This window comes from Schistocerca gregaria, chromosome 1 (assembly GCF_023897955.1).
Source record: "Schistocerca gregaria isolate iqSchGreg1 chromosome 1, iqSchGreg1.2, whole genome shotgun sequence".
Classification (NCBI taxonomy): domain Eukaryota; kingdom Metazoa; phylum Arthropoda; class Insecta; order Orthoptera; family Acrididae; genus Schistocerca; species Schistocerca gregaria.
The window spans coordinates 158575626-158715384 of NC_064920.1; the positions used below are offsets into that span (position 1 = coordinate 158575626).

The 139759-nt window shown below is 40.4% G+C and overlaps 1 protein-coding gene and 1 long non-coding RNA gene across 19 annotated transcripts; one reads left to right on the top strand and one right to left on the bottom strand.

Moving 5' to 3' along the window:
- The first annotated feature begins 279 nt into the window (after window positions 1-279).
- LOC126335275 (uncharacterized) lies at window positions 280-58221 on the top strand. 18 transcript variants are annotated; one of them, XM_049998381.1, is made up of 7 exons: window positions 280-426; window positions 1582-1725; window positions 1848-1916; window positions 4771-5061; window positions 44903-45275; window positions 48199-48242; window positions 55588-58221. In XM_049998381.1, exons 1-7 carry the CDS (start codon window positions 418-420, stop codon window positions 58015-58017), a joined length of 3360 nt encoding a protein of 1119 aa, XP_049854338.1. In that variant the 5' UTR covers window positions 280-417; the 3' UTR covers window positions 58018-58221. The 18 variants fall into 18 exon arrangements, with proteins under 18 accessions (XP_049854338.1, XP_049854330.1, XP_049854425.1 ...); XM_049998373.1 differs by having other exon boundaries at window positions 311-426; window positions 4768-5061; XM_049998364.1 differs by lacking the exon at window positions 280-426 and adding an exon at window positions 438-616 and having other exon boundaries at window positions 4768-5061.
- LOC126335370 (uncharacterized) lies at window positions 48152-102942 on the bottom strand. Its single transcript, XR_007564863.1, has 3 exons — window positions 102488-102942; window positions 58917-59163; window positions 48152-48234 (listed from the first exon to the last, which is right to left on the bottom strand). It is a non-coding gene; the product is annotated as an uncharacterized LOC126335370 (long non-coding RNA).
- Window positions 102943-139759: the final 36817 nt, after the last annotated feature.

The following is a 139759-nucleotide window of genomic DNA, read 5'->3' on the forward strand; positions in this document are numbered from 1 at the left end:
CAAAAGTATGATAGCAACATATCGAGTGTAAGTACCGAAGCCACAGTTTATGCCACGGCGATCCTTGCAATCTTGGTCTATCAGTTTCTGTGCTTATATTACATTATACATCTGTTATCTTCTCTTATCTCCTGGACACATTACCTACTGGATACAGACTCCAGTCAGTCCTTTAAGAGATTATAAAGTTGACTTGTGCTCGATTAAATTGAAACACATCATATTGCCAGGAACACAGATTATCAAACAACTAATTATTCCATGGTAATTCATAAGATAGATCAATCACGAAAAACAACTAACTACTACTGTACGAGGTGTCAGCAAAGAAAAAGCATAAATGTTTCCACCACTGTCACAATTCCATACTTCAGCTCCTTTAAAGCCAAACAGCCACACAAATCAACAGCAGGATGTATGCTACAGGTCCGTAGTATGCTTTATTGTAATCGTGTGTAATATGTATTTCGTTGACACGCAGAAGATAATGGATTCTTCGTTACAAAACACACGCTACTTTCTTCGGAACACCACTGCCTTCTGAAAATTTTATTTGTGAGTTTCAATTCAACCGATACTGCCAACGTTACGATAACCGAGGTAAATGCAGTGCGAGGTAATGATGGTTGGAAGCCATTTTGTTAGTATATCCAATTTTTTTTCTACGGTTAAAAGAAAATACACCTAGTGACCTACTGAAGCAAAGGCTAGAGTGACTTGTTTCTAGATAGGATAAGAATTTATGAAAATTCATAAAATTTGGGAAACAAAGACTCATTTTGCTCCAAATTGTGTTATTTACTTCGTCCAAAGATTGTAACTGATGATTCGCAAATTGTAAAAGTCTTCATAAATATCAAGCAAAAACTAATATGAAATGGTCAGTTGTTCAGCAGCTCACTGTACAAATAATTCAACTCAAGGTTTCTAATTTTATAGATTTCCAAAAGATCCCATTAATTTAACGAAATGGTTAAGAAACTGTGGTCGATTCAACTGGCTGCCGACGCCAGGTTCGTGTTTATGTGAGGTATGGGAAGGTTTGTAATAACTCGAAGGTACTGCCGTCGATGTGATTGATTGTTTTGAAAGTGTGCGGATTGTAGGTTAAGAGTTCCTCAGTATTAAGGAGTGCTTGAAACGAAGAGAGTTTCATAACTCAGGCTTTGTTACTCCTAATACGATAACTCGGCATATCATACGTGTTTATTAGGAAATAAAGTGCAGTTTATTTCTACCTTTAATGAGTTCGAAATACCCAGCGATGACATGACGAGACAAGTATTGTGTTTGACATGCCTTATACTGTAACTACACTTTTAAAGACCTGTAATACGAAAGTCAGCTGGAGTATACAAGAGCGACTCCATACGTAATGGTACCTTAAAATCTCTGTTGATGCTATTTATTTTGCGTAGACCTTCATGTAGTTTAGTTTTAACAAAGAGAAATTTTCCACGTAAGACCAGGAAAGAAAGTTCTTATTACATTTATGACCTAGCTCTGCAAGATTGATTGTGTACAAATCGCAAATTTGTGCTGTGATCCCTGTCGTGTTTTCATTTAACGAAATTATTTTAGGTTCACTTCGATGACAATCAGTTTGAAAACCATCGAGCAGATGGTTACAGGAGACTAAAACCTACTGCTGTGCCCACTTTGTTTACTCTGGAGAGAGGCCCCACATCATATGGCAGACTACAGAGGACAGATAATATTAATAATGTAAGTGCTTTTGGTATAGAAACCTTCAAAGTTTTTAATACAACTAAGATTTGTTCCCATCATCTGTACAATGATGCGAAAAAGCATAACCACCTTATGTCATACTTGTATTAAATTTACAGGAGCCATTGTGCTATGAAGATAGCATAACCATCTTTGAGTCAGATGATGATCACGCAGAGATGGTCGAGGTAAAAAATAGTATATTTTTTTCTCTCTCTTAACTGGATGTTGATATCAGACCATGAAATTGAACCTTTGTTGCATACAGTGAAGTCAGACCTACAATGGAGAATTGTTTGGTGTTATGTTAAACTTTGAAATTGTGTGTTCTCCTATGAAATTGCTTAATCTGACTCCTTTATTTTTATCTCACCAATTAGGAATACATGTTATTTTTCTTGTACAGTGTATGTAGTATTATGAATGTTTTTGCAGTGGTAATGAAGATATTCGAATTAATGTCCCTATAAATTTTGTGCTTCCCATTACAGAGTCTTCTCTAACATATGTATAACTGCATTAAAATTAAAAGAACTGAGGGATGTAGTTGTGAACATATTAATTGCAGTTAATGTATAGTTTGATACCACACCACTTTTTTTATTATTTGTTTTTATTTTTTAAATTTACAGACTGAAGATCTGTGAGAGGTGCTTGTTGTGTGATATTTGTGTGATATTATCTGTCTATAACTGTCTTATGTCCTACATAAGTGTCAAATATAGGTAAAAATTACGTACTGGACTCACCTTACCTATTTCGATATAGCAAGGATATAAACATTAGGCACCATTATCGGCCCACTTTTTACCGTAATGTTTGTTTGGCTTTCACATTCTTGCCTTTGATAATTCAAATTCACATTTCAGTCTAACATAGACATTGGGTTGTGTTACCGATCAATATATCACCACAACCAAGCTTTAAAGGTCGGTCCAGTACTACACTTTAACCCAAACATGTCTAGCCAAATGGTTGTACTTTATTTTAATTAATTGTTTGTCTCCTCACACAAAACAGTATCATTATCAGTTCATTCTTACTTCAAAGTCATCACTACATAATCTTTTCAAAAAGAAGATAGGAAAACACTTCGAAACTAAATTATAAATCAAAGTAACTTTAATAAAGAACTATACATACATGAATTGTCACATAATAACTTATCATCTGATCAAATCTGGAGAAGTGCCCACAGTGTACACACAACAGCGCTAAAATTTTTGAAATTGGTGCCCACTGTTAAGAGTGTATCAGTAGCCAACAGTCTTAACTGACTGGTTCAAAGTTAGAAATATTCAGAATAGTACATAAACACTTACCTGTATAACTGGGAGAGCACTGGAAACAGGATACGTGATCCTTCGTGTGCAGGCGTAATCTCAATTTACATACTGATAGCTGGCTGTCGAGACTGGACACTAAATAATGAGACTGAAACTCTTTATTGTACACTACCAACTGCTAGCTACTAGTTCGTTACTGAAGGATCCTATGTGTGAGTGAGCTTCATGTAACCTGCTTCTAGTGCATGTCTAGCGTAGACTCTCTCTGTTTTACGTTCTAAATATTTTCAAATTTCTGGTTGCTGTTATGTAGTTAACGGTAGCCTTCAGTTTCAACAGTCGATGGAAACATTAGACAAGAATTTGATATATTTGCAGTGAATAACAAAATGGAACAACAAAAAAAATTGGAGGGAACATCTGGAAGAGATGAAAGCAACAAGGATTCCAAAGATTGCCTTAAAATACAAACCTAAAGGAAAGAGGGATATAGAATGGCCAATTAAAAGACAAAACAGAGGCCAGAACAGGTTGATAGGCCTAATCTGTGAAAGGCAGAAGGAGATGAAGTAGTTTACTATCCCCCATTTTTTCTGTTTAATCATGATGTGAAGACTTCATAAAAAGTCGGAACTGAGTGATTCTGTTGGTGTGATCTGTGGCTGACATTCTCATTGCAGATAATAACCATACTCAATTACCAGTGTTAAATGTTTTAACATATTGCAATTGCTCTAACATAGTACAGTATAAGATTTTAAGTATGTATTGTTTGTGCTTTTAAGCCTTCTTTTTTCTGAATTTAGCTGGCTGTAAGAGACCCAGTCAGTTTGTGTGTGTGCTTTTTTAAAAGCAATTCTGGTGATTGTATTGGCACATAGGCTAATTGAATGATAAAGAAACATTTTTTTTGTTTTGTTAACATCTTATGTCCTCCTTAGGAACTGTGAGTGTAATAAATATATTTGGTCTGCACTGTCCGTTGAAACATTGACCCCTTAGTTGTCAGTCAGTCGAAATTCAAGTACTTGAGACAAACATGTCACATCACCCACCAATTTTTATATTCGGACAAAAATTCATCATTTGACTGACAGCACCACAGTTATTACTCATTTCTTCTTGCACTTTTGTTCTGTTGTGGCAACAGCTGGTTATCAGGTAACGGTATATATTATTTGGCATATTTATTACTCTACACAGCACTTTGTAGGTTTCAGTATGTGAAACATTTAACGATTCATTGCCTGTATTGTTTTAACTCATTGGTAATATTACAAGAAAAGATAGGTGGAACTTACTCCCTTCTCATTCTTTCTTTCCTCCACAGCTCCCTATTAGTGGATTTGAGCTTTATTCATTAGATCCTTGAAACACTCTAATTGGTCAGTTAGGTTTGCGCACTGTATACATCTTCATTTATTCAGGCTCACAGATGAGTGTTTTTTAATTATTCCTTCTTAAGCTTCTGAAGAGACACTTCAAAAAAGGTGAAAGTTAAAGAAACTGACGTCTCTCTTCACTGCGACTGTGTGTGAAATTTGTAGCCACACCATTTATAACACACAAAATAAGGGAAAGGCAACCACTCACCTATAGCAGATTGATGCGTGGAGCACAGTAACATACAACAGAAGATGGCATTCACACTAGCTTTTGCGCATTAGATCTTTTTCCAGCAATAGTCACACTCACACACTCAGTCTCGTGTATTAAATCTGATATGTAATTGTTTCTTTCTTTATATCTACAGCAGCAGAGGATGACATTTGTGCAAGCTCGTATTGATGAAGTCAGAGACACATTTCGAGGACGCCAGACATCAACACGTGGGCGGAGACGTGGACGACCGAGGAAACGTCCAAATGATGATCTCGACGAGTGGACTCCTGACAGACCACGTGCTGTGCGCGGCAGGAAACGTGGCAGACCACCTGCCGGAGGTGGAAGGGGAAGGCAGGCAGCGTCAGTGTCCCCTGTTCGAAAGGCTCCACGAGGCCGTGGTCGAGTGGCTAATGAAAGACAACGACCGGGTCCAAAACCAAAGGTAGGTTTCACTAGAACACAGCATTTAAAATGAGCAGTACTCTGTTTACAGAAATTTTATTGTAGATTAAAATCAGAGCTGCAGAATTCATTTCTTGAGACATAATTGGATCTTAGAAATTGTTAGAAAAAGTGTACATGCCTCCAGAATGACTCTTTTCTCTGCAATGGAGTGTGCAACAATTGAAATTTCCTGGTAGATTAAAATGTATGCTGGACTGGAACTCGGACCTTTGCCTTATGCCTTTGCAAGTCAAGAGTCGTGCTTGGATAGATTACTCAGTAGAGCACTTGCACCTGAAGGGCAAGGTCCCAGGATTTAGTTGTCAGATACATAGTTTATATCTGCCAGGAAGTTTCAATATGTGTCTCATTTAAGACCTCTTGGATGACTGTTAATGAATATGTGAATAGACACTGTAAAGGCAATGTCAAGTGTGACAGGATGTAAGGGAAAGGGATTGTTGAAGGTGACTTACATTATAAGATTTACTATCTGTAACAGGCTGTAATGTTAAATGTAGAATTGTGTTCACTGTTTTTTGACAGCTTCACTGTAGCTGCACAAATAAAAGAAACTATTCTACTCCATATAAAGGCTCTCTCTTTTGGATGGAAATGCTCACTACATTGAAAGCACCCAGTTAGCTACCAGTGACTTCTATGTCGTTCTAAATGTCAAGCTCATTGGGTTGCTCAGTCTTCAGTGTCTGAAATAGTTTAGTGAATCGGGAGTTCCTGAGCTGTGATCTTGCAGTCTTATAAAAGCACAAGTGCTGGGCATTCTTCAGTGACCACCATGTAGCATGCTGATGAAACATGTTAACTTCCAAAATGACGAAGAGTGGTTACAACTGCTATAAAAGTCCCTCAACCAATAAGTCTGTAAATGCTGAGGAGTTAGACAGCTGTTAGGGTAAAAGTCATTAGCAAGCAAAACAGATACAGGGATCTGTGAACACAGGGTTGTCATAGCGAGATTGAATATTGTAACCCCAAATCCTCCAAAAACTAGCAAAAAGTATATCTTTCCAAGAAAGCAGATAAAAATTCACTTGACGCTATCCTGAGAAGCAATCTCCCGTCCTTCAAAATTAACTATGTAGTTGCAGACCAAATGTGGCTTGAATACAAAGAAATAGTACTGGCAGCAATTGAGATATGTGTACCAGATAAATTAACAAGTGATGGAGCTGGTCCTCCTTGGTACACAAAAGGGTAAGAACACTGTTGCAGATACAACGAAAAAAAATGCCAAATTTAAAAAGATGCAAAATCTCAAAGATTGGCAATCTTTTACAGCAGCTCGAAATTTTGCGTGGACTTCAATGCGAGATGCTTGTAATAGTTTTCACAGTGTAACATTCTCGAAACCTGGTAGAAAATCCAGAGAGATTCTGGTTGTATGTGAAGTATGCTAGTGGCAAGACACAATCAATGCCATATCTATGTGAAAGCAACAGAGATACTATTGAAAACAGTGCTCCCAAAGCAGAGTAGCTAAACACAGCCTTCCGAAATGTCTTCACAAAAAAAGTAAATATTCCAGAATTCAAATACAGAACAGCTGCCAACATGTGTAACACACAAGTAAATATCCTCGGAGTAGAGAAGCAACTTAAATCACCTAATAAAAAGCAAGTCTTCTGGTCCAGGCTGTATATCAATTCGGTTCCTTTCAGAGTATGCTGATGCAATAGCTCCACACTTAAGTCACATGCAACTGTTTGCTCGACCGAAGATCTGTACCCAAAGACTGGAAAGCTGCACAGGTCACACAAATATTCAAGAAAGGTAATAGGAGTAATCCACTAAATTACAGGCCAATATCATTAACATCAATATGCAGCAGGATTTTGGAACATGTTACGTTCAAACATTGCAAATTACCTTGAAGGAAACATCATGCTTGTGAAACACAACTAGCTTTTTACTCACACAGTGTTGAGTGCTATTGACAAGGGATTTCAAATTGATTCTGTATTTCTGGAAGACTTTTGACACTGTACCACACAAGTGGCTTGTAGTGACATTGCGAGCCTATAGAACATGGTCCCAGTTATGTGACTGGATTCGTGGTTTCCTGTCAGAGAGGCCACAGTTCATAGTAATTGATAGAAAGTCATGGAGTAAAACAAGAGACTTCTGGCTTCCCCCAAGGTTGTGTTATTGGCCCTTTGCTGTTCCTTATCTTTACAAGCAGATTTTGGAGACAATCTGAGCAGCCGTCTTAGGTTGTTTGCAGATGACGCTGTCATTTGTCGACAAGTAAAGTCATCAGAAGATCAAAACAAATTGCAAAATGATTTAGGAAAGATATATGTATGGTTCGAAAATTGGCAATTGACCCTAAATAACTAAAAGTGTGAGGTCATCTGTTTGAGCACTAAAAGGAATCCATTTCACTTCGGGTATATGATGAATCGGTCAAATCTAAAGGCTGTAAATTCAACTAAGTATCAAACAATTACAATTACAAGTAACTTAAATTGGAAGGAACACATAGAAAATGTTGTGGGGAAAGCTAACCAAAGATTGTGTTTTATTGGCAGGACACTTTGGAAATGTAACAGATCTACTAAAAAGACTGCCTACACTACGTGTGTCCACCCTCTTTTAGAGTGCTGGTGTGTGGTGTGGGATCCTTACGTCGTAGGATTGACAGAGTACATCAAAAAAGTTCAAAGAAAGGCAGCAAGTATAATATTATTGTAAAATAGGGGAGAGTGTCACTGAAATGATGCAGGATTTAGGATGGACATAATTAAAATACAGGCGTTTTTCGTTGTGGAGGAATCTTCTCACAAAATTCCAATCACCAACTTTCTCCTCCGAATGTGAAAATATTTTGTTGATGCCAACCTACACAGGAAGAAACGATCATCATAAAATAAGGGAAATCAGAGCTCGTATGGAAAGATATGGGCATCTGTTCTTTCCACGTGCTAATAGGAGATTGGAATAATAGAGAATTGTGAAAGTGGTTCAGTGAACTCTCTGCCAGGTGCTTAACTGTGACTTGCAGAGTATCCATGTAGATGAAGAACCTGAGATGGCTGTCACAATAAGGCTGTGTTACATTTGAGCAGATAGTGTGACTGTCGAGACTGAAATTTATTCCCCCTAAATCAGGTTTTCCAAAATTTTCCTCTGACAGATTGCTTTGAGATTCCTGTTACATAGTATGCCACATTTTGCAGGTTAATAAAACTTTAAAATTAAGACGTTTGGAGAAACTCACTTTTATCCAGTGATTACTTCAATTTTAATTTGTAACTAGTAACACAGAAATCATAATTTTTTTAAAAAAATAGGTAGTAGATTCAAAATGACAAAAAAACCATGTTGTTAATACTTTTCCAAGAGCACATATTCATTTCATCCAGAATGTCCGTGTTCCACTGATTAGTTTTAGAAACCCACCTCAATATTTTGTAGGAACAAGAATGTATCTTCTAATTCCCAAACATCCACTTCCAACACTTCAGGTGGGCTAATGGATAGTAAAAACATCCAAGCAACACACAGAGCCAATAAGGGCAGTCTTCCTGATCCGACAAGCTTCTAATTAAAAGCTGCTAGCTGTAACAGGGCATATATCCAGTGTGTCAGAATCTTTTTATGACCATAACTGCAAAGAAGGTACTTTCAATAAGGTTCATCCATCTACACTGTAAAGCACCTCGCAGAATTAACTGTGTCAGTGAAAATTCAGTCTCTTAACTGATAAGAAAACATTGTTAGTTAAAACAGTAGCACCACTTCAAGCTACCACCCTTCTAATTTTCAGTGAAGATTTTGGAATAGTGGGTAGACAGGCCACTGAAGTGTGTGAAATTATTGGATGGGTAAATGGTACTTGAGGAAAAAACAGCTGCATTTACTCTCACGTGTTACTCTTTAGTTTTACCAGATTGTGTAAAAGCTGAATGTTTCAGGTTCAAAGTAAGACTATGCATTTCAAACTTTAGTTCACAACTAAGGGATTTAAAGACCAGACAACATGGGGAAAGTGTAGGATGGCTATCCATGATACAGGAACCAAATACACAAGCTTTGAGTCAAAAACTTAATGTGAACTGCGCTGGTAAACATCCCTGACTTATCCCCTCAGGGTTGCAAGACTCATTCATGAATACATGCATGATGAGCATGGGACTCCAAGCAGTTGCAGCACCTACTTTCTTTTTTGCACTGCAATCTCTCACCTCTGACTATCTTCATTTCTCTTACTCTCTACCCCGTGGTGGCTGTTTTTGATGTTTCTGGGTACCACTTTCATTCATTTATACCTGTATCCATTTATTTTACATAATTTTCTGGCTGAAGTAATTTTTGGTCCTCTTTTGGGTTTGACCTACATTTTTTTAATTGTGTACTGACTGGAGAATAATGCTACATTGTTGAAGATCGTTTGTGCACAATAACTGTGTAAACTCGTGCACTTAAAAGCCGACGTAGTAGCCAGTCTGACAAGGTGGCGGTTGTTATATCTTTTTTCAATAGAGCGCACCTTACCTCATAATGGCTGAATGATCACACTTTCAATGCCTGAGCTGCCAGCTCCCCAGACTTGCCACAGAGTAGATGTCCTTCGTCTTAGGGCATCAGGATTCCTGGCAACCACTATAGTGCTGAATGTTGTTTGCTGTGGTTAGCTGCTGCCTATGAGGAGAAACCTTGATCCGAATAAGTGGCATCTCCATGGTCATTTGACATATGAAACACATCATACTAAAGCAATACAATGGCTGTTCTGATCTGGCTATCTCAACAGATATGTATCAGTATTTCAAAGCAGGTAACAATCCAACTGCCTTCCCTACCCTGGCTACCCTATGGGAAGACGGACAAGCCAGAAGACTGGTAATGAAACAGTTTATTCAATACCTTGAGCTGTGCTAGAAGAGATAGATGTAGATGGCAATACTTTTTCAGTAATGAAACCATTATTTGGAGAAGTAGAGGAATTGTAAAAAAAAAAAAGAAATGGGTTGTAGTGATTAAAGCCTCCTGTGGTGCACAATCTCAAGTGCTGCAGACATGCCAAACACTGGGTGACATACCAGTTACTATTACTCCACATAAAACTTTGAGTGAATATGGTACAGGGAGTTACTTTTTAGAAAGATCTTAAACTCCACACAGGAGAGGAGCTATGGGCTAATCTAAAATGGTGTGAAATAAATTTTGTCAGACTGGTACAGAAAGGTTCAAAAGATAACAGAATAGTTACTGGTGCTTTCATCTTAGTTTTTGAAGGCAGTGTCATCCCAGGAGAGGTTATTGATGCTTACGTTTTGGACACACATCATCCCGCAACACGACAGACCCAAAATGTGGAAATTTCATTAGATCAATATACAGAGGCTGACTTTACAGAACAAATTTTCTGTGTAAACTATACGGAATACCATTCCTGACAATATTTCAACTGGACCCCTTTGTCACCTTTACGTGAGCCATATGAGACAAAGATGTCTTCTGTTCCGCAATATATAGTGTACTGTGGGAATTCCTTACATGCATCAAAATAAAGTTGACAGCCGCACTACATTAACCAGTGGCAATGCCCTCACTGGTGCAACATGGAACTTGGCCTGTTGTAAGCATTGCTGCTCGCCACAGTCATCTGTGCATTTGTAGTTTCGAGCAAATTGTGGATTCCACTCATTACCAGATGGTAGCCACTACCGTGGTTGCCAGATTTGCCGTCGTGCATATTTCCATGGATTCATTGACAGTAGAGTCCAGAGAGATGTTGCTGTGGACATAGTCCATTAAATAGCTGCTGGGGGTGCAAAGTTTGGCAACAGCTGACTTACTTGGCAGCAAAAGGCAGGTGTGGCATTGATGTTCAGCGCAGTGGGCTTCCACATTGGTGCCACCCCTCTACAAAATATTTAGATTTATTTTAAACACCAAGGGCAAAAGAACATACGTAAAATCAAAGATGAAAGAATGCTGGGAACTACGTGTTTCTTCAGTGACAGTACATACCGCAGTTTCACAAGTGTGGTCCAAGTTACTGCAGATTTGTGGATTTCAAACCACTGATAGTATCCAGGGAATACTGAAATTAATACCAGTTCCTCTGAGATTTCTGAACTTTTTGCAGTTTTTTTTCCTCAGTGCTCTGACTGGTTTGATGTGGCCTGCCAGGAATTCCTCTCCTGTGCCAGCCGCCTCATCTCAGAGTAGCACTTGCAATCTAGCCCCTTAACTATTTGCTGGATTTATTCAAATCTCTGTGTTCCTCTACAATTTTTGCCTGGTACAGCTCACTCCAGTACCATGAATGATGTCTTAACAGATCTCCTATCATCCTGTTCCTTCTCCTTGTCAGTGTTTTCCACATAGTCCTTTCTCCCTGATTCTGTGCAGAACCTCCTTGTACTTTACTCCATCAGTCCCCCTAATTTTCCTGGTTTTCTCACAGTCCATGTTTTGCTACTATACAATGCTGTGCTCCAAACACACATTCTCAGAAATTTCTTCCTCAAATTAAGGCCTATGTTTGATACTAGTAGACTCCTTCTGGCCAGGAATGCCCTTGGGGACAGGCATACCCTTTTTGTCAGTGCTAGTCTGTTTGTGATGTTCTCCTTGCTTCAACTGTCATTGGTTATTTTGCTGTCTAGGTAGCAGAATTCCTTAACTTCGTCTACTTCATGACCGTCAATCCTAATGTCACTTCCTTGTTGTTCTCATTTCTGCTACTTCTTAATTTTTCTGAACTCATTAGACTGTTCATTCCATTCAGCAGATACCATAATTCTTCTTCACTTTCACTCAAGATAGCAATGTCATCAGCCAGTTGTATCCTAGATACCCGATCATCTTGAATTTTAATTCCTCTCCTGAACCTTTCTTTTATTTCCTTCATTGCTTCTTTGATGCACAGATTCAACAGTAGAGGTGAAGGACTACACCCCCTTCTTACACCCTTTTTAATCCGAGCACTTTGTTCCTGGTCATCCATTCTTATCATCATCTCATGGCTGTTGTACATATTGTATGTTACCACTCTCTTCCTATAGCTTACCCCGGTTTTTCTCAGATTTTCGAAACATCTTGCACCATAATACATTTTCGAATGCTTTTTCCAGGTTGACAAATCCTATGAACATGTCTTGATTTTTCTTTAGTTGTGCTTCTGTCATCAACTGCAATGTCAGAATTGCCTCTCTGGTGCCTTTACCTTTCCTAAAGCCAAACTGATCATCTAACATATTCTCAATTTTCTTTTCTGTTCTTCTGTATATTATTCTTGTCAGCACCTTGGATGAATTAGCTGTCAAGCTGATTGTGTGATAATCCTCATGCCTGTCAGCTCTTACAGCCTTCGGAATTGTGTGGGAGATATTTGATGGTATGTCATCTGACTTGTACATTCTAGACACCTGTGTGAATGGTCATTTTGTTTCCATTTCCCCCAATGACTTCAGACATTCTGATGGAATGTTATCTATCCCTTCTGCCTTATTTGTTCTTAAGTCCTCCAAAGCTCTCTTAAATTCGCATTCTAAAATTAAATCCCCTATCTTCTCTAAATGGTATCCTGTTTCTTCTGCCACGTCAGACAGATCTTCTCCCTCATAGAGTCCTTCAATGTACTGTTTCCATCTATCCGCTCTCTCTTCTGAATTTAACAGTGGCTTTCCCGTTCCACTCTTTAAGTTACCACCCTTGCTTGTAATTTCACAGAAGGTTGTTTAGACTTTCCTATATGCCGAGTCAGTCCTTCAGACAATCATTTCTTTTTCAATTTCTTCAAATTTTTCATACAGCCATTTCGTCTTAGCTTCCCTGCATTTCCTGTTTTTCATTCCTCAGCAAATTGTATTTCTGTGTTCCTGACTTTCCCTGAACATTTTTGTTCTTCCTTTCATCACTCAACTGAAGTATTTCTTCTGTTACCCATGGTTTCTTCAGTTACTTTCTTTGTACGCATGTTTTTCTTTCCAACTTATGTGATTGCACTTTTCAGAGGTGTCCACTTCTCGTCAACTGTGTTGCCTATGGAGCTATTCCTTATTGCTGTATCCATAGCCTTAGAGAACTTAGTGTATCTTGTCATTTCTTAGTACTTCCAAATCCCACTTCTTTGCATATTGATTCTTCCTGAATAATCTCTTAAACTTGTCTATTCTTCATCACTACTACAATGTGAGCTGAGTCTAAATTTTAAATTTGCTCCTGGATACACCTTACAATCCAGTATCTGATTTTGGAATTTCTGTGAGACCATGATGTAATCTAACTGAAATTTTCCCATATCACTTGGCCTTTTCCAAGTATACCACCTCCGTTGTGATCCTTGAAGAGAGTATTCGCTATTACTAGCTGAGATTTTATCACAGAACTCATTTAGTCTTTCTTCTCTCTCATCCTGTGTCCCAAGCCCATATTCTCCTGTAACCTTTTCTTCTACTCCTTTCGTCTCCCTTCATGTACAGTATGATCCTCTCAATATCCTCATCGATTTTCTCAATTTTTTCATCTTCAGCTTGTGACCTCAGCATGTATACCTGAACTATTATTGTCAGTGTTAGTTTGCGGTCGATTCTGATGAAAATGATCCTATCTCTGAACTGTTCACAGTAACTCAGTCTGTGCCCTACACTCCTATTCATAATGAATCCTATTCCCATTATACCATTTTCCGCTGTACTCATCTGACCAAAAATCCTTGTCTTCTGTCCATTTCACCTCACTGACCCCTACTGTATGTAGATTGAGCCCTTGCCTTTCCCTTTTCAGATATTCTATCTTTCCTACCACGTTCAAGCTTCTGACATTCCAGATCCTGACCCATAGAACGTTATTCTTCCGTTTGTTATTCAATCTTTTTCTCATGGTCAACTCCCCCATGGCAGGCCCTTTCTGGAGGTCGGAATGGGGGACTATTCCAGAATCTCTTTACAGTGGAGAGATAATGACACTTTGTTTTTTTACAGGCCACATTTCCTGTGGATACATATTGTGTCTTTAATCCAGTGGTTTCCATTGCCTTCTGCAGCCTCATGCCATTAATCATTGCTGATTCTTCTGCATTTAGGGGCAGTTCCACACCCCAAGGACAAGAGTTCCCTGAACCTCTGTCCATTCCTCCGCCCTCTGACAGTGCTGTTGACAAAATGAGGGCAACTTCTTAGGCTGGAAGTCTTTGGCTGCCAGTGCTGATTATCAATCAAAATTCAAGTGGTGGTGGGTTTCGAACCCAGGACTGAGGATGTTTGATTATTATTCAAAGATGCTACCCCTAATCCACAGGTGTAATGTGCAGAAATGTCGACATCTAAGAATTACCATTGTACCATTGCCCAGTGTCACCTTTTAATCATATGTAACACCATATTTTTCATCTCAATGGATATGGTGACCTACAAAGCGCCATTTACAGCATGGGAACTAAATACTGATGTAAATCAGTGTAGAGTTATGTGCCCAGGGCCAGATAGCACCCATAATCAAATGCTTAAATGTCTTGGTCCCAGTAGTAGAAACTGCCTCAAAATTTTTTTAACAAGATGTGGCAAGATGGTTAATTTCCAACCCAATGGAGAGAGGATATCGCAGTAACTATACCAAAACCAGGACAAGACCTAAAAACTAGAAATAGCTGCAGACCGATCAATCAAACAATCGCACCAGCATTGTATGTTGATGATATTTGTTTGTATTTGCATGGGACTGAAATTAATTTTTAATAACATACATTAGTAGTATCATCAATGCGTAGTCTGATGACTGCAAATGAGAACTCGGTAATTTACCTTTGTTTATTCATATACGAAGTAACTTGTGTGCATTGATTATTTCACATCATGTCAATTCTGCAAATCGGTGGATGATAATGCTGCTTTATTCTGTAAGTATTACAATAATGGGATCAAATTAGTTTTATACCTGTGTCTATTTCAATCTTGAATCTTCATAAATCCCAAGTGATCAGATGTTGAATTGTCTAGGAAATACTTTATGGTTGCTGGCTGCAGATGAGCTATAATGACGAGCAACCATTCCTGCCCATTGGATGATAGTTGCTCTTATTTAACGTCCCCTTTATTAATTGGAATCTTCCTTTGGTCAGTTCCTCATTCTTAAAGGCTTCTTTGGTTTTAAGCAATGCTGGATCTTCCCAGCTGTTCAGCAGCAGTGTCACTTAATGCAATGATGACTGAAATTTCGTTCATGCTGTTGTGTTCCGCCAAAGGAATCCTTGATAGGCAGTCAGCCTCATTCTTAAAGGCTTCTTTGGTTTTAAGCAATGCTGGATCTTCCCAGCTGTTCAGCAGCAGTGTCACTTAATGCAATGATGACTGAAATTTCGTTCATGCTGTTGTGTTCCGCCAAAGGAATCCTTGATAGGCAGTCAGCATCCTTTTTCTTTCTTTTCTTTCTTCCCCCCCCCCCCCCCCCCCCCCTCCCATCTATTTTTGTATTCCATTGTGATGAAATACTGTACTGCTGAAGTCTCAGTGCCCATCTTGCCAGCTGAACCAATGAGTCCTAGAGGCTGTTCAACCAGCATAGGGAATGATGATCCATCACAGCTGTGAATGGTTTGCCAAACAAATGTGGATGGAACTTATCAGCCCCAACAACTCGGACACTCTTTCGGTGCTCTTCTTGAACTTGGAGAGCACTCTGGAATTTGCGCTAGAACTACCTCTATCCCAAAACCATTAGCATCAGTGCGAAGTACTGTGTAGACATTCTTGTCCTCCAATCCTAGACTGGAGATGATGATAGTGTCTCCGTAAGGACAGTGAAAGACTACTTTTATTGCAACTCGTTCCAGAAAAATTGGGCATTTCCCTGCATTAGTTCTTGAAAGTGAATGGTCTTAGTACAGAAGTCCTTTATGAATTGTCAGTTGTAGAAGCACATTGTGAGTGAACTTCTCACATCACAAATGTGGTGAGCAGTCAGAAAATCTGTGATTGCTCTAATTTTCTCTGGATCAGGATAGACTCCAACACTATTCACTCGATGCCACAAGATTTTTATTTCTTGGGTGACAGAGGCACTGTTCTGGATTCAGCTGGAGGACGTGCATTTTGAAATACTTTAACTTGCTTGTCATTGAAAAAACAATAATGTCATCCAGACAGCAAAGAAAATGCAGACTGTCCATCACACCTTCAAAGCAGCTGGAATGTTACATATCCAAAATGGCATAACTTTAAACTTGGATACAATGAAGAGTAGTGAAGGCTTTCTTTTTCTCAGTGAGCCTCATCTTTCCGGCAGCGTGCCTGTATGTTCATAAATGAGAAATACTCCTTTCAAGCAGTCCATGATCATCATTGCACAGCAATGGACAAGACAGCTTTCTTAACGATTTTGTTCAGCCTTTGGCAGTTAATTCAAAAATGCCTTGTGCCGTGCTTTTTCTTCAGGACGACTGGCGGAGAGGACCATTGACACTCTGAAGTTTAAATTGTGTCATCTTGCAGCATCTTCTCTACTTCCTCCTGAATTATCTGTCATTCAGCTAGCAACACACTGTATGAGCACTGCCTAATTTGTGGATGATCCCCAGTGTTGACAAGGCATTTTATCGTGTGCCACTTAGTGTGTCATTTCTTCACTTCAAATCTGGAAACATTGATGCAGAATGGCTGTTACTCGCTGCCATTGTTCCTTAGTCAATCAGGTTTTATTGGTAGTTCTACTGTAGATTCCTCCTCTACATTGTTTGTTGTGGTAGCAGAGCACAGTTCTTCATTGATGACACTATGCTGCCCGTTCTGGATGGGTACAGATGTCCCTTTGCACATAATTTTACTGGTTGAGTGGTTGCTTCTAGTGACAAATAAGTGTTGAAAAGATTTCCATGACCATCCACAATGCTTATGATTTTAGCTGGGTATGTAAATTTCTTTGTGAGCCAGAGTAGCTGTTTTTAACTTGACAGAAGATTCCCAGTTCAACTGTGCATTTTGACTGGCAACTGGAATTCGTCACGACTAAGACGACTGGATAACACCACCTTCAGTGGCAACCAACAGCACAAATCAATCTTTGTTATTGTGCTTACTGGAATAGCTTCATCAGTCTGCAACTGTGGTCTTCCACAGTCTGACTACTTCCAACGCCTGCAAGAAGTCGCATACAAGATAACATCATGAGTATATTCTGTAAAAATGACAGTCAAGTGACTGTGTTCTGTCACTGATAGTTATTCTTGAAATACATGTTCCTGTCACCTGGACATATTCCTCATTTGCAACTCCAGTACAATCACTTATGTGTATTGGAACATTGTCTTCCTTAGTGACAATAAGTGTTAGGTATTACAGGAACAGAAGCCTGCGACTCACTTAGAGCCTTGATGACTTGGCCTAAGATGATTACCGTATTTACTCGAATCTAAGCCGCACCTGAACTTTGAGACTCGAAATTCAAGGGGGGAGAAAAGTTTTGGGCTGCACTTCCAAATCGAAACAAAGTTGGTCCATTGTAATATGAGACACAATTTAGGTCGAATGAATGACGATACAGTTACAGTAATTTTGTTCGAGTGGTAAGCTTAGCAGTTACGCTTTACCAGGTAGCCATTGCTGTGCGTCAGGCGCTCCGTCCGTATTTATTTGGGTACCCTTCCTTTGTCACATGCTTCGTCTGGTTTGAATTGATTGCTTATTTTTCTTTGATCTGATAAGTGCCGTTCCCTTTGTTATAGGTGTTTACGTCACTCTAAGCTGAAAATGCATTACTGTATTGTCATGCATTGTTTGTCGCATTCTAATAATGAGTGTTTATGACCTGTTCCAGCTTGTGGCATGGCTTGCTTTTGTGCGTGCTATCGCTGCTGACAATTAAAGAAAGGGGAAAGAGAGAGAGAGAGAGAGAGAGAGAGAGAGAGAGAGAGAGAGAGAGAGAGAGAGAGGAATCGTCTCATAAGCAAAACAATGGCAAGAGACTATTTGTTGTTACTTACACTGCTGCTTTCTTTGATAATGATCAACAAGAAAGAAATAATAGACTGCCTATGATACAAGATGTTCTTAACGAGAGTTTAGCGAAAATTTTTCTTCATTTGAAAGTCTTTGCAGACGCCTCTTAAGTACATTACATTCTGCACAGAAATTAGTCATCTTAGATTTAAAAATGTAGTCAATTGCCGTGCTTCATTTCTGACTGTATCACTATTGGGCATAAGAATAATACGAATATAAACATGACATGATATGTATATTCTTCTGCGTTTGCTGTTGTCTCAGTCTAGTTTCGTAGTTTATTAGGCAGACAGGATTTAAATGAGATAGTGGCAAACACGAAAGAATACATGCCAAAATGTTTATATTCGTATTATTCTTATGGTGAAGACAATACTGCATGCGATTAACAATTCATAAAAGTTCCTATAAGGAACCATCTCTTTTCACAGGTAGGAAAATATACAGGACGTAGAGTTGGCCATATTGACAGACATCCCAAACAGTCTTGCCAGTCGGATTTTCGTAGTATGTTGAAATGCTGCTACATTCTAAGATGAACAATACCGAATTTGTATTTACTTCGTTGGATAATGTATGAAAGTGCAGTGGTAGACACTCAGGGCTGAGAGAAAAGCTCGTCTTCCACATTTTTTTTTTAAATATATTTACTGATGCAGAGGTTTTGTTGCCAATATTTATCTTTGTGCCTGCAAAGCATGCCTGTGTGGCATTACATATATTCGACAGCAGAAGTTAGTTGTGGTGGCACCAACCAACATATTTCAGAACTTCCGCTTACTTTACACTCGATTCTAAGCCGCAGGTGGGTTTCTTTTTATTACAAAAACCAGAAAAAATGTGCGGCTTAGATTCGAGTAAATACAGTATAACTGTATTGGTTCTAAGCTGGGTCGGTGTTTGGTGGTGGCAGTGTATACCCTAGTTGACAGTCCATTCTTCATAGTGAGTTTGATTGATTGTGGAAACTGGTGCAAAGGATCAATTTGCCCCATTTTCAGTATTCTCTATTACCTCCTGATGTGTTGGCTGCCACACACAGCTCTCTCTCTACTCTTATTATCTGCGATGTGAAAAAGGCGAGCTCATGGTGGTCTTCCCCTTCTGCATGTGCCTAGTCACGACTGGTGGTGCAGCCCAGCGAGCAGTGTTTGCCGCAATGGAGGGGAGTGAGCAAGCTAAACTAGGGAACAACCTCTTAAGTGTTTTTGGGTTCCTGTCGTACTACTTTCTTTAAACTCAGTCACTTTTGGCCTAGCATAGCTGCTTACTGAAATATGCTCTAAGAAGAGTATGTGGAATTTTAATATTTTTGTTACAGTACTTCACTGCCACTTTCATCCTACACTACTTCATTAGCTCCTCTGGCACAGTATTTCATGATGTTTTCTACATATTGCTTCTCATTCTTTTTTTTTTTCCTCTTGGCTGATGTGCCTCCTGCTCTTTTTTTTCTGTTGTAATATTAAACTCATTAATGCATTGAGTTGATTCTCTAGTCCCAGTTAACAACTAGTAGTTCCTTCCTATTGTTGATCAATAAGCAACCCTGAGCACGGTGTGCTACTATGTGTAAGGTTTTCTCCCACTCTTCTGTACTTTCTAAAGGTCCTGAATCCTTAGATTCGTCCCCTTGTTCCATTTTGTTGCCACCATGGTGCTTGTTGATCCCACTAAATATTTTTCCCATGTGGAAGTTTCTTTCTGTTTTATCCACTAAATACCTCTGTTGTTACTGGCACCGTGATAATTTATAATAGTGCAAGGTTAACAGTCACCACTCAACTTGAACAAGGATCATTTCATGCAATGTGGTCTAGAGGTTCCCACATGACCATCATGGATTTTGCTAAAATTTTGTGTGTACGTTTGCACATGTTCCCAGTAAACATAGGTAAAGTTTCATGATCACTAATTCAGTACTTTCAACAACTTTGAGACAAACTATCTCGGAAACAAAACTGGGTCTTCCTGTACAACTGTTTATGCTCTTATAATAATAATAATAATAATAATAATAATAATAATAATAATAATAATAATAATAATAATAATAATTTGAAGCAATATCTGTTGAAAAAACATAGGCTTGAAAAAAGTTTGAAGTTTAGCTTTTTGTATATCTGGGAGTAGTTGCAGGATAAAACTGAAACTTGACATGTAATAACTTACCTATACAAGGACTTAGAACATAAAATTTCATCCTCTTATGCTTTCCAGTAGTTTAAAAATTGAGGGCAAAGATGATGATTATTCTGTTGAAGCCATCTTCATTAGAAAGACCATTTTATAAATCACCTGAATACTAGATTTGATTTTGCAAAGTGAATACATAAGGCTCTAAAAACAATAAGGTGAAGGTGCATTCAAAATAGGCCCATATTCCACTGGTACTGAAATCTGACATCTTTTGTTATGAAGTTCTTTGAGTTATTTTGACTTTATCTCGTATGGTACTTTCTGGGAGGGGCAGTATCATAAGTGGGATAAAGTCTAAATAACTCAAAGAACTTCATAAGAGGAGTGTGTTTTTGTCATGACTCATCGTGACATACTTGTCTGTTTTTCTGCTCTAACTACAGAATCAGACTTGTTATGAACTACACAATTTAATTCTGCATTACCAAGGCAGTGGAAACCATGATAGTAAAATTGTTGCATAACAGCTGCAGCACATAACATATAAGTAGCCTTCAGGTTTTACACCATTGTCACATTGTGTAAATTTTGCTGACGTTCATAGCAATCTGCCTGACATCTTTTGGAATTGTTTTCATGTTACAGAGAATTATTAGTGTCTCAATTTATTATGTAATGCTGTTGATGTGCTAGTTTAATTCAGATTTAATGTATAGTGTACTTTGTGTTAAGATTTATTTGGAACATTAGTGTACTGATGAAAAATTGTATAAATGTGTTGCTGTGGTCCGTGGTTGCTTAGCTACTGGTGTTTCTTTTTAAAGTGAGAAAACCAGCACCCCCATCATCATAGGGGCCATTCCCAATAGCTGTACAACAGCAGCCATGGGTGAGTTTCTTTACCACAGGTTCCCAAACCTCATTCTGGGTTTCTTTACACAGAATCCCATGCTGATGATACATTTATGTATGTGTCGAACCAAAGCTATAAGAGGCCTCTTTTAGGATCCTAAGCTTATGTTTACTTCAAGCTACTTGAATTTTCATAGGTTTCATTAATTTTCTGTAGAATGTCATGATACTGCTGGCTAGGTGAAGTGACAGATGGGATTGTCTGGGAAGAAATTTTAGTAAGGCAAGATTCAAAAAATTGCTTTTTTTCGAATGTGATTACCTCAAATTCTTAGTTGCAAAAAGAGAAAACTATTATTTCTATTGGATTTCTTATTCCAGGACCAAATATAGTTTTTAGGTGGTTTAGAATGTGGTCTTTCAAATGAAAATGGTTTAAGTGTTCAGAAGATTCTATTTTGTAAAAGTGGGCCAAAAATAGCCAGTTTTGGCATTTTTAGAGAAATCATAAACTTTGCCCTCAATTTGTGAGCAATTGGAAATCAGTCAGAGAATGAAATTTTGTATTAGAAGACTTCATATTGGTAAGTTATTATATGACAGGTTTTGTGTTTATCCCGCGATTATTTCTACAAATATAAAAGGTAAACTTCACATTTTTTTCCGAGTGTGTGTTTTTTCGGCTGACTATGGTACAATTTATCTATGTGAAAATTGCTCAGAAAATTTATTATTATTTATTCCCGTGGAGGCCAGGGAAAAGAATAGGCCTCCGGTATTATTATTATTATTATTATTATTATTATTATTATTATTATTATTATTATTATTATTATTATTATTTTGCTCAAGAGTGCAAGAAGTTGTAAGAGATGGCCCAGTTCTGTTTCTTTCAAGAAAATATGCAGAAATATTATGTCTCAAAGTTGCCAAAAATTCAGGGGTACACAGCTGATAGCTGCACTATGAGGTCAAACAAATGATTATATCTCCAGAAGAATTGAATTAGTGATCATAAAACATTGCTAGTGCTTATTGGGGCATGTGTGAATGTTCATGATGATGATGTGGGAACATTGTCCAAAATTAGACCACTCGGCATGGGATGGCCCATAAATATGTATGATAAAATTACATCACAATTAGCTCTAAATCTTAATGTACTGTTTCGGACCCAAAAAACATCTGTTACCCCCAAAAATTCTTCTGCAACAATGCTAGGCAAAACTGCAGCATTTCCTTCATGCAACTTTTACTTTTCCCTACATTGAACTGCTGGGGCTGCATAGTGTACTCTGTGGCAATGTTAAAAACTGCACCACAGCATCCTTTTGATGGCTGTAGTTGGGAATTTATTTTTTGACTTCGTAGTTCATGTAATGCATGGTTTGCTACACTGGTTCCTACTCATTATCAAATGATGTGAACAGGCCCACCTATTGCTGGCTCCTTTGTTGGCATATAACTTTAGGCTCTTCAACACTACTCACAATTTCAATATTAAGAGTTCAGTTTTTTCTTCCCTTTGTTCACGAAATATTGTCCTGATCACTCGTCAATTGTAAGGCATCGATGCGAGAGAGCAGGAGCTGAATTGTCACGTGCTAGGTCACTGATTACTACTCAAAAGATTTGAACCATTAAACTTTTAGTTAAATCAAAATTTTTAGTGCACTGGAATGTGTATTACCGATGACAAATGATTAATCACTTTCACTGGAGACTTACTGGGATTAGGGAGGAAATCTTGTTCTTCCTATTTGAAATCCTAGGAGGCCCATATATTGCCACCTAGTCATTATAATGTGGCACTCATCAGCTGTGTGTGTTCATTTTCTGACAAGTCTTCCCAGTAAACAACTTGCTTCTGTGTGGGTTCGAGTGATGTATTGTTAAACTCTGTCACTATGCTGAAAGTGGCAATAAAACCATCTTCCCTCTGCAGGCAACACCTCATTAAAGTATTCTCCAGTACTGAGAGCCCCTATGAACACTAAGAGGGTCATTGAATATGTATTGAAAAGACATGTTAGGGGGATTATTCATTGCAATCGACAAAAATATTGTCTGTTGAGGTTGAAATGGAGTGTACTTTTTAAATTATCTAGATGCAAGTAACTAGCCCAGGTGAGCTTGTGGAGATAACACAGATAATGTTGTGGTGAAAGCAATCCAAAAACTGTGATTTATTGGCAGAACTCTTAGAAAATATGAGAGCTAAAGAGACTGCTTGCACTACACTTGTCTGCCTTCTTCTGAAGTATTACTGTCGGTGTAGTTTCCGCATCGGATCAGATTGATGGAGGATATCAAAGTTCAGATGAGGGCAGCTCGTTTTGTATTATTGTGGAATGAGGAAAAGTGTCATGGGTATGATACATGAACAGGGGTGTCAGTTGTTAAAACAGTTTTTCACTGTGGCAGGACCTTCTCATGAAATTTCAATCACCAGCTTTATCCTCAGTGTGTGAAAATATTTGGTTGCTGCATGTGTACATAGGGAGAAATCAGAGCTCGCACGGAAAGATTCAGATGTTCATTTTCCCACGCACTTGTAGTGTGGAACACTAGAGAAGAAGCGTAAAGGTGGTGCGATGAACCTTCTGCTGGGCACTTAATTGTGAATTGCAGAGTAATCATGTAGATGTAGAGAGCATAGTGTTTTGTCTCCTTACAAGAAGCCATCTTGCTGTTGATGCACAGGATTACTCATCAGTAAGGAGGATGGGTAGGGTTGCGGTTAGGAAGCTGCAGTCTCTGACGTCATTAGTTTGGCTATACTTCTCGATCTACCAGGTATGGAGAGATTTTAACTTGCTTCTAGATGCGACCCCATCCTATCGTGTCCTGGTTCTTTATCCAGCAAGAGAACCCACGTGTGCATAGTTCTATATCCATACACCACATTTTAATTAAATGTATTTTATATCATGAGTGGAGGGCAACAACCAGTCTACAGATAACTATCTTCTATTTTAGGTGGTGATGAAACTAGTGTCTCATAGACTTTGTAAATGCCTTTGATAATGTAAACATGGAATAGATTTAAAAGTGGATAATCACCTGAAAGTTGATAGGACTTGAATCTCTTCCAATGCCACAAGAAAAGTTTAAGAATCGGTTAAGAGAACCTAGTTCGTTTTGCTGCATAGAATTTATTCAGCAAAAATGATAGTGAATGAAGAGTGCCGCCAACAAAATCTAACAGGACTGTTGATGTTCTCAATAGGCATAAACAGTTTATAGTTGGCAATACTATATCTTTCATTTCATTTCTGCAGAAAAGTATCATTGGTGTGTGAACGTAATAAAACTTGGAACAGCTTGGACAATATTTTCAGTAGGTGCAATGAATGATAGCTGTGTTTGATAGTGAATGAATTAAAGAATACATCCGTAGCAAAGAGAGAGAGCCAGTGTCCAGTTACAATATTAGTGACGAACATTAGGGGTCCTTCATATCATAACGGAGTAGTATTAAATGGGGAAATGCAGAAAAATTGGAAGTAGAGAAAGTAGACAGGAGACTTCAATTTGCTGGAGGGATCATCGTAAAGTGTGGTGCATCGGTGAAAGAAATGGCATACAAGATGCTAGTAGTCAGTTATTTCAGGAGTTGAGTAGGCATTATAGCACACATCAAATGTATTAGGAGATACTGCTAGTATTGTAACAGGTTAGTATAGCTTATACAAAAGTGTGGCAGAGATTCTTGGTGAACTTAAATGGGAATACTGAAAGAAAAGTGACGTCACGAAACATTGTTGGGTAAAGTAAGAGAACTGGTGTTCAAGGAAGACTGTATGAGAATCGTGTTCAGATGTCAGTGTAACTTTGTATAGCCACTAGTCATCGCCATGTACGTAAATGATTAGTGTTGCAATTCTCTGTGACAGGTAGAATGGCCACCAGACAGTATTATTGTTATTTGGTTGGTTGTTTGGTTGTTTGTTTGTGTGTAGTGTTGTTACCAGGCCAGGTGTGTGAACAGTATCGGATGCTGAGTGATCACTGTGAAGGACACAGTAATACTGTGTACTCATGAAGACAGCAGTATCAGTACCTGGCAGGTTGAAAGGGGTCGTATTGTGGGTCTCCATTTTGCAAGCTAGTCTAATTGTTCAGTATCCAGATTTCTGGGCATTTCAGATGTGTCAGCAACTCTGATGGTGGGCCACAAGGGAATATGAGGCCAGGCATGCCATCGTCAGGGTTCTGGTAGGCCATGTCTGACCACTGCAAGGAAGTATCACCATATTATGCACTGACCACATCCTAACTTCTTGGCATCTGCTCCTACCATCCATGAACAATTGATGCGCTCCCTGTAACATTCTGTGTTGTCTTGTACCATTGATTGGAGACTAGCAGCTGCTGTTTTTGGTGAGAACCACCATATGTGTAGGCTGCCATTAACAGCACTACACAAAAGGCTGCATTCAGAGTGCTATCATGACTGGGAAGCATGAACTGTTGATGAATGGTGTCACATTATGTGCAGCAGTGAACTGCAATTTTGTGCTATGTGGAATGACCATAAACAGTGAGTCTGTGGCGACCTAGGGAGATTCTATTCTTCCAGTGTGTTACCTCTCATGCAGCGGTATCGTGGTGCCATTTATAAACAAGACAATGATTGTCCACACTTAGCACATGTCTATGAACCTATCTGCATTATATTCAGGTACTCTCATAGCCAACAAAATACCCAATTCTATACTTGATGGAACATGAGTGGGACTTCAGCCCTATGCCGATATCTAGGACCAGCTTGCCTCAGGAGAAGATGCAACAGCCTTGTCAACCTCCCCAACTGAAATAATGATTGCATCCAGGCCATAGCAGGTGCATCGTCATACTGATAAGCTCTGGACATCTGATTATAATATCTAATCACTGAAAAGTAAAATCACGTACCCACTCAACCCATGAAGGGTTCTCTTCGTATCCTCCTCCCCATTTGGGTGCTTCACTTTTCATTTGAATACTGTCTGCCTCTCTGTATATTTGCTTGCAGAGTATACTGGGTGTCCCAGGAGGAATGGTAAATAGTCAGGGGTGACAGGAATGATCATTCGAAGGGAAAAAAGCTATGAGCGCTTGTTCAGTAGAAGAAATGTTTCACAGTAGCAAAGATGGCCAATTGGTTATAGCTTACATGCATTTTAGGGCTCTTGTTTACTAGATGTTTTTTGCTTTGAATGATTGTTTCTGTCATCTCTGAATACTGACCATTCCTCTTTGAAAACCCTGTATATATGATTATAGATCACTGGGAATGGCACATCTACAACAGTAAATGAAATATTAATTTGGGGACCGCATTAATAGTTCTGATAGGGCACAAGTATTGATAGATCACAATATACCCTCGTCCGGGTAGCCTTAAATTCTGACACCAAAAGAAGACACTGTATGGATTTGGTTGATTCCAGCTGAAACATCTCTAAACAATCAACCTTCATATCTCAGTATTAGGGCAGAAGATGAACTGTCTGCGTCTATCAATTCTAGGGTCATAGCAGATGCAGATGCTCATTTACAAATAATGGAGAAACCTGAAAATTTTTAATGGAATTTTGCTTGAAGGAAATTTCAGCTCTAGCAGGAAGGCAGGCTTACTTGTTTTCCTGTGTCCAGGAAGATACACAGTATGCGAATTTGTCATTGTAGCACTGCTCTTGTGAAATATCCAAGAAAAGAAAGAGGAAACCTGAATGGTGGGCTTTGATACACTAATAGCACAAGGATCTCTTGACAAGGGAAAAGTTAATAGTAAATCCTCACACACTGCTGAACTTTTAGCAATATACCATGCAGAAATTTCTGCATCTGGTAAATATGATCCTAACTTACTTCAACACTGCCTCTTAAAAGAACATAGTAACCTCTCTGTATTGCACAGAAAGAACTATAAATTTAAAATTCCCCTCTTGTGATCTGGGAAGTGTTCAACACTTCAGAACAATGTAGAGATATGGTCCCCAAGACCAGACAAAATAAGGAACCAGCAGCTACTACACCATCATGGTGAATGCAGTAAAAACACTATTCTAAATTTTTTAACAGAATTGAGCATTGTATTACTTATACTGAAACCAGGACCAGGGGGAGGAGGGGGGGGGGGGTTTACAGACTGATCAACCTAACAACTAATTTCGGTAAACTATTAAAAAGGTTTGGTAAAATATCGCTTCGTTGCTATTGGGAACCTAGAAATCTCCTTCCCTGATTCCACCATGGATTCCAAAGATCCTGAACTAGAAACTGTCATATGATTAGAGATGCCTTTGTGCACCATTGACATTTGATCACAGTATTTATTTTATGTACAAAAACCTATGATACAGCAAGATCACATCACATTTTATCAACATTGTGAGACATGTTTATGAGGAAATTCGCAGTTCTCTGTATAATAAACTTTACGACTTATGTTGTTTAGAGTAAGGGTAGCTAAAATGTGCAGGAAAGTTAAGTTTCTTCGGGAACACTCTTTTTGCAATTGCAATAAACAAGCAGTTGACCCTATAGTCACAGCAGCACGATATGTTGGAGATCTTTAAAACTTCCTGGCAGATTAAATCGGTTTGCTGGACTCGGGACCTTTAGTCTCACAGGCAAGTGCTTTCCCCCCTGCGGGTCCGGGGGTTAGAATAGGCCTGAGGTATTCCTGCCTGTCGTAAGAGGCGACTAAAAGGAGTCCCTCCCCCTCAAGGGGGTAGTTAGCGCCTGCGTCTGGAGACGGACAGTTTCACGACCTATAATTGCATTCATTTTGGTTTTTCACTTCTTCTGGTTTCTTCCTTCCTTTGGTTGGTTTCTTTCTTTGTTCTAATCCATCTCACTGTCTTACTTACTCTCCTCCTTGCCTCCTCCTCCTTGCCTCCTTCTCCTTCTCTGGTCTCCGCTTCGGCGTTTGAGACAGTCTGTCCTTTCTTTCCCTCTCTCCTTTCTTTTTCCTCTTCTTCCTTCCTCCCTGAGCGTGCCTGAAGGCCGACCCACGCGTTCGCATGCGTAGCCGGTGATGGGGTAACGCGTAATTCCCCGCCCTGGGTAGACAAGTAAGGCACGCACGTACCCCCTGGTAAAGGCCAGGCCCAGGGAGGGGTGATTGCCTGAGCTGACACCTTCCGACCATGCCGATTGGTCCCTCCGTCCGTTTCTCAGGAGGTGTGCCCTCTGAGAGGGTCCCCACAAGGAAGGAGCGCGCCATCAGAGACGCTGGCAATCATGGGGGATTCCTCCGCAATGGATTTCTCTTCTTCTCTCTCGACTTCTGCCCTCAAACGGAAACTTGACCAGCCACCAGTGACAAAAGTACTACCGCCTGCCCCACAGTTCCTCGTAGTTTCTCGATCTGAGGACGGAAAGGAGTTTTCCTCTGTCAACCCTTTCGTTATCCAGAAGGGCGTAGATGCCATAGCCGGATCTGTCAAGTCTTGTACTAGGTTGTGTAATGGTACCTTGTTACTAGAAACTGAGAGCGCCTTTCAGGCACAAAAACTGCTTTGGACCACACTCCTGTACACGTTCCCTGTCCGGGTGGAGGCTCACCGCACTTTGAATTTGTCTCGTGGAGTGGTCTATACTAGATCACTCGACGGATTGACTGACGAGGAGATTCAGTCTTTCCTCGCTGAGCAGGGCGTGACGGCTGTCCATAGGGTCATGAAAAAGGTCAACAATGACCTTGTACCGACCCGGACACTTTTCTTGACCTTTGACAGTGTTCAGCTGCCGTCACGCATCAGGGCGGGCTACGAGGTTATCTCTGTTCGCCCCTATGTCCCGACACCTACGCGCTGCTACCAGTGTCAGCGTTTCAATCACATTCGCCATTCTTGTTCCAATGCGGCTACATGTGTGACTTGTGGCAGGGCTGCCCATGAGGGTGACTGTCCACCTCCGTCTCCTCGTTGTGTGAAGTGTCGCGGTGACCAAGCAGCATCCTCCCGCGACTGTCCCGTCTACAAGGAAGAACGCTGTATCAAAGAAATTCGGGTCAAAGAGAAAGTCTCCACCTCGACTGCTCGCAAGCTATTCGCTAGTAGGAAGCCCACATTGCTCCCAGCGGGGAAGTACAGTACTGTCCTCGCCTCTCCTTGGACTACCAGGGAGGTGGCGACGCAGACATGCGATCTGACCTTCAGCACTACGGTCGTCCGTTCGGCCAGTGCTAAGATCACCCGGTCGACGTCTCCTCTTCCTCCTGTCGCCCCTCCGACACAAGCACCTTTATCAGCTAATGCCAGGACGAAGACCCAGAAGTCAGAAGCACGGGCCTTCAAGAAAGAACCGTCTCGTGCAGACCTTCTACGTACGTCGAACCCTCGGCCATCGACTAATCCTTCCACAAAATGACCTTCCAAGAAGGCTCATAGGAAGCACAGTTCTCCTTCCCCGCCATGGCGCATTTCTCCTCCTGCGCCCCCCAGCGGTTGCCGCCCCAGGCCGTCATCCGTTTCGCCTGGCCGCACCGCTGGTAGCCGAACATCTGGCCGTTCACCAGCGGAGGAAGTTCCCCCTCCCGGCCATCTTCACAAGATATCCAATGAACCTATAGAACTAATGGACGATGACTGTCCGCCTCCTGCTAGCGGCGGCAGTGCTCGCTCGAACCCAGGCCCTCAGCGGCCTTCTAGCTGACCCCTTCTTGCATCTTCTTCTTCTCACAATGGCCCTTATTCACTGGAATATTCGCAGAATTTGTTCCAACCGAGAGGACTTGAAATTGCTGCTCCGCTCGCACCGTCCTCTCGTCGTAGCCCTCCAGGAAACGAAGCTACGCCCATGCGATCAAATTGCCTTGGCACACTACACCTCTGAGCATTTTGACTTACCCCTGTGGCAGGTATTTCGGCTCATGGAGGGGTTATGTTGCTGGTCCGGGATGATATCTACTATGATCCCATCACATTGCACACCGGCCTGCAGGCAGTTGCCGTCCGCATTACTCTCCCCAATTTTACATTTTCCATCTGTATCGTTTACACTCAATCGTCATCTGATGTTACCCGGGCAGACATGCTGCAAATTATTGCTCAGTTCCCTGCACCATTTTTGTTAACTGGAGACTTCAACGCTCACCATCCTCTTTGGGGCTCTCCAGCATCCTGTCCGAGGGGCTCCCTGTTAGCAGACGTTTTCAACCAGCTCAATCTAGTCTGCCTTAATACTGGCGCCCCTACTTTCCTTTCAGACACCTCTCACACCTATTCCTATTTGGACCTCTCTGTCTGTACTACCCAACTTGCACGCCGGTTTGTGTGTTATGCGCTTTCTGATACATATTCGAGCGACCACTTTCCGTGTGTTATCCATCTCCTGCATCATACCCCCTCTCCGTGCTCAACTAGTTGGAACATCTCCAAAGCAGACTGGGGGCTCTTCACTTCCAGGGCGACCTTTCAGGATCAAACCTTCACAAGCTGCGATAGTCGGGCCGCACACCTCACGGAAGTCATTCTCACTGCTGCTGAATATTCCATCCCTCACACTACTTCCTCTCCACACCGCGTACCGGTACCCTGGTGGACCGCAGCATGTAGAGACGCCTTACGTGCTCGTCGACGTGCTTTACGCACCTTTAAACGCCACCCTACAGTGGCGAATTGTATCACTTACAAAAGATTACGTGCGCAGTGTCGTCGTATTTTTAAAGAAAGCCAGCTGGGCTGCTTTCACAAGCACCTTCAACAGTTTTACTTCTTCTTCTGTTGTATGGGGTAGCCTGCGCCGGCTATCTGGCACTGAGGTCCACTCACCAGTTTCTGGCTTGACAGTCGCAAATGACGTCCTTGTGGCCCCTGAGGATGTCTCCAATGCCTTCGGCCACTTTTTCGCAGAGGTTTCGAGCTCCACTCATTACCTCCCTGCCTTCCTCCCCCGAAAACAGGCAGAGGAGGCTCGGCCACCTAATTTCCACTCCTCGAATTGTGAAAACTACAATGCCCCATTCACTATGCGGGACCTCGAAAATGCACTTGCCCAGTCACGATCCTCTGCTCCAGGGCCTGATTCTATTCATATTCAGATGCTGAAGAACCTTTCTCCTGTGGGTAAAGGTTTCCTTCTTCGTACTTACAATCGCATCTGGATTGAGGGGTTCCCGCATGCTGGCGCGAGTCTATTGTTGTACCGATTCCTAAGCCGGGGAAGGACAAGCACTTGCCTTCCAGTTATCGACCCATCTCGCCTACCAGCTGTGTCTGTAAGGTGATGGAGTGAATGGTTAACTCACGTTTGGTTTGGCTGCTCGAATCTCGACGCCTACTTACCAATGTACAATGTTGATTTCGTAGGCGCCGCTCTGCTGTTGACCATCTGGTTACCCTGTCGACCTTCATTATGAATAACTTCTTGCGGAAGCGCCCGACCGCAGCTGTGTTCTTTGATTTGGAGAAGGCTTACGACACATGTTGGAGGGCGGGCATTCTCCGCACCATGCATACATGGGGCTTTCGCGGTCGCCTCCCTCTTTTTATTCGTTCTTTTTTAATGGATCGACAGTTCAGGGTACATGTGGGTTCTGTCCTGCCAGAAACCTTTCGCCAGGAGAATGGGGTGCCGCAGGGCTCCGTTTTGAGCGTCGCTCTCTTCGCCATAGCGATCAATCCAATAATGGATTGCCTCCCAGATGATGTATCAGGCTCCCTTTTCGTGGACGATTTTACCATCTGTTGCAGCGCGCAGCGTACATGTTTCCTGGAGCGCTCTCTTCAGCGTTCTCTTGACCGTCTTTACTCCTGGAGTGTCGCCAATGGCCTCAGTTTTTCTGCCGAGAAAACGGTCTGTATTAACTTCTGGCGCTACAAAGTGTTTCTCCCACCGTCCTTAAGACTCTGCCCCGTTGCTCTCCCATTCGTGGAGACAACAAAATTTTTAGGTCTTACGTTTGACAGGAAACTTAGTTGGTCTCCACATGTCATATTTGGCTGCCCATTGTACCCGTTCTCTAAATGTCCTCCGTGTTCTCAGTGGCACGTCGTGGGGAGCGGATCGAACCGTCCTACTTCGCCTATATCGGTCGATCGTCCGCTCCAAGCTGGATTATGGGTGCTTTGTATACTTCTCTGCACGGCCGTCCATCTTACGCCGCCTCAACTCCATACAACATCTGGGTTTACGGCTTGCGATCGGAGCGTTTTATACTAGTCCGTTTTATACTAGTCCCGTCGAGAGTCTTCGTGCTGAAGCCGATGATTTGCCACTCACCTACCGGCGCGATATACTGCTTTGTCATTACGCCTGTCGGCTTCTGTCAATGCCCGAACACCCATCGTATCGTTCCTTTTTTGACAACTCTCTCGACCGTCAATATGGGTTGTATGTCTCTGCCCTGCTACCCCCTGGAGTTCGCTTTCGTCGCCTCCTTCAACACCTTGATTTTTCACTCCCTGCAACCTTTAGAGTGGGAGAGAGCCACGCGCCAACTTGGCTCCAGGCTCAGGTTCGCGTTCACCTTGACCTCCGCTCGCTCCCAAAGGAGGTTACCCCCGGTTCAGTATACCACTCCCGTTTTGTCGAACTTCGTTCGAAGTTCATTAATATAACTTTCATTTATACAGATGGCTCTAAGACCAATGACGGGGTCGGGTGTTCTTTTATTGTCGTGGCACAAAGTTTCAAATACCGGCTACATGGCCATTGTTCGGTCTTCACAGCTGAGCTCTTTGCCATCTACCAGGTTGTTCTTTACGTCTGCCACCACTGACATTCTGCTTATGTCATCTGCTCCGATTCTCTGAGCGCCATCCAGAGTCTGTGATCCGTATCCGGTTCACCCTTTCGTGCACCGGATCCAATGCTGTCTTCAGCAGCTGGTGGACGACGGGTCTCCAGTTAGCTTTATGTGGGTTCCTGGCCATGTTGGTATCCCTGGGAACGAAGCTGCAGATGCCGCGGCCAAGGCTGCGGTCCTCCAGTCTCGCACGGCTTCTTGTTGTGTCCCTTCATCAGATTGTAGCACGGTCATTTGTCGGCGCATTTTATCGCTGTGGCATGCCGATTGGGCTGCACTTAGGGACAACAAGCTTCGGGCCTTGAAACCTCTTCCCGTAGCTTGGACGTCGTCCTCACGTCCTTCTCGGCAGGAGGAGGTCGTTTTGGACCGGCTACGAATTGGACACTGCCAGTTCAGCCATCGCCATCTGCTGACGGCAGCGCCGGTGCCATTCTGTCCATGTGGGCAATTGCTGACGGTCCGGCACATTTTAACTTCCTGTTCAGATTTTACTACGCTGCGTCTTGATCTTGGCCTGCCATGTACTCTGGATGCCATTTTAGCGGATGACCCAGGAGCTGTTGCTCGCGTTCTTCGTTTTATCAACTTGACACACCTGTCTAAGGACGTTTGATTATGCTGTAGTTTTTTTAATCATATGCCTGTTAATACGTCTTTTAGTTAATACGTCTTTTATAGAGTTGTCCCTTTTAGTTGCTGTTTTAACCTTGTGCCTCGCGGTACATTCCTAAATTAGTCAGGGTGCTAATGACCATTGTAGTTGTGCGCCCTAAAACCACAAAAAAAGAGGCAAGTGCTTTACCACCTGAGCTACCCAAGCACAAATCATGACCCGTGCTACTAGCTTTACTTCTAGCAGTACCTCATCTCTCCTCCTCCTTTCCAAACTCCACAGACGTTCTCCCGCAAAACTCGGGGGACAAGCACCCATGGAAGAAAGGCTGGTGGAAGTAAAGCTGTGAGGACAGGTCATGAGTCGTGCTTGGGTAGCTCCTTTGGTAAAGCACATGGTCGCAAGAGGCGAAGGTCCTGAGTTCGAGTGTCGGTCCAGCACACAATTTTAATCTGCCAGAAATTTTCATATCGGCACATACTCCAATGCAGAACGAAAATTTCATTCTCGATTATCATTACTTATTTTATAGTGACATATCCTTGTGCACAGCAGAACACCGACTTCAGGCAGCTATGTGGGAGGCACACAACATTTTTCGTTAATTAGATCACGTGTTATGCACTTACGAAGAATACAGTCCAAAGCTGTACATGGACATCCAACTGCTGGAACTACTGCATAGTACAGTATTTTTTATTTCTTTTTCATAATGCATATTTATACAGGGTGTCCCATTTATCTTTTAACACACTAAATAACTGTTTGTCTAGATGCAAATTACAAAATGTTTCAAGCAAATGTACTTTAGCCATCTGGTGGACATCAATCAGCACGATTGCCTTCGTGGTAGCTTTGTTTTTTACAAAGATACAAACAGCGGTATGACTTTTTAAATGGCACCCTGTATTTTTTATTTGGTAATTCATTTCCTCTCCTAAAGACCTATTCAGAAATATGTCACATCACAGTGTACCATTCACTGAAACACAACATTAATTACATAACATAACATTGACATTGGCAACCCCAGCACTTGGAGCAGGTACTCGGGGTAATGTAACACATCCACGTGCTGATATTGACAGATGACAAATGTAATCATAAGTAGAATGTACACCAGTCATTCTGTCAACCATCGTCAGTTGAAGAGTTGTGTGAGTAGATTGTACACCAACGAACAAAAGGTAGAAATGTGGGGAATGTAAGTTAGTAGAACAATACTATTTTCTTATGTACAGGTACATTTAGTACAGTAGTTTAGTCCTTCTAAATACTGTTGTGTAGAGTAGGCATACAGTAAAGGCTGTCCTTCCTATAAACTGCAACCATGTAACGTTTTGCTGTTGTTGTTGAAGGTAGATGAAATGCTATGCAGGCAGCAGAACTGTACAGAGTGATATCCTGACAAGAACACACCTTCTAGACATACATTTTCTCGTATTGTTCTGACACTTCAGGAAATGGGAAGTTCCAACCCACGACACCGCAATTTTCGTAGCACTCGCACAGACAAAGCTGCCGACGTTACTGTTGTTGCTTATGTTGCTATGAATCCACATGTGAGCACACGATAAATTGAACACGAGATTGCCATTCTTAAAACCAGTGTAAATCGTATTCTTACACATCACCGGTTCCATCCTTACCATTTACACCTACATCAAGAATTGCATGGGAATGATTTCCAGAATCGTGTACAGTTATGTCAGTGGGCACATCAGCAAATCCTCGCCAACCCGAACTACTTCTCCAATGTTCTGTTTACCGATGAATGTTCTGTTTACCGATGAATGTTCCTTCTCAAAGGACAAGTAAATACAAGGAACATGCATTATTGGTCCAGCGACAACCCACGATGGTTTAGACAGTTGGGACATTAGCATCGATGTAGAGTTAACGTCTGTTGTGGGATGCTTGGTACTGCAATTATTCACCCTTATTACATCAATGGTAGTCTAAACAGCACAGTGTATGCCAACTTCCTCAGACGAATTCTTCCTCCTCTTCTGGATGAAGTGCCACTAAGAACTAGAATGTTTATGCAGAATCAACGCAATGGATGTCCAGCACATAATGCCTTGTATGCACGTCATGTTCTGAACAGAAGAAATTCTGCCAGAGGGAGTGGTTGAGGAGGAATGGTACAGAAGAGTCATAGTCAATTTTGTGTTATGTTTTTACTTGGTTTTCATTTGTTTTCTGACAAGTCCAGCAAGTGGAAGAGTTTGTGATCCTGGGCTCAGTCAGTGTTGTGTTATGTAATTAATAACGCTGTGTTGCAGTGAATGGTACACTGTGATACATTTTTGAATAGGTTTTTAGGAGAGGAAATGAATTACCGAATAAAAAATACAGGGTGCCATTCAAAAAAGTCATACCATTGTACATATCTTTGTAAAAAAAACAAAGCTACAGTGAACGCAATCGTGCTGATTGATTGTCCCCTTGACAGCTAAAGAACATTTGCTTGAAACATTTTGTAATTTGCATCTGGATAAACAGTTATTTAGGATGGTCAAGATAAATGGGACACCTTGTATGTGATGACTCAAGATAACCAGCATGACAAAACATAGCAACTCTTCCTGAGAAACAGATTGAACAGTTTTAGCAAAATATTACAAAGCATTAATTTTATTGTATTTGGACTATAGAAGTGTTGTTATACTGGTCAGTTGCATTGTCCAGGCTAGTTGTATTAGATCTCATCCACCACTGTGTAATACATTTGTCAACTGGAGTTAGCTGCACAAACTTTGTCACTAGCCTGAAGTTCCACTGATAACCTGCATGCATGCATGACTGTTTTGCTGCCTCCTGTACCCTTGTACTGTCCTTTCTCTCACTTGGTCATCCTAAGAGCAATGGTGTGTTCCCTGACATGTAGTAAAGTTGGAAAAATCATATAGAAAATGCATTGAAATCAGCATGCCTGTTGGACCCATGAATTTATTGTAAATAACATTACACCCCTTAATCGGGTGATTAGGGTAGAGAATTTAAGAAGGAAAATGGATGGGTTGAAGTTATAGCACCAGGGTGAATAGGATTTACAGTTAACTTGGTACAACACAAAATCAAATAGGGTTAATTCAAGAGTAGGCATAACAATTAAGAAGAAATTAGGAATTTGGGTAAGCTACCTAGAATAGTACAGTGAATGCATTATCATAGACCAGACAGTCATGAAGCCAGCAGCTTCCATAATAGTAAAAGTTTACATGCCACCTAGCTTTGCAAATGATGAAGAAATTGGAAGCATGTATGACAAGATAAAGGAAGTTATTCGTGTAGATAAGGAAGATGACAATTTAACTGTGATAGGCGGCTGGAATAGGAAAAGGAAGTAAATTAAAAAAGTAACATGAACAGGCTGAGAGAAATGTAAGAGGAAGCTGTGTGATAGAGTTCTGCACAGTGCTTAATTTAATCATTGATGATATTTGGTTTAATAAGTGACAGAAGTTTGTATGTGTGGAAGAGTCCTGTGGCACTGCAGGGTCAGATTGATCATGTAGTGGTATGACATGTTTCAGAATAACCAGATTTTAAACTGTAAGGCATTTTCTTCCAGGGGCATATGTAGACTTTTGCGACAATTTATGAACTGCAGATCAAAAGTGATGAAATTGCAGCAAAGTGGAAAATTGAGGAGTTAGGAACTGCATAAATTGAAGAAACTAGGTGTTCATAGCTTCAGAGGGAGCCAGAGGCAATGTTGAACCAAAATAGGAAAAGAAGACAAAAAACTGGATGAGTTACTTTGAGAGATGAAATGGGGAAGAGCAGCATAGGTTCACGAAGGTAAAAAGAAAGGGTCTAGTAGAATTCCCTAGAGAACAAAAGGCAAAAATATAAAAATGTACCACATGAAGCAGATGAAATGGAATACAAACCAGTAAAAAAAATGAAGTTTACAGAAAGCGCAAAATTGTTAAGTGGTAATTGCTAGAGAATAAATGTAAACCTGTAGAACCATGTTTAATTAGGGGAAAGATAGATGCTGCCAGCAGGAAAGTTAGAGAGACATCCAGAGAAATGAGGATCAGCTCTATGAATATAGAGTTCAGATGGCAAGCCAGGACTAAGCAAAGAAGGCAAGGAGTATAATTGGTGAATCACTGAACACTTGCACCGCAAATGTTTTGCACTTTGAAAATACTATCGATACGCAGTTTTCATAGAACTGAATTGTAGGGAAGGGCATGTATTTTCAGCCAGTACACAGATTTTGAGGCAGTGATGAAACTGCAATTTTTTTCAACAGTTACAAATTTTTAAATGGGAAAACGGCTGCTGACAGTAAAACTCTAAAAGCAGTGTGTCAGTGATGTTTCATTGCAGTAAGCTTGTGTAGGTAGTTTAGGAGTTATCACATTGTGAACATTCTCTGCATGGACTGCTTTTTGTTTCATCTTATCGTTTAAATTCTAGGAAACGATGTTGTGTTTGTTTACATTGTGTTGTGTGTACACTGTGACTGCATTGTGCAGTTCTGTCACTTATTGTGTGATAGTGGACACATTAGGATGTATTTGGAAGATAGTATATCTCAATGTGAAAAAGTGGATATGCTCATGGTTTAGCTTGAATGTAGGAAGTATGCTGTTCGTTCATGTCCTGTGTACATCGGAAGGTATTCCAATACACATAAAGTTCTTCAGTTATAGATGGTATGAAATGACATATTACTGCTTGCTGCCTGTGCTGAAATACTAGAATATGTGCAGCAGTAATTGCATGCACATTGCAAGCTTGTGCTGACACTGGTGGTGGTGGTCATTTGGAGCACAGGCTTTGAGGGTACATCGATTCTGTGTGTTTCAGACCCCACAAAAGTACTCCATTCAGCTTCTCGTTTGTCTTAGGCAGTGTCCCATTTAACAGTGCGACACATTCAGTACCTTTTGACTGCAGTCACATGGCAGTTGCCAACTTTTAAAAGTGTAGCAGTATAGTGTGATATTATTAGTACACAAAAACAACTGGAATGATGGGGAATGATTGAGTAGAGTGGAGAGTTTGAATTACCTAGGAAGCCTGATACAGGAAGATGGAAAAAAAGGACAGAGAAATAAACAAGTGGGGGAGAAAAGCAGAAGCATTTCGGAAGAAGTGTCAGAAGCCTGATATAGAACAACGATGTACTGCAAATCAATATAAAGGTCATAAACCGGTCGTACTGTGACCCTGTCCTCACGTATGCATCCAAAACCTGGGTTATGAAAGGAAGAGAGGGACCGGAGATTGCAATTACATTTGCAGATTGTATTAATTTTTGCAGTGTCTTTGTTGTTTTTCTGAGATAATGTTCACTATTTGTTAAGATGTTAGTTTTGGTATGTTTGCAAAGTTATTCAATACCATTTTTATCACGTTATGTGGTGTACCACCACAGTGTAAAGGGTCTTCCAGTGATTTGCTGTTGCGTGGCTTATAACCATACCACTACTAGTGTAATTTAGTATGCTTTTACCTAAATAACGGAAACCCTTTGTCTATGTTGCCACGCATAATCCTCTTACTAAAATTTAGTTTAGCTTCCAAATAAAGTTCCCTACAAGATCATAGTCCAGTTTATAGGAAAAGATAATAAATAGAGTTACCCTTTTTACAAGATTGGACCATATGCTGTGTCTAATTGTTAAGTAAATCGGACTATTCAATTCTTTTCTTAAGATCTTACCCAGTGGTTAGATAGAAATGCAGTATGAATAATATTATAGTGAAGCTAGGACAACTCGGTTCAAAGTTCATTTAGTGGTTTAAAACATGTACTAATGGTTGCTAGCCTATCCGGGCAATGAAACGGTGAAGTATTGGAAAAGCAGAAGTATGAATTTTGCCTACTTTCTTGCTACTGTTTAATTTGGTTCTTCAAATAAATTTTAGTCCATTTAAACAATGTTGGAATACATCCTTATACATTGTTTTTAAAAGAGGAAAAAGCCCAGTAGATAACTTCAAGGAAGCTAAAAAAAAAAAAAAATTGGCTAGATGGACCTTTAGAAAATAACTTTTCATAATCAATAAACTTGAACACTAAAATACTTAGATACTAAAGCGCACACTTTTGTACTGAACATTTCACTTCAAGAAAACCTTTTTCTGACTGGAATTTACTTTCAAAAGCTATTATTCTTTGAACTAACTCTGCATAGTCATTTAACATATTCTAGTAACTAGGCTAAACTCTGGTTGAATTTTACGTAAGCAGACTTTTACTATAGCACTTTGCAATAGTTAAGAAAATGGAAAAAAACATTTTAAATGGTGCCTCTTCATATTAAGTTGGCGCTTCATAAATCTGTAAAATAGGATACTCAGGTTAATCACACAAGAGGAAGGAACCCTATGGAGGTGTATGATTAGGATGAAATAACAGGGTGAACCAGTTCCTTTAAAGTTAAAGAATGATTATTAAAACACCATTTAAATTAATGGTTCACACTGTACAAAAGAAAAACCAAAAAAATCTTGTCCATTGGCTGTAGGCTTGGGTATGGCAACCAATTATGACAGCTACACTACCCACAGTATGACCTGCAAGTATCTTGCTGTATGGGCTCAACTTCTCTTCTTGGGGATCATTCAGTTTTGCATACTGTAGCCCAACAACTTGCAGGTATGCCATATAAGCCATTTGCAGTCTTCATCTGAGGCAATTTTGTGCAAATTTGCAGGCAAGGCTGCTTCTGCTCCACAAAAGTGTGGGCTCAATCACTGCTGCCTACAGGCTGTGTGACTTACTTCCAGCACTTGCTCTATGTAGCACACCAGTTCGCCCTTGCCTCCTTTTCCACTCCCTAGAGCCACTTTCATTTAAAACAAAAGTACACTGGTTTTTACATAATACTTATTTCTTAAATTGTTCCTAAGCATGACCATTTCTTAAATTGTCAAATTTACATTAACATGATCAAATTATGCACACAAATATTTTAAATACAAAAGTCATCAGAAAATTATTTAACATAATAAACAATGTACATAGTATTTTACATACATTACTCACATACAATGCCAAAAACTTCAAACTCCATTATAGCACACTTTACTTTATATCTACAGAAAATGTAGTGCCAAGATGTGGAAATTTTAAAGCAAAAAAGTTATAAAAATTTAAGTGAACCATAAACCAATAATGTTATAGGCTGAGAACAGTAGGAAGATAGAAAGAACTCTAAAGCTTGTTCCGGTGCACGGGAGGTGTACAACTTCGTCATGTGTTACTTGAAAATTCTGATGAAATGTTCCATTTCACCGTTGGATTGGGGGTGGAACAATGTACTCATGACATGCTTGATGCTCTTGGCATCGCAAAACTGCTGAAATTCTGCTGATCTGAACTGTGGTCCATTCTCCAAAACCAACACTTCTGGTAACCTTAGATGCAAAAGATTGATGTCAGGGTCTTGATGGTGCCAACTGTCATGGTGGAGTGCATGGCCACCACGAACAAAAACTTGACGAAGGCATTTACTACAATAAGCCAATGAGAGTTCCAGCAGGGACCCTCAGAGTCTATAGGGAATCATTGCCAAGGGCACAGAGTGTGGGCCAGTTGAAAAATTTTTGTAGTGGAGCAGCCTGATGCTCCGCATATGTTGAACATAGTGAGGTGAATTGTTCTATTTGAGCATCCTTGCTGACTCTTGTGCAGTGCTAGTGCGTATGATTCCCCAATGGTTTGATGGAGGAGGTGCAAAATTTCTTTCTGAACCAAATTTAGCATAACACAGGACTGGTCGTTGTTTGTATGTGAGAGGATGATACCCCACTGGGATGATAAGCTGTGCTGAAGTGTAAAATAAGTGTGTAATTGGGTTGCTGATCTGCTTAATTGAGTGTGACCAACCAGTGCAGAGGCACTGCAACAGAATGTTGAGACTGGGTTTCACAGTCCTAGCTGAGGAATCCATCAGTGGTGGATGGAAAAACCATAAAGTGTTCCATTGTCCTGGACAGCAGTGTGAAAACAAGAATCTTCTGTGGTGTTGAAAGCCAATTCAGTGCTGACTGGTAAGAGAAAAAGTGTCAGCATTTGAATGCTTAGCCATTGGCCTGAACAAGGTTTCATACTAGTAGTTGGAGAGAAACAGGGATCAAACTGCAACATTTGCACCATGCATAGAGGACTAGCTTTGAAGGGCTGAACAATGAGGTAAGAGGCTTGTGATAATCATAAAGTAGAATTCTCTGCCTACAGGTATTAGTGGAATTTAGTCATCCTGTATGTGACAGCAATAGCTTCCTTCTCAGTTTGCAAATAGTTGCATTGTGCTTTAAGAGTTTGCATGTGAAGGCAGTTGGCCTTCAGCGATGACACTTGATACAAGAGAACAGCACCCATCCCACAAAGAATACATCAACCGCCAGTACCAATGGGATCAAAATGAACCATACAGAGATTCCTCTGTCAGGTGTCATTCAGTTTCTGAAATCAAAGTTTATACTCAAAAGACCATTCGAATAGAATCTTCTTTCATCGAAGACAATGCAATGGAGCTGCAGTATGCACAGCAGGTGAAATGAACTGAATGTAATAAGTGAGTTTACCCAATACAGCGGGGAGTTCACTGACAGAGGAGCTGGTAGATCCCAGATGGCAGTATAGTAAGTATGACAGCAAGTGATGGATACCCTGAATGTTGATAATGTGTCCTAAATTTTCAACCTTCGTCTGGAAGAAGGAACATTTGTCTTTTACATTTTCACCCAGCATCTGAATGCACTTGAAACAAGTTCCTGAGATGGGAAAGATGTTTATCAGGAGTATGACCCAAAAGTACTTTGTCGTCCAAATAATTCGAAAATAAGGAACTGTAGCAGTCAGCTCTGATAAGTACTGTTGGAAAAATTGCAGCGGCAGACACACTAAATAAGGGCAACCATAAGAACTTAACCCCATGTCAGTGTCAAAAACTCATTGCGACTGTTCATCTGAGGGAAGCTGGAAATAATCATGTGAAGATAATCTTGGAAAAGAACTGAACTACATCAAACTTGGCCAAAAGTTCCTCAGGTAGTGGGAAAGGAAAAGTTGGTCAGTCTGTGAATTTATCGCTGCCTCGATGACTGCACATAAGCATAAGTTACCCGAAGGTCCTTTATTATCACCAATGGGGATGCCCACTGACTGGCTGCTACAGGGGAAATAGCACTATTGTCCTGCCAAGATAAGAGTTTGTGTGTTACTGGGTTTCTGGTAGTGAAGGGCAGGCTGTGATCAGCAAAACTGTGATTGTGCCTTTTCCTTCATGGTAATATGAGCCTCAAAATTATTAGCTTTTAGACCATCTTGAAAAAGTCACAAAATTCATCACAAAGTTCAGCTAACCTGTCGGAAGGCACAGAGGAGTTCACAGAGAAAATATTGCCTTGAATGTGCAGAACAAACAGATCAAGAGTCAGTACCGGTATCACTTTCACATGAGCACAAAATTGGGAACGAGTGTGTTTCACAATACGAAACGTGGCAGGTAGTCCATAAATACCTTGTAAAGAAATGTCTGTTGTAAGCAGAAAGAGTTGTCTGTGACATAGTTAGGGCTTGCCTATCAGTTTGTATGTGCTTCTATTCACAAGACTCATGGACCCTCATATCCAGTTGCATATAAATTTTGCATTTGACAGTCTGCAAAGTGCAAACAATTTACTAGCCTGACAGTGGATGGAAGTAGGCTGACAACTTCGCATTTGTGCAGATATAGACAGACTGAATGTGGTGGGGGACTTAAATTGCTGCTCCAGCTGACCAACTTGGTGCTAAATTGTTTCTCATGTAAAATATTTGTCTACAAGATGAGCCTTGGGTAGTTGAATACTGTCCCATTAAAGGATAAAATCATGACATTCTGCTCCAGCAGAAACTTTTGAGGAGACATTGTTGTGTCTTCCTAAATGCTGAGTTTCACTAAAGTGATTAAAATACAGCAGAATACAAGAGCTTGTTTCAAATATCACTGTGGTTTTTAATATTTCTTGCTGCAGTGGGTACTTAATGAAAATTATGTAACCTGTCCACGTGTTGCCTTGGCAGGGATGTCTTCTGTCCCATTATCCTGTTTTAATCAGTTCATTGAAAGTCCACATTTATATTTTCATGGCAAAAAAGGAAAGAACATATGACAACACAGCAACTTCTATTTTGGAAAGTACCCCTATGTATGGGAGTGTCCAATAAGTATGTTTCCTTTTTTATGAGAACAGACACAGTTGTTATGTTAAAATAATTTTGACATTTTACAATGTTCTGTTAATTTTCTGCATAGATGCCATGTTTTTTCAAACCTTTTCGATAATGCGAGCCAAGTTCTGTTCCAACCAGCATTATACCTGTGCTTGTGTTGAGGAATCTGTGAGGTGTTGGCAAAAAATGATGACTTCAATTTTTGCCTCACAAAGTTCTCTTTGTTCGTCACATTCAGCTCAGAAGATTAACACTGGAAAATGTTCCCATATACTCTGTATTCGCCTGATCTTTTCAGATGTTCCAGTTCAAAGGGCATATGTGAGGTAAGGCCTTAACATCAATGGTGAACTGGTTAAGAGCACAAGATCTGACCTGGTGCAGTACTGGCTTGGAAAAATGTCTTGCTTTACCAAACCTGCATGGAAAAAACATGGCAGCTTAGTAAAAAAGTAACAGAAGCCATGTGCAATATCAATAAAATTATTTCAACCTGATAAATTGTGTGTAATGTTTTTTACAAAATAGGGAAGTGACTCCCCATACATATTGCATGTGTTAACACACATTGTTCATACTGATGTTTAGCTTTTTGCCAAATAGTACCATATTTATGACTCGTGTGAATCTACTGGTCACAATACTTTATTACATGGAATTCTTTCTTTCTGTAGTGTTTAGAGTCATTGATCTTCAAACACTGATTGTATACAAATTCAAAGTTTCTAAAGTAAGTGATAATGGTGGGTGATAGAACGGACTCATCTCATTATTTTAAAAAAAAATTTATTTGTATTTAGACTTTTGAACAGGGGTACCTCTCAACTTGGTAAACTTTAACTGATCACCTTCCATTTGACAACGAACCTCCATTGCAGTGCATTAGGTAAATGACATCTTGGTGTCATTCGACCAAGTGAGTATTTATTCCATGTGTCTGCCTTCATAACGCCAAATACAATCCTACTCTCAACTTCGCAGATGGCTGCTGTTCATGTATATTGTTGGCAAATGACAGTGACTAGATTATGTGGGCTAGTGTTCCTCTACTCTGATATCGACATAAACAACTTTCATATTAGCTGTTTTCCTAATTTATTGCTGTTTGTGATTCCCTGTGGTTTCTAAAACTCTATCCTTTTGCATGGCCCACTTAATTGGCATTCACAGATATTAGTTTGATAGCTTGACTTAATAGAAACTCAAGATGATTGTACAATTTGGTTCTAGTTGCTCCTTTTAGAGTATGCAGTATTGTAGTCTGGTGTAACATAAATTAATTTTGCAAAACATTTACCACAGATATCAATTTGCTTGTTCTCGCAGTTAGAAGGACCTGGGCCACCTCCAGCAGTTATCACACCCGGGGGAAAATGCTTTGTGTGCAGCAAAGCCGCTGGATCAACAGGATCGCCTCTCACAGCAGTTACAAACACTACAAAAATCCAACTCCACCAAAAACTTGGTAGAGTTGTAGGAGCAGAGCTGGATCTCATTGTTGATGAAGATGGAGTACTTTGCCATGGCTGCTGTCGTCTGCTGAACTACATGGATCGAATTGAAGTGGAGCATAGTATGCTCACAAAATCAATTCTGAATTGTATGCGACGGACGTTTGGTTTTGGTTATGTGCAAGGTGATAACCGTATGCCAGAAGCTGTTCTTGCCAGTATAGAAGATCGCAGCAAAAACTCCATAAGTGAGTCACAGTATTTGGTTTTTTTTTTGTATATGGTCAGTTTGTTTAATATTGCTTGCTAACAGGAAGTGTTGAAACTAATTTTCAAGGATTTCAGCATAAAATGGAGAAAAGGGGGAGAACCATGCAATTATTCTAGTTGAATGAGTTGTTTACGGCAACTGTGCTGAGGATTCTGATACGGTGATTGTGATGAACCTTTAATGTTCTTATAGTAGAGAGAATGTTGTAATGATCCCATCTATTTTATATTTTGTTTATGTTAATATTTTTGACAGCAGAGTGTGGATAGTTTCCCATTTTTCTTTTGTTTGTATTATTATTATGGAAGAAAACTCTGAAGTACATTACCAATAACACATGAAAATTTAATGTAAAGATTTAATCTTTCATTTCTGAATAAATTCATAATTTATTTGAAATAATAGAGCACAGCACTCACCCTTTTCTTTCAGGTTTTATTTGGCGAATCTAGATTTCAGCTAGTGCCTAGGCACTGTCAGTGCTCTACTTCATAGACTGTCTTGAATGAACTGTGACATAAGTCTGAACAACAGTCAACTAATGTACTAAAGTGTGAAATAAAGCACTGATAGTGTCTAGGCACTAGCTGAAATCTAGATTTGCCTAATGAAACCTGAAAGAAAAGGGTGACATTGCTGTGCTTTGAAAGTCTTATCACTGTCGTTGATTGCATCCACATTCCTAACGGAAGGTAACTTCCTATTATATGTTATATAAACATTTCAAAATATGGAAAGGACTGCTACTAATCACATAGACAGCGTCGAGCCACAGAAAGGCATAATGAAATGAATACTAGAAATATTTAACCTTTTGGACAAAGGCCTTCTTCAGAAGCACATTCACTCAACTTGCACATGCACACACATGGCTCCTGTCTCCAGGAGCTAAGGCCTGACTGCGGCTGTATCAGATGTGAGCAGCAACTACTGGGTTTGGGTGTGGACGGCGACATGCCTCCGCCCAGATTGGTGCCCACATCAGACCCAGTCGGGCCTTCGTAAGTGCTCCTTTGTGGTGAGTAGCAATCTATCCTTTCCATATTGTTGTTATTACAACCTGAACTTTCTATTGATTTTACACACTGCACAACAAAATTAAAGGATCACTTTTCTGCACCCTGTCATTTTCGACCATAGCAACACAGAAATTGTAAATTTGGCTCAGGGATGCCTACAACCTTCCTCTGCAATGGTGTAAAAGAGTGGCCCCCTGGACATCACCCTCAGGCTTAGTTGTGCTTAAAGAGCCATGGTATCGACATGTTGAAAAAGGAAAAAAGCCCAGACCTCATAAGTTCCTGTGAGATGTAAGGTGGATTAATTACGGCATATTGGCACCACACTTCACCAAAATTCTGCCCAGTGTATCCGTAGGAATGTAACACTATGGGAAGTTCACCTACATTCCATCCATTCCCTTGATGCCTGTGCAATGGAGGTCGGAACCACGACACACAGTGTTGAGATCACGTGAATTTTCTAATGGGTGGCCGACGAAAACATTTTGTAGACATTGCTGTTCAGAATCAACACACAAGGGCCTCAGGAAGTGTCATAAAGGGTGTGACTGACATTACCCCCTCCCTAGGGATGTTCATTTTCACACACTTCACAAAGGGGAATGACGGTTTGTAATATAATGTGCAACAGGATTATGTTCTTGAGAAACTTTCGACACTCCTGGCACTCCCTGGATGATTCATTCCTCCTCTAAGGACAGTGTGGAGACTACAACCCTATTTAACATGACCCCATCCCTTTGGAATGAGGTGTGACTGTAGTTTTTGCTCTGGTGTACAGATTGGAACCACTAGGGCTCATTCAACAAAATTTGACAATGATTGGAAGGAGGAAAGTGTCTGTTTCTTCATCCCTCCTTTTTTATACCCCCTTCAACCACGTGCACAGGAGGGTGCGATATTGGCATGCAGGTGAATAAAATGGCAAAACGGCAAGAGGTCCCTGTAAGACCCCTTCCCCTTAAGTAACACTCTTGGTACCACCTGCACACCTTTGGTAGGCACTTCAGAAACGCAAACTGTCATTTTTGGCTTTGAAATATGTAAAAATGAATGAGCCAGAAGGCTAGATGGTTTGTCACACTCTTGTGACACCTCTTAAGGTATTGTTTAGATTCTGAGCAGCAGTATTTCCGAAATGTTTCCCCTCATCCACCCATAATAAAACCTCCGGACTGTGAGTGTGGGCATTGCGGTTCTGACCTTCATCACAGATGCATCAAGGAGTAAGGGGGAGTGTGATGGTCTTCCCCCTGTGTGACACGTCCACATTTACCTCTGTAGCAGAGGCATCATTGGGTAAGGGGAGGTGCAATGACCTTCTCATGGTGTGACACGTCCAAGTTGACATAGACCACAGTGGTGTTGAGAGGGGTAAGCGGAAGTGCAAAAGCCTTACTGTAGTGTGACATTTGTGGGAGCATTTAGCAAAATTGTGGTGTCAGTGTGGCATCATTAACCCACCTGAAGTGTCACAGGCAACTATTCTCCCAAAATTGCACTGCCAAATTTTTCCAAACAGATTGTTTGAGTTTAATTGCATGGTGGCCCAGGAGCATTGCCAGACACTGAGCTTCTGTACAATTACAGAGGAAGGTGGCAGGCACCATTGAGCTAAGTTTCATATTTCAGTCACAATGGGACAAAATGACGGGTTTCAAATAAGTGACCCTTCAATTAGATTCTGTTGTGTATAAAAATTATGATTAAACCATTACTCGCATCTGTAGTTCATAGAATCAGGCTTAATAAGTCTTGCTGATTGTATGTTGAATTCGGTAGCTACAACAAAAAAATACCTCAGCATAAATTTCTTTAAATTGTTTATTTTCTGAAAACTGAGACAGTGTCTTGAAATTTTCTTCTTTCTTCCTGCAGTTCCTGTGGAGAAGCAAGATCCTGCTATAGATGTGCCTGAAAAGGTAAGAAACAATCATCATAAGTAATTTGTATCAAAAGCTATTACAATTAGGCTTTATATTCTTAATTGTATCAGAAGTAAAATTCGCTTGAAGAAACTATACAACTATTAGCTAGAATTGCTGGCCAGTTACTACCTTCAAGAGAGGAAATACACATTCTGCTGATAGGCACAGCAGTGTTTTTATTATATCTTTACTCTTTTTATCAGAGATTTGTATTAAAAATACAGAGGTATTTATTTGAAAAGAGTATGACTTTAAATGAGCTCATATTGGTATAAGATGAAGTTTGTAGTATTATATTTTGTCTGTCCATTAAATAACCCATGTTTCATCTTGGAATAAAAACTGCCACCTAAATTTTGCTTTGCAGTAGTATGGAGGTAATTCACAAGATTAGTGACAATGTGAGATATTGGGAAAGAACGGTTTGAAATCGTGAATTGAAACACTGAGAACCATAAGGACCTAGAGCACACCATTGTCAGATCTATATGAAGTGAATGTAGAGAAATTGGTAAGAGAGCTTTTCTTGGATGTTCATGTGTAAGATATGGCCCTACACCACAGATAAAACTGGCTCATCAGATCAATAGATGTCAGGAGCATGCATACAAGCTAAAATATCAAAATCACCAATTATGTGCTTTAGTCTCGAATGGTTCTATGGGTCTCAGTTAAATTTTATGTGCTGTCCCTCAGTTGCTTCAGATGATGGTTACTTTAAAACTTTGACTGTTGGACATGTAAACATTGCTGTTTCATAGAATGCCAGTCATTTTTATTACTTTTTAGAAACAATATGGTCATTACAACAGAACAAAAATAGGATAGAGCCCTTCAATATACGTGATTATGCATTTAAAAGCAGAAATTGTACCCTGTCAAATGACAGGATCAGCTGTCTACCAGCATTTTTACATCCCGTGACGCAACAGGATTGGTAGTACAAGTGTTGTAGAAGAAGAACTAATTTTGTTCCCCATCTTTGTTTCTGGTCTAGAAGTCAGTCTGTGTTGATCATGAGATAACAGAGTGATTGAACTCTGTATTGTTGCAAAGTGTGACATAATGACATTGAAGTATACAGTGACCCAATGTTTAAAAACTTGTGGAACCCTAAGCAGTCTGATCACAAACTTTTGTGGATTGTTCAAGCTACAAAACCTCCTTTTAGGAAAGTGAAGAGAGTAAAAGTTGTAGAGATTGAAACTAAGTGAACATACCCGAAAGTAGCAACCAGCACTTTTATCAGCATTTGTTCCTCCCTCTCACTTGTAAATGGATTTTGAGGAAACATTGCTCTTTGTTTGTGTCTCAATCTCCCTTACCTTTTTCTTACGGTCCTTCAGTGAGATTTATAGCAGAGGTGGTTCTTTGCCTGTCTCAAATATTTGTTCTTTAAACTTACCAAATAACGTTCTTTTGACCACCAGCTGTAAAAGTTGTCTGAATCCAAACGTAATGAAGCCTCCACTGATCAACTCACTAACACAGTTCCACACATGGTCACGAGGACATAACTCAAATAATGACTCCAAAATCATTTTCATCAAAACATAAATTTATTTAGAAAAATGTAGTACAAAGTGCAGGAGCAATGATGATATTTTCTTCCCGACTTTTGACATCTCTTTCCTGGTACTGCCTTCCATATTTCAGGAGAAAATTTTCATTCAGTAATTACTTTCAAAACTGACCCAAGGTGAAAGTCTGAAGTTTTTAATCTGACAGGATATTCATTTGCTTTTGTAATTGAAAATAGCTTCTCATGTCGATAAGTACTTCCAAACATGGGAATAGTTTCATATACTCAGCTACGATGACAGGCTCAGGATGGTGATCCATCTGGAAAACCTCGAATTTTCAGAGAATTATGTTTTACCTTGGAAAATTGAGGATTTAATTGGGATTTAATTTTATTGAGCTTCATAAATTACAAATTTTAAAATACTTAATATTTGAAAGCATGTTAATTATTTGAACATTAGTCCATCTAAATTATTGATGTTCAAAAATGTGGCCCAAATAGGGAAGCTGATCCTACCCTTCTCAAAGACCTGTTTCTTTCAATCCTTATGATTATTCTATAAGGACAGATAAGTGAACAAGAGGATTGGTAACAGTTTTGCACATTCAAGAGGACACGAGAAGCACTCCCTGCCAAGTGCCACCAGTGTATATACTACAGAGTTGGTAGCCGTATCTCAGGCTTTGCAGTACATCAAATCCCAGGCAATGATGAACTTTTTAATCTGTAGCAATTCTGTGAGTTGCTTAAAAGGCATAACCCTGTGTTATCCCAAAAATCTTATGGTCGCCAACATCCAGGACACCTACTGGTTGACCTCTACAGCTCTGGAAAGACAGTGACCTTCATCTGGACACCAAACCACATAGGCATTCCAGGAATTCCGACCATCTTGCTAAAGATCCAACTACAGGAGATCAACTTGATGTCAGGATACCAGACACCGACATAAGATTACAAATTCAATACAATATTTTGAGACTCTGGTAATTACAATGGCAGGCTTCTACGACCCAAAAAAAGTTGAGAGCGATTAAAGGGTCCATTGGGCTGTGGCATACATCTTTCGAGGCCCCTCAGAAAGATGACGTTCTGTTGCGCTGACTATGCATTAGCCACTCGAGAACCACCCATGAGTTCCTTCTGCTTCACCACGAGTTCCTTCTGCTTCAGGAGGAGCCTACTCATTGCAGCTGCGGCAGTCTATTGATGATAATGCGTGCTGTTGTTGAATGTGCCCTGCTGGTCAATCTGAAGCATTCTGTTTGCCTACCTTACTACCTTAGCTGCTTGCATGACGAGACAGCCATTGCCGAAGTTTTGCGTTTCCTGAGGGAGAGTGGATTTATGCTCCAAAAGTAGATTCTTAGACATTTCTCCATCAAATTAAGGTCTGTGTTTGATACTAGTAGACTTCTCTTGGCCAGGAAAGCCCTTTTTGCCAGTGCTAGTCTGCTTTTTATGTCGTCCTCAACCCATCCATCATGGATTATTTTCCTACCTAGGTAGCAGAATTCCTTCACTTCATCTGCTTCATGATAACCTGTTCAGATGTTTAGTTTCTCACTGTTCTCATTTCTGCTACTTCTCACTACTTGCATCTTTCTTCAATATACTCTCAATCCATATTTTGTACTCATTAGACTGTTGATGCCATTCAGCAGATCCAGTAATTCTTCTTTACTTTCACTGAGGTTAGCAGTGTCATCAGTGAATCTTATGACGATATCCTTTCACTTTGAATTTTAATTCCCCTTTTGAACCTTTCTTTTATTTCCATCATTGTTTATTCGATGTATAGATTGAACGGTAGGAGTGAAAGACTACATCCCTGTCTTACACCGTTTTTAATCATAGCACTTTGTACTTAGTCTCCCTCTCTTATTATCCTCTCTTGAATCTTGTACATATTGTATATTACTTATCCTGCCCCATAGCTTACCCCTATTTTTCTCAGAATTTCAAACATCTTGAACCATTTTACATTGTAAAGTGCTTATTCCATGTCTACTGATTTTTCTTTAGGTTTGTCTGCATGTTCCTTGACTCTATAACCCTGAGTTCAGACTATTTGCGAATCATCCAAAATTAGGTTGACCAGCTGGGATAAAATTCGAAGCTCTTTGCAACAACTGCCTCCTTGTCTGTGTACAAATAGTTGCCACTCAGCACTCCCCCCCCCCTCCCCATCCCCCCCCCCCCCCCACACACACACCACTCCTTTGCACCCTTCCTCTGTGCTATATACCTATGACTAAGTCCATTCCAGTCGCTACTCGAAACTACCCAATGGGGCAAGTATCTACACAAATGGGTCAAAAGTTAGTGACAGGGTTGGTTATCCTTTCCTGCTCACAAAGGCACCCAAGAAGTGTTCTCTGCAGAGTGCATGCAGTATATACACTGCAGAATTGGTTGTCATATCACAGGCTCTGCAGCACATCAAAACTCCCACCGCAAAGGACTTACTGGTTTGTAGTGACTCCATGAGATGCTTACAAGGCATTTCTCAGTACTACAACAAAAACCTTTTGGTTACTAACATCCCAGACCTATTAGTTGACCTCCACTACTCTGGGACCACTGTTTGAATTCCGCAAAGAGAGTTCACTGACAAAAGAAGTAACCACAAGAGACAAAACTTGAACTCTGAGTACAGGGCGCAGACCTACATTCACAACTGTTGACATCAAATTTTCAAAATCTAGGATATAGAACAGCAGGCTGCCACATCCCTCAGCAAGCTGAGAATATCAAGGCATGGATACTCCCCTCCAGGTGCCATGGAAGGATGCCAATATACCATTCTACCTGTGTATTGGCCACACCAGATTTACCTGTTAGCTGCTTCTTCTTCTTCTTCTTCTTCTTCTTCTTCGACTAATTTCTGCCCTGTAGTGTCGTGTTTTTAAACTTTTTATGTATGTCTAACAGTTTCAGCTGATTGTCTCAGGACCATGCAGTTCTCATTTTCTCACCCCATTTCTGTGATCACCCTTCTTGGTGTATAGATTTGAGTTTTTAGCTGCCTTGGTGATATCTTGCTTTTAATCATCTGACTTGAGTTATTGTCATGCAAATTGACAGCTGAGACAACCGTCACAAACTCTGGAGCTGTCAGTTCTCCTTTCCTTGTTCCACACATCACCTTATGTGAATTTCCAGTGCAATGAGGGACTGGTAACAGATTTAGCAGCTACTTTATTTGCAGATGTTTCCATTATGCTGATAAGTTATGAGTATCATTGTTAAAACTGAGGTATTAAATGTCATAAGTTTTCCTCAAGGTGTCGTGTCTCCAATCACCAACCCTTACCCTACTTTTGGAACTGGGATTGGCTACGTTTACCTAGTACTAAATCTGCTAAATCCATACTTTAGCTGTTGCAGGTGAAATTGGCAGGTATCTGTTATAACTAAGGATGTGGTGGGTGAACTCTACAGTGGCAAGAGGCAATGGGTGGTTGTCAGAATTATGACCAATGGTGGGATAAAGGAGCAGTGTTGGCAACAGCTCCACCAAGGCACTGACCACAGTAGTGGCAGTAGTTCACAGTGCAGATGAGCGACAGCCTTGCTGTCCAGGACATAGTTCGCCAAGGCACCGATGTCCCAACATGGGGGAGATGACATTCATCTAAAAGGCCTACAAATTCAAGTGGAAGCAAGCAGCTTTGGTAGTCGCTTGCGCAGGCAAAATGAGTGAGCAGCTGCATTGTCCCAGGCTCGAACTGTAAGCCTACTGTAGGTAGGAGGCCGGCAGTGTCTGAAGGTTGGCCTGCAGGAGGCCCACTGGTCACAAGGCACTAAGTTGCCCGCATGGACTTTGCACAGTTGGCAGGCCTGCTGCAAGTAGCAGTAGTAGAGCCTGGCGGTGGCAGCTTGCAGACTCGATCGACCCATAGGTTGTTGTAGCTTTCCTTTTAGGTGGTAGCTGCCAGGCTGCATACATATATAGAAAAATGAGGCATATATATGTTGTTGTGCCAAAGTGTTGATTTGTCACTTAACTCAAAACAGTAGACTGGCTTGGTCATGTGGTAATCAGGGCACCGATGCTAAGAGGCCTTGTCTTCTACTGTGCTTGACCATATTACGCCTCTGGTCTGAGGTAACTTCGGTTCCGTTGCACTGGTTGTTACTGCTTCAACAGGTTAGACTTGTTGTAGTTGCATAGTGAGATTTATTGTAATAATGGAAGGAGTACAGGTAACAACTGAGTGCACTATACAGTTGAGGTATTGAGCAGTTGTCAGGCACATGAACAACACTGAAGATATTGATGACGTTTTGGACAATATCCTCCATCAGAACTAATGCACATGCACTCGTCCCCCACCCTCCCGCGCGCGTTAGAAGAGTAAGAAAACGTGTAGGGGAAGCTAGGCTGACTGTAGCACAGTGGCTCTTATGGACAAGTTGTGTGTGGCACACAAAATGGAGGAATGGGTTAGTGGGGGGGGGGGGGGGGGGGGGGGGGGGATTATAACAATGGGAGGAGGAGACCGTGAAAAGAGAGTTTTGATAATGGATTAAAGAGGAAGACATACCAAATAGTTGTTGAGATGGGTGTGGGTGTCAGGTGTAGATCAAGGCAAGGAAGATCATAGGGAATCTGTTGTTAAGACCATTTCCACCTATGTAATTCACAGAAACTTGTTTTGAGTATGGGGTGAGGAGGATCGAGCTGGTCTGGGTGGTTGAAGCAACCATTTCAGTCAAACCACATTGTGCCTGCATTGGATTCTTCAATTAGTGGTCAAACTTGCCCTTGGGCCCGTGTTTGGTCTATGGAGAATGATACACATCAAATCTCTGGTATGGCCAATGGCACACTCGTAGCACTGTCAATGGCAACCTTTCTGTGGACAATCTAGAAGAATCCTTCAAAGCCACCCAGTATCTTTAACACCTTTGTCTGGTTCAGTTCTATTCATGAGTCCTTCCCAGTTGTTCCAAGAAGCATCTGTCAGTGTCAAGCACTCCAACCATAACCAATACTGTCAAGTATTTGGCAGCCAAACCTTTCACAAGATTCTGTCTCTTCTGTACTCTTTGGCCACCCACAGATGGTGTATGTGCAGTGATGAGCCATCGTGAACCCATTATCCTGACAATCTTAATTCAGCCACAGTTCATCATAGTTCACAAACAACTTTCCCACATATACATGTGTTTCCAGAATTTCCCAACTCCTACATAAACCAGTTGCAAAGGAATTAACCCTCATCCCTATCACAAATGTCACCACTGAGTGGAAAATTTTAATGACATTCCCTGCCGGGGATTTGGCTATCTTTCATCATGTTCTAAAATGGGCAACATTTTTCCCAAAATTCTTACCACTTCTCTCAAACTGGTTTCCCTCAGCCCACCTAATGAACAAACTATGTTACTCCATACTTACGCCAGAGCTACTCCTGGTCTGTTGCCACATTAAAGACCTTTCATATGAACTTGCACAACACATCCTGTTAAAGACCAATTCCAAGTATATCGTACCCTTATCATAGGCATGTGGGAAAGCAGTCACTTCATGTTGAACTTCAGGCAGCACAGAACTGAGTCCATTGGTGCTTCTAGGTTACTTCCCACACCTACTGCCTGTTCTGCCTCAACTCTTCCTTTCTTTCTGTATCTTTGTATCGTGTTCTTTCTCCTTTTTTAAAGTATACATTATTTTCTAACCTTCATTAATCATAATAATTTTACTGGCTAGTATCGTCCATTGTTTCAATAGCAGTTATTTTATAGTTGGGGACACCAGCTATGAAAAAAAGTGAATATTTCTAATAGTAATATTTTCTGTTACAGGATACATCAGGTGATGTTGCGTTACAGAATAAGACGGTGGCTCAAAGTGATTCAGATGATAAAAAGAAAAATGAAATGCTACTTATAGACAGAGTACCTGAGAAAAAGACTGATGCTGAGCAGGATAAGAAACATTATCACTGCAAAATCTGCAACTTTGAAAGTAAACATAAGTCAGTGTTCCTCTTCCATTTGCAGAGACATATTCAAAGTAGTTATAGGTGTGATTTCTGCAATGCATTACTGCCCAAAGGATTTAAAATACTGGATAGCAAGAATGCAGAAACAAGCAACGGAGAAATAGCTAACAAAAATGAGGTCCTTCCACACACTGAAGCACCAGAAGTTCAAGCTACAAAAGAAGTGAAGGATTATGTGGAAACAATGATTGAAGAATTACATACCACAGGCATCGTTACCACAATGAAACCAGTAACCCCAGAAAAATTTAAATCCTCTTCGGAAATACAGATTGATAATGTACATAATAAAGAAACTGTTGTGGCAAGTACCCTAAGTGAAACTAAAGATACAAGTGCTATTTATGAACAGCAGAGTGAGACCAGTGTTGAGCAAGGGACACTTAATATCCTTCTGACTTTCCCAAATGAAAGAAGACAAAGTATATCAGTTCATCACGATGTCTCAATAGAAAATAATTTCAGTAATGATGTAGTGGCAAGGCAGCTGAGAGATATATTTGGAAACTTCAATGATGAGCCAATGGATGTAGAAGACAAAACTGATATGCCTGAGGAAAAGAATGTAGGAAGTTTGAATACAGCTTTTGTGAAAACTTTAGCTGATGTTCCATTGCTGGAAAATAGTCCGTTAATGGTTGTCAGTAATAATGAAAGTCATAAACAAGAACAGAATGAAGCAGGTCTAAAGAAATTGACTACAGAAAATCCAGATTCTGAAATATGTGCAGAGGAGATGGATGTTGAGCCTGAAACTAGTTCCTGTAATGAAGACACAGAAGAAAAATATCAAAAACAGTTGGCTTTACTGGATGAAATGGGTTTGATAATGTTACCCAAAAGGATTCGGCCATCCGCATCCAAGCAGAGTGCTGAAACCGTTGTGAAAGGAAGTGACGATTTGGTAGAGGATAGTAGAGATCGACATTGGGGTGACCCGTGTCACACAGAAAACACTGTAAAGCCAAGTCAAGAACATGAGGATCAAAGCACTCAAGAAAATGAATTACAAGTCTTGAAGGAGCAGTCTCAATGGCTGCCAGAATCTCTTAATCCTGTAGAAACAATTTCAACCTCTACAGCAAGTGTTACAGTGCTAATGGAAAGTGATGCACAACTGCAGCCTGTTCAGACAACTGAAAATGGAAATGAGTGGTTGAAATCAAATGTCACACTTGTAAATGAGAATCCCCATTGGCTCCATCAAGCTGACAATACGTCCACTACCACCGATGGTGGTAGTGAAATGACAGTGTGGACAAATACTGCTAGTCACTCTGATCCACCAGAAACACTTACAGTGGCAGAGACAGAAAGAAATTGGTTGCTACCAGAAAATCAGATTTCTGAACCAGTTTGTACCAATGTAAAGGAAACTGAAATGGAAGGTGTCGATACTATTAGAGACACACATGTTTGGGACCCAGCACAGAATGGTAACACAGACAATGGTGGTGATATTTCCACGAAAAGCGATGAGTTGGGTGGTAATATGAACAGTGATAGTCCTGCCAGCAACAACGGAGAAGGTGTTACCAGCACAACTACTGTTCCTGAAAGTGAAGTTACCAACAGTAATATGTCACTCATTGAAGTAGAAAATGAAAAAAGGGCAGAGAATTTGCTCAGTAACAAGCAATGTGTCAAGGTTGATAAGGAAGACATCAAGGACAGTGTAAAAAGTTTACATTCAGATCCAGCTGAGCAAAATACTGTTGAAGAGCCTTCTTCCCCTATGCAAGATGTTGATGACGAAGTGATTACACATAGTGTGGAAACAGTGATTTTAGGCAGCACTCGTCAGGCTGAACTGAGTGCACAGGAACACCTAAGTACGGTGTTTGTAACTGACAATGTACAACTTGAGACAGCTACATCAGGACAAGCTGTTAGCCCCAATAAACAGGAATATACTGATGATACTGCCTCAGCAGACAGTTGTGACGTGAAACAATTTGACTTTCGAACATCAGAGACAGACCTGTGTAGTGAAGGAGGAAACAGTGTTGAGGCTGAAGAAGTCATGTCCAGTATTAGTATCAAGGAAGATGATGATCATTCCTCACAGGTAAAAGAGTTGGAGGACACAGGCAGTATCAGTAGTGTAGTGCCACAGTCTGAACTTAAAGTGTATAGTGACAAAAGTGATATCATCATGACATTGGTTGAAGGACAGAGTGATGTTAATGAAAGTAGTACTGAATCTAATTTTGAGAGTGTAAAAAGATAGAACTGCAATGTTAGAAAGTATCCATTGTTAATGTACAAAGAATTTTTGTGTCAAAAACATATTTTACAAATGAATTGTATTCATTGTTATATTAAGTATCTGCCTCTGGCTATATTTGTTTATATATGTATATAATCTGTAAATAATGAGTGTTGAAATTAAAAGCATAAAATTTTCACAAGAATAAAATTAATTTGTATACTGTTTCTGCATTTTAATTTAATATATGGAGAAATTTTTGAGGTGTTTGATATTTTACTTCCATCTTGTTACTCTACAAAAAGCGTGTGCCTGTGGACATGCTAAATGCCTTTGAAATCAAATGTTTTGGTGCATTCAGTAGTTCTTTTACTGTGTCACTGAAGAACATTTATATTTTGTAAAGCAGTAGACAGTGGTTAAATACAATTGCAAAGAGTAAGCATTTTCCCTACTGAACTATTAGCAGTACCATTTCAAGATATTATATGAACTTAAATCCAGTTGGGTTTATTTAGTGTACGCCATTTACATCACATGAAATAATTACATACAAATAGTCTACAATACACACATTAAGTGTGCATATGAAACATGTGGTCACATAAATAAAAATATAAAACCAAAAAATATATGGGAACACAACTGCAGCTGGATATCCATATTGACAGTAATTCTATCTTTCCAGTAGCATGGGGGTGGTCACAAATGAAGTCTGCCAGTGGGCGATCAAATATTATGTTTGACGGTTTGCGTAGCAGCTCCAGTCACACTTGGGAGAAATTTGTATTCTACAAGGGTTATCTGTTTTAAAATAAAACAATTACAATATGGACAAACCAAATTTTATTACATACACATTAAAGATACTCTTCAGCTACTTTTTTTTACATAATTGCCACTGAAATTGAGGCACTTACCACAGTATGATAAGTTTTTCAGTATTGTCTCTCTAAAAATTTGCCACATGTGATTGCAGCCACTGATTATACCAGCGTGCAGTTCAACATCAGTATGAAAGCATTGTGTAGTAAGCTGTATCTTCGTTGCTGCGAAGAATGGGTAGTTGCTCAGTGCCAAATCCAGGCAGTATGGTGAATGATCAAACACTCCCATCCAAAACCCCCACAGGAGCATATAATTGACCATCTGTGGATGTGCATTGTCCTGAAAAACACATTTACAAAAAGTTTTCCCCAACGCATGTTGTATCGCCCCTTAATTTTAGCGTTTGACAAATTTCACTTGGCTTGCTGTTTTTTGCCAACAAAAATTCACACACACAATGCACCTCACAAGTTGCAGGATTTTCTATTGCAGTGTGCATTTTAACACACCACAGAAAGTGAAGTAGCACAGACACAGATCACATGCTATCACTGCTGGAAGCATACTAAATGTAGGAAAGTAATAGGACCAAGATGGTGGCTGTAACCCTGCCCACTGCCAAGATAGCCAAAAACTTCTGTTGCTTTCTGGATTGCCCTCGTATTTAGGGTTGCCCAGGTTTTGTGAGGCTTGTCAAATCGATGTGGTGAGGCAAGGCTTATTATGGAAAGTAGGTGGTATGTGTTAGGTTAACTCCACTTCCCAGCAATCCATTATGAATCTATTTTCATCCAGAACTGTAGCCCTCGTGGAGGGTGGATATCTAGAGCACATCCAGTTCTCTCTCTGTGAGGGATGTCTTGATGGATTTGTACAGGAGGGTTTGAGTTCTGTGGGAATGATTTCTCTCATCACAGGCAGAAAAGGGCTATATTGCTTTGTGCGGTAAGTAAATAGGTTGGGGTCGCCTGTATTGTGCTTGTAAGGTACATAGTTCAATTTAGTTGAAAATAGATGCAACTAGTAAGAGTTCTGTTAAGTCACACTGACACTCAGTATTCCACAACCAGATAGACTAGGCCAAATGCAGAAGTCCGCAGCGTGGTGCTTGGGAATCTCCATGAAGTGTTAGCACGATTCTGCAAACATGTTGTTAGTTCTAATTTTGGCAAATGTGTTTGACAGATGATTCTTGAAGATCAGTGAACTATCTATAGTGACTTCTAGATATTTTGCATACGTTTGTGAGACAGTATTTTGATTTGTGAGAGAAAACTGAGTTCTCCATTGGCTAACTTGCTGTTGAGATGGGATGTAGAGACTTCTGTCTTTGTGGCCTTGGTTGTAATCTCCAACAGCAACAATATTTCCCAATAACTTTTAAGCCCTTTGTCAAGATATCCTCAGTGGTCTCTATATCTTTAAAACTTACTGCCAGGGCCCAGTTATCGGCATCTGCAAACTTCTGTTTGGATGTTTCAGGCATATTAGCTACATGAAGGGTGAATGACAGAGGAGGCAGAACAGATCCCTGTGGAAAGCCAATGTGTAGCTTCTGTTGTGTGCTTACCTGTTACCCATCAGCACTTGGAAGTTTTTATTAGAAAGAATGGAAATGACCATGAGTTTTAATATCATGCCCTGTCTCCAGACTGTGTCATATGCTGCTTTAAGATCAATAAACACAGTTGATGTTTTCAGTTGTTTTTGGTAGCCTGCATCTATGAACATAATTAATAAGAAAAAACTTGATCCTAGCAATTTCAATTAGAGCAAAATCCTGCCTGTTCAGTTCCGATATGTTTCAGTATTTTATGTCTGATTTTGTTACAGAAGAATCTTTCCAAAAGTTTGTAAATAGTACAGAGTAGTGTAGTTAATCTATAGCTTTGCAGGGAGTTCATTTGTTCCTGGTTTTAAGATAGTGATGATCCTTGTTTGCTTGAGTTGATAGGCAACATTGCCTGTCTGCAAAATACCTGTAAAAAATATGGGAGTACTTTCATGTATTGTTACTGAAATGTATGAGGATTTTGTATGGATACCATAGAAACGAGGGGCTTTTCCTAATTAGCTGTTAGTTCATTCCGTAGTTCCAGATGTTAGCATTTTGTACAACCGAAACTGAAGTATTAACATGAAAATTCACGTAAGACTTGAATAAGAGCAATATAGAGCGACAGTTTGATGATGTAAGCTGTGTTGATTTGCGCCTAAATGAAGGAGCAGGAAGTGTTACAAACACAATAAAACTAAAACCTTTAGTTTTCATGGAATTGCCCTGTTCTGAGGGTCTTCAGATCTTTCTTAGCCTTAACTGAATTTTCTCGATCTGGTTGAGCTCTTGAGTTTGACACAATATGATTAGCAACTTGATTTGGTTATGCAGTGTCTCATACAAATTCCAGTGGGCTACCAACTCCTAACATCCCCACTAAGGACCAAGCCTACTAGAGTTTCTGAAATCCAAGCCTTCAATGGTTTCACCCAACTTTTTGCATCATGCTGCTTCAGTGTTATCAAGTGGTCTCTGTTTTCCTGGAATTCTTCATGCAACTTCTTGCATTTGACAATCCAGCTGGAGATGTATTTCTTCTGGTAGGATCTGGAATGACATTTTTGACTATACTGATAATTGCCTCAGTTGGTGGTATCTGTCCTGTGCATTTGTATAAGTTGACAGAGAATGCCTCCCAGTCAGCTTTTTAAAAATTTCATGTGGCAGCCAGATATTTTGCCCCTCGAGATAGGTTTTCTTCAGATTCAGCCCTTGTCTCTTGTATGGCAACCAGATTGATATCATTATTACTTAAAATTTTTTGTGGGATTTGACATTTAACTGATCTTATTCCTTCTGTATCAAAGTGACAAACTCAGAGAGGATCCAGGCTTCCTAGTCAGATGGTCCTTAACAAATCTGTCTGTCGGAACCGTGTTGTGATATGTGGTGTAAGTGACAGGACACATCGATGATTGTCTGGTGCCTGTTTTGCTAGTTCATTTAGCATTATTCAGGATGTGTGTGGAGTATTCTACTATGGGCATGAAGTAGTATTAATCATTTTACTATTTGCAGCTGAAAATAATTTAGCATTAATGTTACATCAGTTTTAACAAGTGCTAATGATCCTTTTATGTAGGCTGTGATATAGAATGTTTTCCTATGTAATCAACAATAAAGACTGAGTGACTTTGACACCCTATTAGAGTTCAAGTGTTATGATTTAATTCTGATTAGTATAACCACATAACTAAATCCTGATTTTTGTGAACACAGAAGGCTGATAACTTATTCTCTGCCACAAAAAGAAAAGAAAAGAACAGACGGAGCAGTTAGAAATATTTCATGTTATAAATAGATATTTCTTTTAAACAGCCAGCTGTCAGGTATTTACTGTTTATCTACAGGAATTAACATACTTTTGGATTTGGTTAAGTTTGTACAAGGTTAACAGTATGATGGAAAGGATAGACTGCAACTTGCAGTAAAGATGACACGCTGAGTTGCAAACAGGCACAATGAAAAAAAGACTGTTGTTGCACATTTACCTTCCAGCAAAGTCTTCTTCAGGAAAGAAAAAACACGTACGCTCACACAAGCAAATGCACCTTATGCATGCATGAATGCTCCCTCTGGCCGCTGCTGCCAGAATGCTTTGGTGTCATCTTGAGCAGAAGCAGCAAGTTTGAGTGGGCAGGAGAAGGGATCGCAGGGTATGTGTGATGGAGAGAGGAGTCAGTGCTGCCTGACAGAGCATCCAGGGACTAGATGGTGTCCAGAAAAGGCTGTGTATCATGACGTCGGGTGGCTGTGGGGGGAGGTGGAAAGGAGAGCAGCAAAAAGGGGAAACATTGCAGAGAGCAGAGCACAAGGAGGCAAGGGGACATGAATTGGAAGGTGGTGTTAGGACAGAGGGGATGAAAACTGTTATACAGAGGGTGTGTGGACAGTAGATTACCTTAGGTGGAGGCTGGTAAGATTTTGTGATCGGAGAATGTGGTGTAAGGATAACTCCTATCTGCTCAGTTCAGAGAAGCTGGTGGTAAACGATGATCCAGATGGCCTCAGTTGTGAAGCAACCATTGAAATTGAGCATTATGTTTTGCCATGGTATAGTCCACTTTGCTCTTGGTTGTAGTTTGGGAGTGGAATTTGTATTGGTCGGACAGGCAAGGGGATGGTATCGGGAGTGGTGTAGGGATGGACTATAGTTTTGTGGAGGTTGGGTAGGTGATGGAACATCTCTTGGGGGGGAGGGGGTGTAGGTAGAACGTCTTCCATTTTAGGGCGTGATAGTAGATGGTCTAAGACCAGGTGAAGGATGTGGTGCGGTTTTTCCAGTCCAGAGTGGTATTTATAACACATGGTGTGCTCCTTTGTAGCTGGTTCTTGGAAATGGTAGGAGGATTGAAGGTGTAAGGCATGGGAAGGGAAATCTGTTGCAGACAAGGTATGGGGAATAGTACCTGTCTGTGAATGCCTTTATGAGACCTTCTGCATACAGGGCAATGGAGTTCTTGTCACTGCAAATATGCTATCCTCAAGTGGCCAGGCTCTATGGGAGGGATTATCTGGTGTGGGAGGTACAGCAGCTGTTGAAATGTAGGTACTGTTTGTGGTTGGTGAGTTTAATGTGGGAAGAGGAGTGGATGGAGTCCTCAGAGAAGAGGTGGTCAACAACCAGGATGGTGGTACGCAAGGCCCATGTGAAGCAGATGGGAGAGAAGGTGTTGAGGTTTCGAAGAAATGAGGATAGAAAGTCCTGGCCCTAAATCCAGACCATCAAGATATTGTCAGTGAACCTAACCAGACTAAGGGTTTGGAATATTTGGAAGCTATTAAGGTTTCCTCTAGATGACCCATAAACAGGTTGGCATGAGAGGGGAGCCTCTGGGTGCCAATGGCTGTGCCATTTTTGGTTGTATACGTTCCCTTCAAAGGAGAAGTAGTTGTGTGTTAACATAATGTTAGTAAGCTGTATGAGGAATGAGGTTTGAAGTCAAGAGAGAGGTGGGGAAAGGTAGTGTTAAACAGTGACAAGACTATGGGATGTTGGTGTTTAGGGAAGTGGCATGAACAGTTATGAGTAGGGATCCAGAAGGTAAGAGGTGGGCATGGTGGAGAGATGGTACAGGAAGTGGTTGGTTTCTTTGATGTGGGTAATCAGATTTTGGGCAACTGGTTGGAGGTGTTGTTTAGTGAGGGCCAAAATTCTTTCAGTGTGGGTGCAATAGCCAGCTTGAGTGGGGTGTCCAGAATTGGGTTTTGTTGATTCTGGGGAGCAAGGTGTGTGTGTCATAGGTGTGAGGATCAAAGTGGATTCATGGGAGTGTTTCTGGGAAAGGCTTTAAGCAATAATTGAATCAATTGCTCTCCAGCACCTGGAAGAGAATCTGAGACACCACTGTCCAACCTGTATCCTCCCCAAAATATTCCTCCTCATCAAGCCTTTGTAGCACCCAGAGACTGCCTAGCTGCCAATTCAACTTGATACTTCCCCCCGAAACTCCTTGCCAACACACAACTAAATCCAGAGCCAAAACAATCCCACAACACTGTTAACCTTTCCACCAAAATCCTCAGCCCCAAAAGAAGTGCCAGGCCTATCAGAAGGTATCACCTTCAGCTCTAGACCCAAATTTAAACATTTTGGACTTGTCAAAGACCTACTCCCTTCTCATGAGCCATAAATTTGCCACCAATCCCTCCAACCAAAGCCAGCTAATCCCAACCTTGAACCCTACCTCTCTCAGTTCATATCACCATCCATACACCATGATCCCCTCATCCACCTAACTATCCCCCGTCATCTTCCAGGATCTTTACCTCCAACTTGGCCTCACCATACTTCCCAAGAACCTTCTTAAGGACACCAACCTTAGACAGAAGAAAGGACAGCCACACACAGATCCTTACCTAATCATCTGACCTGCAGACAAAGGTTCCATCATTGTCATTATGAACTGCAGTGATTACCTGGTGGGAAGGCCTCTGCCAATTGTCTGACTCCTCCACGTATAAACTCTACCCGACTAATCCCATCCCATAAGCCCAACACAATTTACAATCCGTGTTCAAAAGGTTAGGCCCATCTCAGAACCTCTTCCCTGAATCCATTTCCCTCTGCAACCTTGTGACACCCCGCACCCATCATCTACATGCTCCCCAAATCCACAAATGCAACAATACTGACACCTCACTGTAGCTGGTTATTGACCCTATTGAAAGAATTTTGGCCCTCATTGTCCAACACCTCCAACCAGTTGCCCAAAATGTAGCCCCCATGTCAAAGATACCAATCACTTTCTTCACGGTCTCTCTGCGATCACCACACCTTTACTCCCTAGCTTGCTACTTGTCATTGTTCACACCACTCCCCGAAACACCAACATCCCTCATGCCCCTAGTCTTGTCACTATTGAAACTACCTCACCCAACATCCTTTAGATTCAAAATCCACAACCTTATTCCTCACACACCTTACTAACATCATCTTAAGACACAACTACTACCTCTTTGAAGGAAACATATACAACCAACTCTACGGCACAGCCATGGGTACCCAGATGGGACTCTCCTATTCTAACCTGTTTATAGATCATGTAGAGGAAATCTTAATAACTTCAGAAAACTTCAAACCCCTAGGTGGTAGTGTTCATTGATAATATTTCCATGATCTGGACTCACGGCCAGGACTCACTTATCGTCATTCCTTCAAAACCTCAATACCTTCTCTTCCATCTGCTTCACATGGACCCTGCAAGTCCATTCACACCTCTCTCCACATTAAATCCCAAACCTGTATTTTCACCACTGTTATCCCTTCCATGCAGCCTGGCCAACCAGGGACAATGTATCTGCAGTGACAAGAACTCACTCGCGCCCTGTATGCTTAAGCTCTCACAGAAGGCTTCGCAGGCAGGCAATATACCGGAGACCCAGTATGCAAAACGATTTCCTGTGCCATATCACCTCATGCTGCAGTCTCCCACTACTCCCAAGAACCAGCTACCCTCTTTGTTACTCAGTACCACCCTGGACTGGAACAACCAATCCGCATCCTTCATTAGGGATTTGATTATCAATCACCACCGCCAGAAATGGGACATCCTACCTACTAGCCTTCTCACATCTCCTAAATTGGTGTTCTGACACCCACCAGCCTCCACTGCATCCTAGTCCATCCCTATACTATTGCCAAACCCTACCCCTTGTCACGGGGTCATACCCTGTGGAAGATCCAGGTGCAAGACCTGCCCAATCCACCTGCCCAATACTTCGTACTCCAGTCCTATCACACTCTTATCCTAACCCCACCAGAAACCAGGCCACCTGTGAAAGTTGCCATGTCGTATATCAGCTCTGCTGCAGTCATTGCACAGGTTATTACATTGGCATGACTGCCAGCTAGCTATCTACCAGGATGGATGGATGGTAAATGCCAAACTATGGTCAAGAGCAAAGTGGACTCCCCCCCCCCCTCCCCTCTCTGACACAACATGCAGTAAACATAACATGCTTGATTTCAATGGGTGCTTTGCAACTCAGGCCATCTGGACCTTCCCCTCGACCACCAGTTTCTCTGAATGGCACAGATGGAAGCTATCCTTATTACACGTTCTCCGCTCCCAAAATCATCTTAGCCTCACCCCAAGGTAATCTTCTGTCCTCCCACCCTCCAGCCAACAGTTTCCAGCTCCTCTTTCCTATCAGCTCCACCAGTTTCACATCCTCTCAAACTCCTTGTGCTCCAATGTCTACTAATACCACCAGTCTTTTCCCCCTCTCTGCTGTTGTTCTCCTTCACCACTCCCCCCCTACCACCCCCCCCCCTGCCCCTCCCGATACTGCAAGTCATCCTTATCTAGTCCCTGCACACTCCGTCAAGCAGTGCTCCTCCTCCCCCCGCCCCCTGACCTGGATCCTGTTACCCCCCTTCCCCACCTACTCAATATTACTTCCCCCACTCAATGGGACACCATTGCATTCTGCCTGCAGCAACCAGAGAGAGTTGTCATGTATGTGTGAGGTGTGCTTTGGGGATACACAAGATATGCCATACACCTTAGTAGGAGGAACAAGATATATGTGCAGTGGGAACTGAAGGGACGGGGAATGCAAATGCAAAAATTACAGGTGTCAAAAGCAATTTTTTAAGGTTAAATCTCATTCAAATGGACAGCTTTAAAAGATGGCAAGATATATGAAGTGTCACACACTAAAAAACATGTTTGAATAAGTTTGCTATAAAGAGTCAGAATATTAGACAATCAAAAAACAAAATTAATATAGTTTTTATCTGTTTACGTGACCTAGATCATCAAAAGGAAGTTGATGTATTATCTGTCAGAACACCACGTACATAATGGAATCCATATGTTAAACATATTTGACAGCCTATTTCTGAAGGGAAATTACAGAGAAAAGAGTTTTTGTGTAAATTAGAAATAACTTCAAGTCCAAGTATTTTCTGCAAGTATTAAGAATTTCAAGCTTGTGCTTATAAACTGCTGCTGCTGGAAAAGTCATTTATAATTATTGCAGTACTAGATCCCCACAGCGACATTTTCAAAAATTATTAGAAAGAATTGAGTTGTTTGCCACCTAGCAGACAAGGAGAAAGAAAATGATAGTCTGTGGGAACTTAATTATTAATTTTCTGAAAGATTCAGATAAGACACTTTTTGGAAGTGTTGCTTAGCCATTGTAGCCTGAATCTGTTAATTTTCCCACCAAAATTACAGAGGAAAGGAGTACAGCAACAGACAGCATAAGAGAGCTATTTATTTATTTCAAGGTCCAACTGGTCACCCAATCAAGAGAACAGTGAAAATCCAATGAAGCTTCACACAGATGTGTTGTGCAGTGTGTCCAGGATGCTCGTCAACTGAATCATCTTGGACTAGTCAATTCTGAGTGCATAGTGAGCATATAAACATGCTTAGAACAATAGTTCCTCCAGCTACATGTGAAGGGCGAGCTGTCATTAGATTTATTCTTGCCGAGGGGTACAGTGCAGCCAAAACTCATCAATAAGTAAGTAATGTGTATGGTGAAACTTTAGTGAGTAACAACAAAGTGTGACAGTGGTGCAGGCATTTTGAAACAGGATAAACAGAATGGAGGGCGGTCAGGGAAGGAAGCAAGTATCAGTGAATGATCTTGTTCTGCGAATGGATTGGGAAGTTCAAATCAACCATCTGTAAACAATTTCTGTGTGGAGCGATTCATTTCCTGATATTTCAAGGTTCGCTCTCTATACCATCGTAAGTGAGAGGCTTCAGTAATGCTAAAAGAGTAAGATTGGTACCTCATCACAAAACATAGCGAATGGGCATGACCATGCTGAAGAAGATTTTTTGATCAAAATTGTCATAGCAGATGAGACATTTTGAAAATGAAAAACAAAAGAGCGATTCCAACAGTGGGTGCATTATCATTCCCCAAGTAAAGCACAGAAATGCAAGTGAGCCTTCGCCATCAGAATGGGTGTTCTGGGACCGAAAAGTTTTGTTGGTGAAATTCATGCAGTGGGAACTGAAGGGGCAGGGTAGCCTCATACAGCCTCTTCAATATCTGCAAAGGGCAACTCAGAACAAAGAGGAATGTTGTCATAAGACATTGTCCATCTTCATGACAATGGTCAGGCTCACAAGGCAGCTGCAACAGAGACACTCCCCACAGTGTTTTTGATGAGAAGTGTGTTATCACCCACCATACAGCCTAGACTTCGTGCTATCTGCTTTTCACCTCTTTGCACACATGAAACATTGGCTAGGAGGACAGCATTTTGGCACAGACAATGAGCTGCAGACCAACATCAAGAATTGGAATTGACTGAAAGCCTTCTATGATGAGGGTATTGGACAGCTGGTACCATGCTACAACAAATGTCATAAGTCAGTGCGGCAGTTATGTAGTGAAGTAGTTGGAAGGTATAGCTAAATGTTGCAAATAAAACAATGGGAACTTCATGTTGAAATGTCAATAATACAAGGAAAATAATGGATAACTACTCACTGCAAAGATGACACGTTGAGTTGCCTACAGGCACAACGAAAAGACTGTTACTCATTTAGCTTTCTGCCAAAGCCTTCAAAGAGAGAGAGAGAGAGAGAGAGAGAGAGAGAGAGAAAAGAAGGCTTTGGCAGAAAGCTAAATGTGTAATAGTCTTTTCATTGTGCCTGTAGGCAACTCAACATGTATCTTTGCAGAGATTAGTTATCCATTATTTTCCTTGTATTGTTGACATTACAACAAGAAGTACCCATTGTTTTATTATTTTGTGCGAGCGACCGCCATCTCCAGCAGCTCATACTGGAATGGCATTCCTGTCTGAGCTGGTCATTTGTTTGTGAGGTGTGCTTATTTGCTTGTGTTTCCTGAAGAGGCTTTGGCAGAAAGCTAAATCTATAAGAGTCTTTTTGTTGTGCCTGTGTGCAACTCTGTGTGTCATCTTTATGGCGACTCAGCGTGTTATCCTTATGGTGAGTAGCAATGTATCCTTTTCCTTATACTGTTGCAAATAAAACAGTTTTGATTTTCCCTGTGTTTTCCATTTCACAACTAATCAGACCTTGAAGAAGAAAAAAAAAAGAGGGGGTGGGGGGTTCTCGAATTTGTTGCTGAAAATTTTATCAACTATATAAATGTTTATCCAGTAGTGAATGGTCTCTGTTAACATAGTGCACAACTAGCCATACTAAATAACTTACAGGAGTGATATCAGGGAAAACAGAGTAATTAATGAACAGACATCAATGTGCAGGGCAGCCTTACTGGAAACTTGGTGAAGGGATGGGTAAAATGTGACGTGTAAATTCCAAATTTTACATAATTATAGATGGTTTTTATCAGTCTTTAACAGCTGCTTTCTTTAGAAAACATTAGACTAAGGCACTAATAAGACACAAAGAATAAAAATGTGCGTGAGAAAATTCTATGAAATGATTAGGACAAACAGAGGACAATGTTTTTGTATTACAAGCAAAACTGTGCTATCATAAGAAAAGTCATAAAACCTCTAAATGATCACTGAAATTAATAATTTGGATAATAAGATTAAATCTGTACGTAAAATAGTTAAGTGAGTAACCAAAGAAATCAATTAAGGACTATATGAGGAGTTCGTTGTTAAAGGAAACAGCAAAATAGTAAATGAAAGCATACAGTCATACTTAAGATTTCTGCCCCTAAGAACACAGCAGTGAGCAGTAAGGTAAGATGATGATAGGTGCCGAGAGAATGTATGTTGTGCTTGAAATGCACTTGCATCAATCTGCCGCAGCAGTGTAATTACATTTCAGAACAAAGATCCATCAACTGCCAACTCCATTTGGTCTCGGTATGCACAGTGTGAAGCTTTAGAATGCCTCTGCAAGGGGAAATCAATGGGTCAGCCTGCAGTGAATGAAGAAACAGCAGACTGCACATAGCATAGTCAAAAGCAGAGAACTGAACATACCACAGCCAATAGTTTCTAAGATATTAAGGAAACAACTGAAGTTGAAGTTTTACCACTTACAAATGCAGCAAGCTCTAATTCCCAAAGACAGTCAGAGGCTTTGAATTTTTGGCAATGTTCCAACAGCTTATGGAAAAGGATAGGTTTGGTGAGAAACTCTTATTCAGTTTGCCACAACACTGTTTGTGAATGGCACAGTGAACAGACACAATATTCGAATCTGGGGACAGAGGATCCTCACACTATTGTTCAGCACATTCAAGATTCACCCAAAGTTAATGTATTCTAAGAAGTCCAACTGTTGAAAGTTTACGGTCCCTTTTTGCTCTGAGAAAAGACAGTTACAGAGCACATGAATCTGGTCATGCTAGAAAATTGGCTCTTGCCGCAACTGGAGACGGACAGTGTGTATTTTATGTACAATTGAGATGGTGCTCCACCTCACTTCCATCATAATGGTTGTGAATTCTTACACAAGGAAGAAACTGAGAAAGCAGATTGATGATTTGCTAATCATGTAATGGCCGCCAAGCTCTCCCAATCTAACCTCATACAATTATTATTATTATTATTATTATTATTATTATTATTTTATTATTATTATTATTATTATGAGGGGGGGGGGGGGAGGGGTATGTGAAAGATTCAGTGTTCATGACTCCTCCATCAACAAACATACCAGAACTATGATCTTGCATCAACAGTACTTTTGAACAGATGTGCTGCATCAAATGTGGGAAGAACTTGATTATTGACTTGATATTGTCAGAATCAGTAGAGGGCTACATATGGAGCACTTGTAGTATATATATGAGGGAGAGGGGGGGGGGGGATCCTTTAGAGCTTTTATGTTTGTGTTGAAAGTCTCGTGACTATATGTCAAATAATATAGCTACAGAAAATCTGTGAAATTGCAACCCTGTATTTTACAACTACTTCCTGGGAGGCAAGCAGAAGCTGGCTTGGTGGGTATAAGGGATAAAGGGGGAAGCAACAGTGTATCCAAGAAACAATCCCTAATACATGTAGGGAAATCACATTTATGCCTTGACCTACAGGGAGGGAGGGACGGACTGGGTACTGGAAAAGATTATGCATGCAACAAACCATAACACACACATATCTCAAAATAAGATCCATTGTCTCAGTTCGGATTTCAAAAGTGTCTCTCCACAGAAAATTCATTTTTAATTCATGAACCAGTTTATACAAAATTTAAATGACAAAAAGTTGCCAACTGGTATTTTCTGTGATTTAAGCATTTGACAGTGGACTTCGCAGTATTCTTCTAGAGGAGCTGAAATGTTGTGGTATCAGGGATCTCACTTCTAACTGGTTTTCATCTAATCTAACTAAAAGGATGCCGAATGTTGCATTAAGAATGAATTAATATTCCACAAAACCCAAAGAAATTCTGGTCATATTTAAAGCTGTCGGTGGCACCAAAGTTAGTGCCCCGTATACAGCAAATGAGATGGGAACTGAAACTGAGAGAGTACAAAAGCAAATGCTGAACTCCATTTTAAAATATGCCTTTACAAAGGAAAACCTAGGAGAATTGACTCAGTTTAATCCTTGTACCACTCAAAAGATGAATGAAATGACTATTAGTGTCAGTGGTGTTGAGAAACAGCTGAAATTGTTAAAATTGAACAAAGCTCTAGGGGCTGATGGAATTCCTGACAGATTCTATACTGAATTTGCGGCTGAATTAGCCTCTCTTCTAACTATAATCTGTCATAGATCCCTTGAATGAAAAAAAGTACTCAGTTCTTGGAAGAAATCACAGGTCACACCAGTCTACAAGAAGGGTAGTAGAAGTGATCCACAAAACTACTGTTTAATATCCTTGATGCAGATTTACTGTAGAATCTTAGAACATGTTCTGAGCTCAAACATTATGAGGTGTTCTGAACAGAATGACCACCTCATTGCCAACCAGCATGGATTCCAAAAACATTGGTCATGTGAAACCCAACTTGCACTTTTCTCACTTGAACCTAACCTAACCTAACCTAAAGTATGATCATAAGGGGTATCAAGTGAAATTAGACTGGACTGAGAACTTTTTGGTAGCAAGGCTGCACCCTATTATCTTGGATGGAGAGTCATCAGTTGGCTATGATGAAGTAATGTTTGAAAGAAGCTGCATAAATATTAAGTCAGATCTTCATAAGATTTCAAAGTGGTGCAAAGGTGACAAGTTGCTTTAAATGTTCAGAAATGTAAAATTGTGCACTTTGCAAAATGAAAAAAAAAAAAAAAAATGAAGTCTCCTATGACTATAATATCAATGAGTCGCAATTGGAATTGGCCAACTTGTACAAATACCCGGGTGTAACATTTTGTAGGGATATGAAATTGAATGGTCACATAGGTTCAATTGTGGGTAAAGCAGGTGGTAGACTTCAGTTTATTGGTAGAATACTGAATGAGGGGGTGCAATGGTTAGTACACTGGACTCACATTCAGGAGGATGACAGTTCAAACCTATGTCTGGCCAGCCTGGTTTAAATTTTCTGCAATTTTCCTAAACCATTTCAGGTAAATGACAGGATGGTTCCTCAGAAAGGGCATGGCCGATTTCCTGTCCCATCCTTCCTTAATCTGAGCTTTTGCTCCATCTTTATTGACCTCATTGTTGATGGGATGTTAAACCCAATCTCCTCCCTTATTGGTAGAACACTGGGGAAGTGCAGTTAGTATATAAAGGAGATTGCTTACAAATCACTCATGCTACTGGTTCTAGAATATTGCTAATGTGTGTGATAGAATTAACAGGAGATATTGAATGTGTACGGAGATGGGCAGCACGAATTGTCACAGGTTGGTCTGATCCATGGGAAAGTGTCTCAGAGATACTGAACTAGCAGACTCTTGAAGATAGATGTAAACTATTCTGAGAAAGTCATTAACAAAGCTTCAAGAACCCACTTTAAATGGTGACTCTAAGAATATTCTATAACCCCCTGTGTATGCTAACATAGGGATCATGAGGATAAGATTAGAATAATTATTGCATGCATAGAGGCATTCAAACCATTATTCTTCTCATGCTCCATGCATGATTGGAACGGGAAGAAACCCTAATAACTGGTACAATGGAACGCACCCTCTGCCATACACCTCATGGTGGTTTGCAGAGTATCAGTGTAGATGTAGAAGAAACTGATGGATTATACACAATGAAACAGCATCTTCAGAATGAGCAATAATCACTACAGGCATATTTCAGGCATTGATACTTGATTTCATTATGCAGAAACGATCTTAAATCATATATTCAACGAGAAAAATAGTTCCCCTCCCTGACACAAGCATAATAATCAGTTCTAATGGAGTAACCTCCGCTCTTGCAAAATGTAAATAACATATTTTTTTAAATTAATAATTGGTTCTCTGCAAATGGACTTTCCCTGAAAGCAGACAAAATATAACACATTCTATTCTGTCCTGCACTAAGCCTGAGCTCATCATTAGAAATAACATATGAGCCGAAAACAATAAATGAAACACAATATTATAGATTCGTAGTGTGTTGTATTGATAAGAAAAAAAATGACTCTGAGCACTATGGGACTCAACTGCTGTGGTCATTAGTCCCCTAGAACTTAGAACTACTTAAACCTAACTAACGTAAGGACATCACAAACATCCATGCCCGAGGCAGGATTCGAACCTGCGACCGTAGCAGTTGCACAGTTCCGGACTGCGCGCCTAGAACCGCGAGACCACCGCGGCCGGCTATTGATAAGAACCTGAACTGAAAGTCACATGGTACACGTTCTCCTTGAATGTGTAAGATCTGTCTGTTGCGATGTATGTTTTATTTTGTGTCCAGTGTTACCTAATAGACTGTAGGGATCGTGAGGATAAGATTAAGTACAGTATGTGCAGAGGCATTGAAAGAGACATTCTTCCTGCACCCTATATGTGAATGGGATGGGAAGAAACCCTATACCGGGTACAATGGGACATATCATGTGCCTTGTACTTCAGAGTATAGCTGTAAATGTAGAAATGACTTACAGCATCCTTCATGATGCCTTAACATGGCACAGGAAGGGGTGTGCTATTCAGTAATTAAAATCTTTGACTGCATATCCAGTGATCTAGGGAATGTAATGAACAGTGTTGATGAACATACAAATCTTAAAATGTACCATTGACTTTTCAAAAATTTCTTTGTCAGTATGACAACAATAATACTGTTGTATGACTGAATAGCCTGGTGCATGTCTTTCAATTGGATGCCACTTCAGCAATTTGTGTATCCCTGAGCCATCACCACCTGGTGTTCCCATGTGATTACCCATCCAAGTACACCACACCTGACATTGTTACTTCAGGGACTGGAGTATCCACCATGACAAGGACATTGACCTTTACCAGAATAAAGAAAAGGAAATGACAAACAGTTGTTGAATGGAAAGTCATCCACAAGTCTGGTTCAAGTGTTAAATGTTGCAGCAAATGTTCAGGAAACATCAATGGACTGACAACACAGATTTCAATTCCAGAGAACAAATGATAACTTGCTATAGGTGATCAGTAAGCCAAAGGCAAAGATTAAACTATAAAAGAAAATAGAGGAACTGATGAAATAAAATAATGTAAGGCAAGAATATATGAGCAGTAGAACGAGAAATGAATGGGCAGATGTAAAGAATGGACTAATGTAGTGTTACTTTAACATCGATAAACTATTGATTAAGCAATAGCATTTGCACTATCACCACTATTGGTAGCTTGATTTAAATATTGATAGTCATATTGTTTATAATTTATTATTATTATTATTATTATTATTATTTTAAATTGGTACGTGAAAAACTGTTGGACCCTATTACTTACTATCAAGGCACGTGGACTGCAGAGGGAAAGTAGACTGCATGGAGGTATTAAATCAAGATCAAATACAGTGGCGCCATAGCCAGGTTTGCTGTTTACACACGTATATTGTTAATATATGCCCAATGTGGGGTAGGTACCGATCAGATATTTGTGTTAAAAATTACATATATAAATAACATGGATTCATAAATGTAAATGAGGCTGTTGTAATACAATGCAATTAGTAGAGGAAAAAAATACAATTTATAGATTTGTTAAGTACTTGCGAGCATACAGCATAATTCATTTTAAAATAAAGATGACCATTATTATTATTATTATTATCATCATCATCATCATCATCATTTTCAATTATTCCCATTTAAAGAGAGTGTTTCAACTTGAATTCCTTTATGATGATTGTTTATTCATTATTATTTATTTATATTAAAAACAAAGATTCCATGACTTACCAAGCGGGAAAGCGCCAGTAGATAGGCACAATAAAAAAACACACAAACACACACCCAAAATTTCGAGCTTTCGTAACCGGCGGTTGCTTCGTCAGGAAAGAGGGAAGGAGAGGGAAAGATGAAAGGATGTGGGTTTTAAGGGAGAGGGTAAGGAGTCATTCCAATCCCGGGAGCGGAAAGACTTACCTTAGGGGGAAAAAAGGATAGGTATACACTCGCGCACACACAAACACATATCCATCCACACATATACAGACACAAGCAGACATATTTATTTATTTATTTAAACACACCCGCTCTTTTCCTCCCATGTTTCTGAGTCCACATTGTACGTACAAGTGTTTTCAATTGTACATGTTAATGTGATTCAAGAACACAAAACACTGAGGCATTCTTAACGCCTATGTGTCACTTCTGCTTTTGTAGATGCACCATGTTGTGTTCAATTAGCGGAGCTTGTTCCTTGAAGAATACACCATTTCCCACAAAATTTCATATAATAAAATCACAATCTGTCGAGTCTAAAATTCTTTATTCACATGGTGACTGGGCATAATCAATTAAATTTTCAGCTGTATTTACATGCTATCAGCTTTCACAGTATTGCAATGCATACTCGTTTGTGCAGGTAAAATATATTATTTCAATGGATGTGAGGCAAAACTAATCTTTCCTTGCCAAGAGTTGACAGTGAATGTCTGGGAATGTTTTTGCAAAATGCCTAAACCTGTAGGTATTTCTTAAGCTCTTGCCCATTACTGTTGAAATCCCGTTTGTAACTTGTGTGGTGGGTGAACTGGCTCACCATAATTTTTATTTTTTTATGTTTTTGACTTTATAGCATTCTGTGACCTGATTAACAATATATTGAGCATCACATGTAAGAACGATGCCCCTAAAGCATCTAGCTCTTCAAGCTATCGTAGGAGGTGACCTCAGTCTGCCAATAGTGGTTTCTTCATCCTTCTTTTTGTTATTTAAACAGCACACAACAGGATTATTCTTTTCACACAACTATAGTGCCACAACTGTTGAATTGCTGTCACTGGCAGTGGTGAGACAGAGAGCACCGTCACCATGAAGTGGTCAGTAGTTTTCACAGGCCAATGATAATCACTATTGGCCGAGGAAATCCTGCAATTCCAAGATTACTTTATGTAAGAAGCGCAAAAATGGAGTTTTTTTATTGTTTTGAGAATGAATTGTAAAAATCAATCATCTGTGTGGATTTTTTTCAAGAATGTGGGAGATAATAGTCAGTTTGTGAAATGTACCATGCATTAAGGAATATACATGTTCAGGGAATATGCCTAATTTAAGAGTCCATTATAAAAAAAGCAATATAAAAGCTATTACACCACGGATTAGTAATAGAACTGAAAGGTGAGGGATCAACTTGAGAACTATATCAAATGCAAGAGGTGCAACCAAAAAATTGGGACGCTCTATAAAAAATTATTTTAACAGAAGTCAGTTGTAAGACATATCTTCAAAAGAAGAAAAAGAACTTGCTTCTATCTATGCACAAATGATCACTACAGATATACTGTCATATAGAACTACTGGTCATCAAGGTTTGAAAAAAAAAAAATTCATGCCTCAGACAGCAGACATGGGATTGCAGGCCATCACAATGCAGAATCTATGGCCCATGTGACTAATTTTTTTTTAAAAATGTTTCCTTCTTTAATTTGTCAGTGCCATACTGAGTACTGGTTCATTCTTGTGATTGATACATGTTGGTATAGGTCAAATAGGTATGGATTGTAAAGCGTTTCTTGGCAGCTTCACCTTCCCCTGCCTCTCACACCTTTTGTTGATAGAAATCTGAAGTCATCGTGCCATTTGTGTTCCATTTATGGACACTGCCACCCTTAACAAATTACCGAATAATTGCGTTACAACAGGCTTAATTTATTTTCTTATTTATTACTATAAACAAGTAACACATTTGAACATGGAGTGCTTTTTCAAAACACTGTTACTTCCATGCACTATTTATAGGAGACCACCTTAAGTTTATACTTAAGAGTTTGTATGATAACAGAGTAACAAGTGAGAAATTAATGCAAGACTCAATGCTGTCTGAACCAAAAGTAATACAGCATAGCAATATCAGCTGGTCGTGGCATTACAATTACTGTGTTGCTGTATTCCAAGTATATAAACAATGTGCTATGGTGTGTGATCTATATAGACGTGCTTCCATTGTGTTAGCAAATCCGAACAGAATTAATACTTTTGGTGCTTATAAAATGGAATCTGTATTAATGCATATCTTTTGCTGAAAAAGGCTAAGAATAGCAAGTTGTGAATATGGACCGTATCAACCGAATCAGAACTTTCCAATGGTAATGGAACACCGCCCAGCTATTCTGTAATGGAACCTTGTGTATTGCAACTACAGTGAAGCCAATGAAACACTATCTGTTAGGATCTGTTAATTAAAAACTTTGAGAAGCCCTGGTATATTATAGAAATACATCAGTATGATGGGTGAAGGCACCAGAACTGCTGTCTCTCCCCACAGTTTTCCTTACCCTTCGTTACTATTGTGCTCTTTATACTGCTCCATGTGCTTCCCCTGAAGACTCCCAAGAACACTTATACAAGCTGTACATTTTGTGTAGACTACATTATGATCACAAGTGCTGCTGACCTCAGCGACATAGCAGCTGTAGTAGCATGATGGACCTGTTATTTTGTACTGACGGTCAATGCAAATGAGAAAAAACATAGCGAGCAACAAAGCCACCCCTGGTCCCTTCAATGTACTTTCACTAAGTCTTGTTATTCCCATTTGCAGTTTATACCATACCTGCTGCAGTTCACCAGCAAGTGGCAGTATTGCCTGGCAGACCAGTAAACATTTCCCCTCTTGCACCCCTATTCCTCGTGGTGACCACCTTCCTCCTCCTCCTCCTCCTGCTTTGGCCCAATTTTTGTGATTATATATATATATATATATATATATATAAGCCCCCACAGAACGTATCTCTGGCTACGTAGATCAACACCTACAACCCATTACATGCAGTCTCCCATCCTTCATCAAAGACACAAACCACTTTCTCGAACAAAGATTCCAAGACTTACCAAGCGGGAAAGCACGGTAGACAGGCACAATAAAATAACACACAAACACACACACAAAATTTCTAGCTTTCGCAACCAACGGTTGCTTCTTCAGGAAAGAGGGAAGGAGAGGGAAAGATGAAAGGATGTGGGTTTTAAGGGAGAGGGTAAGGAGTCATTCCAATCCCGGCAGTGGAAAGACTTACCTTAGGGGGAAAAAAGGATAGGTATATACTAGCACGCACACACACACACACACACACACACACACACACACACACACACATATCCATCCATACATATACACACACAAGCAGACATATTTAAAGGCAAAGAGTTTGGGCAGAGATGTCAGTCGAGGCGAAGTGCAGAGGCAAAGATGATGTTGAATGACAGGTGAGGTATGAGTGGCGGCAACTTGAAATTAGCGGAGATTGAGGCCTGGTGGATAACGAGAAGAGAGGATATATTGAAGGGCAAGTTCCCATCTCCGGAGTTCGGATAGGTTGGTGTTGGTGGGAAGTATCCAGATAACCCGGACGGTGTAACACTGTGCCAAAATGTGCGGGCCGTGCACCAAGGCATGTTTAGCCACAGGGTGATCCTCATTACCAACAAACACTGTCTGCCTGTGTCCATTCATGCGAATGGACAGTTTCTTGCTGGTCATTCCCACATAGAAAGCGTCACAGTGTAGGCAGATCAGTTGGTAAATCACATGGGTGCTTTCACACGTGACTCTGCCTTTGATCGTGTACACCTTCTGGGTTACAGGACTGGAGTAGGTGGTGGTGGGAGGGTGCATAGGACAGGTTTCACACCGGGGGCGGTTACAAGGGTAGGAGCCAGAGGGTAGGGAAGGTGGTTTGGGGATTTCATAGGGATGAACCAAGAGGTTACGAAGGTTAGGTGGACAGCGGAAAGACACTCTTGGTGGAGTGGGGAGAATTTCATGACAGATGGATCTCATTTCGGGGCAGGATTTTAGGAAGTCGTATCCCTGCTGGAGAGCCACATTCAGAGACTGATCCAGTCCCGGGAAGTATCCTGTCACAAGTGGGGCACTTTTGGGGTTCTTCTGTGAGAGGTTCTGGGTTTGAGGGGATGAGGAAGTGGCTCTGGTTATTTGCTTCTGTACCAGGTCGGGAGGGTAGTTGCGGGATGCGAAAGCTGTTTTCAGGTTGTTGGTGAAATGGTTCAGGGATTCAGGACTGGAGCAGATTCGTTTGCCACGAAGGCCTAGGCTGTAGGGAAGGGACCGTTTGATATGGAATGGGTGGCAGCTGTCATAATGGAGGTACTGTTGCTTGTTGGTGGGTTTGATGTGGACGGATGTGTGAAGTTGGCCATTGGACAGATGGAGGTCAACGTCAAGGAAAGTGGCATGGGATCTGGAGTAGGACCAGGTGAATCTGATGGAACCAAAGGAGTTGAGGTTGGAGAGGAAATTCTGGAGTTGTTCTTCACTGTGAGTCCAGATCAACATCAATAAATCTGTACCAAACTTTGGGTTGGCAGGCTTGGGTAACCAAGAAGGCTTCCTCTAAGCGACCCATAAATAGGCTGGCATACGACGGGGCCATCCTGGTACCCATGGCTATTCCCTTTAATTGTTGGTATGTCTGGCCTTCAAAAGTGAAGAAGTTGTGGGTCAGGATGAAGCTGGCTAAGGTGATGAGGAAAAAGGTTTTAGGTAGGGTGGCAGGTGATCGGCGTGAAAGGAAGTGCTCCATTGCAGCGAGGCCCTGGACGTGCGGGATATTTGTGTATAGGGAAGTGGCATCAATGGTTACAAGGATGGTTTCCGGGGGTAACAGACTGGGTAAGGAAGCAGGCGTTTGAGAAAGTGGTTGGTGTCTTTGATGAAGGATGGGAGACTGCATGTAATGGGTTGTAGGTGTTGATCTACGTTGGCAGAGATACGTTCTGTTGGGGCTTGGTAACCAGCTACAATGGGGTGGCCGGGATGTTTGGGTTTGTGAATTTTAGGAAGTAGGTAGAAGGTACGTGTGCGAGGTGTCGGTGGGGCCAGGAGTTTGATGGAGTCAGGTAGGGGGCCTAAGGTTCTGAGGATTCCTTGAAGCTCCGCCTGGACATCAGGAATGGGATTACCTTGGCAGACTTTGTATGTAGAGTTGTCTGAAAGCTGACACAGTCCCTCAGCCACATATTCCCGACGATCAAGTACCATGGTCGTGGAACCCTTGTCAGCCGGAAGAATGATGATGGATCGGTCAGCTTTCAGATCACAGATAGCCTGGGCTTCGGCTGTGGTGATGTTGGGAGTAGGATTAAGGTTTTTCAAGAAAGATTGAGAGGAAAGGCTGGAAGTGAGAAATTCCTGGAAGGTTGGGAGAGGGTGATTTTGAGGAAGAGGAGGTGGGTCCCGCTGTGATGGAGGACAGAACTGTTCCAGGCAGGGTTCAATTTGGATAGTGTCTTGGGGAGTTGGATCATTAGGAGTGGGTTCAGGATTATTTTTCTTCGTGGCAAAGTGATATTTCCAGCAGAGACTACGAGTGTAGGACAGTAAATCTTTGACAAGGGCAGTTTGGTTGAATCTGGGAGTAGGGCTGAAGGTGAGGCCTTTGGATAGGACAGAGGTTTCGGATTGGGAGAGAGGTTTGAGGAAAGGTTGACTACTGAATTGGGGTGTTGTGGTTCCAGATTGTGTTGACTAGAATTCTGCGGTGTTGGGAGGAGTGGAGCTGGAAGTGGGAGATTGAGTAGATGGGAGAGACTGGGTCTGTGTGCAATGAGAGGAGGTTGAGGTTTGTTGGAAAGGTTGTGGAGGGTGAGTGAGTTGCCTTTCCGGAGGTGGGAAACCAGGAGATTGGATAGTTTTTTGAGGTGGAGGGTGGCATGCTGTTCTAATTTGCGGTTGGCCTGTAGGAGGATGCTATGAACAGCCGGTGTGGACGTGGGAGAGGAAAGATTGACGACTTTGATTTGGGATAGGAGTTGACGGGTATGTTCATTGGCCGAGTCAATGTATAGGTGAAGGATTAGGCGAGTGAGGGCTATGGATTGTGCAGTTTGGAACTGGTAAGGACTGATGGAAAGAAGGATTGCAGCCAGAGATGGGAACTTTAAGTGTGAGGCCTTTGGGGGTAATGCCAATTGTCAGACAAGCCTGAGTAAATAAAATATGGGAGCGTAATCTGGCTAGGGTGAAGGCATGTTTGCAGAGGGAATGTAAATAAAATTTAATGGGGTCGTTGTAGGGATGTTCTGAGGTTGACATGGTATTAGAAGGTGGAAAGGGTAACATGAGGTTAAAGTGAAAATAAATAGATATATATATAGGGAGAGATAAAGGTGTGAAAAAAGTCGAAAAAGTGTTGGTTTGAGATGAACTATGTTGATCCTGTGCTGAACTTAGGTTGGTGAACAACAATGGGTGCAAAGGTTAGGTAGTTGTGTTGTCTCCAAAACACGTTAAAGGGTAGGAAATTCAGGAAAATTTTGAAAAAAAATTCGAAAAAAAGTGCGTGTAAATGTATTCAAAGGACTGGTTATGTACTGGCAGGTTATGAAAATGAGGCTAACAATAGTTTGACGAAGAAATAATAACGTTTAAACCTGTGGGAAGCTGCTAAAAATGATCGGTTATGTGGGAAAAACGGGAATGAAAATAAAATTAAAATTGTTGGAAATGGCGGAGACGGTTGTTTAATGAGTGAAAGGAACTGAAGCAGTGAAATACACTCCTGGAAACTGAAATAAGAACACCGTGAATTCATTGTCCCAGGAAGGGGAAACTTTATTGACACATTCCTGGGGTCAGATACATCACATGATCACACTGACAGAACCACAGGCACATAGACACAGGCAACAGAGCATGCACAATGTCGGCACTAGTACAGTGTATATCCACCTTTCGCAGCAATGCAGACTGCTATTCTCCCATGGAGACGATCGTAGAGATGCTGGATGTAGTCCTGTGGAACGGCTTGCCATGCCATTTCCACCTGGCGCCTCAGTTGGACCACCGTTCGTGCTGGACGTGCAGACCGCGCGAGACGACGCTTCATCCAGTCCCAAACATGCTCAATGGGGGACAGATCTGGAGATCTTGCTGGCCAGGGTAGTTGACTTACACCTTCTAGAGCACGTTGGGTGGCACGGGATACATGCGGACGTGCATTGTCCTGTTGGAACAGTAAGTTCCCTTGCCGGTCTAGGAATGGTAGAACGATGGGTTCGATGACGGTTTGGATGTACCGTGCACTATTCAGTGTCCCCTCGACGATCACCAGAGGTGTACAGCCAGTGTAGGAGATCGCTCCCCACACCATGATGCCGGGTGTTGGCCCTGTGTGCCTCAGTCGTATGCAGTCCTGATTGTGGCGCTCACCTGCACGGCGCCAAACATTCATACGACCATCATTGGCACCAAGGCAGAAGCGACTCTCATCGCTGAAGACGACACGTCTCCATTCGTCCCTCCATTCACACCTGTCGTGACACCACTGGAGGTGGGCTGCACGATGTTGGGGCGTGAGCGGAAGACGGCCTAACGGTGTGCGGGACCGTAGCCCAGCTTCATGGAGACGGTTGCGAATGGTCCTCGCCGATACCCCAGGAGCAACAGTGTCCCTAATTTGCTGGGAAGTGGCAGTGCGGTCCCCTACGGCACTGCGTAGGATCCTACGGTCTTGGCGTGCATCCGTGCGTCGCTGCGGTCCGGTCCCAGGTCGACGGGCACGTGCACCTTCCGCCGACCACTGGCGACAACATCGATGTACTGTGGAGATCTCACGACCCACGTGTTGAGCAATTCGGCGGTACGTCCACCCCGCCTCCCGCATGCCCACTATATGCCCTCGCTCAAAGTCCGTCAACTGCACATACGGTTCACGTCCAATCTGTCGCGGCATGCTACCAGTGTTAAAGACTGCGATGGAGCTCCGTATGCCACAGCAAACTGGCTGACACTGACGGCAGCGGTGCAAAAAATGCTGCGCAGCTAGCGCCATTCGACGGCCAACACCGCGGTTCCTGGTGTGTCCGCTGTGCCGTTCGTGTGATCATTGCTTGTACAGCCCTCTCGCAGTGTCCGGAGCAAGTATGGTGGGTCTGACACACCGGTGTCAATGTGTTCTTTTTTCCATTTCCAGGAGTGTAGTATTCACGAGTTTACACGAAATGTTTGTAAACTTGGAACAGTGGATTTTATAGCAGCGGTAATGTTGGAAGCATTAAAAGTTTTTAGGTTATGGTTTGGAAGTAAATTACGTATTATTGAGTATAATTAGGCAGGATAAAATGTATGGTACATTACAGAAAAAGGGAAGATGAATACAAAGTGAAACTACTTGTACAAACAAAAAGAGAAAGTAAGATGATAGAAAAGATTTCGAAATGCAACAGAGACAATAACAAACGTAATTGTTGGGTTCAAATTAATGATGTAAATAAAATAGAAGAAACTTCCACATGGGAAAAATATATTAAAAACAAAGATTCCATGACTTACCAAGCGGGAAAGCGCCAGTAGACAAGCACAATAAAATAACACACAAACACACACACAAAATTTCTAGCTTTCATAACCAATGGTTGCTTCGTCAGGAAAGAGGGAAGGAGAGGGAAAGATGAATGGATGTGGGTTTTAAGGGAGAGGGTAAGGAGTCATTCCAATCCCGGGAGCGGAAAGACTTACCTCAGGGGGAAAAAAAAGATAGGTATATACTCGCGCGCGCGCGCACGCACACACACACACACACACACACACACACACACACACACATATCCATCCATATATATACACACACAAGCAGACATATTTAAAGGCAAAGAGTTTGGGCAGAGATGTCAGTCGAGGCGAAGTGCAGAGGCAAAGATGATGTTGAATGACAGGTGAGGTATGAGTGGCGGCAACTTGAAATTAGTGGAGATTGAGGCCTGGTGGATAACGAGAAGAGAGGATATATTGAAGGGCAAGTTCCCATCTCCGGAGTTCGGATAGGTTGGTGTTGGTGGGAAGTATCAAGATAACTCGGACGGTGTAACACTGTGCCAAAATGTGCTGGCCGTGCACCAAGGCATGTTTAGCCACAGGGTGATCCTTATTACCAACAAGCACTGTCTGCCTGTGTCCATTCATGCGAATGGACAGTTTCTTCCTGGTCATTCCCACATAGAAAGCGTCACAGTGTAGGCAGGTCAGTTGGTAAATCACATGGGTGCTTTCACACGTGACTCTGCCTTTGATCGTGTACACCTTCTGGGTTACAGGACTGGAGTAGGTGGTGGTGGGAGGGTGCATAGGGCAGGTTTCACACCGGGGGCGGTTACAAGGGTAGGAGCCAGAGGGTAGGGAAGGTGGTTTGGGGATTTCATAGGGATGAACCAAGAGGTTACGAAGGTTAGGTGGACAGCGGAAAGACACTCTTGGTGGAGTGGGGAGAATTTCATGACGGATGGATCTCATTTCGGGGCAGGATTTTAGGAAGTCGTATCCCTTCTGGAGAGCCACATTCAGAGACTGATCCAGTCCCGGAAAGTATCCTGTCACAAGTGGGGCACTTTTGGGGTTCTTCTGTGAGAGGTTCTGGGTTTGAGGGGATGAGGAAGTGGCTCTGGCTATTTGCTTCTGTACCAGGTCGGGAGGGTAGTTGCGGGATGCGAAAGCTGTTTTCAGGTTGTTGGTGAAATGGTTCAGGGATTCAGGACTGGAGCAGATTCGTTTGCCACAAAGGCCTAGGCTGTAGGGAAGGGACCGTTTGATATGGAATGGGTGGCAGCTGTCATAATGGAGGTACTGTTGCTTGTTGGTGGGTTTGATGTGGACGGATGTGTGAAGTTGGCCATTGGACAGATGGAGGTCAACGTCAAGGAAAGTGGCATGGGGTCTGAAGTAGGACCAGGTGAATCTGATGGAACCAAAGGAGTTGAGGTTGGAGAGGAAATTCTGGAGTTGTTCTTCACTGTGAGTCCAGATCAACATCAATAAATCTGTACCAAACTTTGGGTTGGCAGGCTTGGGTAATCAAGACGCTTTCTATGTGAGAATGACCAGCAACAAACTGTCCATTCGCATGAATGGACACAGGCAGACAGTGTTTGTTGGCAATGAGGATCACCCTGTGGCTAAACATGCCTTGGTGCATGGCCAGCACATCTTGGCACAGTGTTACACCGTCCGGGTTATCTGGATACTTCCCACCAACACCAACCTATCCGAACTCCAGAGATGGGAACTTGCCCTTCAATATATCCTCTCTTCTCGTTATCCTCCAGGCCTCAATCTCCGCTAATTTCAAGTTGCCGCCACTCATACCTCACCTGTCATTCAACATCATCTTTGCCTCTGCACTTCCGCCTCGACTGACATCTCTGCCCAAACTCTTTGCCTTTAAATATGTCTGCTTGTGTGTGTATATGTGTGGATGGATATGTGTGTGCGTGTGCATGTGCGTGCGTGTGTGTGTGTGTGTGTGTGTGTGTGTGTGTGTGTGTGTGTGTGTGCGCGCGCCCGCGAATATATACCTATCTTTTTTTCCCCCTGAGGTAAGTGTTTCCGCTCCCGGGATTGGAATGACTCCTTACCCTCTCCCTTAAAACCCACATCCTTTCATCTTTCCCACTCCTTCCCTCTTTCCTGAAGAAGCAACCGTTGGTTGCAAAAGCTAGAAATTTTGTGTATGTGTTGTTTTATTGTGCCTGTCCATCGGCGCTTTCCCGCTTGGTAAGTCTTGGAAACTTTGTTTTTAATATATATATATATGAAAGCAACTTTTCAAATAACAAGACCTTGAAAAAAAGAATTTTTTAGAATATTATGCAAAATTTTGGGCTGCTGGCAGTTAATTTCAACATTACATTTTTTTCAGGTAATCAATGAAATCTTACTAGAATACAATATTTGTGATAAGACAGTAGTAGTAGTTACAGACAATGCTGCAGTTATGAAAAATCTGTCGAAATCTTAGGGATTAGACATTCACCCTATTCTGTGCAGTGCATCAACATAACAGTACAAGATTTTTCCAAAATTTTACTTAAGACAAACGCTACTACTTTCTTTTATAACTCTACACTAAACAGTGACAAACTGTGCAGTATTAAAAAAAGAATTAAAACTGATACACAAAATGCTGACTCAATAGGACAGCTCATATACAAAGCATATGCTCTAAAGAATTTTGGAAGTATGAAGTGAGCTAGCGACTGTGATCAACAAAAGTTCCAGAACACTGTCTTTCTTCACAGCAGAAAATTATTTAGCTGTACAAGAGGAAAGAGGCCTTCTTGAACCTTTTGAAGTAACGACAATAACACTGTCTCAGGGGAGTCATATGACACTGCTTCCTTAATTATACCTCTTATATGATATATTAACAATGGTTTTCCTTAAACCACAGTGAAAGTTATCATACCCCATCTCAAATTCTGTCGATCAATCCAGTATAGATAGACATGAAGCCCATGCCTACCACAGTAGCACAAATTTATATGCCAACTAGCTCCGCAGATGAGGAAGAGTTGGAGAAATATATGATGAGACAAAAGAAGTCATTCAAATAGTGAAGGGAGACAGAAATTTAATAGTCATGGAGGACTAGATTTGGATAGTAGGAAAAGAAAGAAAAGGAATAATAATAGGTGAATATGGAATGAGGGTAAGGAATAAAAGAGGAAGCCGCCTGATGGAATTCTGCACAGAGCACAACTTAATCATAGCTAACACTTGATTTTAGAATCATGAAAGAAGGTTGTGTATGTGGAAGAGACCTGGAGACAATGGAAGGTTTCAGATAGATTATATAATGGTAAGACAGAGATTTAGGAATGAGGTTTAAAATTGCAAGACATTCCCAGGGGAAGATGTGGACTCTGACCACAATCTATTGGTTATGAACTGTAGATTAAAACTGAAGAAACTGCAAAAAGGTGGGAATTTAAGGAGGTATGACCTGGATAAATTGGACCTCGATTGAGTAGAAGAAGAATGGGTAGCTTTGAGAGATGAAATAGTGAAGGCAGCAGGGGATCAAGTAGGTAAAAAGACGGGGGCTAGCAGAAGTCCTAAGGTAATAGAAGAGATATTGAATTTAATTGAAGAAAGGAGAAAATATAAAAATGCAGTAAATGAAGCAGGCAAAAAAGGAATACAAATGCCTCAAAAATGAGATTGACAGAAAGTGCAAAATGGCAAATCAGGTATGGCTAGAGGACAAATGTAAGGATGTAGAGGCATATATCAGTAGGGGTAAGGTAGATACTGCCTACGGAAAAATTAAAGAGACCTTTTGAGGAAAGAGAACCACTTGTATGAATATCAAGAGCTCAAATGGAAAACCAGTGCTAAGCAAAGAATGGAAATGAGCGTTTGGCGTTATTGGCCGGGAGGCCCCTTATGGGGCAGGTCCGGCCGCATTTGCGCAGGTCTTATTACATTCAACACCACATTTGGCGACCTGCACGCCAGATGGAGATGAAATGATGATGAAGAAGACAACACAACACCCAGTCCCTGAGTGGAGAAAATCCCCGAACCAGCCGAAAATCGAAACCGGGCCTCTTAGGACAGCAGTCTATTGGGGTGGACTAAGCAAAGAAGGGCAGGCAGAAAGGTGGAAGGAGTATATAGAGGGTCTACACACAGGCAATGTACTTGAGGGAAATGGAAGAGGACGTAGACAAAGATGAAATGGGAGATATGATACTGCGTGAAGAGTTTGACAGAGCACTGAAAGATCTAAGTCAAAAAAAGGCTCTGGGAGTAGACAACATTCCATTAGAATTACTGATAGCCTTGGGAGAGCCAGCCATGACAAAACTCAACCATCTGGCGAGTGAGATGTATGAGTCTGCCAAAATACCCTCAGACATCAAGAAGAATGTAATAATTCCAATCCCAAAGAAAGCAGGTGTTGACACATGTGAAAATTACCAAAGTATCAGTTTAATAACTCACGGATGCAAAATACTAACACAACTTCTTTAAAGACGAATGAAAAAGCTGTATAAGCCAACATTGGGGAGTATCAGTTTGGATTTTGTAGAAATGTGAGGCAATACTGACCCTACAACTTACCTTAGAAGGTAGGTGAAGGAAAGGCAAACCCACATTTCTAGTATTTGTAGACTTAGAGGAAGCTTTTGACATTGTTGACTGGAATACACTCTTTCAAGTTCTGAAGGTGACAGGGGTCAAATACAGGGAGTGAAAGGCTATTTACAATTTTTACAGAAACCAGATGGCAGTTATAAAAGTTGTGGGGCAAGGAAGAGAAGCAGTGGCTGGGAAGGGAGTGAGACAGGGTTGTAACCTATCACCGATGTTATTCAGTCTGTATATTGATCAAGCGGTAAAGGAAAGAAAAGAAAAAATTGGAGTAGGAATTAAAATCCATGGAGATGAAATAAAACTTTGAGGTTCGCTGATGACACTGTAATTCTGTCAGAGACAGCAAAGGACCTGGAAGAGTAGTTGAACAGAATGGGCAGTGTCTTGAAAGGAGGATATAAGATGAACATCAACAAAAGCAAAACGAGGATACTGGAATGTAGTCAAATTAAATAAGGTGATGCTGTGGGAATTAGAGTAGGAAATGAGACACTTAAAGTAGTAGATGAGTTTTGCTATTTGGGGAGCAAAATAACTGTTGATGGTCGAAGTAGAGGGGATATAAAATGTAGACTGGCAATAGCAAGGAAAGTGTTTCTGAAGAAAAGAAATTTGTTAACATTGAGTATAGATTTAAGTGTCAGGACGTCTTTTCTGAAAGTATTTGTATGGAGTGTAGCCATATATGGAAGTGAAATATGGATGATAAATAGTTTATAAAAGAAAAGAATAGAAGCTTTTGAAATGTGGTGCTACAGAAGAATGCTGAAGATTAGATGGGTAGATTATGTAGCTAATGAGGAGGTACTGAGTAGAATTGGGGAGAAGAGGATTAGTGGCACAACTTGACTAGAAGAAGGGATCAGATGGTAGGACATGTTCTGAGGTATCAAGGGATCACCAATTTAGTATTGGAGGGCAGCATGGAGAGTAAAAATCGTAGAGAGAGATGAAGAGATAAATACACTAAGCAGATTCAGAAGGATATGAGTTGCAGTGGTATTTGGAGATGGAAAAGCTTGCACACTATAGAGTATCTCGGAGAGCTGCATTAAACCAGTCTCTGGACTGAAGACCACAACAACAACAACAACATATAGTATGGTGTACCAGTGCAAACCCTCACAAATCAAGCACTGGATTGGAGGAAAGAAATCTATACAGTTGGAATAGAGACAAAGAGGTTGGCATAAATTACAGCCAGGTACATGGTGAAAGCCAGTTTGCTTTTCCAGTATTACGAAGCACTGGTGCTGTGATGGAGGATCAAAATGTTGCATCTACTGACACAGGTGCCCAAGTTTCTGCTGGAACATACTTAGCAACAAGGTATTGGATGATGCTGGTGCATACAGTTTTGCAGTCACTCATCTGCACATCCCCATGGGGGTATAGCTCAGCTAACACAATGTCACTGTAAGATAGTCTGTGAGATTTGTACGAATTGCAATTTGCTTACAAAGATCAAGTTAATTGTTGGTATTCATGCATTAGGATCCCATGCCAGAGATGTGAAACTGAATAGTGTTTACCATAAATTTTTGGGAATGATCAATGACATTTCTATTGTTTGACCAGAGCTATATAGACATAAAAAATAACACCTGTCCTCCAGTTCTCATCATTTCATTCATGGCTAATCGTAGCTATGACAATGCATCCGGTACTTTATTTTCTGAACCTTTTATATAGTTAATTTCTATCTGATATTCTTGAAGAAATAACACTCATCATATTCATTGGCTATGTAGCAATCTACTTTTGTAAGTAAAGTCAAAGCTTGATGATTTGTATGTATGATGAACTTAGAGCTCCAAATTAGTGACTGAAACTTGTGTGTGCTCCATAAAATGGCTAACAACTCTTTCTCTGTAGCTGTACAGTTGAGTTCATGTTTATTTAGACTTCTACTATCAAATGCTATAGTGTTAAGTTCCTCTATCTCAGTCATCCCAGCCATGTCGGAACATTTCACAAGCAGCACCACATTCAAAAGCATCTAATTTAAATGCTTCGTTTATTACAGGATGTTTTAATATGGGTGCACCCACTAAAGCCTGCTTAATATTCTGTAAAGCCTCCAATGTCCTTTCATTCCATACCTATTTCATTCTTTGTTTAAATAAGGACAATAATCTGGGACTGTTCATAGGCTGAAAATGTATGTCGTAATGGTAAAATCTGGCTAACCACAGGACAAATGTTTTACATTTTTCGGTTCATGACATACTTTAATCATTCTTATTCTTTTTGGACCTGGTCTTATTACACAAATTCCAACTAAATGTCCTAAAAGCTTGATTTCTTCTTTCAAAATGCGATTTTGGTAACTTAATAGTAATGAGCCATTAGTTAACAAAATACAATGTTCTTCCCATGTCTTGGACACTAGTAAAACATCACCTATACATATAATTAACTGTTGTAATAACTGAAACTTCCTGGCAGATTAAAACTGTGTGCCCGACCGAGACTCGAACTCGGGACCTTTGCCTTTCGCGGACAAGTGCTCTACCATGTGAGCTACCGAAGCATGACTCACGTCCGGTACTCACAGCTTTACTTCTGCCAGTACCTCGTCTCCTACCTTCCAAACTTAACAGAAGCTCTCCTGCGAACCTTGCAGAACTAGCCCTTCTGAAAGAAAGGATATTGTGGAGACATGGCTTAGCCACAGCCTGGGGGATGTTTCCAGAATGAGATTTTCACTCTGCAGCGGCGTGTGCACTGATATGAAACTTCCTGGCAGATTAAAACTGTGTGGCCGACCGAGACTCGAACTTGGGACCTTTGCCTTTCATGGGCAAGTGCTCTACCATCTGAGCTACCGAAACACGACTCACGTCCAGTACTCACAGTTCACTTCTGCCAGTATCTCGTCTCCTAGTTTGGAAGGTAGGAGACGAAATACTCACACAAGTAAAGCTGTGAGTACCGGACATGAGTCGTGCTTCGGTAGCTCAGATGGTAGAGCACTTGCCCGCGAAAGGCAAAGGTCCCGAGTTCGAGTCTCGGTCAGGCACACAGTTTTAATCTGCCAGAAAGTTTCATATCAGTGCACACTCCGCTGCAGAGTGAAAATCTCATTCTGGTTGTAATAACTGTTCACCTAAAGGTTCATCTAGTGTTTGTATGCATAGTGAGATTGAAATATTCAATCCAAAGGGCAATACTCTAAACTGATATCATTTGCTGTCAAACAAAAAGGCTGTGTACTTTCGTGAATTGTTTTATAATTACCTGCCCAGTACCTGGCTGTCAAATCAAGTAAGCTGAAATACTTGATCAAACTTAGCTTGATCAAACTTAGCTGGTAATTCATCTATACATAATGGTATCTCTTTCTTTTTCTATATACTTATTAAATGTTCGTGCATCTACTATCAAGCGAACACTTTCTGTAGCTTTTTAACTACTTGTAAAAGATTTTTATATATGCCTAAACTACTTTCTGTTACATTATTTTCTACCATTTGGTTCCTTTCTTTGTTTATGCAGGTCTTAGATTTATTGGAATAGGATACAACTTGCAAAATAATGCTTCAATATCTTTTATTTTAAATCCACAGACCACCAAAAAGTCCTTGCTTATCAGAAAACACACTAATATATTTCAGCAAGATATACAAATTGTATAATTCATCAGTAATCAGATTAGATTTGTAAGCTTTAATCCTAACTTGTTCACTTAATTCATCACAATTCATTACTGATTCCTCTTTGCTCACTACCTGATCAATAGCAACTACATACACTTTATCTAGTGATGTGTTAGAGCTATTTATGAAACAAGCTATCTTAAATGCCACTAGGTATTTAGAATCTCCACTGTTCTACCATAATACTTTAACACAGAAGTCTAATTTTACTTTATGAACCATGAACCATGGACCTTGCTGTTGGTGGAGTATCTTGTGTGCCTCTGCAACACAGCTGTGACATGGCTCCACCACAATGGAGGGATATCTGTTGAGAGGCCAGACAAATGCATGGTTCCTGAAGAGGGGCAGCAGCCTTTTCAGTAGTTGCAGGGGCAACAGTGTGCATAATTGTCTGATGTGGCCTTGTATCAACAACTAAAATGATCTTGCTGTGCTGTTATGGTTGAAATCAAGGGTAAACTATAGCCGTAATTTTTTCTCAGGGCATGCAAATTCTATTGCCTGGTTAAATGATGATAGCACCCACTTGGGTAAAATATTCTGGAGGTAAAATAGTTCCTGATTCATGTCTGCTGGTAGGAACTACTCAAGAGGATGTTGTCACCAGGAGAAACAAAACTGGCATTCTGTGGATTGAAGCGTGGAATGTTAGATGCCTTAATTGAGTAGGCGGGTTAGAATATTAAAAAAAGGAAATGGATAGATTGAAGTTAGATGCAGTGGAAATTAGTGAAGTTCAGTGGCAGGAGTAACAGGACTTCCGGTCAGGTGAATACAGGGTTATAAATAGAAAATCAAATAGTGGTAATGCAAAAGTAGGTTTAATAATGAATAAGAAAATAGGAATGCACGTAAACTACTATGAACAGCATAATTAATGCATCAGCCTAGCCAAGATAGACACAAAGCCCACACCCAGCACAACAGGTCAAGTTTATATGTTAACTAGTTACACAGACGATGAAAAGATGGAAGAAATGTATGACGAGATAAAAGAAATTATTCAGATAATTAAGAGAGAAGAGAATTAATTGTGATGAGGGATTTGAATTTGACAGAAAGAACAGGAAAGGAAGGAAGAACAGTAGGTGAATATGGACTAGGGGAAAGCAATCAAAGAGGAATCCACCTGGTAGAATTTTGCACAGACCATAATATAATCATCACTAACACTTGATATAAGAATCATGAAAGAGGGCTGTACACCCAGAAGAGACACAGAGACACTGAAATGTTTTGGATTTATTATGTAATGGTAAGACAGAGATTTCAGAACTAGATTTTAAATTGTAAGACGTTCCAGGGTCAGATGTGGACTCTGATCATAATTTATTAGTTATGAACTGTCGATTAAAACTGAAGAATTTGCAAAATGGTAGGAAATAAAGGAGATACAAATGGACAGGCTGAAAGAACCAGAGGTTGTAAAAATGAAGCAGGCAAAAGGGAATATACATTGGTGAGCCACAACTTACGAGCACCTGCTTAGTAGCTTTTTTGTCTGTCTTTGGAATGATATACATAATTGATCCTGTGTATCTGGGATCCGACAATTTGTTGGTAGGTTTGTGGAGATATGTGGAATTAGATTTCTATGCACATGTCATGTAAATAATGTCCACTGATTTGCGTATGTGGTGATGGCGCCCGATAGCAACCCATATGTGTTCCATAGGATTTACATCAGGCGAATTTGGTCATCGAGACATCAACATGAGTTCACTATAATGCTCCTCAAACCACTGTAACATAGTTCTGGCTCTGAGACATCAAGAATCACACTATGGAAAAATGACATTGCCACTAGGGAAGATGTCAAACATGAAGGCGTGTAAGCAGTTCGCAGCTGTCAGCGTGTCTTCAATTACTACAACAAGTCCCAAGCAATTCCAGAAGAATGCCTCCCATGGCACCATACTGCTCCTACGAGCCTATGTTCATGATGTGCTGCACTTTTTGAGCTGCCAGTCACCTTGGTGATAGCATTTATGGAGATAACTAGTGCCCTACTGTAGCAAAAATGTAATTCTCCTGAAGAGCCGACATGTTCCCATTGAGCAACGGTTGAATCCTGATGGTCAATACCCACTGCAGTCATAACTGATTATGTCATCGGGTCAACATGTGAACACGTATGGGTATCTGCTGCGGAGATCCATGTTCAACAATGTATGACGAATAGTGTGCTCTGAAACACTTGTGTGTACACCAGCATTGTGCTCTTTTGACAGAGATACCACAGATCAACCTCTGTCCTACTTTACAGAGCAGACAATCCTCCAAATACCACATTCTGTGAAGGGTTATGGACGTCCAACCATTTAGCCCCTAGTGGTAGTTTCACTGCCATCCTACCTCTTTCTGTTTATGGTCACGACAGCAGCACGTGAACATTTGACCACTTTTTTGTTTTTTCGAGATACTCATTCACAGGCTCTGCATCATAATGATATGCCCTTTGTCAACATTGCTTATCTCAATGCATTTCCCCATTTGTGGCCCATATTTTCCTGAGGGTGATCCCCCATCCATGTCCGCTCTGCTTACAAACTTTTGTTACCATGTCGTGTGCCCACAATGCCACTAGGTGGCATCCAACATCGTGGTGGGCAGTGGTGATAATGTTTTAGCTTATCACTGTAAACTCTATAGAACAAGATTGAAAGAAAATGCAAAATGCCTAAGGAGGAATGGCTAGAGGACAAATGTGAGGATTTAGAAGCATATTTCACCAGGGGAAAGACAGATACTGCCTGTAGAAAAATTAAAGAGGCCTTTTGAGAAAAGAGAAGCAGCTGTATAAGTATCGAGAGCTCAGATGGAAAACCAGTCATAAGCAAGGAAGGGAAAGCAGAGAGGTGGAAAGAGTATATATAGGGTCTATACCCTGGAGATGAACTTGAAGGAATTATTATATAAATGGGAGAGGATATAGATGAAGATGAGATGGAAGGTATGAGACTGTGAGAAGAATTTTACAGAACACTGAAAGACCTAAGTTGAAACAAGGTCCCTGGAACAGACTAAATTCTGTCAGAATTACTGATAGCCTCAGGAGATCCAGAAAACTCTTCCATCTGGTGTGCAAGAGGTATGAGACAGACAAAATACCCTCAGATTTAAATAAGAATGTAATAATTCCATTTCCAAAGAAAGCAGGTGCCGATAGATGTGAATGTTACAAAACTATCAGTTTAATAAGTCATGGTTGCAAAATACTAGCACAAATTCTTTACAGAAGAATGAAAAACTTAGAAGAAGCCTCATTGGGGACAATCAGTTTTGATTCTGGAGAAATGTAGGAACACGTGAAGCAATACTGGCCCCATGACTTATCTTAGGTTAAGGAAAGATAAACCTGTGTTTTTTGCATTTGTAGACTTGGAGGAAGCTTTTGAAAATTGACTGGAACACTCTCTTTGAAATTCTGAAGGTAGCAGGAGTAAAATACAGAGACCCAAAGGCTATTTACAACTTGTACAGGAACCAGACAGCAATAATAAAGAGTTGAAGGGCATGAAAGGGAAGCAGTTGGTGAAACAGAGTTGTAGCCTATTCCCAATGTAAGTCAATGTGTATATTGAGTAAGCAGTAATGAAAATAAAAGAAAAATTTGGAGTAGGACTTTAACTCCAGGGAGAAGAAATAAAAGCTCTGGGGTTTTTCCAATGACATTGTGGTTCTGTCAGAGAGGGCAAAGGACTTGGAAGAGCACTTGAACAGAATGGAGAGTGTCTTTAAAGTAGGATAAAAGCTCAACATCTATAAAAGCAAAATAAGCATAATGGAATACAGTCTAATTCAACCAGGTGATACTGAGAGAATGAGATAAGGAAACAAGACTCTGAAACTAGTAGATGAGTTTTGATATTTGAGCAGAAAAATCTGATGATGGCCGAAATAAAGAGAATGGAAAATGTAAACTGGCACTGACAAGGAAAACATTTCTGAAGAAGAGAAATTTGGTTACATTGAATATTGATTTAAGTGTTAAGAAAGATAAGAAGAGAACAGAAACTTTTGAAATGTGGTGCTAAGAGAGAATAGTAATGATCAGATGAGCAGATCATATAGCTAATGAGGAGATCTGAATAGAATTGGGGAGAAAGGAAATTTGTGGCACATCCTGACTAGATGAAAGGATAAGTTGATAGGACACATTCTGAGACATGAAAGGCTCACCAGTTTAGTTTTGCTGAAGTTATTTGTACCTATGGGTAACTGTCTTTTTCCTCTGGAGAACTGCATCATACTAATCTTCAGAATGAAGGTCACAAAAACAATAAGTCAATAACCAATTAATACCTGATAGTATTTGTATATTCACATCTGGGATTAGTAAGAGAACTTGCTTGAAGTTATTGGTATTTATAGGTAACTGTGTTTTTCCTCTAATTAATATTATGTGTAAAAGCAATGAACCTTTCAGTATATGGGTCTATGATTGTGGTGTTATCCTGGATTCCGGCCCATGTTCCAGGATGTTACCCATTTCCTGTTACTATAAGAGGATAATAATCCCTTTCATCACTTTGTATAGGAAAAAGTGTACAAAGTGGTTATAATTAAACTAATGGTGTTCCAAGTGCTGCAATACAGGCTGTAGACATTGCTGGACACTAAAACATTGTAGGTACATTCATTAATTGGTATGTTTGAGAAGTATGCTGAAAAAAATAATAGTTCCACTTTCTGCTACCAAGTGAAAAAATGGTGCTGTAAGCAGTCAGAACATGGTGTCTGTGCAAGAAAAGAGGAGGAATGATCCAACTCATGATAATGGTGCTTTCGCCACATTTGTTAAGATGCGGTCACAATGTATTCAGTATGGTTTCCAGACTCAGCAGTGTGCCGCATCCATAACAAGGCATGGTCAACAGTGGCTCACAGCACATCCACTATAATAAGAGCACTATGTCATTGTATACTGCCCCTTACATCAGGAGGAGTCTGGACACATCCCTGAGAGACACGATTTTTCAGAAGTGCCCACAGCCGGAAGTCTCATAGATTTAGGTCGGGCAATCTGGAACACCACACACCTTGAAATTGCCTACAGATGATCTGGTCATTACCAAAGGTTTCTTCAAGCTATCTTTCACCTGGTAAGTGACATGTGGTACTGCTCTACCTTGCATGAAAATATTGGTGTGAACACAGTTACATTCTTGAATGCTGGAATCACGTGTTGCCCAAGGATGTCCTTGTAACATGCAGATGTCACTGAACACCTAACAGGCCCACCGAGTGCCTTCTCCTCAAAGAAAAACAGACTGGGAATGAAGGAACTTGTGAAACCACACAGTCACATAAGCTGACTGCAGTGGGTGATCCTGCACAACATGTGGTGGAGCATAACCCCATATGTGACAGTTCCTTGCATTCAAGGCACCATGCAGAGTAAAATGTGCCTTGTCCATCCAAAGAATATTTCTCATCCATACACCATCAATTTTCATGCATGCCAAAAAATGGAAACATATAGGCATACCAGTGTAAAATGCACCACAAAGTGTTGTGAACTGCTGACCATGAGAGAGAGAAATCCTTTGACACAGCTCAAGCACTGACTGCAGAATCTGAGGTATGTGCTGCACAGTTGGCTATAGCTACAGCAACTTCATCAGCAGCTGCCATTGCAATGGGCAAACTCCCTCTTTCTGCTGCACCACCTAATTCAACTGTTTCTTCAGATTTCTCAATCATATTCTTTAACCCACTTAGTAATGGGGCTTCTTCACAGCTGTTTCTGTTAGTTATATTCCTGCAATGCAGCAATGCTATTGCTGCCATTCTCATAAAACAACTTCACCAGACATTGGACCGTCTTTATTCTTGACAGACATTGCATTTCATATGGAAAATTTCAAAACTTCAAACCTTCTTAACCCTTTACACCAACAGTCACTTCAGAAAAGAAATTGACACTTGTTGTCCAGCAACAAACAGTGTACTGATGTCAAAACAGGAAACATATCATACTCTGGCTGTTTACGGCACCATATTTTAACCTGGAGGCAGAAAGCGGAACTATTATTTTTTTGAGCATACTCCACAAGCACACTGATTAATTAACATACCTATGATGTATCAGTATCCTGCAATATATACAGCCCACACTGTAGCACTCTGAACACTGTTAGTTTAATTATAGCCACCCGGTATTACATTTTACTGTAGTGTCAATGGCATTTATGTTGCTGGGTACAAATACCTGTGAATTACTATTCTAGTACCTCCCACTGTGGAAGTCGAAAACGCGCCAGAACAAATGGACGTGGCCAGCCTATAGAGGGCTCCGTGTCCGCGGCGGCTCTTCCGTGCAGCAGCTCTCGCGCAGCAAGGATGTCACCGCTACACCACGTGCAGACCGCAGCCAATAGCCACTCCCTCGGTTTCGTATATAGGGACCCGTTCTGCCCTAGTCCAGTCAGTCTGGTACTCAGTCTAGATTGCGTCTCTATCTCAGTGGTACTGCGGTCTGCTCATTGCTCGTTGTTGACATTTGCCTGGCTCTGATTCCAAGTGGATTTAATGTTGGTGTTTGGTGTTGTGGTTTCTACAAGCCTCCATTGTTTATCTCTTCCTCGTTGTGTCGGTCATTGTTGGTTGTTGTCGGCTGTCGTTGGTCTGTCGTCCGACTCGTCCTTGTGTTTACCCAGCGGTGCGTGCTCCACCACCGCCGGCTTCCCCACCTGGCGGCTCCGATCCCCTGCCCAAGGCATTCCCGCAGTTGGTTTTGGTTACTACAACTATTTCATTTTCTCTCATTTTGTTGCCTCTGTTGTTGTGTCAGTTATCTATATGAGAGAAGTTATTTTCCCTTTTCTTTTGAAACTTAGATGGATAATTACCTTTGTTGTTTTCTTGATGTCAAATCTCTCCCTGAGTGAAATCTCCCCTTTTTTAACTTGTTTATGTACGCTTTCTATAACACTTAACAGATCATCCATTCCCTATAATAAATTTCTTTCTGTATAGAAAAGGTAATCTCCTAACCAGAGCCTGTACTAACTGCTTTCCCTCTAGTGCGTTGTTCAGATATTTAGATCTTGTCAAATGCCACTCAATATACTGGGTGATATAACTAAACTCTCAAACTGCTGTAAAAATAACACCACTGATCAGAATTATATCGAATTGCAACAGAATATTGCTGGAGAAGGGGGAATACAAATGGCAGAAGAAAAATAAATAGTTACAGAATGTAGCAATAGATGGCCCTGTAAGCATCATAATTTAATAGTGGTCAACTACAAATGACAAATAAATCATACAACAGTGTCTACGGTGTACATTTGACATTAAACAAAACTGTACTACTCAGTGCACATGGGGGTACAGGTGTGATACTGTTGGTTATGTAAGTCATCTGCCACAGAAAGGTGATATCACATCGAATGGGAAAAATCGGTTTTTAATTGTCCTGAGGCCAAAATCACATCATAAACTTCTCTCACATCAGTTTTTAACTGTCCTGAGGCCAAAAACTGCTTAAAAACCATCAGTCACAATGGTTTTTAATTGTTCTGAGGCCAAAAATTGCACAACAAGCATCAATCAAAATCAAATTGGATTATTAAATTATTTGTGACTGGCGCAAAACATTTTCAATATGCTGTCCACCATTTTCCTCATCGAGCTGAAATCGAAAAACAGCATGTTCCACAACTGATCAAAGTGTTTCCGGGGTCACATTCAGAATTTTTTGTGCAAATTGTGCCTTCAATGCAGCTAAGTTTGCAATCAGAACATGGAACACAACATCTTTCAGACAGTCCCACAGCCATAAGTCACAGGGATTAAGATCAGGTGATTAGGACAGCCAGGCTGTAGGGAAATGGCGCTTCAGCATATGCTTAACTGCATTTGCAATGTGCAGAGGCACGCCATCTTGCATAAAAATGATCCCCTCCACACATCCACACTGTTGGAGAGCTGGAATGATGTGGTTGTGCAAAAGACACTCATAGTGCTTACCAGTGACGGTACAGGTAACAGGACCGAAGTACCTGTCTCTCACAAAAATATGGCCCTATGATAAATGATGCCATAAACTTGCAGCACACATTGACCTTTTCATGATGTGGTGGTAGTGGTTGATTTGTGTGTGGATTTTCTGTTGCCCATATTCAACAGTTATGTGTACTGACACATCGTGTCGGATGGAAGTGGGCTTTGTCTGCCCACAAAATCTTCCACGCCAATCATTGTCCAGTTCCATGCAAGCAAGAAATTCTAAAGCAAAGGTCTCTCTTGCTGGCAGGTCAACAGGAAGCAACTCGTGCATAAGCGTAACTTTGAATGGGGAGCAAAGAAGGATGTTTCGTAGGGTTATACCCACCGTGCTCATGGGTACGTCCAATATTTGGGCAATTTTCTGTGCACTACACATTTACACACCACCACTCATCTCCTCCTACATTGCTGTGGCCATGCTTCCACAGATGTCAAATCAATTCATTTCCTCCCTGTACCCGGCTGCACACCAAAAGAACCCGTCTTTTCTAACTTACGAATCATTTTCTCCAGACCTATGGCAGTCATTGAACCAACCCCTGTTTTCAAACTATTCAGTGTCCCAAACTTCTGCAGAGTGACGTGTGTGCAGTCATCATTCTTGTTATATAGCTTTACAAGCAGAGAGCGATCCTGCATTGAGACAGTCATGGTGAACGTTGCAAGTGCGAAAGGAGGAAAAGCCTTGTAGCTGGTGTGTTGATACCAACTTCTATGGGTCGTGCGCATGACAGGTGTTTTCAGTTATGTATTTTGACACATACATATCAATTTTCACACTATTTTTTTTTCTTCTGCCATTCATTTTCCCTCTTCTACAATAATATTCCATTGCAATTTGGTGTCATTCTGACCAGTGGTGTTATTTCTACAGCATTTTGAAAGTTTAACTTTAACTATAATCACCCTGTACTTCTTATAGCTACCATATGTACTATTATAGTACTATGGATCTAAATGTGTACTTGTTGACCAATACTTTTCTTTAAATTTCTCCTGAACATCATGCAAAGATTCAAATTCTTCAGAATCAGCAGTTGTGCTGTGCCAGCTAATAAATGACTCAGTGTAAAATCTATTTTCTTGGAATCCCCCCACTTCTTGGGTAGATACTGAAAGAATAATCTTAAGAAATACATTGGAATTATCTCACCATCTGGTTTAAATTTCGGAAAATGTTTTGACCATTCCTTACCATTTCCTGTGTGCAATTCTTCTAGAAGGTCATTCGATAACCCTGAGTTAGATACAGTGGTCTTACTGCTTTCTAGCACTTCCGATAACTTCTGAAATTCATTATGACGATTAAAATTCTTCTGGGTGTTCCACCACATCATTGTATGACACTTAGTAGTGCCATCCACAGAACTAGTTGTAGTGCAAGTGGAGTCTACTTTTTCTTTTACCTGCTGTTTTACTAATGCTTGCAAATGCTTCTCCAAACTGGTCAAAGAATTTGGGTCACTAGTTATTTCAACAAGTTTGATTCTGCTCGATTTTGTTTCTGTGAGATTTAACTGTTTATACTTTCGAATTCATGAGTTTTATTTTGCAGTCTGACTCTTTAAACTGCCATCTTTCTGACCAAATCACATTGTTTTTCTATTTCAAGCTGTAACCCCTTAGGTAATTTTAATAAGGTTGCATTTATATTGGAAGTTTTACTACTTAAAGCTTCTACTTATGTAGGTAACTCCTCCCCTTGTGTTTTTAAATTTGCAATACTAGTTTACAACTCTCCTTTGTTGGCTTTCTTACTATCAGATAACTCTTGTTTAGTGGTTTTCATACTATCAGACAACTCTTGATTAATGGCTTTAAGGCTGTCTGACATTTCTTCCCGTTTCTTTAGTACTTCTGACAGACTCTTATTCATTTTGCATGTCATGAGAGGCATAAAGTAATAACAACAACATATATTCTCAAGGCCACTGGAATCCTGCGATTTTGTTTTCATATCAACACAAAGAATCAGTAGAATGTATACCTATCTCACACACAGATCACTTAAGAAACAGAAATAAATAAATTATCTTGGGGCTGTTTACAACTCACCTAATTGGTCACACAGTAAGCTCTGGTGATGCGTCATGCATGGGCAAAGCGATGTGGTGATGAGCTGCTTTGCGACCACTGCCATAGTCAGTTAACTGACTGCCACATTGCAAAGTGAATCCGTGCTGCCTTTGTGATTGGTGACTGCTGCCAATGGCATTGGAAGTTGCTGCTGCACTTATAGATCCATATCAGCATGCCAAAATCTTACATTTCCTCAATGTATTATTTCTTGACTCATATGTTGATGATTATTTCAATACTTAATTTCTTGTCGTTGACCTGGTAGTTATGGTCAACTTATTTGTTTAATTCTTGTATTGCGATAATTCACACTTATTTGGCTTGTACCAAATAAAAAAATTATTACTTCTTAAATACTGTAACTGCATTGGGCATCACAACATTGTGTGTTTGCCCATTTCTTCTTCACCGTTTACTTAGGTTGCTCTAAACAACGTCATATATTTTTTTGTTATTACCTAAAAAAAAAAAAAAAAAATTATGGAAGTGAAACATGGACGATAACTAGTTTGGACAAGAAGAGAATAGAAGCTTTTGAAATGTGGTGCTACAGAAGAATGCTGAAGATTAGATGGGTAGATCACATAACTAATGAGGAGGTATTGAATAGGATTGGAGAGAAGAGAAGTTTGTGGCACAACTTGACTAGAAGAAGGGATCGGTTGGTAGGACATGTTTTGAGGCATCAAGGGATCACAAATTTAGCATTGGAGGGCAGCGTGGAGGGTAAAAATCGCAGAGGGAGACCGAGAGATGAGTACACTAAGCAGATTCAGAAGGATGTAGGTTGCAGTAGGTATTGGGAGATGAAGCAGCTTGCACAGGATAGAGTAGCATGGAGAGCTGCATCAAACCAGTCTCAGGACTGAAGACAACAACAACAACAACCTAAAAATTCTTTGTGTTATTGCAAAAGCTCTCTTATTTCAGCACCTCTTATCTGCATCCTTCACCTTGGGTGTCAAAATGAAATGTTTAATCAGTCCTATCACAGAACTAAAAACGAAGTGTTTATGTTTCCAGTTATTGGCTGTAACTGAATCAACAAATTCATCAATGATCTGTCACCCTGATGCTTTTTGTGATCATTTTTTGTCTTACAGTCACCTGTTCATAGTTTCTTGGTGCTGTGGACCTTCTATGCATTGCACCACCTGACTTCTTCCCCATCAACAGAAGGTCGAGAGCTATCACATCCATTAAGAGACAAAAGAATTACAGACATTATGTACAGGGTGGCAGCCAGTCAAGTAATGTTTTAGGGAATTGGTTTAAAAAAATGTATTCCAAAGGCTCAGTCAAATCTTTACAAGTTTTCTCCCGGAGCTGTGCCCACATGATAACAGTTGCTCCCCTTTCAGAACCAAGGCAGTTCTGTCCAGTTAAAGCAGCTGACAAGAGACCCTTGAGCCCTCTGCTGAAATTGCTAGTGAATCATACCATCAGTTTTAACCAATAGTGTGTGTGGGATACAGGTCATGTTTGTGGATGCTGGAGCATTCTGCAGTACAGAACACAGTTGCTTCTTTCTTGTGATCCAGCCCTTGAGCAGAACAGATGCCTTTTTTGGGAGGTGGAGCCTCTGGCTCTGCATTCCATCACCAGTCACCAACATAAGTTAACATGAAACGACTCCCCCTCTGTCGACAACAATTAAGTTGTTTGTCCTCCTAGACTGGCCTACACCTGGTAACTTCCTATCCTAGGCACGCCCTTGGTATATTGTACACCGAAACATATTCTCTTTATTTTACATAATTTCCTGTTCTGTCATTTAACAGCAGCCCTGGATGCCCACTCACAAGTCCTGACCACTCGACCTCGTATGCATTGTCATCAGAAGCAGAATCCAACTGAGCCTATGTGGTCATTCCACTTCATATCCCTACAATCTGTTACACCCTGGTATTTGTACGAGATGATCAATTTCAAGTGTGATTCATTGCTATTATAATCATTGGACACTACATTTTTCATTTTGTGAAGTTTCTGAAAATTTAAAGCAAGCTGCCAATCTTTGCACACATTGATATCTTATCTAGGTTTGATGAGTTCTTATGCATGTTCTTTCAAAAAGTACTTCATTGTAGAAAACTACATCATCTACAAAAAGTCTGGTTACATTTGGGTGTCTGAGTGGTTGTGTGTGTGAATGTGTGTAATTTTTCTACAAAAATAGAGCAAAAACTTGGAAGCTAATATGAATGCTGTTTCCCGTTACACATTTCTGTGCTCCACACATTGGTTCACTATAAGTGAATGGTTGCCTTTCACTTCTTTTACCTTTTGCTCTGTAGTGCCTCAACACCTATCAGTAAGCAGTCGTGTACTTAAAAAGTTCTAACAGTGTTTTTAACTAAAATAAATAATCTGACAGCCTTTATACCACTTTCAATTATAGACTGTGAGATTTCCCTCACATGTGACTGCCAACTCCAGCAGCTTGGATCAGAATGCAACTGTCACGTGGAACGAAAGCAGCTAGCTTAAGGTGGTGGGGAAGGGGAAGGGATATCAGGGTGTGGGTGGAAGGCAAGAGCACTGTCTGGTGGAACATGCAGGGGCTAGATTGTCAACAAGCACAGAGTTGAGAGGCAGTGGGGAAGGGAAGTGGAGAGAGAGTGGATGAAAATGGAAAGCAAAAAAGGAGAGGAGTGGGAAAGGGGAAAGAGAGGCAGGTGCATTAGCAGGGAGCAGCACACAAAAAGGTGAGTGGACAAGATTATGGAGGAGGCGAAAGGACAAAGGGGATAGAAACAGTTAGGTGGAAGTTGTGGGGAATGTAGGTTACCATAGGCTGAGGTCAGGATAATTTCAGGGGAATGTGTTGTAAGGATAACTCTCATCTGATCAGTTTACAAAAGCTGGTGGTGAAGGGGATGATCCTGATGGCTTGGGTAGTGAAGCAGCCATTGAAATCAAGCAGGTTATGTTCAGTTGCATGTTGTGCCAAAGGTGCTCTACTCTGTGCTTTTGGCTGCAATTTGGCAGTAGCTCTTAATCCTGATGGACAGCTGGTTGGTAGACATATCAAAAAATAAAGCTGTGCAATGATTACAGAAGAGCTGGTATGGTTACTTTCGCTTGTGGCCAGCCACTGGTGGGATACGATAAGCCTGTGACAGGACTGAAATAGGAAGCACTGTGTGGGAGGATTTGGCAGGTCTTGTACCTGTGGCAAAGGTTTGGGATTGAGAGCTGCTTAGGGATGGACTAGGATGTCATGGAGGTTGGATGGGTGACAAAACATCACTGTAGGATGGGTGGGAAAGATAATGGGCAGGATGGCCCTCATTTCATAGCATCATGTTAGGTAATCAAAGCCCTGATGAAGTCTGGGGTGGTATTGGGTGACGAAGGGGCACTTCTTTGTAGGTGGTTCTTGGGAGCGATGGGAGGACTGGGGTGTGTGGAGAAATGGCACAAGAAACTTGTCTGTGGACTAGCTATGGGGGGCTTGGTGCCTGTTTGTGAAGACCTTTGTAAGACCCTCCAAATACTGAACAAGGGCATTATTGGCACACCAGATATGCTGTACCCAGATGGCCAGGCTTTATGCAAGGGATATTTTGGTGTGGGAGAAATGAGAGCTGTCAAAATACAGGAACTGTTGGTGGGTTTAATGTGGACAAAAGTGTGGATGGAGCTATTAGAGAAGAAGAGGTCAACGTCCAAGAAGGTGGCATGCTGAGTTGTGGAGGATCAGGTGAAACAGATGATATCAAGGTTGTGAAGGAGTGAAGACAGGGTGTCATGGACTGGAGTACTGATCACAAAGATGTTATCAATTAACCTGAGCCAGACCATGGGCTTGGATTTTAGGATGCTAGGAAGGTCTCCTCTAGATGGTTCAGAAACATTTTGGGATAGGAGGATGCCTTGTGTGTGCCCATGGCTGTGCTGCAGAAGTGTTTGTAAACCTTACTTTCAAAGGGGAAGCAGTTGTGAGTTAGTAAGGTGTATGAGGTATAAAGTAGTGGGTTGAAGTCTGAATGATGTTGGAAAAGGTAGTGTTCAATAGTGGTAAGATCATATGTATGAGTGTGTTGGCACTGCTGCATACTCACCTTGTACATGCTACCAAAATCCACAAAACCCCTACAATCCTGGACACCCAACTGCAGCCGGTTATTGTGCTCCCATTGAAAGAATTTCAGCCCTCATTGACCAGAACCACCAACCACATGCCCCTTAATCTAGTCTCGCACATCAAAAACATAACCACACATCCTACACCAACTCTCCACCATCCCCACCCTTTACCTCCTGGATCCCTACTGATAACAGCTGATGGTCCTTCGCTATACACCAACACCCCTCATGCCCACAATCTATCACTACTGAACACTACCTTTCTGAACATCCTTCAGACTCCAAACCCTTTACCTTATTCCTCATACACCTTACCAGCTTGATCCTAACTCTCTATTACTTCTCCTTTGAAGGAAAGGTATACAAACAAATTCATGACACAGCCATGGTGCCTGCATGGCACCCTACTATGCCAACCTGTTTTGGTGCCATCCAGAGAAGACCTTCTTGGCCTCCTAAAACACCAAACCCATAGTCTGGTTCAGGTTTGTATATGGCATCTTCATGATCTGAACTCAGGTCCAAGACACCCTATCTTCATCCCTTCACAACCTCAACATTTTCTCCTGCTTCACATGATCCCGCACAACTCAGCAGTGCCACCTTCCTGGACACTGACCTCCTCCTCTTTGATGATTCCATCCACACTTCTGTCAACATTAAACCTGCCATCCACCAACAGTTCCTGCATTTTACAGCGCTCATCCCTTCCACAGCAAAAAATCCCTCACACAGCATGGGTACCTGAGTATGGCATATCTGCCGTGAGAAGAACTCCCTTGCCCAGTATGCCAAACCTAGTTCATAAACAGAGCTCCATACCATTTCTCCACACACCCCAATGCTCCCATAACCACAAAGAAACAGCTACAAAGGAGTGCCCCATCCATCAACCAATACTACTCCAGACTGGAACAGCTGAACCACATCCTTCTTCAGGGCTTTGATTACCTATCATCGTGCCCTGAAATGAAATACATCCTAACCAAGATCCTTCCCACCACTCCTAAAGCAGTGTTCTGTCACCCACCCAACTTCCACAACACCCTAGTCCATCCCTATTTTACCCCAAAACGCAACCCTTTGCCACAGGGATCATATTTCCGTGAGAGACCCAGGTGCTAGACCTGCTCAATCCATCCTCTTGGCACTTCATATTCCAGTTTTGTTGTAGGCTTATCCTATCCCATCAGAGGCCAGGTCACCTGTGAGAGTAGCCACATCCGCTCCACTGCAATTATTGCACAGCTTATGACTACCAACCAGCTGTCCATCATGACAAACGACCATTGCCAATCTGTGACCAAGAGCAGGCCATCTGGATTGTCCCCTTCACCACCAGCTTTTCTGAACTGTGTAGATGGGAGTTATCTTTACATTTTCTGTGTTCCCAAATTCATCCTGCCCTCAACCTATGATAACCTACATTCCTCACACCCTCTATCCAACAGTTTCCACCCCCCCCCCCCCCCCCCCCCCCGTCCTATCAACTCTTGTATGCCTGTCTTTCCCCTTTCCCGCTCCTCTCCTCCTTGTTTCACTCACCTCCCTACCTCCCTGTCATACAGCCTGTTGATGCTGCACCTGATGCCAATCTGCACGGTCTGTCAGACAGCACTCTTCTCTTCCCCGACCCATATCCTGCTATCCTTTCCTGTTTCCTACCCACTCCAGATGGCTGCTTCCATTTTACATGACATACGCAGTCTCATTCCTTTCACGATTCTCTCATTTTTCTCTGTGGAGTCTCCTTCTGTCCTCAGTCCACTTTGTCCTTAGTTTCTTTGGGACTTCATTCTCCGACCTAACATTAGACTTGTATTTCTTGTCTCTGTATAAGTTTCTATCATGAACTTCCATTGAATGAATTTGAACTTTTCCTAGGTTATCCACACTATTATTGGCTTGGCCCCTTGTATGTATGAGAGAATTCTGTTTGCGTGTCTTGCTGATAGTAGCCTGCTGATGTGTCCATAGAATTTTAACTTATTTTTCTGACATCTGCTGCTAAGTTTGATATCTTCTCTGTTGTTTTCCTAGAGTATAATCTGTAACCCTCTACTGCCAGCTTCGGCCAAGAATTTTTCACATGATTTTGCATTGTTCCTTCAGTATGCTTTCCATGTCACTTTTTGTATGGAGTATTAGTGTCTCACTTGCATACATTACCTCAGGCTTGATTATTTTGTTGTAATGTCTGATCTCCATTTGAATGGACAGACATTTCTTTATATATATGTGTTGTGTTCTGCCATAGCCTCTCTTCATTTTTTGTATCTGAGTCTTCTGTGAGACCTTTTCTCCTCCCACAGGTTTGAAGATTTCAGCTATATATTTAAAATGTGTAACTCTATTTATCTTGCTGTATTATGTGTCTAATTTATGTATGTTTAAATTTGACCAGACCCGTCACACTCCTGAAAAGAGATTTGCAGGCCAACTTTTTTTGCACATTCTCATAGTATTTCTATTTGTTTGGCTGCTTAGTTATCTGGGAGTATGGTCAGGTCATATGTGAAAGCTAGTTTTGATATTTCTATCTCATTCCGGTGTCATCCTAGATGTGTTGGTTTCCAAGGCCCTTGAATTTACCCTCCTTTTTCTCATTCCCTCATTACTTTGTCCAGAACTAGGTGACACAATAGTGGGGATAATCCATTGCGTTGCTGTACTTTGATCATGAAAGAGCCAAAGACAATGTCACCCATTAATTTAACGGTTGATGTTGTGCCAGCCAATATCTGTTTGATTAGTCACAATGTTTATGGGTAGAGTTCCTGTTTTTCTAAGATGCTTGGTCAACAGAAGCATATGCTGTCTTGAAATATATGGAAGTGCGAATGATTGGAGTGTTCCTGATAGCCTTGTATTTTAAAATTATTTTCAGACTGAAGATTTGTTCTGACATGAATGACTGGGGTGACTTGTAGCAGAGAGAGTCCTCAGTAATTCTTTACATTCACCTTCTCTCCTTTCTTGTGCAGTGGTGGGTGGATATGCAATCAGAAAGTTTTTCTCTTTTTCAGATGGCTTTGATTATTTGTGTAAATTCCTGTAAAAACTTTGGTCTGAGGTTCTTTAGTAATTCTGTGATGATATGGTCTCCACTGGATGTCTTGTTGTTCCTTAATTTAACTATATGTTTGTAGATCTCTTCACATGTTCCACATCCCCTCTGAAACCAAAGGACTAATTTCAGCCACATGTGGTATACACGTCACCCTTACTCTGGTAAGAACCACTGTAGAGGAAAGAATACCTTCCTATCAAAGGAGTGAGGACAGGTGTGTGCATTGTGTGCCACCACCCAGTACCACCCTGCCTCGGATGGTCCGAGTTGGTGTGGGCTCACAGATTACGCTGTTTTCCCAGGGCCTGCTTGGCCATGGTGGCATGGCGGACTCCACTGTACCAGACCGACCCCACGGGCGACCAGGCTGACAATAGCACATGTATCGCAGTGCAGACTGGACTCATTGAGTGACTCGCTAGCCTACAGAGTCATTGCCACTTGTCATCTTCAGATAGACTGATTTCTTCTGTGTGTTCTGCCTTGAACTGTCACTGACTTGGACAAAATTTAGTAGAAATACAAAACATTTATCGTGTCTTTCTTTCTTACAATAATGTATTACCATTCATCTTTTTGAAGCACCTCATGAGAAAGGAGTTGTGCAATCCAACAAGTATTTCATTTTATTTGCTGTCTCAAGGTGAAGCATTTGCACCTAGCACAAGATGAGATTGCCTGCTAAAAATGGCTTTTCAGGATATCCAAAGAAATTGTTCAAAAAATAAACTAACAATTGTTGTAAACATGTCTTACATGGGCTGGTTTATCAATGCAAGCTTGGATGGCACAAACAAGTGAACATCTTGGACTTGTGATGTGAAACTGTTACATGGTCCAGCATTTGGTCCTCCTTTCATCGTCCCAGAGTAACATTACGAGTCAAGATAGCTGTAACGGAACTTGAATAGCGTAAAGTTATCGTTAAAAATGCACGCCGCGCAATTTCTTACGATTTGGTCGATCATAATAACATGCTTTTGAATACAATTAAAATATAACGGCGATACCTATTTAGTGTTATTGGAAATAATATGTAGTAAATTAATGAGTAAGGTAGCCGATCCTATAAGAAGGGGTAAAATTGGGCATATTAAGGTGTTTTGCTTTATATCGACTAAGCCGATGATACGGCGTCTTTTTTTTCCGTTTACTCTTAGAAAAAAAAAAAAAAAAAACAAGTAAAGAAGTGCTAATTGTACGTGGTGAAAAATATAGGGACGAATTTTAAATAGCTACAGTGTATAATCAGACTAACAAATGGACATTCAGTTACGAGAAATAGCGGATAATGAAATGTGGTCATTAAACTGAGTACACCTACAGGGCGGTCAATTCCGGGATGAGTCTATTCGCATCTCACGAGGGACGCGGTATTGAGACCATTTTTTTAAATTATATCACGGAGAGCGGGCTTCAGTTTATAAAAAGGAGAAAAGCTGTATCATTATCATTGACTGTTGGTGTCAAGCAACCAAAACTGTTAATCAAAGGGTTTCGGCGAATGAGTGGTGAATGCGAAATGAAACTGTTAACGAAGTTATGTTAAATAAAACAGAAGAGACAAGGCAGTTTGGTCGTATCTGTTATTATTCCATAAACTGTAACATTTCTTCTCATTGTACGAAGCCTTTATAGACGATCATTTCGAGTTAAGTTTTGGGGACCTGGTCAAGAAGGGACAGTTCGTAGATCCTAACTACTGAAGCTATTCAGGAATCAGGTGCTACCGTGACCGTTGTGTGTTGTCAATGGCTTAAGGACATCATATCTCATGCTCTAAGATCGACGTGCCTTTCCTCTTGGTATAACGGTGCCTCACGGTAACAACGACAACGCCGACGACGAATGAAGAAACGGTAGAAGTGGCGCCCAACGTGGGGCTCGATCGAGGAGGATTGCTGCATCGAGTCGAGTGTCATCCGGATTCACGAACCCTAGAGTTGGAAAATATTGTAGCTTCCAGTCAGTCTGTCCAATGAAAGAGGCATTCTTCAATAATCGCTAAAAGTGAGCGATACTACCAGGTATGATTAAAATAACTGTATAATTATACAAAAAAAGGAAGTTGAGACTTGTGATTTTCGTAGATAAATATTTATAAATACATAGTGAAAATAAGTGTATGTCTTGGTAGTGAATAACCATGTCAAAACAAACGAAAAGAATACATGATAATGTGCAGGTGAGTAGAGTAATGAGTAAAGAGAGAGAGGAAAGTGAAGAGGATATGGATGATGCATCCCATGAGCTCAATGTGGGACAGGAGACATGTACAGATAATAATACAGTTATTGATTTAGAGCCGTTAGGAGATTGAAATACAATGACAAGTAAGGTAAGCAGCGTGGGAGAACATAAAGATCTTGAGGTTTCGGAAGTAGATCAGCAAGTTGATCCTCAAAATGGAAATATTAATCAAAAAATGTTTGATATGCTGGTATTAATAAATACTCAAATGGGTGTAATGAATGGAAGGCTTGGTTTACTAGAAAAAGGTAATAAGCAATTAAAAGAGGACAATCAAAAGTTAAATGAAAAATTTGACGCCAAATTTGGTTCATTAGAAGTTAAAATGGATTCTTTGGAAAGCAAACTGAACACCTTTGATTATAAACTGGAAAATACTAAGAAAGAATTAAAGGCGGACTGGGAGACTCAATTAAATGCGAAATTTGGAGAGCTAGATGTAGAGTTTTCTGACACCTTAGAAAGGCAATATAATAATTTAATGGGAAAAACTTCATGACGTATAAAAGAAATATGAGGTAGTTTCGAGGAGTTATGATGGCCTGTCCAATAGGATGGTTAAGTGTGAAAGCAGCTGTTTCAATGTTAGCGCACAGATAGAAAAGCTTCCGAAACAAATAGTCGAGTTTGAGTCCGATGCTCGTAAGAGGACTAACAAGTATTTAGTAGATCAAACTAAAAGACTTGACGAAGATCTATCTCAATGGATAGAATTAAAAGGAAATGAAATTATAGACAAGGTTAAGACTACTATTGGATCCCAGCCAAATGAAAATATCAATGAGCACCTAAGTAGAAATGATGAATGAATTAAGCTCTTCACTGGCGAAATTCAGAAAATAAAAGACAAAATAGTTGATGAGTTACCTAAATGGCAAAAGGAAACCAATCATAAATTGGGGGAGTTAGAACGAAATTTATCACAAAATTTGTTGACAGAGGATGAACGTTCGGAGAATAGGTCGAAGAAAAACAACCGAACATGTGATAATATGAAGTACAATTGTGGTGAAAATTTGCGTTGGGAAGTTGATGATTCGGTTGGTAAAGATGATGATTCTTTTGGTCAGCAAGGATATTTGTCTTCTTTAAAGGTGGAGAACAGAATTCTTAAAAGTAGACAATTCCCAACATTCTCCACTGAAAAGAACAACCTGCACCCGAAAATCTTTATCAATAATTTCAAAAGAATATTTCCACGTAGCTGGTCAGAACACGGCCGACTTCAATTTATGTTCTTGTTGTCTTCAGTCCTGAGAACTGGTTTGATGCAGCTCTCCATGCTACTCTATCCTGTGCAAGCTTCTTCATCTCCCAGTACCTACTGCAACCTACATCCTTGTGAATCTGCTTAATGTATTCATGTCTTGGTCTCCCTCTACGATTTTTACCCTCCTCGCTGCCCTCCAATGCTAAATTTGTGATCCCTTGATGCCTCAAAACATGTCCTACCAACCGATCCCTTCTTCTAGTCAAGTTGTGCCACAAACTTCTCTTCTCCCCAATCCTATTCAATACCTCCTCATTAGTTACGTGATCTATCCACCTTATCTTCAGCATTCTTCTGTAGCACCACATTTCGAAAGCTTCTATTCTCTTCTTGACCAAACTACACTCCTGGAAATTGAAATAAGAACACCATGAAATCACTGTCCCAGGAAGGGGAAACTTTATTGACACATTCCTGGGGTCGGATACATCACATGATCACACTGACAGAAGCACAGGCACATAGACAAAGGCAACAGAGCATGCACAATGTCGGCACTAGTACAGTGTATATCCACCTTTCGCAGCAATGCAGGCTGCTATTCTCCCATGGACACGATCGTAGAGATGCTGGATGTAGTCCTGTGGAACGGCTTGCCATGCCATTTCCACCTGGCGCCTCAGTTGGACCAGCGTTCGTGCTGGACGTGCAGACCGCGTGAGACGGCGCTTCATCCAGTCCCAAACATGCTCAATGGGGGACAGATCTGGAGATCTTGCTGGCCAGGGTAGTTGACTTACACCTTCTAGAGCACGTTGGGTGGCACGTGATACATGCGGACGTGCATTGTCCTGTTGGAACAGTAAGTTCCCTTGCCGGTCTAGGAATGGTAGAACGATGGGTTCGATGACGGTTTGGATGTAGCGTGCACTATTCAGTGTCCCCTTGACGATCACCAGAGGTGTACAGCCAGTGTAGGAGATCGCTCCCCACACCATGATGCCGGGTGTTGGCCCTGTGTCCTCGGTTGTATGCAGCCCTGATTGTGGCGCTCGCCTGCACGGCGCCAAACACGCATACGACCATCATTGGCACCAAGGCAGAAGCGACTCTCATCGCTGAAGACGACACGTCTCCATTCGTCCCTCCATTCACGCCTGTCGCGACACCACTGGAGGCGGGCTGCACGATGTTGGGGCGTGAGCGGAAGACGGCCTAACGGTGTGCGGGACCGTAGCCCAGCTTCATGGAGACGGTTGCGAATGGTCCTCGCCGATACCCCAGGAGCAACAGTGTCCCTAATTTGCTGGGAAGTGGCGGTGCGGTCCCCTACGGCACTGCGTAGGATCCTACGGTCTTGGCGTGCATCCGTGCGTCGCTGCGGTCCGGTCCCAGGTCGACGGGCACGTGCACCTTCCGCCGACCACTGGCGACAACATCGATGTACTGTGGAGACCTCACGCCCCACGTGTTAAGCAATTCGGCGGTACGTCCACCCGGCCTCCCACATGCCCACTATACGCCCTCGCTCAAAGTCCGTCAACTGCACATACGGTTCACGTCCACGCTGTCGCAGCATGCTACCAGTGTTAAAGACTGCGATGGAGCTCCTTATGCCACGGCAAACTGGCTGACACTGACGGCGGCAGTGCACAAATGCTGCGCAGCTAGCGCCATTCGACGGCCAACACCGCGGTTCCTGGTGTGTCCGCTGTGCCGTGCGTGTGATCATTGCTTGTACAGCCCTCTCGCAGTGTCCGGAGCAAGTATGGTGGGTCTGACACACCGGTGTCAATGTGTTCTTTTTTCCATTTCCAGGAGTGTATTTATCGCCCATGTTTCACTTCCATACATGGCTTCACTCCGAACAAATACTTTCAGAAACGACTTCCCGATACATAAATCTATATTCGATGTTAACAAATTTCTCTTCTTCAGAAACGCTTTCCTTGCCATTGCCAGTCTACATTTTATATCCTCTCTACTTTGACCATCATCAGTTATTTTACTTCCTAAATAGCAAAACTCCTTTACTACTTTAAGTGTCTCATTTCCTAATCTAATTCCCTCAGCATCACCCGATTTAATTTGACTACATTCCATTATCCTCGTTTTGTTTTTGTTGATGGTCATCTTATATCTTCCTTTCAAGACACTGTCCATTCCATTCAACTGCTCTTCCAAGTCCTTTGCTGACAGAATTACAATGTCATCGGCGAACCTCAAAGTTTTTATTTCTTCTCCATGAATTTTAATACCTACTCCAAATTTTTTCTTTTGTTTCCTTTACTGCTTGCTCAATATACAGATTGAATAACATCGGGGAGAGGCTACAACCCTGTCTCACTCCCTTCCCAACCACTGCTTCCCTTTCATGTCCCTCGACTCTTATAACTGCAATCTGGTTTCTGTACAAACTGTAAATAGCCCTTCGCTCACGGTATTTTACCCCTGCCACCTTCAGAATTTGAAAGAGAGTATTCCAGTCAACATTGTCAAAAGCTTTCTCTAAGTCTACAAATGCTAGAAACGTACGTTTGCCTTTTTTTAATCTTTCTTCTAAGATAAGTCGTAAGGTCAGTATTGCCTGACGTGTTCCAACATAATTACGGAATCCAAACTGATCCTCCCTGAGGTCCACATCTACCAGTTTTTCCATTCGTCTGTAAAGAATTCGCGTTAGTATTTTGCAGCTGTGACTTATTAAACTGATAGTTCGGTAATTTTCACATCTGGCAGCACCTGCCTTGTTTCGACTCAGGTCTTTCAGTGCTCTGTCAAACTCTTCACGCAGTATCTTATCTCCCATTTTGTCTTCATCTACGTCCTCTTCCATTTCCATAATATTGTCCTCAAGTACATCGCCCTTGTATAAACCTTCTATATACTGAAACTTCCTGGCAGATTAAAACTGTGTGCCCGACCAAGACTCGAACTAGGGACCTTTGCCTTTTGTGGGCAAGTGCTCTACCATCTGAGCTACCGAAGCACGACTCACACCCGGTACTCACAGCTTTTCTTCTGCCAGTACCTCGTCTCCTACCTTCCAAACTTTACAGAAGCTCTCCTGCGAACCTATATACTCCTTCCACCTTTCTGCCTTCCCTTCTTTGCTTAGAACTGGGTTGCATCTGAGCTCTTGATATTCATACACGTGGTTCTCTTCTCTCCAAAGGTCTCTTTAATTTTCCTGTAGGCAGTATCTATCTTACCCCTAGTGAGATAAGCTTTTACATCCTTACATTTGTCCTCTAGCCATCCCTGCTTACCCATTTTGCACTTCCTGTCGATCTCATTTTTGAGACGTTTGTATTCCTTTTTGCCTGCTTCATTTACTGCATTTTTATATTTTCTCCTTTCATCAATTAAATTCAATATTTCTTCTGTTACCCAAGGATTTCTAGCAGCCCTCGTCTTTTTACCTACTTTATCCTCTGCTTCCTTCACTACTTCATCTCTCAGAGCTACCCATTGTTCTTCTACTGTGTTTCTTTCCCCCATTCCTGTCAATTGTTCCCTTATGCTCTCCTTGAAAATCTGTACAACCTCTGGTTCTTTCAGCTTATCTAGATCCCATGTCCTTAAATTCCCACCTTTTTGCAGTTTCTTCCATTTTAACCTACAGGTCATAACCAATAGATTGTGGTCAGAGTCCACATCTGCCCCTGGAAATGTCCTACAATTTAAAACCTGATTCCTAAATCTCTGTCTTGCCATTATATAATCTATCTGATACCTTTTAGTATCTCTAGGATTCTTCCATGTATACAACCTTCTTTTATGATTCTTAAACCAAGTGTTTGCTATGATTAAGTTATGCTCTGTGCAAAATTCTACCAGGCGGTTTCCTCTTTCATTTCTCTCCCCCAATCCATATTCACCCACTATGTTTCCTTCTCTCCCTTTTCCTACTCTCGAATTCCAGTCACCCATGACTATTAAATTTTCGTCTCCCTTCACTATCTGAATAATTTCTTTTACCTCATCATACATTTCATCAATTTCTTCATCATCTGCAGAGCTAGTTGGCATATAAACTTGTACTACTGTAGTAGGCATGGGCTTTGTGTCTATCTTGGCCACAATAATGTGTTCACTATGCTGTTTGTAATAGCTTACCCGCATTCCTATTTTCCTATTCATTATTAAACCTACTCCTGCATTACCCCTATTTGATTTTGTATTTATAACCCTGTATTCACCTGACCAAAAGTCTTGTTCCTCCTGCCACCGAACTTCACTAATTCCCACTATATCTAACTTCAACCTATCCATTTCCCTTTTTAAATTTTCTAACCTACCTGCCCGATTAAGGGATCTGACATTCCATGTTCTGATCCGTAGAATGCCAGTTTTCTTTCTCCTGATAACGACATCCTCCTGGGTAGTCCCTGCCCGGAGATATGAATGGGGGACTATTTTACCTCCGGAATATTTTACCCAAGAGGACGCTATTATCATTTAATCATACAATAAAGCCGCATGCCCTCGGGAAAAATTACAGCTGTAGTTTCCCCTTGCTTTCAGCCGTTCGCAGTACCAGCACAGCAAGGCCGTTTTGGTTAATGTTGCAAGGCCAGATCAGTCAATCATCCAGACTGTTGCCCCTGCAACTACTGAAAAGGCTGCTGCCCCTCTTCAGGAACCACATGTTTGTCTGGCCTCTCAACATATACCCCTCAGTTGTGGTTGCACCTACGGTACGGCCATCTGTATTGCTGAGGCACGCAAGCCTTCCCACCAACGGCAAGGTCCATGGTTCATGGTTCAATTTATAGTATCCAAAATTACCAGAGAAGCCGCATTATGGGCCGCCGAAGTAAGTGATAGTTGCCATACTTGCGCTCAGTTTGAACAACTTTTTTTTGGCTAAATGCTGGTCGTCGAGTAAACGAGAGAAATTAAGAAAAGAGGTTTACCAACCTGAGTATTTTAACAGTAAAAGGAGTACTTTAAGACAATATTTTGAAAAGTACATAAATAAGACAAGTTATTGGAGTGATCCAATTTCTCACAAGGAAGTGATCAGAATTTTGAAGGGAAGGTTGCCCATAAATATACGTGAAAAGTTAATAAATGTTCCTGACCACGATTTAGAACAGTTCCTGTTGGTGATTGACTCTATAGATATGATTATGGAAGATGCAAGACAAATGAGTAGTAATCAAATGTCGTCTCACACTCCTAGTAATACGAATAATTATAATAATAATTTAATGTATGATAATAATAATAATACCGAAAACCAGGTCAAACCCGCATCACAGGAGCGTGGACAATCTTCGTCCTATGGTTGCAATAAAAACAATGATTGTAATAAATATAGAAGAGATACTTACTGTGCTAGAGGTAAACCTCAATATGGTGACGCGAATGTGCATAGTAGTAATATTAATAAGAGTAACAGGTACCCAAGTGATGAACCCAATTGTATTCGACCTTGGGAAGATAATTCGAAGCATAATGTTCATCGGCAGGATGGAACAAATTCCTCGAGTCCTCATCCAGCACAAGGAGTTATACCAATGGGCGAAGGAACCTCCAATGTGCGACGGGGTGAATACCATAACTCGGATCATACTGTACGGATTGTGGAAGTTCATGAACCCTCACCTATGACTCAATGAGATAGATTAAACTAATACCAGTCACCAAATGCCTTCCAATAATGACTGGAAAGGAGAAGGAAGGCAGGCACCAATTTGAACTGAGAGTATTAAGGTACAATAATGATCAGGACATAAGGAATGAATTAATTGAAGAAAAACCTGAAGTTTCTAATAAATGTGGACAAATTTTACAGGCAATACTTCCAACAAGTATAAATAATGTTAATGTTGAAATATTAATTGATACTGCAGCGACTATTAGTGTCATGACACTGGACTGTTTAAAACAGATAAGCCGAGGGGTAAAAATGCCCACTTTTCCTATCACTGGATGTACCGTGTCTGGCGCGTTCAGCGGAAAAATGCAAAAAGTTGTGAAACAGGTACGTGTCGACGTTACAATACAGGGGGCTCAAATAGAAAGTACATTCCTGGTTGTTCCTCAAATAACAGTACCATGTATCTGGGGTTTGGATTTTTTATGTGAGACCGGTGCAATCATTAATTTAGAGAAAGGTGAATGTATATTTAATTCCAATGGTAATGTTTTGACAGCCACCCTGAGAGAGGGCCGAGTAATTCCAAATCAATTGTGTATGAATCTGATGGTAAAATATGTCAGTATTAATGATGAAAATGTGTACGATATCTGCCTTATTGAATGTTCTGAAGAAATAATGGATAAAATGTCATTGCAGGACAAGGTGTTAGAATATTTATCTGTTATCCAAAGGGACGAATTGTACTACTTGTTGGAAGCATATCAGTCGATTTTTATTAAACGTCCGGGTATAATAAAAGACTTTGAATACCATATAAAGACATATGCACATAAACCCTTTTGTCATACTTCCTATTCCATCCCATGGACAAAGAAAGAAGTAGTCAGAAAGGAAATCAATAAAATGTTAGAATGGGGTATTATTGAGCCCTCGGATTCCGAATATTGTAACCCTCTTGTGGCATTAATTAAACCCAATTGTGACATCAGATTGGTGTTGGATGCCAGAGAGATCAATAAGATCATTATACCTGTACAAACCCGACCGGAAAACCTAGAAGAGTTAGTACAAAAGATTTATGGTGCCCACTTCTTAACTTCTTTGGATATGCGTAGTTCACATTGGCAAACCAGAATATCTAAAGAATCTCGAAAATATACTGCATTCGTTTTTCTGGGCCGAAGTTACCAGTTAACTGTCATGCCATTTTGGGTTGAAAATAAGCAGTGGTGTTTTTATATCAGCATTAGATACTGTACTGGGCAGAGACCTTTTGAATGAAGTTACTTTATATGTGGATGATTTTCTAATTGCTTCTGAAACTTGGGAGGAACATTTGGACTTATTAAGAAGAGTTTTTGCGAAATTTTTGGAATACGGAGCAAATCCAAGTTTGCTCATAACCAATTGAAATTTCTTGGACATATAATTACTCCTGAAGGGATAAAACCAAATCCTAAAAATATGGATGCAATTGACAGATGTGCTTATCCAAAGAACAGAACAGAATTGAAGTCATTTATTGTCTTAGTTTCATCTTTTTGACGATTTTTACCCAATCAGGTAGGAAGCCAAGACTGTTTGCTACAGCAGTTAAGAAAAAATGTCATGTGGGAGTGGAATTCCGAATGCACGCAAGCTTTTGATAACATCTGCAATGCTTTGACTAATGCTCCACTGTTACATCATCCGAGACTTGATCAAAATTTTTACATTGCTGCGGATGCTTCTGAAACAGGATTGGGTGCCACTCTTTTCCAGATGGGCAATCCAGAAGATATCCGTACTATCAAAATAATTGGGTTTGCCAGCAGAACACTCTCTAGCTGTGAACGTGCGTATTGTACTACTGAATTGGAAGTACTGGCCGTGGTCTGGTCCCTTGGAAAGTTTCGCTATTTTGTATATGGAAAGAAGATCATTGTATTCTGCGACCACAAAGCTTTATCTTTTATTTTAACAGGAAGGATGTTCTATTCATGTTTAACCCGGTGGGCCTTGCTACTGCAAGAATATGATATTACGCTCAAATACATCAGAGGGAAAGACAACATCATAGCCGATGCTCTTTCAAGACTACCGAAAAGAAAGAATGACGACGAGTGTGAAGAACGGACTATTGACTTTAAAGTCATGAATTTATCAAGGCAATATTGTGAGAGGCAGATTTCACAGCTATGTCAAAGTCTTCCACAACTGCAAGAAGATGATAAGTTCTGGAAAGCCATTAGACATGCTGTTGAAAGCAAAAGGCTAAGTCACTCTCAAGAACGATATCAATTAAAATCCGGAATATTGTATCAGAGGAAGGATGAAGAAGATGTTTGGAAAGTTTGTGTTCCAAATAAATATTTAGAATCACTAGTATGGTACACTCACTTGAATTGGGGTCATTTTGGTGCCACTAAATGTACAGCCAAAATAACACAATACTGCTATCATCCAAATTTGGGACGTCTAGCTACAAATATTCTTAAGAAGTGCAAAATATGTCAGAAGGCAAAACCCATAAACTATTGTTGGAAGATAGAATTACATCCGATCATCCCACAACAACCTTTAATGTTGGTGTCATGTGATGTCTGTGGGCCATGTCCCATGACACGTGGACGGTTCAAATATGTTTTGGCTTTCTATGATCTCTTTTCAAAATATGTGAAATTATATCCTTTGAAAAATCTCCATGTTCGACCCATGTTACGCAAATTTATCAACAACTATATAACTGAGCTCGGCAAACCTATAATGATCTTGACAGACAACGCTGCTTATTATACAAGCAAAGTATGGAGAGACACTATGAAAGAACATGGGATCCAGCACATTTACATCTCAAGATTTTACCCTTGTGGAAATCCGGTTGAGAGAATCTTCCAAGAGTTGAATTGATTTTTACGGACGTACATACCCAAACAACATTATAAATGGATAGATTGGATTTATGAATTTGAGAAAGTGTATAATGACTTACCACAATTATCGACATGTTATTCACCTAACCAAATAGTATTTGGTGAAAGAAATTACTTGCGATAAAACGAAAGATTACCAAGAAAGAAGATATGATGAAGAAGGTCTACGAAAACCTGAAGCATCAAGCACAATTGAGAAAAACCAGTTTTGATAAAAATGTGAAGAAAGTAGTCACATATGATTTAGGGGAAGAGATTTTATTGAGAAATCAACCAAAAGCATCAACCAGGAAAAGACTGAATAAGAAATGGCAATATTTATATACAGGTCCAAACAAAATAATGAAAATACCTCATGAAGGGAGCTACCTCCTGGCGGATTGTGATACTGATGTAATTAAGGGCTTGTTCCCTCACAAAGAACTGAAGAGGTACTATCAATAATGAGCAAAATATAGATTCAAGAAACACTGAACGATACCAAGACGACACTCAGAGTGGACTAAATAAAAGCACCGGTGGATAAATAAGTACTTATACTAACTTACAAAGAAAATTAAAGAATGTACCGAAGATTTCCATGAGATACCTTGTTGGTATCAGCAACAATGACGACGCTGAAATAGAATTTATCCTCTCACCGAACAGCGAGGATGGATGATTTAAAAGTGGAATTAAGAGGAAAAGAAAAGGACCACATCCTCTCTGGTTAAACAAGTGGCCTGATAAGGGTTTTGGCCTAGGATGCCAATTGTCAAACCCGGCTGTGATCCCTGCCTTGCACAGTCGGTTGAAGAACTGACGGCTTCATCCAAGAAAAAAAAATGTGGTGTGAATATGAAGTGATTAGTGCAAAGTGTTTCTAAGACAACCTATAAACAAATGTGGAATTTAGTTAAGGGCATTTTGTCTAGGCCCATTAACTCAACTTAAATATTGTAAAATGTATGTACTGACTTGAGTGAATCTGAGAGTGAGTGTATTTGCCGAAACAAATACCCTCTCCTGTCACAGTACACAAAAAAATAAGCTTGTTCTGTCTGGAACCCTCTTCCAGACATCACAGTCTGGGGGGCCGTGTGACATTATGAGTCAAGATAGCTGTAACGGAACTTGAATAGCGTAAAGTTATCGTTAAAAATGCACGCCGCGCAATTTCTTACGATTTGGTCGATCATAATAACATGCTTTTGAATACAATTAAAATATAACGGCGATACCTATTTGGTGTTATTGGAAATAATATGTAGTAAATTAATGAGTAAGGTAGCCGATCCTATAAGAAGAGGTAAAATTGGGCATATTAAGGTGTTTTGCTTTATATCGACTAAGCCGATGATACGGAGTCTTTTTCTCCGTTTACTCTTAGGAAAAAAAAAAAAACAAGTAAAGAAGTGCTAATTGTGCGTGGTGAAAAATATAGGGGCGAATTTTAAATAGCTACAGTGTATAATCAGACTAACAAATGGACATTCAGTTACGAGAAATAGCGGATAATGAAATGTGGTCATTAAGCTGAGTACACCTACAGGGAGGTCAATTCCGGGATAAGTCTATTCGCATCTCACGAGGGACGCGGTATTGAGACCGTTTTTTTTTTTTTTATTATCGCGGAGAGCGGGCTTCAGTTTATAAAAAGGAGAAAAGCTATATCATTATCATTGACTGTTGGTGTCAAGCAACCAAAACTGTTAATCAAAGGGTTTCGGCGAATGAGTGGTGAATGTGAAATGAAACTGTTAACGAAGTTATGTTAAATAAAACAGAAGAGACAAGGCAGGTTAGTCGTATCTGTTATTATTCCATAAACTGTAACATTTCTTCTCGTTGTATGAAGCCTTTATAGACGATCGTTTCGAGTTAAGTTTTGGGGACCTGGTCAAGAAGGGACAGTTCGTACATCCTAACTACTGAAGCTATTCTGGAATCAGGTTCTACCGTGACCGTTGTGTGTTGTCAATGGCTTAAGGACATCATATCTCATGCTCTAAGATCGACGCGCCTTTCCTCTTGGTATAACGGTGCCTCACGGTAACTACGACAACGCCAATGACGAATGAAGAAACGGTAGACCAGGAAGTTAGTGGAAATGGTATGCTCTGACCCTCAGAGAAAACAATTTGTGTCAGTTAAAAAATCTGGCCAATGAAAAAAAGAACAGCTACCATTACAGTTTCATATGTAGAGTCAAACTTCAATATATCAAATGTCTAAAGAAGGCAAAATTCATTCAATATATTGAAGGTCTGTTATAACGAGGTTTCTGAAAATAAATAGATAAATAGTTGTATTACTGTACTGTGATTTTTTTGTGTTTGTGTGTGCTATAGGCCTATGTTTAGTTGTGGTAATACAAAAAAGAAATCAAGATAGATTGTTATGCATATTGTTTTATTTCTTCTGAAGTAGTAAACAATTTATAAGTTCAAAATAAAACACTGTCATCATAAAAAGTTAATTCAGTAAATGAATATACAGTGCATACATAAAAAATTCCAGAAATCATTGGTTTTAAAAGTAATCCATAGTGTTGGCTTGCTTTAAACTTTTGATCACCTGTGAGTCCATTTTGTTGTCTCTGATTACAATGGTCGGGAACACATTACCTCTATCTCCACACACTTCTCCACATATGCTCGGCGTGTGTCGAGAGCCACTTTGGCCTGCCGGGCCGTCACTGGTGGTGCTTCTTTGACATCAATCTTGACCTCTCCCTTCTCCTCATCCCCTTCCTCCTTGTTATTATTGCCGCCACCTTTTTCGTTTGCTGTCTTCATGGAGTCAGCAATCTCAGCTTCTAATAGTGGTCCTGCTACTGCAACATTATTGTCCACATCCACAAAATCTTCAAAACAAATGTGAGTGATGTTGAAGTGAGTCACCATTTTCATCAATTCAGCTCACAGATACTGATAGCGGGTACATCCTGCATGTACTGTGCAAATAAAAACTTAAATCAAAATTCCCATAAACCAGTGTCAGAATCAAACTAAGATTTTACAATCTTATCTATTAAACCCACCAGCTGCTCAGATCTATCTGTTGTCAAAAATCCTCATGTTCAGAAACAATTTACAACTGTTTGCTCCTTCATGTTTCTCCATGCTTTATCCAGCATTCTCATAGCTTCTAAAATATTGATTGCAGGGTTGTCATCATCAATATTCTGGACTGTCATTTGGACCACTTCACACTGGTCCTGTAGTTGTCTTTGGCATTCTTGATCATTCATTGAGCTAAGAGCTGCAATTCTGGTGTAGTATTAGGTGGTAAAAATTGTACTGTCGGCAATTTTAATGGAGGGATAGCATTGTGTGCACTGCAGCTGTCCACAGTCAACAAAACTTTTTGGTTTTCACAAGTCATATTCCTATCAAAATCCTAACCAGTTGGGGAAAACACTTCTGAAGTCATCCATGCTTTCTGGCTGCAGTGTATTCTACAGGGAACGTCTTACAACCAGAAAAACATCAACATTCATAAAATTTTGCAGTCGTATGTGGCTTGATTCTTTCTCTGCTGGTCATAATTGCTGCTAACAGAACAATAACATGATCTTTTCTTAGTTTGTCTCCGTAAAGTTTTGTCTGGAAGCCATCTATAAAAAAGTGTAAGTTTGTTTCCATTAAAAACATCATCCAGTTTGTAATCTTGAAGAATCCTCTCCAGTTCTAGCTCCCACTCATCACTAATTTTGTTATCCACACTAGCACTTTCCCCACGCATTTTTCAAGAAACAATAACGTATCTTTTTCTGAGATTTTCTAACCACCTGCTACTAACATGAAACACAAAATATGACAATGCTGCTGCAAAATAATCTACCTTTTCTTTCAAAATAAGTCCACCAATGGCCACATTATTGTTGTTCTGTCGCTGGAACCATGGCCTTTCGTTATCGTTTATACTCTCTCCTTTCATCCTTGGTAATTATGCAATCTTCATTCTTGATTATTGTTGACATCATTGGTGTCAGAATCCCAAACCCTGCAGTTATGTCTTTCTTTTTCTTCAGTCCTGTTCTCACTTTGTCAATTCACTTTTGTTTTTCAGGTATTGTTAGACAGTTCTGCTTAGAGCCCATGGCTGACACTTATAGAATGCTGCCTCAAATTGCACCTGCATAGAGGGTGTGGAAACTGCAATGTGATGCAGATCGAGCTCACCTGCAACAACGCAGGGAGAGGTAGGTCTGGGATTCCTGTTTGTGCAAATTTCAATATTCAACATAAAGAGTTTTTGTCAACTGAACTTTGATACATAGAAGTGAAATCTGCACTTCTAAGGCCTGATATAATGGCGTGTTATCTTCAAAAGATCAAGGTTTTGAGCTTCCAAGGGAAAGGAATGGGGAAAATATTTGATATAGACAGGCCTTCGATATATCAAGGTTTGACAGTAGTATCACTGAACAAAGGGAACTGATGATCATTGCATATTTTTAATTAATATTGTCTGAGTTGGCCTGTTTGAGATAGATGTAATATATGGAGAGCTACAATTACTAGTGGTAATGTAGGAACACTTTGAACTCCCTTCTGTAACAAATAAAAGAATGAGCAGTTGCTCAATATCTGGTTGGGTAATGTGTGAAAGTGTAGATATTCAAAGGAAATAAATACATGAGAAAAAACCTCATGAGGTAGAGATGTTTTCAGACTGGAATAAAGTCTCCAGCTTTTGAAAGCTTCCACAATTGAAAGTTTGTGATTTTATCCAAATTTGACACACCAAGTTAACCAAATATTTTTAACCTCAGCACACCATTGTGAAAGACTTCATAGACATACAGAGACATTTTTATGAGTGAAAAGTGGTGGTGTCAAACAGAAATCCTTTTGGCTTTATTATTTTGATGATGTGACTAGATTTGGTGATTGGAGGCCAATATTAGGGTATAAAATATTGACTTTGTTGATGTGCTTCTATCATTGTGATTTCTTGTATAATTTTAATTTCTTCTTCTACTGAGTGAGGTGGTGCAGTGGCTAGGCCACTGGACTTGCGTTCAGGGGGATGATGTCTCAAACATGCGTCCAGCCATCCAGGTTTAGGTTTTCTATGATTTCTGTAAACCGCTTCAAGCAAATGCTGAGATGGTCCCTTTGAAAGGGCACGTCTGATTTCTTTCCACATCCTTGACATGATCCAGTCTCCATTTGCAAAATATTGCATGAACTCTCAATGTCTTGAATGCTGCCCATTTCTTGCTGTAGGTCATTAATAGTTGTTTCTGTTAACAGCTCATAGTCAAATGCACCACAAGTCCGCCACTTATATATGCTGCTGCATTTGTGTAAGGCACAAACACGCTCGACAAGGTTTCATTTTTGCCAGGCACTCAGTCTATGACACAAAAACTAAAACTGTCTCATTGTAAGTCACAGCAATGGAACTGACAGCATCATTAACAATGCTAGTCTCCTTTTCAGCTACACAATGTATGTTCAAAGACCTGCTGCATCAGAATGATAACACAATGTTAACATAAGTAAGTCCTTTTGGTTTATGTAGTTTGTCTTCTCAAGTCAGTATGTTATCCACAGAACAAGTCGAACATTATGCAGAATCAGAATCTAAGGAATTCATTAACTTTGTGTAGCAAGAGAGAGAGCAAGAATGAGCGATTAATTCCTTGACAATACAGTGAAAATGGTGCTAAGACACAGTGGAATACAGTCAGGGCCATTTCTACGATTTGGTAAAACTAGATGGCCACCTCGGGCGGCAAAATTTTAGGGGCAGCAGAAGGGTGGAAAAAGTTAATTGCAAATCAAAAAGCAAATAAATTGAGAAAATGAGAAGAAAAATGAAAAAGATGAAAAATTAAAACACCAAATTCTTTTCAAAAGCATCTGGAATAGTCATTTAATAAGTGTTTACATACTCTGATGACAGTAAACACATTGCCTCTACTTACCACGAAACTAAAGCACCCAATACTGAGTATAAAATGGAAACAAACATGATCTTGCCTAATCTCGGTCGAGTGCTGGAGCGGGCACATGCATTGGCTTGTGATCATATTGCAGCTTGATACCGTATCTCCCTCAGTCCCTCTTTTTGTTTTTATCTCTGAAGACCATTTGTCTGGCATCAGTTGTATTGAGTAGATTTGTTGATGTTTCCAGTTCTACTATTATTTCCTGTGGATAACTGATCACATCTTCAGAAGCTAGATTTTGTACTTCTCTTTCAACATATCTAAAAAGAGCAAAAGGTAAGTGCAGTTCATCATAACTATTGGTGTTTGTCTGCAACTGTGTCTCTAAGTGTCTGAGACTCATAGCATGAGAAAAGAACTACATTGAGAAAAACAAATTAACTGTCTTTCCTTAAAATTTGATGTGGATGTAAATAATAACCAAGAAGTGTGTCATGACTTGTTTATCGATGGGACATAAATGTAGAAATTGTGTGCCTTGGGCTTGCAAGCTGTTGTCTCAGTATAATTTGCCCGTTAGTGCATACTGCAATCTCTGTGTTGCATATTGTACTTTGCTAATGGTTGCATTAACACAGGTAACATTTCTTGTGTAAATGCAAACTAAAGAACTTTTTCTGCTTTAAAGTGTATAGAGACTAGGTTTTGTCCACTGTTAGGAAAGAACTCTTAAAGCATTCCTAATCTTGAATATTGAAACAAATATTGTTAATAACATTGATCTGCTTAACAACAAAGTCATAAATGAGTTCACTGTGTCTTCCAAAAGTGTGGCAAAGTTGTTGACTGATTATTAAGGTTCCAATAAAATGCACCAGGTGTGACAACATAGTAAAAACAAGTTCTGTATATTTTATAATCATCAAATTACAGTTTACATTACAATTTTAATTGAACTGTTAACTCTATTCAAATACGTAAGAACTTCTTACTGCATTTGACGTGAGCCCTAAATGCATAACTCTTTCTCACTGAACAATTACTATTTTGGAATGTGCTAAAAGTAAGACCACCATTTTGAAATTTAAAAAAATTGTTGCCCTCAGTTGCCCAGGGTGTCAATACCTGTTCCCAGCCTCCTTGTGCAATTAATACTTTCTACGAGCCCTCTGGCACCATGCCACCAGCACTCCTTGTACCAAGTCTGACCCTAATTGTTTCCATTAATGTCACTGGCTTCTTACATTATTTAGTAATTTATTACAAATTTCTAATGTAATAAACAGAATTATTCAATACAATATTCTGATTTATTATTGTCCTATATATTTTCAGGAGGAAAGGATGAAAAATGATACACAGGAAAATACTCTCAGGTGCTCAGTACAGAAAAATAAAAGCAGATAGAGAAATAGAACTGTACAAATTGAAGGGGTCTTTTGAAAAATTCCTACATCCTCTAGAGTCCTGCAAGTGAGTGCTGCAGCATCAACTTCAACTACACAAAAAGATGATAACACAGGTCTACCAGAAATGGACACAGAAGTTAACAGATAAGAGCAAGAAGAATGCACTGTAGTGGATACTGCTAAGTATAGCCTTGAATATGAAGACAGCGATCAAAGTAAATGCCTGAAAATAACTAAAGAAAGCATTAAAATAGATCACTCAGATCCGGCTTAGACTTACCAGTAGGTGAAGGAAAAAACTTTTTGGCTGAAAATGACCAAAACAAGTGAACCACAAATTCCCTTTATCTAAGAAAACAGGAAGGTTTCAGTTGTATAATATACAATAGCCAAAGGAAGAAGTAGTTTACTGTGAATACCTCCAATATCCTGTGTCAGCCAATAAAGTTTTCTGTTTTTGCTAGAAATTCGAGTACAAGTACAAATCTCACACAGAATGGATGAAATGATAGGCATAACAAATCAGTGATTCAATCTGCATATGAAAAGAGTGTCAAACATAGCAGCAGCCTCCATATCTCGAAGGGCCCATATACAACCCTAAAACAAGACATAACTGTAGACAGTATTAATACAAAAATGCCTGACCAAGATGAAAAGTACTGGAATTAGAGCTTATGTGTGTAATATCTATCATAAGAGTTTTAGGTGCACAAATTTTGGCCTACCGTGGCAACAATGATAAACTGCACGTCCACGACAATTGCAATTTTCTTAAAACTGTGGAACCTCTCACTTTGTTTGATACTGTTTTTAATTAACATTTTGGAGGGTTCAAAACAAGGATAGAAGACATGCTCACAATTTAGGCAATATTATTCAAAACGAACTGATTAAAGTGCAATCTTCTTCCGCAATACTAGTAACAAAATCTTGTCCCAGCAATAGTATAAATCCTGCAGCCAAATGAGGAACAAGAATGCCTCAAAGTTGTTAGGGAAGTGGCTGACATAGAAGACCACTTATATTTCCCCAACCAATAAGTTTATGTGACATAATTTCAGCACCATTCCAGCAGGGCAAGAAGAAGGTGGTCAAGCTGCTGATCGAAAATAAATGTCCTCTAGAATAAATCAGACCTTTCTTCGAGTATGACACTCAAGCTGAAGCTATTGCTGAAACTGACCTACAATTTTTAATAACCCTCTATGGAGGTAGTGTGGGATATACTTTAGATAAATTGAATTTCGACCTGTTTTCCAAAGCTCTCATGAAATCCAAATTCAACCTGTTATCCCTATCCACCAACATCTGAAGCAGCCCGCCAACACTGCTTGAGAACTTACCTACTTGGGAACTTACCCTACACATCAGAGGCTACTACTCAGGTAGCTGACAGAGTGTGAGGTGCACACAATGGTTTTTTAGATTAGGGAACTCTGCATCCAGTCCATGTAACGACAGCTGTAGGAAACCCAGAAGTAACAGAAAAGGATTGAAAGAAATGCCTCCCACAGCTGAAAATATTAAAATCCTAATGGTAAACTTCCGAAGCATTTGCAACAAAGTGCCAGAGTTTGAAGCATTCATGGAAAGCAGTGAAGCTAACTGGTACAGATAACTGGTTGAAACCTGCAGTTGGTAGTGAGATTTTTGGGGAAAACTTAAATGTATATCAGAAGGATAGACAAATTGGAAATGGAGGTGGTGTATTTGTCACAGTGGACAAGAAACTCAGATCCTCCGAGATAGAAACTGAAGCTGCATGTTAAGATTGTTTGGGCAAGACTCGTTATCAGGGGTAGGCATAAAATGATAATTGGATTCTTCTATTGCCCACGAAGCTCATCTCCTGATGGAACCAAAAACTTTTGAAAAAAAAAAAACCTCATTTTACTTGCACATTTTCCAATCATACTGTAATCAACAGTGGACACTTTAATCATCCAGCAAGTAGTGGGGAAAATTACAATTTTATTAGTGATGGGTATGATAAGACATCCAGTGAAACATCACTAAATGCCTTCTCTGAAAACTACCAAGAAAAAATAGTTATGAACGCACTCATGATGACAACATATTGGATTCTAATGGCAACAAATAGATCTGACCTCTTTGAGTGTGTCCATACTGAAACTGGTATTAGTGGCCCTGATGCTGTTGTGACAACAATGGCTACCAAAGAACAAAGGACAGCTAAAACAAGCAGAAAGACATACATGTTCAGTGAACTAGATTAAAAATAAGTAGTGTCATATCTCAATGAGGAACTTGAAACTTTCAGCAAAGGACAGGAGCATGCACAGTAACTATGGCTTAATTTTGAAAGGATAGTTGAACATGCACTGGATAGATTTGTACCACGTAGTACAGTTCATAATGGGAAGGACCCTCCATGGTATACAGTCACTGTAAAGAAATTTCTAAAGAAAGAGAGATTACTGCATAATATGTGCAAATCAAAGCACAGGGCTATAGCTAGAGAGATGCTGAATGAAACATATTTGGCTATCAAGACAGCAATGCATGATGCTTTCATGCCTACCATGGCACTACTGTCAAATGAATTTTACAAAGCCTGAAGAAATTCTGGTCTGATGTAAAGGCTTGGTTGGTTGGTTCGGAAGGAGGGGACCAAACAGTGAGGTCATCAGTCCCATTGGATTAGGGAAGGATTGGGAAGCAAGTTGGCTGTGCCCTTTTGAAGGAACCATCCCAGCATTTGCCTGAAAGGATTCAGGGAAATCACAGTAAACCTAAACCAGGATGGCTGGATGTGGAATTGAACAGTCACCTTCTCGAATGTGAGTTCAGTGTGCTAACCACTGCACCACCTCACTCATTGTAAAGGCTGGTGCTGGCATCAAAATTGATGTCCCATCCTTAGCGAAAGAGACAGGAACTGAAACTGAGAGCAGCAAACCAAGAGCTGAAATGCTTAACTCCATTTTCAGATGTTCATTTACAAAGAAAAATCCAGGGGAATTACCCCAATTTAATCCTCATACCACTGAAAAGATAAATGAGATAATTATTAATATTAGTGATACTGAAAAAGCTGAAATTGTTAAAACTGAAAAAAGCTACAAGGCCTAATAGAATCCCTATTAGATTCTATACGGAATTTGCTGCTAACTACAATCTGTCCCAGATCCGTCGGGAAAAAAAAGAGTCACTTCTTGGAAAAAGGCACAGGTCACACCCGTCTACAAGAAGGGTAGTAAAAGTGATTCACAAAACTACCGACCATTATCCTTGACATCCATTTGTTGTAAAATCTTAAAACCTATTCTGAGCTAAAACATGATTAGGTATCTTGAAAAGAATGATCTCCTCAGTGCCAATATGCATATGTTCATAAAACATCATCCATGTGAAATCCAAGTCACACTTTGCTCACATGACATACTGAAAGCTTTGGATAAAGGCAGTCAGACAGACGAAGCATTTCTTGATTTTCAAAAAGCATTTGACTCAGTACCACACCCATGTTTATTGTCAAAAGTATAATCATATGGGGTACCAAGTGAAATTTGTGACTGGACTGAGGACTTTTTAGTAGGGAGGACACAGCATGTTACCTTAGAGGGAGAGTCATTGTTAGATGCACAAGCAACTTAAGATATTCCCCAGAGAAGTGTGTTAGGACCCTTGCTGTTCATGTTATAAATTAATGACCTTGCAAACAATATTAATAGTAACCTCAGAGTTTTTGCATATTATGCAGTTACCTATGATGAAGTACTATCTAAAAGAAGCTGCATAAATATTCAGTCAGATCATGACAAGATTTCAAAGTGGTACTAGACTTGGCAACTTGCTTTAAATGTCCAGGAATTAAAAATTTTGAACTTTACAAAGTGAAAAAAATTTAGTATCCTATGACTATAATGTCAATGAGTCACTGTTGGAATTGGCCAACTCGTACAAATACTGGATGTAACACTTTGTAGTGATATTAAGTGGAATAATCACATAGGCTCAGTTGTGTGTAAAGCAGGTGGTATAGACTTCAATTTATTGGTAGAAAACTTGGGAAGTGCAAACAGTCTACCAAGGAGACTGCTTACAAATCACTGGAGCAACCAGTTCTAAAATATTGCTCAGGTTTGTGAGATTGGTGCAAAATATGACTAACAGAGGATACTGAATGTACACAGGAAAGGTCAGCACAAATAGTCACTGGTTTGTTAGATCTGTGAGAGAGTGATACTGAAGAAATGAACTGTCAGATCTCGAAGATAGACATAAACTATCCCAAGGAAGTCTATTAACAAAGTTGCAAGTATTGGCTTTAAATGATGACTCAAAATATACTACAACCCCCTATATATTGCTCACATAGGCACTGTGAGGAAAAGATTAGAATAATTACTGCATGCACAGAGGCATTCACACAACCATTTTTCCAATGGTCCATATGTGAATGGAATTGTAAGAAATCCTAATAACTGGTACAATGGGACGTACCCTCTGCCATGCATCTCACAGTGGTTTTCAGAGTATAGATATAGATGCAGATGTAGACAACTACAAATGTGGTTAGGACACCAGATGGGTCCACTACTCTGAGGATGGCAGGCTTCAAAGCTTGGTCTTGACCCCATTCATACCTCCAACCAAGGAACCAGCTCCACAGTCTCTTCTCTCCACAATTTTCTGCAATTGTAACGAAGGGTGTGCAGGTGGTTGTGGGTGTCAGAAGGTTGGGATTAAGTGCTGACTGATGTGTGCTAACTGCAAGGAGAATTCCTGTGCTAGCTCCTTTCAACTAGATGGAATTGACAAACCCAATGTTGATGAAGACCTGGACTGTATAATATTGGATGAGAAAAATTTCAGACTTTGAGAAGCCAGCTGATGCAGCGATGGACCCCAAATCGAAAATTACAGACTTTGAGCAGCTGAGTGGCCCAATGACAGTCAAACATCAATACCTGTGAAATCTGTGTGCCTACCAACTTTTTCCCTTTTTCATCTTCATATCTTTAACTACAATGTTTGTTATTATGAAATATAACATCACTAATTCATTCCTAGAACTGTGTTTCTTATCCTGCCTCCATCTTCATATCAGCTGAATGGATCTCATCATTTCTACAGGAAAACATTTATCAGTATTGTCTTTTTATGTATTCTACAATTTTAATATTTTATTGTATTACTATATCTCCTAAGTAAAAGACTGGAACAATGGAGTGCTACAGTACTATGTTTAATACAGTGTAAGTAATGCTTCAATGGAGTGCTACAGTACTATGTTTAATACAGTGTAAGTAATGCTTATTAAAGTACTTCAGTATAAACAGTCTTCACTGATGATGAGAAATGGTCCACTTTAAAGAGATGTATGGAAACTGGTGCTACAAGACATTAACTTTTGGTTTCATAAATGCTAAATATTTTTCCTCTATAACTTTTTTATGGACCACTTTATTCACACATGGGATAGTTTAGAAAGAAAACAGAAGTTGAAACAAATAATTTTTCATAAATATGTGAAATGTGTCCAATTCTGATGAGCATTAGTAAGGGAATGGGCGGTTCAAAAAATACGCATCTGGTCTCATTTAATGCATAATTTAAGGCCCTACAACTTTTGACAGGACAATGTTTTCAATATTGTGAGTCTTTTACAAGATGTAACCGAAAAATCGCAAAAATATCCCTTTTGGGGGTACATTTTATTTTTACCATCCACCATTTAAGGACAACACTGTCAGTGATTGGGGGAGGGGGAGGAGGAATCTAGCTCTTAACTACTAATGATCATCTCTCAGGCCACTATGATTTTTTTGCCTTGTGATATTTCACACATCCCTGTGAAGCGAACTGGACTCTTCTGTGTACCTTCCTATTGGATGGCAAGCTACACGTGCCAGAACTCTTGCAGTGTTGCTGCTCTTTGTTTGTTATTTATGGCCCTTGAGAGATCTTACAGAAGTGCCATTGTGTTTATGTGTCATCATTCTGTTGAATGCTACCGTTTCTCCACAGCGGGAAGAGCTGGACTTTCTGTGCAACATGTTTTGTGTAAGACAGATGTGGATGTTCAAGAGCATCTCAGTGCATCCTCAGGTGAAGACTTGAGATGACAGTGATAACGACTTTGATTTTGAGTTATTTACTGATAACAACACTAATTTAGAGGAGGAAACAAAGTGATGAAGATGTGATAGCTGATGACAATGAAGAAGCTTACTACTTCAGTAAGAACAGTTGTTTTTGCTGGAGAAAACAGCAGCCGCCAACTAACGTAAGAACAAGGCAACACAACATCGTCTTGCAGCTTCCTGGACTGCAACAGACAGCAAAATGTCTCAGAGAAAACCCTGCTGTTTTGGAGGTAGAGTATGGAAACTGTTCTTTACCCACGATATTGTAGATAAAAGCATTACATGGACAAATCTGAAAATATCTATGCAAATGATCACTTGTCCTATCTAAAGATGTTGATGTCATTGAATTGAAGGCACTAATTGGCCTATTAGTGTATTCAGCCATTTTCAAATAAGGGAACAAATCAGTTTACAGGTTATTTGCAACTGATGGAACTGGCAGAGAAGTTGTTTTCAGATGCACTGTTAGTAAAGAAAGATTTCCGTTTTTATTATCTGCTTTACAATTTGACACCTTAGATGCTCAGGAGGAGAGGAAAAAAAAGTACATGAGTCAGCAGCAATTTCACAAATCTTTCTGTGTTTCATCGAAAACAGTTTACTTTGCTACTTTGTAGGTGCAACGGTGTGTGTTGAAGAAATGCTTGTACATTTCCGCGGAAGGTTTCGAATGGATATGACAAACAAAGCAGCAAAATACGGCTTGAAAATTCAGTGCCTGACTGATTCTCATACAAATTACTTGGATAATGCACACATTTATTCTGGAAAAGGCAGTGATGGTCACTCCTTTTCAAACTATGAGGAAGGTCACAGTATTCCCACACAGACTGTTCTTTGATTGGTGGTGGTGGTGGTGGTGGTGATGATAGGGTTATGGGGCGCTCAACTACTCGGTCATCAGAGTCCATACGAAATCTCAATTTTTACACCGTCTAATTTTTTTTCACAGTCCAATCGAGCCACTGTCATGAATGATGATTATGATGGTGAAATGAAGAGGACAACACAAACAGCCAGTCCCTGGGAAGAGAAAATTCCCAACTTGGCTGGCAATCAAACCCAGGACCCCATGAACCAGAGACAGCAATGCTAGCCACTAGACCATGAGCTGTGGACTCTTCAATTGGTGAAACCTATTGAAAACACGTGGAGAAATAGTACAGGTGACAACTGATACTCTCACTAGAACTACCCAATGAACTTTCGAGAAAATGCCTCACATAAGTTGGTACACTGAAAAGAAACAAAAAGGATATGCCACAGCAGTTTCTACCAAATAAGAAACGAGATGTGAAGGCAACTGTCTGTGGTTTTACAGAAGACATGACACTGGTTTCCTTTGTGCCCAAGAATTCCAAAGCTGCAATACTAATCTCTTCTATGCAGCATGGAGTAAACAATGATCCTGAATCAGGAAACCTGAGGCCATCCTGTTTTATAATACAACAAAGGTGGTGTGGACTGTCTCAACCAGAGATGTGCAGGTTATTCATCAAGTTGCCAGATGAGATATTGTTTGGAGTGTTCTACGAAGATCTGCACGAAATGCATGCAGGTTGAAAGTGACTGAAATATGATTCAGAGACTCATAAGACTGCACGATTAGTTTGTACTTGTTTTTTTGGAAGAAAAACATGGCTAAGTTCCTCCCTTTATTGAATTATGGAGCCCAACTGTCACTCTACATTTAAAAAATGAGCATTCTTATCAGTGAAATGTATTTGCGAATCTGTAATATTGTCTCTCTGATGATAATCTGTTAGTAAGCAGACAGCTAACTATCTACAGTTACTTTCATACCTCAGAAATTAAAAACAATCGCAAATTTTGCTGCCCTGTTTTTTTGCCTAAATGTTTTAAAGCCAGCACTGTTGAAAAACATCTAAACTTTCACAAAACCCACTTCAAAGAAGTGAAATGACAGCTAGGAAGCTATGGGGAAAAAAAGAAAAAAATCAGCAAATACTGGTTTTGTACATAAAAAATAAAGAGACAGTCTGAGAAACCCCCTTCATAGTAACTGTGGTCCTGTCAACGTCCACAGCAGTTAACGACTAGGACAGTCATTGTGGACAACAAATGAAGCAATTAAAACAATAAAACCTTATGTAGCAATTATTCCCGATTTGTCTACTTTTTTTGGTTTTATACTGCTGGTATATTCAGGAAAAGGAGGAATCAAGTGAGAATGGACTTTGCAGACAAGTGAATGCTGCATCATGACAACACTGCATGTCACACGGCCACTTCTTTCACAGAATTTTTGACCTCAGTTGTTCCACAGCCCCCCTATTCACCTAACTTGAGTCCTTGTGATTTTTTTTTTCTTTTCAAAAATTAAAAAAATGTCTTAAAAGGATGTCAAAAGAATGTGACTGAGGTCTTCAAGGTCATACTGGTTAAAGCTATTCAGTGCTGCTACCAAGACTGGAAACAATATCTCATTGAATTAAGCATATCTTCCTGCATTCTTTTAGTTAGATATGACATTATCCATTGTTTGCTATACCATCAATTCCATAAAGCTCAGTTTAACTTTGAGAATATAGTAATTTAGTCAGGTGAGCGAATGCATAAATGGCATTCCCAGTTGAGCAACTCTTCTGAAATCCAAACTGTAATTTACTGGGGATGATGCTGTTGCTCAGGTGGGAATATATGACCATCTCAAAAATTTTGGAAAATTATGTCAGTAGTGAAATGGTTTGGCAGTTATTAACATCTTTCCCATCACCTTTCTTTTAGAGGAGTTTAAAAACATCATATTACAATTTCTCCGTAAAAATGCCCTGAGTTACTGATGCATTACATATTTCAGAAAAGACAGTGCTTATTATATGGGGACAAGCCTTTAGTACTCTGTTAGAAACCCCATCAAATTAAGATACACTTTTATTTTTGAGAGGATGTATAATTTACTTAATTTCACAAGGGGAAGTATGATTAAATTGAATTTGAAGCTGATTGCTCAACATACTCTTTTGACTTTTCTTTCTGATAGTTTGTCACTATAATTTCTACTACGTGTCAGAAACGATTATTAAACATATCTGCTACTCGTGACTGGCCTTTTTCAGCCTCTTCATGTACATTAATAGTGGTGTTATCCTATTCTGTGGCTTCTTGTCCTGTCTCTCATTTTACTGTTCCATATAACCTTAAGTCTGTTGTAATTATTAATTTCTATCAGAATGTGCATATTCCTTCATTTTAATAAGTTTTCTTAGTAATTCTTGGTATTTTTATGGTATGTAACTAATGCAGATCTTTACTTCTCTGTGCCAATAGATACAATTATCTTTTCCTTTCGCAAGGTACTTTAATCCTCCTAGTGATACATGGCTGTTTAATGTCCTTTCTGATTACCTTATGTGGGAAGCTATTTCCATGTAATGATATGAATTTATCAAGAAATATATGATGTCTTGTCAGCATATGGTTCATTATAAATTTCATCCCAAGTCATCTCTTGTGACTTATTCTTAGAAATGTTTGTCTTGGAATAATTAATTTACTGACCGACTTCCACTTAGTGGTATTGACACTGTAAGGCATATCTCATTTATCCTAACTGAGCATCATGATCAGAGACAGCATTTGCTACTGCATATAAAGTTACTATCTTGTTTTGAGCTTCATCAAAGAAAGTATCCTACTCTCTTTCATTGACATATGTTGGAAAGATAATTATTGAGATCAAATTGTGGGTACAAACAATGTTTCCAGATCATCTTTCCTATTAGAATCCTTCAGAAAATCTACACTAAAACCACCACAGACTATTCACTGCTTGTTGCTGTCTGGCAGATAACATAGTAGGGAGTCCATATTCCTCACAAAATTTCCAAGTACCGAACTGTACACAGTGACAATTAAAAGTGAACTATTTTTCAATATTAATTCGCAAGCAAACAACATGCTGATGGCTACAAAAGCTAATTGTTTCAATGTTTTTGAAACTGGGTTCTGTTTTCATGTATCCAGCAACTCCTCCTTTTCCCACATTAGCTCTACATGGATTTAAGATGACAGAGTGTAATGTTTTATATTTAACCTCCGTAACCCTGTAGTTCTGTGGTTCTTACATAGGCACAGGATGTATTCTTTCCATGCTCTCTAAACGTTCCAGGCAGACAAGTAGTTAGTTCTCTACATGCTGAGGTGAACCCTACAAGTGAACATAATCCTAGCATAAAAAAAAAATAATAATAAATAAAAAATCCACATTTTGATGTGTAGTCCTACACCTACAACAGAAAACCCAAGAACTGTACGCAAGCACAAGTGAAGAACACCTGTAGATGAAGATATCTGGCCTTTTCCAATGCCCGCAATAAAAGGTAAAACTGGGAGGAAGAAAAAAAGAAGAATGAGAGAAATCATTGATACTAACTAGAAAGCTGAATGAACTGAGCAGTAAAACTTGAAAAGATTGGAAAAAATGAAGAATGGATGTAAAGAAAATGAAATTTGAAAAACAAGCAAAAAATTAAATATGAGGTTAGAAGGAAAATAGTAGAAGAAACATTTGATAGTGAAGGTACTTTAAAAGAATTGTAGAACAGAGAAAACGTGAGGATTAAAAATAACGTAAATTCTTGGATAGGAAAATATGTAAAATAAGGTAGAGGCAATCATTTACCTACAGAGGATTGGTGTGCAACACACGTAAACACATCACTGGAAAC

Excerpts from the sequence above, each read along its gene's own strand:
- LOC126335275 (XM_049998343.1), top strand. The coding sequence starts at position 620 with ATGATGGTTGGAAGCCATTTT. Across the intron at positions 45,276-48,198 it reads TCGCAGCAAAAACTCCATAA|TTCCTGTGGAGAAGCAAGAT; the intron begins GTGAGTCACAGT and ends TTCTTCCTGCAG. Across the intron at positions 48,243-55,587 it reads CTATAGATGTGCCTGAAAAG|GATACATCAGGTGATGTTGC; the intron begins GTAAGAAACAAT and ends TTTCTGTTACAG.